Source organism: Cervus canadensis, chromosome 24, assembly GCF_019320065.1.
Source record: "Cervus canadensis isolate Bull #8, Minnesota chromosome 24, ASM1932006v1, whole genome shotgun sequence".
Taxonomy (NCBI): domain Eukaryota; kingdom Metazoa; phylum Chordata; class Mammalia; order Artiodactyla; family Cervidae; genus Cervus; species Cervus canadensis.
In genome coordinates, this window is record NC_057409.1 from 9,916,632 (window position 1) to 10,036,205 (window position 119,574).

Consider the following 119,574-nt stretch of genomic DNA (forward strand, 5'->3'; position numbering starts at 1 on the left):
CTGTGCGGCTGGCGGGATCTTAGTTCCCCGACCTGGGATTGAACCCAGGCCCCTTCAGTGAAAGCACCAAGTCTTAACCACGGGACTGCCAGGGAATTCCTGCAAATAAAAATACTTAAAAGGTGACAGTGTCAATTTAAGGCTGAATTTCCATGAAGGAGAGGGCAGTGGGCCATACCCCCCACCCCATCCAATCCACACACAGCCCAAGACATGAGACATAAAGCACAGTGCTGGAAAGAGCTCCTTTATTGGGGGGCAGTGTCCAAGCCGGGTGGATGGGAAGAGGCAGGCCCAGACCGAATACCAGGCGGGGGCCTGTAGGGATGACGGATGAGACAGAAGGTGGTTGAAGGATGCTCTCATCTGCATGAACCAGGCCCAGGACAGGAAGGGATGTCAGCTATGGGGCCCTGAGCCAGCTCAGTGTCCAGAGGGGCCACAATTTGGTGACCAAAGTTTTTCCCACCCCAAGTGCCCTCAAGGGGGCCAAGAGGGGGCTGCCTCTTCATCCTCTTTCCCCTGAGCGTGGAATCCAGGCCTGAAGGGGGTCAGATTCTGCAGAGGCCAGACAGACAAGGCACTCAGGGTGGTGGCCCCACCTCAGCCGGGCTGAGGACCCCCCCGCACCCCGCAGAGAGCAGGCAGTGGGCAGAAGAGCAAACACTTTAATTGAGGTTGCAGCGATCCACCCCACAGCACACATGGGGGCCAGAGCAGCTCCCCCTTCTCAGAGGAAAACCAAACCGCACACGTGGCCCGGGCTCCCGCCCCCGGCCACAGAGCTGCAGGCGGGAGGCGGCCCGGGCAGTCACCTACTGGTTCTCCTCCCTGCTGGCAGCATGAGGGGACAGAGACAGGGGGCCTCAGCTGGGCTCTCAGACGCCGGGCCCAGGCCGAGTCCCACGCGGGCCAACACCCAGCCAAGAGAACCCCACAACTGGAGGTGGGGAGACGAGGTGCGGCCTACATGGAGGAGGCTGGGAGGGCCTCAGGGCCCCTGAGGCTGCCCCATGGAGGAGCGGGCAAACGGCAGCGAGGGCCACCTGGGGGGCCGTGGGGAAGCGGGTGCAGGGGCTCAGCGGGCCAGGTACTCACAGAGTCTGGTAGGTGCTCTCCTTGGCCTTGAGGAAGCGCAAGACGAAGAAGGCCACCGCCTGCAGACTCAGCACCATCACCACGCCACCGATGAAGCTGGCCCCGTCAAAGCCGGGGCTGTGGGCCTCAGGGACTGAGGGGCTCTCTGCAGGGTGGAGGCCACAGCAGGCCACTGTAGGCCAGGGGCCCGGCCCCACCCCAAAACCCGGCACAGGTCATCTGGAGGCCCCCGGTCCTCACTAGGGGAGCCTTGGGCAGCGGGCTCAGACATTCCACCCAGATTTTACGGGTGGCTGGAAAGTGCCTGGAAGCACCTGGCCCTGGCTCCGCTCCTGAGTTGCTCTGTGGCTTGATGCCTCTCACACCCTCTCTGAGCTTCCTGACTGCAGGCCCCAGATGGTAAGTGAGCTCCCTGCCTGCCTCCCTCTTCCACCAGGGCCCCACAGGGTGACAATGGATCCAGAAATTGAGCGTCCACACCCCTTTCAGCTCAGAGTCCCTCTGCACCTTGGGTCTTGAGGTTTGAAACCCAGGTGCAGATGCTGTGGTCTCCTTTCAGGACTCCCAAGTCCCAAGTCCTGGCGTCACCCAGGGTCCAGAGAGAGGTAAGGAGGAGAGCAAGACGTGGCGGCCCACACCCGACCAAGGGGATAAATGAAGACTCGATGACATGTGTCAGGGGGACTAACCAGGCTCTGAGTGCCAGGCCTGACAGTCACCTCTCCGTTAGGGCAGAGCCAGACTTACACGGCATCCCCTGACCCTTTCCCCCACCCCCGCCTCAGGGCCCACGGTTGCCAGGACGTCTAGGTGGCTCCCAGCTGTGCCGCGTTAGCCATCCACTCCCACCAGGGATTTGATTTCAGGCCCTGGGCCAGGTGCCCAGAGCAGGGCAGGGCTGGTGGTAGAAGAGCATTCTAGGGCAGTGAGAGGGGCCCAGGTGGGTGCTGGATCCATCTCCCAGAGGGTGTAGCTTGCAGAAGGGGAATCTGAGAATGTGAAGGGTGGTCCCAGCAACAGCTCATGGAGCCCCAGAGAAGGGGACTGGGGAAAGAGGAGCAGAAGGAGGAAGAAATGAGCTGCACAAGACCCAGCTGGGCTCAAGCTGGAGGAGGAGCCATCAATAATTCAGCCCCTGAGATCATGTTTCTGGCTTTAATTAACCAAGAGCCTCTTCAGCCATCCTTGCCAAGCCTGCTGACCTCCAGACCCTGAGGGGCAGTGGGAACCAAAGTGTGGGGTTCTTGCCTCTTTTCGGCTGGGACCCTGCTTTGTGACCCTCTCTGGGCCTGGAGGTTGCAGTAGGCAGTCACTGAGGACATCTCCTTGGCAACCTGACACACACCCTCAGCACCAAGCAGGTCCTGAGGGGGCCATCCTGAGTTCTCAGAACCGGGGTCAGGGAGAAGGGATGGGAACCATCATTTCTTGATCACCTTCTATACATTGGAAACTGAACGAGGTGCTATACACCCTCTCATAAAATCCTCACTTTGTGAGGTATTCTTCAACCCATTTTACAGATGTTGGAAACAGGCTCAGAGGGAGAAGTCACAGGATTGAGGTCACAGAGCATGTCAGTGCCTGAGCCCAGCTGTTTTCCCCTGCATCTCTTGTCCTTCCATTGCCCGAGATAGGACCTACCTGTTGTGACTATCTTCGGTTCATGAGTTGGGTGGTGGTGCACAGCTGAAGAGACAGGGAATCCATGATTAAACCAGACCCCTGCCACTTCCCATCAAGACCCCATCTCGGGCCCACCTGGCACACTCCGAAGCCTTAGTTCATATAGTTCCTTCCACCAGCAGAGCCCTCTCTCTCCATCTCTACCTTTAATCATCATCTGTGATGCTGCCTCCTCCAGGAAGCCCTCCCCCCTATTCCCTTCTGAACTTCCAAAGTCCTCACTATGGTTTAAAATAGAAGAGCTAGTTTCTCCATTCCCTCTACACGCTTGTCCTAGATCCTCTAGCTGCACCAATTTTCAGAGGAGGAAACGGGCCAGAGAGGGGAAGAGACTTCTCAGTGAGCTAAAGGCAGAACTGACACTGGACCCAGGTGCTCGTGGGCACAGTCTTCTCTCTGGGAGAGGCTGATTCCCTACTGGAGGCAGGCTCTGGCTGAGGACACCTCGGCCCCCTCCCCCCAACTTGACTTAGGCCAGTGGGAGCCCCCTTACCTGGACATGACTCTGAGTGGTTGTAGATGGAGCAACCTTCCTTGACCACCTCCCCTTGGGCCACGCAGTGTCCTGGTGGGAGAAGGAGCAGGGAAGCAGTTTAGGGAGCGGGGCCAAGGCTCTGGTGTTCAGAACTGGGGGCACTACCCTTGGGGAGGGCCTAACTCCATACCTGGCTCCTCCGGCCGACACTGCTCCCACACACAGCCGGAGAGGTTGTGCGCTCGGTTCCCCTCCACACAATGCTCGCAGGGCTTCAGCTGTTTGCAGGCCCCTCGGACAGCTGGCCAGATGTTCACGCGGAGCAGGGCTCCCCGCCCAAAGCCTCGAGCACCTTTACCTGGGCGTGAGGTGGATGCAACACTTGGAACCCAAGCTACCGTTTTCCTTCCCCACTACCACGGATCTCACCCCCCTGCACACATACACTCACCTGGATCCCCTAAGCCCCACCGCACGCCTGGAGTTTCCACAAACACATGGGCACACACACCTAGAAGCTCCCTGACATTCACCAGAACACCCTCCCTTTGCGTATATCAGGAGCCACCCCCATCCCATTCACCTGGGGCCGCTTCACTTCCCTACACCTGAAGTTGCCTCACACCAGGAGCCTATATAAACGGCTCCACAGACAGTCGGAGCCCCCGTCTGCCCAGCCCAGGAGCCCCGCACACAAATGAAAAGTCCCCTCCCGCTCCCCCTAAGCCCAGACTGCTCCTGGCAAGCAGCTGGGTGAAGGAAATGCGTTACCAGCCACAGCAAGCTGGGCACACAGGAGGAGGCAGCAGCAGCTGCCACACAGCGCAGCCCGTAAGGCGCGGGGTCCCGGCGCGGCCATGGGCTCGGAGGCGGAGCCTGGGGGGGTCGGGTCGGCGGAGAGCGGGTGTGGCGTGGCCCCTCTGGACAGCTCCGCCCGGGTGTGGGGAGCGAGACCAGGGCAACCTGGGCGAGGCCAGGTGGGCGTGGCCCAAACAGGGCGGGGCTAGTGACGTGACCGGGAGGGCGGGGCTTTGTTGTCTGGGGCGGTGTCCGATGGGGCGTGGTTTGTGGGCGCGGTCTGGTGGGGCGGGATTTGGGGGTCTGGGGTGGGGCTCTGGCAAAAAGGGCGGAGTCCAGAACTGTTCACAGTAGCAGGCCAGGTCCCTGGATGTCCCCTTCCCTCGTAGGATCATGAACACTGTTGCGTTATTATCCCTACTTCACAGGTGAGGAAACTGAGGCTCAGAAAAGGTGTGTGATTAGTCAGAGGTCAAAATTCTCCAAGCCAGCCTTCAGCAGTACGTGAACTGTGAACTTCCAGGTGTTCAAGCTGGATTTAGAAAAGGCAGAGGAACCAGAGATCAAATTGCCAACATCCATTGGATCATCGAAAAAGCAAGAGAGTTCCAGAAAAGCATCTACTTCTGCTTTATTGACTACGCCAAAGTCTTTGTGTGGATCACAACAAACTGTGGAAAGTTTTTCAAGAGATGGGGATACCAGACCACCTGACCTGCCTCTTGAGAAATCTGTATGCAGGTCAAGAAGCAACAGTTAGAACCGGACATGGAACAACAGACTGGTTCCAAATCGGGAAAGGAGTATGTCAACGCTGTATATTGTCACCCTGCTTATTTAACTTATATGCAGAGCACATCATGAGAAATGCTGGGCTGGATGAAGCACAGCTGGAATCCAAACTGACAGGAGAAATATCAGTAACCTCAGATACGCAGATGACACCACCCTTATGGCAGAAAGTGAAGAACTAAACAGCCTCTTGATGAAAGTGAAAGAGAAGAGTGAAAAAGTTGGCTTAAAGCTCAACATTCAGAAAACTAAAATCATGGCATCTGGTCCCATCACCTCATGGGAAATAAATGGGGAGACAGTGGAAACAGTGGCAGACTATTTTTTGGGGCTCCAAAATCACTGCAGATGGTGACTGCAACCATGAAATTAAGACGCTTGATCCTTGGAAGAAAAGTTATGACCAACCTGGACAGCATATTAAAAAGCAGAGACATTACTTTGCCAACAAAGGTCCGTCTAATCAAAGCTATGGTTTTTCCAGTAGTCATGAGAGTTGGACCATAAAGAAAGCTGAGCACCGAAGAATTGATGCTTTTGAACTGTGGTGTTGGAGAAGACTCTTGAGAGTCCCTTGGACTGCAAGGAGATCCAACCAGTCCATCCTAAAGGAAATCAATCCTGAATAGTCATTGGGAGGACTGTTGCTGAAGCTGAAACTCCAACACGTTGGCCACCTGATGGGAAGAACTGACTCATTGGAAAAGACCCTGATGCTGGGAAAGACTGAATGTGGGAGGAGAAGGGGCTGACAGAGGATTAGATGGCTGGATGGCATCACCGACTCGATGGACATGCATTTGAGTAAGCTCCGGGGGTTGGTGACGGACAGGGAGCACGGTGTGCTGCGGTCCATGGGGTCACAAAGAGCCAGACACAACTGAGTGACTGAACTGAACTGAGTCAGAGGTCTCAGAGTTAGTGGCAAAATCTAGATTTGAAGGGAGGTCACTTTCCTGATTTCTGAGCTTCTGTAGAGTTCATCCTCCAACCAGGAGGCAAGAATAGGCCCCCAGACTCTGGCAGCCTGTATCGCTTCACCTGTTGCACCCTCTTCTCTTCTGCCCCTCAGTACACTGCGTCTATCTCTGACCCACCACACACTTTGGCCAAACCAGCCATCTCATTGGTACTGGGATCGGTGGTCTTTCCGCAACCTTCCTCTCTGCCTCTTTGGGCTTTTCTCCCTCCGCAACCACTTCTCAGGTCCCTTAGAAGACAGCTCCTCTTCCACTCCGCCCCATCCTCCACTCTCCCTTTCCCCTCCCCGTCTCTCCCCTCCCCTCCCCTCCCGCTTCTCTACTTCTCCTTTTCCTCTTTCTCCCTCTTCATCGCTGGTGGCCCAGTTCAGTCCTGAGCCCTATTCCTCTCCTCTCCTGGGTCATCTCAGTCAACAAGTACCATATCTCTATCTCCAACCCAATGCTCACTCCCCAGCTGCCACACCTGTAATAATATATCTTTAGGTGGTTCAGTGGTAAAGAATCTGCCTGCAACGCAGAAGATGCGGGTTCGATCCCTGGGTCAGGAAGATCCCCTGGAGAGGGAAATGGCAACCCACTCCAGTATTCCTGCCAGGATAAATCCCATGGACAGAGGAGCCTGGCAGGCTACAGTCTGTGGGGTCGCAAAGAGTCGGACATGACTTAGGGACTGAACAGCAACAAAGCAACTATTAACGACTTACTACTAGCAGAATGTACATTCTACTAAGCGGCTTAACTTATCAGGCCTTTTCTGATGTCCACAACTACTCTCTAAACATGGGTTTTGTTATCTCCGATTTGCAGGCCTCTGGTAAAATCATTTTCCCAGGGGCACACAGTTACAATGAAGGGGGTCAGGATGTGGACTGGGATCTAGTGAGGCCAGAGGCTACTCTGCCGTCCACTGCTCCTCCTGAGGGTTCATCTGCTTCCAGGGTACCTCCACTGAGTTTGTGCCTCAGGCCCTGGAAACTGCCCAGTCCCTCTTTTCCCCTAAGGGAGGCTCCTTCCATCCCACCAGGCACCTGATTGGAAACCCTGGTCTCATCCTCACCCCCTCCCTCTGTCTTGCCCCCAGACTAAAGTCCTGCAGATCCTGCTCCTGGGTCCTGTTCCCTCAGCTTTCTTTTGCTGATCTCATACCTTCTCTCAGTCTCCAGACCTCTCCCAAGCTCACCTCTCACAGTGCAGAGCTGTCCTGAAAACGTGGATTTGACCATGAAACAAATTTCAACTCAACTTGGCTTTCATAGCCCTTTGATTCCTGTCTCTAGAAGCCTCAGAAGTCTTGTGCTCACCCCAACATCTTACCCTCTGAGAAAATAGAATAGCCTTCCTCCCAGTATGCATCTTCTTTTGTACCTCCTTGCCTTCATCTAGTAGTGGTTCTCTCTCTTGGAGGGTCCTCCTCCTCTCCTGACTACATGTGTCTGGCAAACTAATCCTTCATGACAACACTAAATGGCTACCACCTGCAGGAAGCCCTCGGTGACTGTCACGGAGCAAGGTTGAACTGCTGTGGCACTTGTCCCAGCTGGTAGATCCAAACCCATCTGCCCTCCTGCACCTAGAGCCTCACCATCTCTTGCTTTGGTGACTGCAGTGGCCTCCTGGTAGGGCTTCTGCCATAGTCTGTTCTCCACTCGGCAGCCAGAGCAATCCTTTGAAAATGTAAATCAAATCATATTTCATGTTTAAGCTCGCCGATGGCTTCCATCTCACTGCTTTCCAAGACTTACATGATCTTCCCCCTGCCCACCTCTCTGAGCTCAACTCCTACCTCTCCCCTTGGCTCCTTTGGTCCAGATACACTAGCTTCCTCTCCGTCCCTTAAACAATCAACTCTTTCCTCCTAAGACTTTCAGTTCAGTTCAGTTCATTCACTCAGTCATGTCCAACTCTTGGCGACCCCATGAACTGCAGCATGCCAGGCTTCCCTGTCCATCACCAACTCCCAGAGCTTGCTCAAACTCATGTCCATCAAGTCAGTGATGCCATCCAACCATCTCATCCTCTGTCGTCCCCTTCTCCTCCCACCTTCAATCTTTCCCAGCATCAGGGTCTTTTCCAATGAGTCAGTTCTTCGCATAAGGTGGCCAAAGTATTGGAGTTTCAGCTTCAGCATCAGTCCTTCCAATGAATATTCAGGACTGATTTCCTTTAGGATTGACTGGCTGGATCTTCTTGCAGTCCAAAGGACTCTCAAGAGTCTTCGCCAACACCACAGTTCAAAAGTATCAATTCTTCAGCGCTCAGCTTTTTTTATAGTCCAACTCTCACATCCATACATGACTACTGGAAAAAGCCATAGCTTTGACTAGATGCACCTTTGTTGGCAAAGTAATGTCTCTGCTTTTTAATATGCTGTCCAGGTTGGTCATAACTTTTCTTCCAAGGAGCAAGTGTCTTTTAATTTCATGGCTGCAGTCACCATCTGCAGTGATTTTTGAGTCCAAGAAAATAAAGTCTATCACTATTTCCATTGTTTCCCCACCTATTTGCCATGAGTGATGGGACTGGATGCCATGATCTTAGTTTTTTTAATGTTGAGTTTTAAGCCAACTTTTTCACCCTTTCAGTTTCATCAAGAGGCTGTTTAGTTCTTCTTCACTTTCTGCCATAAGGGTGGTGTCATCTGCGTATCTGAGGTTATTGATATTTCTCCCGCCAGTGTTGATTCCAGCTTGTGCTTCATCCAACCTGGTATTTCGCATGATGTGCTCTGCAGATAAGTTAAATAAGCAGGGTGATAATATACAGCCTTGACATACTCCTTTCCCGATTTGGAACCAGTCTGTTGTTCCATGTCCGGTTCTAAGTATTGCTTCTTGATCTGCATATAGATTTCTCAGGAGGCAGGTCAGGTGGTCTGGTATCCTCATCTCTCGAAGAATTTTCCACAGTTTGTTGGAAGGGCATGGTTCATGTATTGCTGAAGCCTGGCTTGGAGAATTTTGAGCATTACTTTGTTAGCGTGTGAGATGAGTGCAATTGTCCAGTAGTTTGAACATTCTTTGGCATTGCTCTTCTTTAGGATCGGAATGAAAACGGACCTTTTCCAGTCCTGTCACCACTGCTCAGTTTTCCAAATTTGCTGGCATATTGAGTGCAGCACTTTCACAGCATCATCTTTTAGGATTTGCACCTGCTGTACTCTCTCTTTGGAACTCTTCTATTCTCTTTTCCACTGACTTGCCCCTGACCTCCCTACTAAAAACAGATCTCCTGGTTATTCTACATCACAATGTCTCCTTTTCCCTTTGGAACATGTATCAGCTATGTACTTAATTACTCAGTTGTTTCCTAGTCTATAAGTAAGCTCCAGGAAGGCAGAAACCTTGTTTATCTTCATCTCCAGTTGACTCCCTGCACCCATAAAAGCTAAGCAGGTGCTTATTAAATAACCATGTTGCACCATGTTGTGACTGTGTACATGTTTGCCTATCTCACTGGTCTGTGAGACCCTCAAGGGTTTCCTACTTAATATCATATTAAGTGTTTATTGTAGATTGTCCATTTCCCCATCAGAATGGAAACACCATGAAGACGGAGATATCTGTTCATTGCTATATTCTCCATGCCCAGAACTGTGCCTGGCAAATAGTAAATACCCAATAAATAGTAACTGAATGTTGAAAATGCAGGGATATGGCCACATCATCTCTGTCTGTAGTACCTTCTCAAACCCAAGCCCAGGGGAACTGTCAGTGAATATTGGCTGAATGAATGGGTCTGTGCTAAGAATGTGTGCACTGATGATGGCCAGGTTCTTGGAGCTTGGACAGGGGTCTTGTCTGTGTGTCTCTCACACACTTCCCTCCAGAGTCTAGGCCCACAGGATTGGTGGAGGGAAAGAAAGAAGTCTTACCTGGAGGTGAGTGCTCACAGCCATCTGGTGGTCATCTGGGGAACTACAAGTATTGTCCACCTGAGTCAAACTTCACTCCAAGCCCCTTCTGGGGAGATGGTGACATCTAGGCTAGAACGAAGGCACACTGGATTTGATTCCAAGTAGAACGGCTTCAGATCCCAGCTCTGCCATTGACAATGTGATTTGGGCAAGTCGTCTGGCTTCTCTGGGCTTCACCTATGAAATGGGGGGTGTAGGATTGTTGTACGCATTGGGCTCTGGTCTGGCACCTGGCAAGTGAGAGGGGCTGGAGGGGGAAGACAGGGAAGCCGGCCTGAGGATGAGAGAAGAGGAAGGGTTGCCTTTTCCTCTAGATAGCAGATCTTTGGGGAACAGACCTGGTTGGCAGTGATGGCCTAAATTGTCCTGTTGACATGGGGCCGTTTTGGAGCATGAGAGAGTGTGCTCACATGAAAATCCATAGCCTCAGACTTTCCTGGCAGTCCAGTGGTTAAGACTCTGTGTTTCCACTACAGGGGGCGCAGGTTCAGTCCCTGGTTGAGGAAGTGAGATCCTACACGCTGCATGGCACAGCCAAAGAAACCTAAAACAAGCAAAAAAGAAACTCCACAGTCTCACTTGAGTTTCTTAGGTCTCCAGGGTTTCTCATTGTTAGAAATATCACTCCACTCCTTTCCTCTTTGGCTGGCTGAGGATCACCTCCATCATGAACCGACACCATAACTATCTGGATCAGGAAATTCTGACCAATCAACTACTTCAAGGGAAAGGTGATCATTGACATTCTTCACCCTGGAAGGGCAACTGTATCCAAGACAGAAATTTGGGGAAAACTAGCCAAAGTATACAAGACCACACCAGATGTCATCTTTATATTTGGAGTCAGAATCCATTTTGGTGGTGACAACTGGCTTGGACGTGATTTATGATTCCTTGGGTTATGCAAAGAAAAATAAACCAACACCACCCTGCAAGACATGGGCTGCCTGAGAAGAAAAAGAACTCAAGGACAGAATGAAGGAGCTCGGGGAGTCACAAAGACCAATGTTGGTGCTGGCAGAAGGAAGGATTAAAGATCCTGCGGTGACTTTATCTGTGGTGATTGTGCAGATTTTTCATGAGAGGATTAATAAACTATGGAAAATAGAAAAAGATCACTGCCACTCAGAAGAGAAAATGGTCTCTCATACATCTCCCCTCTGTATGTGTGTGTGTGTGTGTGTGTGTGTGCCACATGACTTGCAGGATCTTAGTTCCCTGACTAGGAATCGAACTTATGCCCCCTGCAGTGGAAGTGTGGAGTCCTAACCACTGGACCTCAAAGGGATTCCCTCTCATACACCCTCTCATGCCAACCTCCAGCAGCCTTCATTCCTCTCTGAGACCAACTGGACAGTTGTTGGGACTTGGCTCTGACAGGGGAGAAAGTGAACACCTGGGTTCCTGGGGGCAGTGATGTCCTTGTATTCTCTTTGATGCCCCGCTTTCCTTGACACTGTGCATGTTACTACTCCCTCTGTGTTTTCCTTCTCTTTCTCGGATGTTGCTTTTTGTCCAGTCATCCAGTCAGCAAGTATTTATTGAACACCTCCTCCATGTCAGGCTTTGTTCCCCAGCACAGACCAGAACAAAGTCTGTATCCTCGTGGAGCATATATCCTGGTGGGGCTGACATGTATTTTCTCTTAAAACAATAAATTTATAACTTCAGGAGTGCTAAGTGCTCTAAAAAATGATAAATCAAGGAAAGCAGGGAATGATGGGGTGGGAGTGGTCGTCTAGGGTAGAGGTTGGGAAAGCCTGCTCCGGAAGAAATTGACTTGGCCGCAGAGACTCTTGAATGGAGTGAAGGGGTTCTGGGCAGAGGGAACAGCCAGGCAAAGCCCAGGAGCAGGAACCTTCTCACCCACAGTCTGTATTCTCACTGGTGGGTTGCCCTGAAGCTCCTCCTCTCTGCTCCCTCCCAGCACACCCAAGCCTCCCAGGTGTCCTCCTCTTGCCAGACAGATGGGCAACCAGCACAGCCAGTGCTGACAATGTACTAGGCCCCTCCCAACAGTCCCATGCAGAAGATACTAACAAGGTCTCTATCTTTTTTCTTAACTTTATTTATTTGGCTGTACTGGGTCTTAGTTGCATCACATGGGATCTTTTTAGTTGCGGCATGCAAACTCTTTAGTTGCAGCATGTGGGATCTAGTTCCTCTGACCAGGGATCAAGCCCCAGCCCTCTGCATTGGGTGTGCGGCATCATAGCCACTGGGCCAAGTGGGAAGTCCCTGTCTCTAGAGGAAACAGGCCCAAAGAGCCAAAGGTATTCACCCAAACTAACTGCTGACCACACCACCTGCTAACCACCCCAAACTCACCATGCCCAACCTGAAGTACAGTATCTTCCCCAGCCCTGACCTCCCCATGTACCCTGCCACTGGCCCACCCCCTCCTTCTCCCTGCCCCACACTGCAGTGGTTCTGTGCTGGGAGGATAAGTGGTGGGGCCTGGGATCTGGGCCCTCACCTGGTCCCTGCCCCCCAGCTCCATCCCACAGGCCTGGTTGATTCCAATGAGGATCAGAGCTCGAGTTGGAGGGAGGAGGAGGCAGCTATTTCCCCTTGCCCAGAACTGGCCATATCTGTCATATCTGGAGAAGTCAGCTGGGAGACGTTCCCTGGGACCAGGAAGAGGTGGGGAAGGGGGAGTTCCTTCCCTGTGCCCTGCCCTGCCAGGGTGCCTGAGATGCCAGGCCCGCCCTGGGGACTGAGCTGATGGTTTTCTGCTTCCAAGTTCTTCCCGGCTCCCCGACTCCTGCTGCTTCGGGGAAGTGCACCCCCCACCCCGCTGACTTTCCAGATCCTTGAATAAATAATTCAAGTTTTGAAATCTTGCCAGGCCCACCCCTCCCTGTGCCATGAGGGCGCTATTGGGCTGACATGACTGACGTCGCCCAGCTCCTTCTGCCAGTCCGGGCATCACGAGGGCAGGACCGGTCACTGTCAGTCCAGACCCTCCACCTTGTCCGGCTCACCTGGGGGCCTGCAGTAACCAGGTATCTTCATTCCAGGACCCTATGACCCTCATCACAGCCTGGTCACTTCAGCACTTGTGACCGGGTCACGGTGACCTGAAGAACTATCCCCCAGCCCCTCCACCTTCCCTTTCCTTCACCACCACCTCATCCCTGAACCCCATCATGGCCCAGAGTCACCCTGACACTGCTATGGTTGCCCTGGGGGCTTCCTTCTCTACCTCAGCGTCTCGCTGCCACCATCCCCCCAAGATCCTGTCACCACGTTCATACCGTCACTTCCACCCACCTCCCTGAGACTTCAAGGGCTCTCGCACCAGCGACCCCGAAACCCCCGGCCCGTAGAGGGCGCAGCGTCAAGGACAGCGCGGGCCGACTCAGAAGGGGGCGGAGCCGCAGCCACGGTCGCTTTTTATGAATGGGGGAGCGGGCGGCACGAGGCCTCATTACTATGCCGAGCGGCGCGCGCTGCGCCCCAGCGCGACGCACCCATTGGCCAGCCGGGCCACTGACGTCACCAAAGCGGTGGTCGGGGGCGGGGCGGGGCGGGGTGACTCACGCCGCTTCTCCCGCGGCCGCGGGGGCTTCTCGGGGTCCTCACACACCCTGCGCAGCCCGGACCCGAGTGCAGCCTCCCCGCGGCCCGGCCGCGCGCCCGTCCCGAGAGGTGAGTAGCGGGCCCCTCCTTGGGTACCAGGCATCCGAGAGGGCACGCAGGATACTGGGGCGCTGGGCAAGCGGTCAGGCTCCCAGCGGTTGCTTGGGGTCGGAGGTTGAGACCAGGAACCCTGAGTCTGGGCCAACAGGAGGGGACCCAGGTTCTGGGTGATAAGAGCTGTCAGCTGGGTAGCCCGGCGTGGGGTGAGCACTCCTGCAAGGACCCGAGGCCCTGAAGGGACTGATGGTCATCTGAGTTTGGACCGGCAGGAGGCGTCTGGGCCAGGACCCAGGCGTCCGAGCAGGAGGAGGTGTCAGACTCAGAAATCCAGACGTCCGGACAGGAGGCGGAGTCAGGCCCAAGATCCAGGTGTCCAGGCAGAGGGAGGGATCTGACTCCGGGATCCTGGCTTCCAGCAGTGGGTGTCTGTCCCAAAGACCCAGAGGTTCAGGCAGAAAGAGGGGTCCAGCTGGGGGCAGAAGTCTGGGCGAGTGTGTGTTGGGGGCTGAGTTCCCAGATGTTGTTACCCGAGGAGTGCAGGGTGGGGGCTGGCGGGAGCTTCACGAGCATTCTCTGGGGGCGGAGCCTGGGGCTGGCCATACTGAGAATCGTGAGGGGTCTGGTGAGCCTCAGAAACTGAGCGTCATCCTCCTTGGTGAGGAGGGAGCAGAGCTGCTGTCAGTCTTGAGATGTCCCCTCCCCCGGTCTGGGCCTTTCCCGGCTTCTCCGGGATCCTATGGGCCTCCATCCACTTATGGTAGTCCTTCATCTTGTCCTCCTCGGTCACACACATGGGAGAAAGAGACCTGCAGGACTCAGTGAGTTAGAAGGGAGAGTGGAGCAACCCACCATAGGGATCCGAAGACCCCTGCTGGCCTAGGGGCATAGTTGAAGACAAGGGTATCCTGGAAGGAGCTTCAGGGCATAGGAGGGGGTGAGCAACTTGGGACCCAGCCAGGTATCCTGAGGAGAGACCCCCACTGCTTCCAGACCCCTCCACCTAGCACCTAGCACCCAGCCCTGCCAGCTTCTCACAGGGCCTTTCTCCTACAGGTACCATGATGTGGGGTGCAGGCAGCCCCCTGGCCTGGCTCTCTGCTGGCCCCGGAAACGTGAACATGAGCAGCATGGGGTCCACAGAGGGGCCCACAGGCCCTGCTGCACTGCTGCCCTCCCCCACGGCCTGGGACGTAGTACTGTGCATCTCGGGCACACTGGTATCCTGTGAGAACGCGCTGGTGGTGGCCATCATCGTGGGCACTCCCGCCTTCCGTGCCCCCATGTTCCTGCTAGTGGGCAGCCTGGCTGTGGCAGACCTGCTGGCGGGCCTGGGCCTGGTCATGCACTTTGCTGCTGTCTTCTGCATTGGCTCAGCAGTGATGAGCCTGGTGCTGGTTGGCGTGCTGGCCATGGCCTTTACTGCCAGCATCGGCAGCCTGCTGGCCATCACCGTTGATCGCTACCTTTCTCTGTACAATGCGCTCACCTACTACTCAGAGACAACAGTGACGCGGACCTATGTGATGCTGGCCCTAGTGTGGGGGGGCGCGCTGGGCCTGGGGCTGCTGCCTGTGCTGGCCTGGAACTGCCTGGATGCCCGGGCCACATGCGGCGTGGTCTATCCGCTCTCCAAGAACCATCTGGTGGTCCTGGCCGTTGCCTTCTTCATGGTGTTTGGCATCATGCTGCAGCTGTATGCCCAGATCTGTCGCATCGTCTGCCGCCATGCCCAGCAGATTGCCCTCCAGCGGCACCTGCTGCCTGCCTCCCACTACGTGGCCACCCGAAAGGGCATCGCCACCCTGGCTGTGGTGCTTGGCGCCTTTGCCGCCTGCTGGCTGCCATTCACCGTCTACTGCCTATTGGGCGATGCCCACTCCCCAACCCTCTACACCTATCTCACCCTGCTCCCTGCCACCTACAACTCCATGATCAACCCCATCATCTATGCCTTCCGCAACCAAGACGTGCAGAAGGTGCTGTGGGCTGTCTGCTGCTGCTGTTCTTCTTCCAAGACGCTCTTCCGATCCCGCTCCCCCAGTGATGTCTAGTCTCATCCTGGTGACCCTCCAGCCCTGATCACTACAGAATTCCAGAATGTTAGGTCCTCCAGGGCTTTGTTCCAACCCCCAGCTCCACACCCCAAGACCCAGCTGGTTCTGGAGTTCTAGGACTTTGGGTGTTTCACAGGATTCTGTTCAGATCCCTGCAGGGCCCAGCTGGCTCCATGATTCTAGAATGTTCCGGTGGTCAGGGTTCCAACTCAGAAATGTCCCACAGCCCAGATGGGCTTGGAGCTCCAGTAGGCTGCTGGGTGTTTCACAGTGCCATTCCAAGTCCCTGACCTTCCCCCTCTCTTGACCTTGACCATGTCACTTTACTTTTGCGTTTCTAAGCTAAAGAGTCAGAGAGGTTAGTTACTCTGTTGCCTAGATAAGAGAAAGATTTATCTGTATATATGTGCACATACAAAGAGAATATCTATTTATTATTTATTTATGAATTTATTTATGGGTGTTAAGGGGTAAAAAAGAGACCCACACCTTGAAATCCAGGCCATACCAGGGTACTCCCAGTCCCCAGCACCCTCATTTCTGACCTCAGTTCCTAGAGGGGGAAAAGGGAGAGAGAGAAACCACGTATTTTGTTATTATTTTTGCTTACTTTTTATCGAAGAGATCATAGAAACCAGAGCCTTCTCCCCAGGCCCGCCCCCCTCGGGTTTGCAGGGGGAACACACCAGCCTCTGGTTTTTTATTTTTTTAAGAAGCCATCACCTGAGAAACCGAGAATTCCTTTGCTCTGGGGGCCGGCTGCCCTCTGGTGGCCGTTTTTGGGGAACTGCAGCCGGGTCGGCGGTCGGAACCAGGCCAAGCAACCCCAGCTCCACTCCAGCCTGGTGTCCAGCACCATAGCCAGAGCCTGGGGCCAGGTCTCACCCTGCGGTGCCCTACAGGAGGCAGGGTGCGAGCCAACACCTGAGCCCTCTGCCATCTGGAGTAGGGTCCCCAATGCAATCCCTATTCCTGTCCCTGACCCAACCCTCAATAAAAAAATGATTTTGTGATAAATAAGATTTGTCTGTGCATGGAAGGGATGGTGTGGGGTGTGATGGGTGACAGCCCGGAATGGGAGGATTAGGCCAGTCCTGGGGGCCTATGGGGGGATCCAAGAAACTGGAGACTCAGGTGGAGTATGGCTGGCAGGTGACACCTCCCACCCCAGGATGCCAATCTGATGGGTTCCTCTGTTCAGACCCAGGCATCCCCAGACAAGAACCCCACCTCCACTGGGACTAGAACTCCTGGTGCTAGACCCCCTTGGGTTTAGGTTGCTCACATCCTGCCTACATGAGCTTTAGTTTGGGGTTTTGGCATGAAGAATATGCTCAAGGCATGTAGATGTTCTTAACAGCAGCAGCCGCTTCCACTCACAGGTGTTTTCTGTGTGCTGGGCACTGCCCTAAGTGTTCTGCATCCATTACCTCACTTATGCCTAACAAGCATCCCCTGGCACGGGTAATAACTTCTCCATGTTACAGACCAGGAAACAGGCCAAGGGAGATTCAGTGGTCAGCTCAAGGTCATATAGCTAGGAAATGGCAGAGCCAGGATTCAAAAGAGGCACATTTGTTTCCAGACCCAGTGCACTGTCTCCTGGCCGATGCCCCCTCCTCTCCTTCCTTCCCAAGCCAAGGGCTTAGGACATTCTGGACCCTGCTTTGTGTCGGGGTTAATTTTCAGAGCCAGTGGCCCCATTTTGGGAGGTGGTTGGATGGGGTCTGTTCACTCAGGAGCTGTAAGGACTTTTTTTTCTATGCAAAGGTGAGTGAGGGTAGTGTGTGTGTGTACCCATGTGTGCATTTAGGACATAATTGTATAGGACTCTGAATTTCAGTGTTTCAGAACCAAAAAGAACTTGTTCACCAGGTATAGGCAGGAGTAGGTTTGGGGTGTGGCTGAAGAGGAAGCTCTGACTACCCCAAACCCACATCTATGCAGATGGGCAAAGCCTGGAGGTGGGGCCCTCAGAGCACCCCTATTGCACAGATGGGGAAACTGTTTCCCTGGCCAGGAAGCTTTTGCCTGGTGTTCAAGACTCCTCCCCAATAGTAGCCACAGGAATCCAAGGGGAGTGGGCGTACCGACAGGGCTGGGCCACAGCTGGCGGAGGGCGGGCCTGGGCTGAGCTACACACAGTGCCAATCCAGGCCCAATGTAGGGAGGCTCCACCAGGTCAGGTTGAGGCTTACCTCCTCTCCCCACCTTCCTAGAAGGTCCCTGGGAAAAAGGTCCCCAGTCAGGAAGCACCTGTCCCATGCCAAACATCTCACACAACATCACCATGGCCCCTTTGGGAGGGGGAGTACTATTGCTTTCCCCATTTTACAGAAGAGAAAGTTGAGGCTCTGAGAGTAATGAATTTTTGTTTATTCATTGCTGTCCTTGTGGGCAGCGTACATTCTAGCTGGAGGACACAGTAATAAAGAGAGGAACTAAAATACGGTAATGTCAGAGTGATAAGTCCTCAGAGATGGGGCACAGGGAGCGCATGTACTCTTTAAACGAGGGTGCCCCTTGGGACTTCCCTGGCAATCCAGTGGTTAGGGTTCAGCTTATCCACCGCTACTGGGGACCCATGTTGGATCCCTGGTCAGGGAACTAACATCCTGCAAGCGATATGGAGTGGCCTAAAAGTGAAAAAAAGATACGGATGCCCTCAAAATCCTCACTGAAGGTGACATTTGATTTGCCTAAAGTCACACAGCTAAGAGCTGAGCTGACCTGAGGGTTGAACCAGGTCCTTGTGACTCCCAATCTGTTTCTTTTCTGGGTGAGGGAATTGATTTCAGGAGCAGCTCAGAAATAGCAAGCAAGGAAACCAGGGCAGGGAGCCCTGTCCTGGGCTAGGGAAAGTTTTAGGGGTCTCCAGGGCACCCTAGACCTTTGGGAGGGGCAGTGGAGGAATGGGCCTCCTGGCCGCCTCCACCACACTCCCAAGGAGCACCCACCAAGGTCTTGAAGGAGCAGGGCCAGGGGCCCATCCGGTCCTCGGTGGGCTTGGCCCTTGGCCCCCTCCTCACTTCTGGCTCCAGGGCCCAGCAGGGCCAGCCTCATTTGTGGTGGACCCTCACGCTGAGAGTCCTCTTGTGTCTCTGTGTGGTTGTGTGGTGGCGCTCAGGCACTTCTGGAAGCCTGCATCTTCAGTCTCGGCCTTGAGTCCTGGGCCCACACGAGGGTGTCTGAGCCCATCCCTGGGTTGGGGTCTGTGTGCGAGGTGGGGCCCGCTGGCTTCTCCTTCCTCCTGGGATTCTGCAGCTACATCTCAGGTCCTTCTGGTACCCTAGGTCTGTCTGTCCCCCAGGAAGCCTCCCTGGCTCAGCCCTGCTGTGGCTGTGAAGATGCAGTTTATACACCTTGCTTCACTTCCCCTCAGTAAACATTTACAGAGAAGTTTTACCGTCCTCATCAGAATGGGGGCCTCTGAAGGCTGTGTCCCAGCTCCAACCGAGGACCCCTGAAAGAAGGGACATGTGTGCCCCTCAAACTGAAGCTGTCTAGTCTCTTTCAGCCTGACTTCTCAGCCTGGGGCTGCTCATCACGTGTGCGTGCATGTGTGCGTGTATGCCTGTGTGTCTGTGTTTTTCGGGGTGGGGAGTAGCCAAGCCTTCCAGCCTCTCTGCCTTAGCCAGTTGTCCAACCCCATGCCTGATCCCACCCAGTAACTGAGGCCCAGGAGGATGAGCTGGGCAGTGGGGGCGCCCTGGCTTGGAGGAGGCAAAGGCTGGGGCCCAGAACCCTGCCTTCCTGCGGGGGTAGGCCTTAGGGTGGGGCTGGGGCCCTTCTCTCCTCCCCTTCTTCCCAGGCCCTGTGGAGGGGACAGCCCCCACCAGGGCCATGACCGCTTCTCCCTGCAATAAGTAAGGAGACAGCAGCTATTAATATAAGATGAGTTCACGGGCTCACAGCTTCTGCAGGCTGGAAAACAGGCTCCTGGGGCCGGGGGCTGCGGCAAGTCTCGTCTGTCAGATTTTCTCCTGGAGCCTGAAACCTGCCAACCCTGCACCTCCCAACTCCCTACATGCAGAGACATGTGTGCACACAGGCATGTGCACACAGCCACACATGTGGGGGTCCAAGTTCCTGGCTGTTTAGAGAAGACCCACACATGCACACACACCCAGACACGCACATATGCCCAGTGTATCTGCACACCGGTGTGCACACCTGTGCACACAGATACATCACATGTACACAGACCATGTCAACTTCAGGTGCACATGTTCTCATGCAGAAGCACATACCTAAATGTATGCACATGCCCCTGCACAAATATGTATGCACACACACACACAGCCTTGTATATACATGTGTGCACACAGGTCCAGGCATGCTTGCATACCCAGACCCATCTGCATACCATGGCACACCCACATATACACAGACACAAAACTGCCCGTGTGCATACAGATGGCATCAGTCATGTACACACATGTGCATACAGGACTACATTCAAGGACATGTACATGTACATATATATATATACATGCATGTCTTTTGCGCACAGTTCCTCACTGTCAGTGTTCAGCAATCATGAATTCACAGGCAGACCCTTGGTTTCCAGCACCATCCGGCTGGCTCAGCCTCCCCTCCCCCCAGCCTCATGACAGGCAGCTCGGCTCCTGCCAACCCCAATGTCTGCCCTTGGCTTCCCACCCCCCGGGGGTCCCCAGATCCCTGATTAACCCCCTCACTAATTGGCCACCAGCCCCTTGACTTTGCTGCAGGCCTTCTCGGGAGCTGGGAGCGAGAGGCTGCAAATTGGCCAAGCAGGTTGGGTCTGGGGAATAGAATGCGAGGCAGGGCGGGGGTGCTATGAGCTCAGTGCTGAGCTGGAGCCAGGCAGGGTGCCCCTATACCAGGACTGGGGGGGGCACTGGCATCGTACCCTCATGGGAGGGCACTCTCTAGAATTCACATGCACCCAGTCACCTGAGCCTTCGCTGCACGCACTTTTACACACACTAGTCATGTGGGTGGACATGCTCCAGCACACTTCACACAAATGCATGTGAACATTTGCACACACCCACATACACTCAGGAAAAACCCCATTAATCAAAATCTTACATGTTCATAAATTCATCTTGTGAATTCTGACACAAATTCTGACACAAATTCTCTTGTGTCAGACACACACGAGACCACTGATATATGTACATCCAAACACACTTCACCTAAATGCCCAATTGTGTCACATGTATACATGCTTGCAAACACAAATTTACATGCTGTACATGCCTATGAATGTACACCTAGGTATACCTGTAGGCATGTAAGTACATCCACACCGGTACATGCACACCATTCATGTGTGTGCCTACCATGATGGACTCCCAAATAGCCAAAGAATAAGAACTCCCACAGCCAGCCACCGGCTTTGTGGAGGAAAAGGGAGTCTGGAGTTCCTGCAGTCTATAAGGAGAGGGGTGTGTGTTGGGGGTGGGGAGTGGTGGAACTTGCCTAATACTTAAGCCCAGTACTCCCTCTGGGTTCTCCTCAGCCTCAGGGCTCTCAGACAGGACGCAGGTTCTGGCTTTGGCTTCTCTAGTTCCTGTCTCCTTGGCTCTGGGCCTGAGCCCACAGCGAGCTCTGCTTTCCTGTCGACAGCCAGGGGCATTGGAAAGCAGAGGGTTTCTACGCTCATGCCTGCTGCCAACGTGCTGTGTGACTTTGGGCAAGTTGCTGCACCTCTCTGCATGTCTGCCTTTTCACCTGTAAACTAGGAATAAAAAGCTTGGTATTGGCCATCCTTCCAGGTTTGCCTGAGGAGTCCATGGGTTCATCTTTATGGATGTGCTTTACTCAGGCACACGTCTGGGAGAGGTTAGTTCCCAAGACAGTGAGACACTGGAGTTGTGGTGGGGGGTCAGTGTTGGGTGGAATACATAATCCCGTTCAACTCCTCATTGAACAGGGGAGGGAGCTGAGGCCCAGAGGGAGCCGCAAGGTGGGAGCTAGAAAACCTGGCCTCTGACTTCTCAGCCAGTCAATCTGCTCCTCTTTAAATAGGTATGCAGGGCATGAGCATGTGCACACGCACAATCCCCAGGTAAGGGCGGGGATGCCTGCTGCTGCAGTGGGAGGGTGTCTCTGCAGAATGCCTGCCACCATGGTGCTGAGCATTCTACCAGGGAGATCCTTTTCGGTGTGAAAGGCTTATTTTTTTGTCCTCTAGCTTCAGACCCCTCACAAGACACTTCTCCCGGGGCTAAGGCTGGCTTTGGGGAGCACCTGAGACAGCTCCTGGCTTCCTGATCTAGAAGGGAACTCGCTGACCACCGCCCCGGAGCAGCACTTTCAGGAAGTGGTGCCAGGATGCCCTGGCCACCAGGCGGCCAGGAGGGGGCAGTGAGGAGCCGGCCGAGGCGGCACAGGAGGGGTGGCTCCTGAGGACTTGGAGCGGTTTGCTTGCGCTTGTGACCCTGTAACTGTACTGCTCTGTGCCCTTGTTTGCACAGACAGGATTCTGTGTGCATGTGTCCCCAGGTCTGTGTGCACAAACGCCCGCATCTGAGCAGGTGTGCGCATACACTGCAGTTGTGTCTGCTGGAAGCCCCAGCCCATACCCAGGGAGACCACTTTGTTCCAGGCAGTTGAGGGCACAGGGTACTTCTAACTCTAAAGGTCTAAGACAGCAGGGCCCCCAGTCCAGCTCACTTATTTCAAAGCAAGAGCAAAATTAAACATCACTTATAAAACAAGGCACCAGCGGGTAGGTAGGGCAGTCTCTAACAGAAAACCTTTAACACGCCCCCTCTGACACCAAAGACCATGATCCTCGATGAAGAAATTCTGAAAATGGTTTACGTCGCGTGGTGGGCAGAACACGAGAGACCCACAAGCGAACTGTGGCTCCGCTCTTGGTCAGCTCTGCGATCTTAGGCAGCCCAACCTCTCTGAATCTTTTTCTCAAGTGTCAAGTGGGAGACCCTTGGTTGGTGAAATAAAGTGTAGGCAGTCTCGGGCAGGTAGTAGTTGAATGCTCATTCTTCTCACGACTAGCCCAAAGAGCTGAAGCTCCCAAGTGGAGGAGCCGGAATTTAAGTCAGACTTCCAGCTGCCCAGAACCACATTCCTTCCCTCCAATTCTCCAGCAAGGGCGGCTCCCGACACCACCATTTTGTCTTCTCCCAGGGCGGGCGTCTGGCTGCCTGTCAGTCACCGGCTTCGGGAAGCCAAGTGCTGACTAAACACAGGCCTGAGCAGGAGGGTGGGGCGAGGGGCTCCGCTGGGGCCAGCCGGCTCCCGCGCCCCCTCCCCTGCACCCCCACCCTCAGCGATGAGCTCAGAGTGGCTGGCGCAGCACTTGCTGACGATTCAAAACTTCTGCCCCCTCTCCTGGGATGCCAGTGGGTGACTCTCTCGCAACAGCAGGCGTGACCAGCCGAGTCACCAACCCAGCTCCCACCCCTCTCCCGGGGCCGCCCCACACCGTCTGCTGGGCTGGAACAGGGAGTCCGCTCATCAATTACCCCCAGGGACAGCTACCCGCAGCAGCTGTGCTCGGAACAACCGTTGCTTCCTGGGTAGGTCATTTTTTTAGGGTCAGAAGAGAAAGCCAGACCTGTCGCCTTCCCAGGCAGGAGAGAGAGGGGGCGTGCAGCAGCCTAACCCTTTTATCGGATTCCATTGTAAGTCGTTCTATTTAAGGTAAGTTGCTTGGGTCTGAGAGGCAGACAAGATGCCGGCCAGATGCTGGCAGGCAGCATCAGCATTCTCCTGCCTGATGTGAGGCACCCCCCCGCCCTCCCCGGCCCCAGCACACCCCTCTCAGCCAGCTGAGGAGGCCTCCACATCCCCCGACGGGTCTCCTCCTAAATCAACACCCCCACCTCCCACAGAGGGCGCACCAGTCAGAGGCAGAGGCCCCCGCCCTCCGAGCCCACCCACACCGACCTCCCTCTGGAGCTCTGGCCACCACCTGTGGCTATCAACGTCACCCCTTGGACCTGCTTCTCCCATTACATATATACAAGTGCACGCGCGTGCACGCACACACACACGCACACACACAAACCCCAGAGGTGGCTGCGTGGTTACAAAGACTTTCATCAAATTATTTAAAATGTTGACATTTATGTATTCGCAAGTATACGTATAACATTTACATAGAATCTTCAGGTCACTTGGGATGCTAACGTGCTACACACATGAACCTGGCAGGGACTCAAGTGAGACCAGGCTTGGAGGCACAGGACTTTGAAAAACTGGATGTCCCTCTCTTCTAAGGACCTGAGAGGAGCAGGGTGAAGAGGACAGGGTCACTTTAGGGGTTTGGCTCAGCCCCACTGCTCAGATCTCAGTTGCAGCTCCTGTCCCATCTTCAGGGGAAGGGGCCCCATCTTCAGACTGTACCCCACGACATACAAGCCCAGTCCCTAATATCTTCATGTGGCAAACACACCCAAGAATAATCCACCGGACCAGGTCCTTATAAATATATTTATATCAGAGAAAACAAGGCACTTTGGGAGCATTACAGCTCACTCTCCTACACATACATCATTCTAGACAGAAAGTAAAAATTGGTTAGTTTCTCAAGTGAGTTAACTGAGTAAAGTTAATACAATAACAAAATTGCTCCCTAGCCCTTCCTGAGGCACGGGATGAGGTGCATCTCTGGGCAACACCTGGTATCCCAGGTCAGCTGGACCCCGGTAGAGCTCAAAGCCTGATGACCCCAGGAAGCCTGACATCTCTCCTGAGCAAAAGCCCCTAGCCTTGGGGCACTGCCCCCCTCCCCAAGACAGGTGAGGAGGGGTTGCAGTGGGAAGCAGGCAGAGAGCAGAGCTGGGACACGGAGGGAATGCTTAAGCAGGGTCACCAAAGCCACAGAGACCTCAATCTGTCCGAGCTGGCGCTGCAGAGCCGGAGGATCGGCGCCACGGGAAGAGATTTCACATTAGCCCTGACAACACCGCCTCGGCTCTGCGGTGACATTGGCCAGGGTCATTTCTGAGGGGCGCGCGAGCTTCCGTTGGAGGCGAGCTGGAGCTCGGGCCAGCTGCTCTGAGCCTCCAAGGGATCGTTGAGCCTGCCCCCTCCTCTTGGCTGCTCCTTTGGAATGTACTCAACTCACAACCAAGGCAGAGCCACAAGTCACTTCTGACACTGCCGACTGGAAGCTGGGCCCCTGGGCCACAGAAACGGGGGCAGGTCCCCTGGGCTGGGCAGAACAGGGAAGGGAGGCGGCTCCTTGCCTTCAGCCCTCAGAGTCCTTAGGGGCCACTGCTCCACACCCTCACCAGCCTCAGTCCAGTTTAAATAATCACTAAACTTGGGTTTCTACAATTACAGGATTCCAAAGACACACAATTACCTGCACAGAGTCCTTTATCATCTTAAAGGGCTCTGGGTTTAAAGAAGCTTCTTTTTGTGTGTGCACATATGCATAAGGTAGAGCCCAGAGGGCCTCTCGGGCTGACTGGGTCCCCAGCCCCCCGAGCTGAGGAGGCTTCGCAAGGCCGGCTGCTACAAAGCGCCGAGCTTGGCTGCATAGATTTTAATGAGAGCGTCAGGCAGAGCTGTGCTGTTGCTCTCCGGGACTTGCAGATCATTACCAAACCAGCTGTAGGATGAGAACACAGCACATCGAAACCCTAGGAGGTCACTGAGCTAATGATCTAATCCTACCTTCCGCAGGCAGTGCCCCTCCCCACCTCCTCCTGCCCCCAGCCCTCTTCCACGGCAGGCTCTGTCCATTCCAGAAGCCAGGCCAACACCGGCCCCTTCAAGGTCAGAGCAGGATGATACGGGCAGTGCTGGCTCCCCCTTTTCCGGAAAGGACGGGGACGGGGGTAATTCAGTCAAAGCCATTAGGCCCAAACCCTGGCCTGGCCTGGCCAGGCCCCAGGACTCCTATTTGGGAGAACCGCTGCCCTCTGCCTGCTGCTCTGGTCACTGCTGGGTGACAGCTGGGGGGCACCTTCAACAGCCATTTTAGAGTTCTGAAGAAAGCACCTTCAGCTTCCGGAGCGCACGGTGGGAGGCACAGCAGGGGTGCACACTGTCTGGCTCTCTCAGCACCGGAGCCTGGTGCCCGCCCGGCGCCCGAGACGCCCTGTCTAGGGAGACAGGCGGGCACGCTGGCCTCTTAATGGCTCCGTCCCCATGACTGCACTCTCCTCAAGCTGGAGGGGCTGACGAGGGCTTTGGCAATTACTAGAACCATGTGCTGTGCTGGGGTGGGAGACAGATCCTGTTTGTCTTTGTTTCAGGGCTCAGAGAGCTGGGGAGCCAGGAAAAGCCGGTTTCAGCCTAAGAGGCTACACAACAGAAGAGAAGAAACCTCACTGCTGGCCAAAGCTGACCAGTTTTTTTCTCAAGAATAGCACCTGTGTATTAGCTTGGGGAAAAAGGGAGGAGGGAGGGAGGAACATCACAGTGCAGTGAGGAGGGGAGCTGGAAACAGGACCCAGAGTCGTCCTGCCTCTCGGCCCTCCTCACAGCTGCCAGGCCTCCCCACGCCACCTCCCCAGGCAGCTACCTGCAGCAGCTGCCAGCCTGAGGGACTGAAGTTTCTACAGTTGGCAGGACCTATGCTTAAACTGGGGAAACAAATGGCAGGGGGGGTGGGGGGGGTGGATGCAGAGGAACTGAAAGTAGCGCCTGTCACACTGCCTACCCTCTCCCTCCTCACTACCTCTGGTCCCCCGAAAGGGCAGGTCTCAAGGCCAGGTGCCGGGCTGGTGACAGCAAAGGGGGAGCAAACAACGACAAGAGCGGCCACGAGGGTCTGAGCAGCACTGACAGGCCTGGTGCAGGCCCTGCGCCCTTCTCCTGGGACTCTCCTCTATGGGGAGGTCTGGAGCAGCACAGAGCCCGGAATCTAGCAAGTGCCCACGATTTGGTCCCATAAAGCACAGGGAATCAGAATCAGGAACTCTGGGCTTGAGCTCTGTCCCCATCCAACGGTGTGACTGTGAGCAAGGCACTTCCCACCTCCAGGCTCCAGTGTCATTCAACCCAAAGACTGCCACCTTCTTCCAGTCCTGCAGCTTCGAGTCTGCTCAGCTCCTGACCGTGGCAGAGGCTCAGATCCCCAGGTGTCAGGGCTAGTTTGGTCATGAGTTCTAGAAGTTAGAACCGGGCTGCGGTGCTTGGAGGCACCTGGTGGCGAGGGAGGGGTATTTAAGGGACACAGGAACAACACATTCAGGGAAGGGAGCCTGGGAGGGAGGCAACCACCCCTGCCTTCAAAAAGGCACTGTTTCTGAGCAGAGAGGGGCGCGACATTTCTTTAGGGGCTTGATGGCTCCTGGAATAAAGGGCATCTAAACGCAGAGACGGCTTAGAAAAAGGCAGCCTCACCCTGCGTATGAGGACAGAGGGGTGAGGCACTGGGCCTGAGGCTGCTCCGCCCTCTCAGTGCATGGGAAAGGGGCCAGCAGGCTTCAGGACCAGAAGATGGCTGGCACTATTCAAAGCAGCTGAGGGCAAGGATTCTGGAAGACTACAGAAAATGGCTCCTGGGGGAAGGCACCAACTCCAATTTAAATCCAATCAAAGGGATGTGCTTTGGGGTCTTCCCTTCTTTCAGTGAGCAACTGTCACTTGAAGGGAACAAGGAACATCCCAGCTACTGAACCTCAGCAGCCCCATGGGGCCTGACCTCGGGGAGACGGGAAATACATGGTGATTTGGAGGAAGCACTTGGGATATATCTTTGGTTGCTTCAGGGAAGGCTCTGGCCCCTTGAAATTCTTTTTTTCCTCCCTTTTCTTCCCCTTGGGACTGTTGGGGTAGGCATCAAAAAAGGCAGGTAGGAAAGAAAGAAAAAGGAAGTAGACTGCAGGCAGAAGAGTTAATCCGACCATTCATCTTCATCAAACTCAGAGGAGTCATCTTCCGAGTCGCTGTACTCCACAGCAATGCGACGCGACAGGATGGTGGCCACGTCGTTGCCCACAACATCCCGCTTCTCTTGTTCCCGCTGCTCCTCAACCCTGCGCAGCTGAAAGCCTGGTGGGGGAGAGAGAGAAGGGTTAAGAAGGTGAGTCAGTCTATGAATCCATGCAGGACTGAGGAAGAGGGAGTGGCCCCCGGTGGTGGTGGGTACTGGAAAGGACAGCTAAAAAGAAGGATGTGGAGGAGAGCAAAGAGGAAAGGGGGAAGCCGATGAGAAGTCAGACAGGCATTATGACACCGTGGCCCCAGTGCGCAAGTGTGTCTGAAGGGAACCTGCCACTCTTCCAGGCTCCCACGCTCTCTGGCTGGTGAGGGTGGTACTTCCACAAGGCTCTGAGTGAGGACGGCCGCCATGCCCCACCCAGCAGGCACTCAGTTTGCCAAAGTCGGCGATTTTCGTGGAGTTGAGCTGCCTGAGGTTGTCTCCTCTAGACAACCCTTCAGTTCACAGAGGATCAAATAGAAGAAACCACTCTAGCCTCCTGGGACCAGAACCAGCCTCTGACAGAGAATAAATGCTCCACGATGGGAAGGTGATGATGAGGGAGGGGAGGAAGGCAGGGTGAAAGAAAGGAGACATGGAGACAGGAGAAAAAGGGAGGAAGGAAGGAGGTGGGAAGGTGGGGGAGAGGAGCAGAAAAGGATAGGAAAGGCAAAAAAGTGAAGGACAGGGAGTGCCTGAGTCCAGATGAGGAAGGACCTTCCAAGACAGTGATTCTTGGTTTTCTCTGGGGCACAGAATGAATGCAAGAACACACAAAGCATAAATTCCCAAGGAGTTCAAAGATCCTAGGTTAAGAAGCCTTTACTTTAAACCAAGGTGGAAAGAAATACAGACCTCTGCATTTTTGGAGTGAAGCCTTTCTTCAGACTGATCTGAGGTCTGAAGTCCTGATCTCTCTCCACCCAACAAAAGTCATTCCCCTGGAAGGGCACAGAACCCCCCATCCACCCTCCAGTCATTCATCCCAGCTGCCCAGACAAGGCGTCATGATCCTGGACCCACCACTGGGGGTTTACCTTGACGGATGGCTGAAAGCAAGTCACTGCGGGCATCACTCACAGGAGGCAAGGAGGACTTGGGCTTGGTGGTGTCAGAAAGTGGCGGAGGAGGTGCAGCCAGCTGGCCATCTGCACCACTGAAAGGGGGCGGAGGGGGCCCTGGAGGAGGGGGCGGGGGCGGAGGCGGAGGCGCGCCTCCTGCTGGCTGGGACAAGGGAGGTGGTGGCAGAGCCGAGTAGTCAACTGCCGGCGGTGGGGGAGGAGGTGGAGGTGCAGCAAAATCGGGGTGAGGCGGGAAGGACGGGGGTGAAGGTGGTGGCGGGGTCGCTGGAGACCCAAATCCTCCAGGCGGTGGTGGGGGTGGAGTGTTTATCATCGGAGGTGGAGGCGGAGGGGCAGGTGGTGGAGCAAAGCCGGGTTTGGGGCCTGGAGGAGAGCCCAGAGGAGGAGCTGGTGGTGGGTGGCTTGGGCTGACCACACTGGACCTTTTGAGTCCAGCTACGCCAGACCCTCTTTGGTTATTGTCTGCTGGGTAGCTAAAAGGACAAAGAAAAAAGACCCATGATCACTCTCAGGATGCAAACACCCACCTTTATGTTAAGCTTATCTAATTATCCTAGGTTCATTCTGGTTGACACTATCATTTCATTTTGGCTCAAACAGAAAGAACAACCTGGGGATGGTTAGAAATCCCCAGCCTTGCAATGGGCAGTTTTGTAAGATAATGAGCTTCCCATCAGCAGAGGAGTAGAAGCAGAAATTGAGAAATACCGCCTGAAAAAAGTGGACTTAGGAGTTCTCTAACAGGTAAGGCTGGCCAAGACCATCTCTTCGGTCCCCCTCAAACCTTTCAGCTCTGCAAGGGAAGGCGCCCTCCTGAGTCCTCCTCTAAGACGAAGGGTCAGCTCAATCCTACAGCCAGGACTAATAAGCCAGGTAAGAACGAACCGAAATAAAAATTCAAACACTACCACCCACCAGGCTCCATTCCATAGGCTATTAACATTCACCAGATCTTGTGAGGGCAGGAAACCCAAGCCAAGCTAGGCAAACCTGAGCAGGGTACAGATTGAGGTGAATGCACCTTCAGTGCTCCTGTGGAGAAACTTGAGAGAGAACGGGGGCCTGAGGGTCAGGAGAGACGGGAAATGAATGTGCCGCCAGACTTGACCCAAGTTGAGGGAGCATTAAGGCTCACCTCTCCTGGGTCAGGCCTGCTCGCCTGCGGCAGCGAGGTCTCAGGCCACGTATGAGACTGAAGGGCCCCCTTTTCCACCTTTGTGTCTGTCCTACACTAATAGCTACTCCTTAGGAAAGCATCCATCTTGGAATTTTCCACAGATCTTGGAGCCTTACTGCATCAGACACGGCAACAAGCAGGAAGTGATTTGGGAGGCAGAAGGAGATTTGGGATTAATGGTTTCGGACGCCAGGAATGGGGCGGGGGGGTGGGGGTGACAGCACAGCTATAGGTCTCCATCAGAAGGGTCCTCAACATCCAGTCTCCGATAAACAGTGTCCAAGGAGACAAATGTACCTTTCAAAGCTCTCACTTGTTAGGCATCAGAAAGAAAAGCAACTATTTTTCCTCAGGAAACACTGAAATCTAACACTCCTCAGATCCCTCCCCTTTCCAGCCATCACACACTAACTCTTCCTGTATACACCTCTGCCAGGGACACTGGCAAATATCAAAATGGTCAGATCCTAAGTCTCATCCCTTTCTCCTTTGTTTTATTCTTTCTGGAGATTCTATCCACAGTGAAATGGAGCAGAGGCAACAGGAGAAAAAGGTGACTACTTGCTAGGTTCTTTGACAACTGGGGAGAAAGGCTATTCACTATTTTATGGACAGCAGCAGATTATACCACTTTATTTCATGCTGAGTCAGAGCTAAGCAAAAAAACAAGAAAGAAGCTAGTGACCTCTCTCTGCTCAGGTGTAGCCAGTAGTTAAGAACACAGGCTCCGGAGTCAAACTGGCCTGCTTTCCAATCATGAATCTGCTTCTTACTGGCAGTGTGATCTTAGGTAAGTTCACTGACCTCTGTGCTTCACTGTTTACTCATCTGTAAAATGGGCACCTATCTCAAGAGGACTCTTGTGGAGGTTAAGTAACATATATAGTGTTTGGCATAATGCCTGGTACCTTACAGACAATAAATATCAATTATTTCTATTATCCTGACTCACTTGTCTGGAGTTACTTTAGTGGTCTTGGCCTCGATTTGGAACTTTTACTTTGTTCTTGAGTGTTTAACCACCCAGAGTAAATACAAGAGATACCACTGTTTACCTGAATTCTGCTGGTGGGGGAGGCAAGCTGTCCTCTGCGAAAGAAGGAGAAGGTGGAGAAATGGAGTCTGACTGTGGAGGTGGTGGGTAGCTGCCTGCATCCACGTTCTCAACAGAGCCAATGCTGCCATTCTGGTACACCAAAGTGGGTGGATACCTGATAATGAACCCAATGCCAAAATTGTTATTTAAAGTCTGAGTGATACTCTCTCGCTTTCTTAAAAGAGCCCACAAAAATGCATTTGATACAAAAGCTATTAAGGAGAAATAAAATTAGTATATTTCCCATATAGTTTTTGTTGTACTGAAATTTTATTTGGGGACTAAATATTCTATTGCTAAGTATCTCCCAGATATTTCTACCCCCCCCCAAGTTGCTGTAGTTGTAATTATTTTATTATTTTTTACATTTAACGGAGTATAGATTTACAACGCTGTGTTAGTTTCAGGCGCACAGCAAAGTGAATCGGTCACACACCCCCCACTCATCACAGAGTGCCGAGCAGAACTCCCCATGTTACACAGCAGGCCCCTGCTGGTTATCTGTTTCATACATACTAGTGCCTACATGTCAATCTCAATCTCCCAATCCACCCCTCCCCTCTCCCAGATATTTCTGTTGTATTGTCTGCAAAAATGGGACTCAACCTAGCTTATCAAAATCATGCTGTTCCTTTCCTAGTGCTGGCCTTGTCACATCCAGCAGTTCTTTGAAATTCTCTCCCAAATGTTAGGAGCAGCCCAGACCCAAATCCCAAAGTCTGTCTTGCGGCAAAGGGCAAAGCCAGGCCCCAAGGCTAGTGAGCTGCAAACACGTGACTGGCACACAGCCTGGTTTTGAGGTCGGCAAGCCTCTGGAGTGCTCAGAGGCCAAGGAGGCATCTGACTGCAAAACCAAGCTGAGGATAAGTGCAAGTCGCTATGTGGTAGTTGGAAGTGGTCTCTTATCTCACAAACCAAGCTGCTGATTCAAGTGGGGTGCAAGGGCTGGCCTCATGCACCCCTGTCCCTCACAGCGCTGGGCTGGGGGAATTCGCTCTGGGTGAACAGCAACAAGCTTCCAGGCAAGCAGGAATACACCAGGCAGCAGCTAACCAAGTGTGGCCGCTTCCCTCCAGCTGCCCTCCTTCCCACCACTGCTGGGTGGTGAGGAACTCACACCACTGCTGGGTGGTAAGGAGCTCACCTAAAGCAGACCCCAGGGAGAACAGAGCTGGAGGAAACTAACTAAATCAAACGATGCTCTGACGTAGAAGATCCCCAAGGCCTGCAGCCCTGTAGACCTGGCACATCTCTTCACAGGTTCACCAACAAGCACGTCCAGGTAGAACACCTGATCCCAAACCTCTCGGACAACAGAATCACCACACACACACAGACACACACACACCAGTAATAGCTGGTTGGCATTCTGAACACACAAGCTGCTGGTCTTAAGAGTCACTGAGCCTTCCTACGACAAGGGCCTGTCTGAACAGGATGAGATCATGGAACAAAATGGCCCCTTTTTATTGGGAGGTGAAGGTAATGGAGGTACCCTCAGGGCTGATTTCCCTGTAGAAAGGTTCATTTTTTTCCTCTCACCATCTTCATCACTCTTTAAAACAAATCTCTTAATCTAGGAAGAACAAGTGTCAGAAGTGTCAAGATTTCTAAAAGTCAAGAATTTCATGGTAGAATTATTCCTAAAAGCAAGAACAACTCAACTCTTTCCTTTTATCATTCCGAGACACCCGGCATGGCTGGCATGGTTCTCCAACAGCCAGGGTGCAAGGTACTTAGGGGAAAAACCAGGGCGACATTTACGCCAAGCAATCTCGGTGACTTGGCTTTGAATGTCACACAGGTCGGACACCAGGATAAGCATCAAACCAAGCTTTAAAACCATTTCCCCCCTTTTTAAACCTCTAGTGTGATTTGGTATTGGGAAATGGGGTCAGACTGACATCTACTATTTCTCCACAGAGAAATATAGCGTCAGTACTGGCCACACGACCTTTCCCACACTGTCTCTGAGGTCTGCTTTCAGTCCCTTGGCCAGCCTCTCTCCCAAGACTGACAAAGGCTGACTGAAAAGTTGCTTTGGTAATGTGCACAAATTCTCTGCCTGGCCTTCCCCACTCCCATGAAATGTCCAGTTCTTAGTCATGACCTTCGAATCAATGCTCTAAAGGCAAAGGACTCCTAAGACGACTTTTCTTCCCTTTCTAGTCTTTCCTTTGAGGCCCTCAGACATCGTAAGGGCACTAGAAGCCACGGGCTTTATTTTCCAGACCACTCTGGTCACCTTATTTAAACTGCTGAGCCTCTAAATTTTTTTTTTTTAGCAAATTTTAATCACCAGATGGTGGTACTTTAAAGTAGCTGATTAGCAGTGGTATTGATTTAAGCCACACAGCCAGACTTCGGGGGTACGAAAGGTGTCACACCAGAGCTGTCAGAATGCTGCCCCCAGTTGCCCAGACCCTTCAAAGAATGCTACCAAGAGGACAAAAGCAGCACCTACCGAGAAGGCTTTTCTTTGGATTCCACAAATTCTTGACCCATCTTCATTTTCTCCCACTCTTCCTTACGTGTCTTGATTTTACGTGGGTTTACATTTCCTCGATTTGGATTATCTTTCTTTTCTTTCTATAATGAAAAGAAACAGAAAAGCTTAATAAACATTTCCCAAAGTTCTTCATTAAAATTCCACCCACCTTCATGGATATACACCCTAGAGATAATCTGCCTAGACAACACACAGTAACCACAGAATTTACAAAATTGCTGGGTTTAGAGTGACCTAGAGGTCATCTAATCCAAACCACCTCCTGGGCTCAAACACATTTCTTCAATCCCATACTCAAATACCTGTAGCAATGGAAATCCACCACCTTTTTGGGTAATTCATTCATGTTTTTGAGCAACTCTGTTAGGAAGTTAATAAATAGCTATTTATTATTCATTATGCCACAAAGGTCAGTCAAGAGAGAAGAGAAATAATGACAGCCAAAGATATCTGGGACAGGTATAAGGAAATAGTTAAAAAACAAACCCAAACAACTGACGGATTCTTCAGCTTGTGCAGTTGCACTAGCCCCTGGTGCTCTCTGAGGCCTCCCAGCAGCCATGCCAATGGGATTGTGAGGTTGCAGCTGCTAGGTCATATGCTTACACACATCACTGGGAGTCTAAGGGGAGGGGAGCATCTGTACCAAAACTAGGCCTATGCCCCCACCCCTGCCCCGCCCAACCAGGAGTCAAGGTGTTAAACCGCTCCTGTTGCAAATCAAACACTGTAGAGCCTTATGCTGATCTCTGAGAAATGAGCTGCAGAGCTGGCGCAGAAGGGACTAGCCTAGCTCGAGTGTCCAGCAGAGTCAGGTGCAAATTGCAAGAGAAATAAATGGTGAATAGAAAAGTCAATTTCTAAAACTCAGCCTGAATATACTCAATTGTTAATAGCACTGGGGGGAACAAACACATTTTTGGTGTGATTTATACTTTCATCTTGGTTGTGCTCAGAGTGGACACATTTTTTTAAGAGTCTCACCTGGCATCCAAGCAAGCAGCCACTCAGAATGATTACTTCACATAAGACTGGCTTCCTTTTTATCCCCCCTCCACAATCGTGCCTACTGATGTGTAGAACAGAAGCCCCTTTCCCCTCACCCTATGCTTTCTCTTCTCTTTCATGATATCCTTGGTGTCCTGCAGCATCTTCTCCTTCCAAAGATCAAAGAAGTACGAAGGGTCTGTGTAGAATTTGAGTGCCTCTTTCCCATCGTCCCTGGGATAGAAATGAAGACAAGTAGCTGTCAGTAGACAGATGAGCTCCCAACCAAATCCAATATTCCAAACACCTACCAGTTAGCAGTTTTTACACTGAGGAATCAAGAAGTCATTCAAATCGACTGCATATTTCCTCCTCTATACCAGCGTTCCAAAGCCCCTGAATGGCATGGCACCTCTTCATTATCTAGCTTTTTAAGAACCGTAGCCTTACTTTCAATTCCTGGTGGAGGAATCTGCATGGTGAGGGCAAGAACGGGTTACAGCAGCAGGGATCCTGATTATGTCTAATGATCTCCAGGGCCGCAGACATCTCCCTGAGGACATTCTGATATCTTGGGACATCAGATGGGATTTCTGCCACTGGCTCCCCTATCACCATCAATTGCCCAGGACTGTCCAGCAAGCATTAATGGCCTTCCACCCACCCAAAACCTGTGTACATATGCACAGCTTCACTTGTGTACAGATGTATGTATGTACACACATGAATGTGTATTATGTGTGTAGCTGTCATTCCTCTGTAAATACAAGCAACCACAGCACCTCACCTACTAGAGGAGCTCAGCATCCACCCCCCATCCCCCAACCACAAGGGGGCCCCAGTGAGAAAAGACGGCCAGCTGGTCTATGACCACAAGATTTAATTACCATCTCTCAGTGGCTGTGACAGAACAGGGTGAGCTGATGAGTGTCAGTGTAAGGGTCATCCGCCAGATTCAACGACCCTGGCTGGAACCCTGCACTTTTGCACGGCTAAGACTCTCCCACTTTTCAGAAAGCATGCATTTAGGGATGGATAGTTATTTTAACACTATTCTGAACTAAAACAAATTGGAAAGGTAATTCTTTTCTGACCTCCAATCCTATCACAATACACAGAAACCAGTTCCAATCAAGCACTAATGATTTTTATATTAAATCTTGTTCTGAGTTAGCCACATCACTCGTTTCTGTTAGGCTAAATCCAGAATACTGAGAAGAGAATGTTAAAAAGGAACATACCCTACATTAACTGAAAAATATACTCGTCTTACCATACTCTGTTAGATATTATCAAGTGTGTAATCCTTTCCTCTCTTACAAACCCTCTGCCCAGACCCAACCAGACTCAATGATGGAGGCTGCAGAGTCAGATCTCTGCCCTGCTATGTTAGCTGGCCCCTTTGAGAGACAAGGGGCAGACATAATTTCACACGGTAATAACAAAGGAGAGGTACCATGCACTTTCTCTGCATCTGTGTGAGAAGTGGCCATGTTCCTATTCTGGCTCTCTGGATCAGGTGGGTGTCCTTGAATTTCACACACACACACATTCTACTTTGCAGTACACCCATGTCTCACAGAAGACATCTGCCTCCAGCTATCTGTAATTACTTTTACCTGTTCCAAAGATATTTATGGATGCGTGCAAGATAAATATTCGCTTTCTATCCCTGCTTGGAAGTTTTTTGCAGGATAACACTACCAGACCAGACCACTAGAGGGGAGGGGCTTTAAGCTGTCTATAAGGCTACCTTTTTCAAGTCTAGCCATAGCACCGTAGGTCCTTTTACAGGGGAATGTTGAAAGGATGTTCAAAACAAAGTGAACGACACTCATTTGGAAGAATGCCAATTACTCCTTAGGCTCTGGAAAGACCCTCAGGGCCCAGAGAAGCCAGTCCACAAGGCTGGCCCCACTAACACGCCCAAACATCTGGTAATCTAGCGGTTTCAGAGTAAGTGGGAGCCTTGCTAAAATGTTGCCCCTGGGATGCAAGCTATAGGACTGCCTTGCAACAAAGTCCTTTTGGTTCTATAATAACTAAATTCCTTGGATGGAGTCCAAGATGGACCTGGCTTATACCAAATTAAACTCTGCAGCATAAATGCTATAGCAAACTTTCAATATTATACATTATATTCACTCATATTATATATGAGTTTCAGAAACCAAACAGCAATAAGTGACACCTATTTATATGTGTAAATGTTAGCTTCTTTCACCACAAGCAACTCTGGGGTAGGTAGTACATTTTTTGATACAATCCTCTGATGTACACATCTTTAAAAAGACAATCTAGTGTTGTTAGCCACAGGCTGAAGAGGGGAGAAGCTAGCCAGGTTACCTGTAAGGGGTAAGATTGTTGAGAGGTGGAGGAGTATCACAGGTGTTGTATGTTTCCAAAACGGGTATGGGGAGAGAGTTTCTGTCAAAGAGCTTCTGGTCTTGAACAGTAGAGCTTCTGAAGGCCTTTCGGGTGTTGATTCCTTGTAGTGATACTGAAAGAAGATGGAAGGCATTAGAAAATGGACGACAGGCTATCTGAGCAAACACTGAGTCACACCAGCCGGAGAGGCCTCAGCTGCTGCATTTCTTGGCTGCGGCTGTCTGCAGCCAGGTTTTTTTTTCCTTCTCCCCCTCTGGGGAAGCCCCACAAGGCTGTCAGCAGCCCAGCCATTTCATGACTGAACAAAATGAGGCAACACAAAGGTTTACTATGTGGCCAGATCTAGCAGGCCCCTCCTTAGGAGGACTGAATCTTCCAAGTACTTTTATGGTAGCAAAACACTACTGGGGGGGGGAGAGGAATTTGAGAAAAAGAGAATTGGGGAAATGGGAGAAAGGGAGTGTGTGGAGGTGTGGTAGAGATGAAAAGGTTTCTTCACATCACCCAGGTTTGTATCATTTCAAAGAAGAACTCCATAGGTCTCTGTGATTTCCCCCCTCACTTTTTTTATAAATCAGGGGAAAAAATTCTAAGCAACTGCTCAGCAGAGCCTGCAAATGCTGAGCTCAGCTTCCTTACCTTCTTCTTCCTTGGGATCCAGCTGAGTGACTTTAACTTGTAGGCGGTCGACCCTCTCAGCAAGGGAGCTTACCCGAGAGGCAAAAGTATTTGCCTGAGTAAAGAGCTCTCCAAAAATGTCCTCGGCATATTTACCTGAGAGAGCAAAGAACCAAGTCACTAGTGCATAAAAGTGACAAAAATGGTCAGAAAAACTGGCTACTAAAGACTGTACTCCCCACCTCCCAAATACACACGGACCCTGCCTCTCTAAGATGGTTCAGGCTACAGGAAGAGCTTGTTCTTGGAGACAGAGACATACCCTCCAGAGCCTGGGCAGCCTTCAACGTGCTCTGTAACTAAGAGTCTTCTTGGCAAACTGAGCTGCCATGAAACTCAAAGCAAGCTGAATAAAATCAAAAGGTGTAATACAGAGAAACATCCTAGAAGAGTGGATAGTATGTCTACACATTTGCCTATAGCCCTTAGCTGTTTGCTGTTCTGTAAAAGTACCCTATGAAAGTGGTTCTGGAAAACAAATTGTGAGCTAGTTAGTTAGTTAGTGTTTACAATTAACATAAAAAATAAGAAGTCACATCCTCAATGGAGCCCCAAAAAAGTACACTTAACAACCATGATGAGGTGTGGTATCTGTGAGAGGCCTTGAACGGTCACTAACAACTCCTAGTAGAGACTAACAACTTCTAAGGGGTGAAAAGGTGATTTTACGATTTATAAGCTAGAATTTTGAAAGTCTTTGCTTTAGGTTATAATTCTTCAAATCTACATCTCAGGGAACAAGTGGAAAGCTGAAACATTCAAGCTCTCCCTGAAAAACAACATACCAGTGGTCTCATTCCACAATGTCTTGTTTTTCAGAAAAAGAAAAGAGCTCCGTACTTTCAACCCTGGAATGCAAGGAGAATCTGCAGCCAAAGAAACATAACAGCAATCTGACACTACCTCCATACTGTCATTCCAAGCCACAAAGCACATTCTTGCTAGGAATGAAAAGTGGTGCATACGAATAAATATACCATCTGAATGTGTTACTTGCAAGGTGAAGGCAGGCGTAAGTGACTGCGCCCAACCAACAGATCATTTCTTTGAGAATTATTTAAAGTAGATCTGATTTTTAGCTTTTAAACTACATTTACGCTTAGTCCACACCTGAGGGGAAAAAAATTAGTTCAAAGGCCAAACTTCACCTTCAGGGTGAACTACAGCTCACTCACCTGCCCGGTGTAACCTGAAGAGTAAGCATAAGACCAATCAACAGCATATTCTGGATTGCTAGTAAATTTAGTCAATAAGAAGTTTCTAATCAAGGAAGAAGCAAGTCTTTGCATACTGAATGGTTCTGTGATCTAAACAACCATGGGAAGCCCTGAGCTCAAAGGACTTAAACTGGCTTAACAAATTGCATTTCCACTGTGCAGGTTGAAGACTCCCATCTGATCCCCGTCCATAAAACGGCTAAGTTCCTGTAAGAACCACACTGTACTGACTCACAGATACAGAGAGCAAACTAGGGGAGAGAGGGAAGAGGAAAGGGGCAGGACGGGCTACTGGACTGAGAGGTACAAACTACTAGGTATAAAATAAATTTTAAAAGCTATCAGGATACATTGTAGAGCACAGGGAATATAGCCAACATTTTATAATAACTATAAATGGAATATGACCTTTGACAATTGTGAACTACTATGTTGCACACCTGACACATATAATATTGTAAATCAACTATATTCAAAAAAAAAACAAAAAACAAAAACCATACTGTATCATGCCTGCCTAAGTAATGAAAAACTGACTGAGAAACACACAACATCAGTATGGAAAATAAACTGGGCTCAAAAGTATCTGTTAACCAACCAACTGTTCTGGAGGAAAAGAAAACCCCAAGTCAACTCCCCCTTAGATCACGGAAAGGGAGTGCCCGGGACCTGCCATGCTCCTCAGGACAGGCGCGGTGACAGCGGGAGCAGAGCTCAGCGAGTTAAGATAAAAATCACAGAGAGAACTCCACCACACAAAAATGGTGACACTGAGAAGGCTACTTGAAGGGGCAGTGAGGGGCGTAAAGGCTTCCCCATTGTCAAGTTAGGTCAGGACTTAAGCATACTTAGAACTCAAGATAATACATGGAAGAAGCAGTAGTCGTCAAACCAGGAAGTCTGAATTTAAGTCTCAGTTCTTTCTCTTTATACTTGTCTTACTGACTCTTCACCAAGTTAAACTCTCAGCCTCAGTTTCATCATCTGTGAAGTGGGGACAACTGTATCTATCGCACCAAGTTGTCATAGGACTAAATGAGCCCAAAATGTAAACAGTTATATAATGAGATTCTTCCTTATACTGATGACTTTTAAGAGTCTCAATATCTCAGTATCTTAAGACTTATGCTTGAAAATGAAAGTGAAATTCGCTCAAGTTGTGTCCGACTCTTTGCAACCCCATAAACTACACAGTCCCTGGAATTCTCCAGTCCAGAATACTGGAGCGTGTAGCCATTCCCTTCTCCAGGGGATCTTCCAATTTAAAATATAATTCCAGTTGGTAATGTGATAGCCCTGCTCTATAAGTACTACAAAGTACTCCAACCTCTGAAAACAGGAGTGTGATGCTTAAATATCTTGTTCAGAGTTAAATTTCACTCATTCAGATTACCAAGACAGATCCACTATCAAATCAGGACATTTGTAATAGACATCTATCTCATTCTGCAAAAGATACCTTAGCAGTAGAATTTTTCAAACGAAAAACAAATCTTTGTAATGACCCAAGAGGAGGTTCCATTCTCCTAGGTGGTCAGAATACCGATTCAGAAGCACTGGTTGGCTGGCTGGGCCCACATTTTCTAAGACATGGCAACCTAATATGTGAAACGCCAATCTCACTGCCCTGAGGGAAAATAAGAATTCTGGATATGCTATCAGGGAGCAATCCATGGCTGTGAAATTTTTAGTTTTGTGCTTCATGCATTCCATAATCAGACTTTCCCTACTAGACCAAGCACTTCCAGCTAGAGTATATAATACACGAGGTCAAGGTCATGAGCCTGAAGTACACAGGAGCCCATTCCTGCACCCCTCTCTGCTGGATGTAATCCTAGTCATCTTTCAAGGTTCGGTTCATATGTAACCTCTTCTATGAAGCTTTTCTTGACTCTCCCTATTCCTGCTATGTTCCCACTCCCCATAGGAAATATTCCTTCTTTCCCTGTATTCTCTGTGCACCAACAGCATGGAAGGGTAGAAAGAATAGAAGCACGAATCATTTAACAAATATTTACTGAGCTCCTACTGGGTGCCGGGTACTATACAAGATAGACACTGGGGTTCAAGAAAACAACACATGATTCCTGCCTTCAAAAAACTTTTAGTTTAGTATAGTAGATACAGATAATTTTCAATATAATGTGGCAGGTAATAATACAAGCAAGTAATAGGATCTCAAAAATCTGCTACAAAGATGGCAAGGGCTCTCTAGCAGTGGGAACAACAAAGGCACCGTGCGAAAGTATGAAGAGTATATGGTCTGTCTCAGAAGCTATGAGTAGTTGGCAATTCATCTATTCTTCCTTCTTCCTCTCCCCCCTTCTTTTTTCCTTTTTTTTTAATTTCAAAAGAATCTCTTAAAAAGATTGTAAAATGGGAGAAGATGGATTGCAGAAAATGAGGCTGAAAAGAAAGGTAGGTCTTAAAGTCTTGAATGACAAGCGAAGGAATTTAAAATTAAATAATTCCATAGTGAGGAAGACGGGACATAAAAGACATAGCTAACATTTATGCTCTTATTTTAAAAACATTTTTTAAATTGCAAAAGTTAACACAGAGTTAACTTTTAAAAATTCAAACAATTCAGAATCATGAAGTAAGAAGTCAGATTTTAGTTTTGGGCAGACCACTCTGGCGAGAGTATGTAAGTTTAAGATTTTTAAAAGATTTTACACAACTTTTAGGTTTACGGATTTAAAGGGATTGATCAGAGAAAGGGAGGCCAGAGGTGGGCTAAGAATCGTCTAGCGAGTGTTCAATTGGGCTGCCCTGGTGGCTCAGCGGTAAAGAATCTGCCTACAATGCAGGAGCTGCAGGAGATGTGGTTTAGATCCCTGTGTCGGGCAGATCCCTTGGAGAAGGGCACAGCAACCCACTCCAGTTCCTGCCTGGAGAATCCCTGGGACAGAGGAGCCTGGCAGGCTACAGTGCACAGGGTCGCAGAGTCAGACATGACTGAATAGACTTAGCACGGCACAGCAAAGCTCCAACACGGGGCAGTCGTGGGGGAGACAGGGAGCCGGGGACAAGCTTAGAGATTCTTAGGAAGTCCAACTTTGCCTCTCACTGGCTACTGAGTCTGCAGGCAAGTTACCTTACTTTTTTGAGCCTTCGTTTCTTCACCTGAAAAACAGGAATGCCAGCATCTAAACTCAAAGGATTATTAAAAAGATTAAATTAGATAGTCTATATGTCAAGATCCTATTAAAACCTGGCATAAAGTAGACAATCAACAAATATGAGATCTCTTCTCACCCTCTCTCATTCTCCCCTTATTTCTTTCTTTCTCCTCTGGTAGATTATGAGCTCCTAGAAGGCAGAGACTACTTCTTATTATTGCTGTATCCTCTCAGCATCTGGCACATAAAATATGTTCAATACATGTTTACTGGATGAATAAATGGTCAGCTAGTTCTACAATGTGAGAAAATCTTGTTTCCATAAGCACAGGCCAACCCTGGCCCTCAGATGAGCTTCCTCAAGATAGGAGTGACCTGATCACAAGTGGGAGATCACAAGCAATGGCATCCAGCAACACTACCCTGGAAAAACACCTGAGAGAGACCACAACTCCTGCTGAGAGAGAAGAAGACGCATCATTAGCTAGACGTCCTTTGTCCTACAGAGAAGGAACCCGCGTGTGACTGACTCCCACCCATTTGGCCTTCTCAGGGTGACAGAAGCAGAACGACGCTTCTGAGAAGCAGTGCGGCTCTCTGCAGTCTTCACGTGCTCCCCCGTCAGTCGTGCCGCTGACTGCTGTCAACGTGCCTCTGTGTGAGACAGACACCGGCAGGGCTTCATTTCTTTCCTGACGCCCCATCCAGGTTTCCCTAAGCCCTGGATCAACTGAGTCGGCCTCTGAGCTGGGTGACAGCTTAGGAATCTCAGACTCCATACATCATCTGGTCACAGGCCTCTATCTCCTCAGGCCCCTAATTCCAAGGCAGGGGCTATTACTATCGGGGGGTGGGATGCACGCTTTCTTGATATTACACTGCTTTCATGAAAGGCAGTGATGCGACAGGAGGGTTAAATGTCTGAAATAATTCACACTAAGATTCTTTTGCTAAGGAAGATAACTAAAATGGCATTTTGACAGAGGTTCTTATGAGAGCTAGAATGGCACTAGACAAATGCAGGGCCTATCCAAGCATCTGCCTTTCCCATATCTCGGCTCCAAGTAAACAAAATCCACTCAATTCAGAATGAAATCCAAACCCAAGCATGTACCCCACTCAAGGCAGTCTCATTCATTCTTATCAATTAAAAAAAGAAGAAATTACAGTTGAGCTGGCTTTCCCTCAGCTTCAAAATAGACTAGGTTAACCCCCATCTTCCTCCTAGAGAAGAATGGCTCCAGCTATAATCTGTGTCACTGTGTTCACACAGCTTGCAAAACTCCCAATACCCCAGAGACTACAGAAGTAATTTGTACCCTGAACTTGGACCTGGGGGCTTGCAGCACAATTAAATGTGTACCAGGGTAGACAAGTCAGCCAGAATCTCTCTGAATGCGTGTTTGCTTTACTCCTCTTTGTGAAGAAAGGTGGGGGGGGGTGGGGGTGGATAAAGACTATTGGTACATTTGAGGCGTCAACAAAGTCAGGCTACACCGAATAGCTTGTGCAATTACAGGCACATTCCCCAACCCAAGATACTGCTCTGTGAACCTCCCACTTTACACAGAGAATTCTGCTCTGTCATTCCATCTGCAGTTTCTGCTGCAGCCCTTCCTGCCACCCTTCCCACAGATTTCTTTTGAAGCAGGTGGAGGGGGAGGTGGAGGGAACCTAGAGGGTGGTGGTAGATGAAGAAAGGGTTGAGGGGAAGAATCTGTATAAAAAGCAGCCTCTCTTTGGGGAGGGGTGAGGGTGGGATAAATTTTCGCACTACCTAGGGAAGGCAGATGGGGGAGAAATAGGAACACGGAGGAGAAGGGGAGGAAATAAAGAGCACCAACGACCCCTGAGGGCAAAGCACAGGCTCTCTGCGGCACTCACTCAGGCTGCCCAGCTGTCGGATGACATTTGCCAGGGTGATGTTGGTCATGCATTCCAGCTCGCTTCTAACGCTAGGCAGCGTCTGACGGCACAGGTGCCTTGGCTCGATGTTCCTCGTCACTAACGGCATGGTGGACCTGCTTCAGGCAATGTTCTGAATGATGAAAAACAACCTAAAAAAGAAATAACAGGAAAGTATTACTCAACCACAAATTCCAGGCACACCAAGGCTGTGTGTGAGTCGTTTTTCCTTTTGTCTTGCTCTGATCTAAACAGCTTCTAAAAATCTCTCCCTCTATCTCTCTCTTTTTTTTCCCCCTGTTTTAAGCATCCCCCCCCCATCACACCCCCCTTTTACAGGTTTGCTATTAGAGCCTTACTGGATAAGTTTAGAAATTCTGAACTGGTGACTGCTGGCTGAGGGTACACAGGCAGCATAAAAACCTAAAAACCCTAAAATAACAAGTATGCTCCAGCTAACAAAAGTCTCTAGAGGCAGGGACGCACGGTCAGAAAACAGCCCATTCAGCAGGTCCTGGAAGGTATAGATCCTAACCTGGGGGTGTCCACAATTAGAACAGATCAGACTTTAGATGATCAATTATAAGAATCAAAAATGAGCTTCTGTCATCTGATAGTCTCCACAATGAAATTGCGTTGCCAAGTGATCCCACGGATCTACATCAGGACGTAACCTCTCCAGTTCTTCCCTGACGGAGGACTCTTATGTGCAACTAAGTACTGTCAGCATCTATTAGGACTACTAAAGTTCCGTCTGTAAAACTGACAGAATGAAAGAATACCAAGGAAAATTTTACATGTTCAATACATCAAACATGACGCCAAGCACACTGTGCTATAAGACTCCCTAGCCTTCCTCTTCTCACAGCTCCCTTTCTCTCTCCCATCCGGTTCAGCACACCTGGCCCAAAAGGCTCTTCAGACATCAGGAAGTGTCTGGAGCAGATCCGGAAACCCTCCAGTTACGGTTTCTTATCCTGTCAGCTAAGCCCCTTTCCCTAGGAAATCCCCCAGCACTTTAGGTTCACGCTGAGCTATTGTTTCAGAGTTAGATTACCAAATTCCTAACTTTACAAGGACAGGAGAAGGTTTTTTTATCCAACAAAATGGATATGAATATAGCCAAGGCACACCGGACTGGAACTGTTCACCTATCTTGTGAAACTAAAGAAATCTAAAGCAGCCTAAAGGTTTTTGTGCTAAGGAAAATGGCAAATTAAATGGTAAAGCATAAAGGTAATATACTCAAGTCCCCAAGATTGCAAACACCTCTTAAAAAAATACAAACACACACAAAAAAACAAATCCACAGAGGTTTACTTACATTGAATCTTAAAACACCAGTTCATCACCAAAAAAGTTGATTGTGAACACAAAATGCTTAAAGCAAGCTATACATTATAGAACTTAAAAGTGAACCAACATATTGTCTGACCAAAAGAAAAAAAAGCCCTTCAGCTCAAAGAGGGAGTAGAACCCTTTGGAACAGACTGCTCCTTGTTATGGACATTCTGATCTGCTAAGAGTAAAAATAAAACAGGAAGCCAGCAGCTTGGGGAACAAGATTTCCTGTCACCAACAGCAACAGCCCAAGAACCAAGAGAATCAGCTGTTTGCTCATAACTTTGAACCTCCCTTTAATAGTCACTGTGTGGCAGCTGTGCCTATCTTTGGGGTGCAGAGGTGTTTCCTGAATATTTGTCTACTGTCTAAGGAAATAATTTTCATTCTGTTCCTCAGCTAACTTCCCCTTTGATTCAACATATTTTCTAATCCAAACTCTGGACTTTCCCTTCCAGTCTAGCGATTCTCCTCTTTTACATAATGTAAAGGGTATTGGGTACTAACATGCAAGCTTCAGTAACTAACTCAAACTGAAAAAGAGTTTAGAACAGAAAAGGAGACAAGGGGTTACAAATAAAAGAAGCTCACAGGGCTCTGCATCCTCTGGATGCCCTCAGATTCCCAAAATTTCAAGCTTGCCAGAAGAACCAGAAATTCAGGGTACAGCCAAAGATGACTGAAAATAGCCCCTATGGCTCCCACCCTTAGCAATCATTTCAGAACTTGTTTCAGTGTCTTAGAGGAGCTACAGGAGCCAGATGCCCTTGAAATTCTGTGTCGAATGGCTACTGACAGGGCATTCCAGACATTTTCTCTGGACACCTAATGGAGACTGGATTCCAAATAGCTAGGTAAATGTCAGATGGGGGTGAAGCTGGGGAAGCCACTCTTAACACCTTGGTACTTTAGCATTTATGTTTTCCCAAGTTCCCTGGGTAAGAAGACACAAATGGAGTCAACCCTGTGTCATCCGGAGGTGGGGGGGTGGGGGGAGCACGTTTTCAATACCAAGATAGCTAACTACGTCTTGCCAAAAAAAACCAGCTCCCACATCGAGCTAGAGTAATCAAAAAATTTCAGTATTCAATATCCATCAAGAAAAAAGAAATAGAAAAGTGAATCTCCTACTAAAAAAAAAGTCGTTTTACATGTTTCAGAGTCACCAAAGAAAGATAAGATTCCCTATTAAATGGAATTACCCACATCACTGCTCATTTTTCTGCAAAAGTATGGAATTATGCACAATCTGAACCAAAATACTAACTTTACCAAGAAAGAAATCCTACATTCCAGTGAACATAAACTTGGAAATGAGGCAAAGACTTCCAAGGCTCTTGACTCAACTCAGCTTTAAGTTGTGGAGTTGAGACATACTTGGGTTAGTGCCCTGAGTCTTGACACCTTACTAGCTGTGTGATCTTGGGCAATTTTCCTAGAGACATTAAATAATGTAACATATATAAAATGTCCACTACAGGGCTAAGAAAAAAAGGTAGTTATTTTTAGTTCAACAGACCTGAGGCAAATCCTCCTGTAAAGTCAATTTTATTCACTGACAAATATTTTGAAACACTTTTAACAATGGACATATTACGTAGTAGAACGCAGTATTCACATAAATTTAAAGATGAAACCCTAGACGTCAATGAAATTTGTGAGTTCTTTTTCTGGAGACTGCTCCCAGCCATGCTGCTGGATCTCTTGAAGAACATACATTCTCTCTCCTCTACTCTTTTACAATGGGTTCCTCATCTGAACCACAGAACAGAGAAAAGGATTAGAGTGACTGTTTTCTCCATTCTCATCAAGAGTGTAAAACAACTAGCACCACTCCAGATGCACTGGAGAGAAGCTAATGCATTATAGACAATGGATGCCTAATGGCATTAGGGCTTAATGTTCTCATGGGAATTCAGTTGAGAAAAGCTCCTCGATCATGAGTAGTCATTTAGTGGAAAATTGGAGCACTGGGTGTTGAGGAACCACTAAATTAAGGAAGTGACATGGTCAAATCTGCATTTTTAGACAAATCATTCTAACAGAAGTAGGAAGCTCTATTTGGGCAGAAGACTGGAGGTAAGAAGACCGGTTGGGAAACTCTTCCCAGGATGAGAAGGAAACAATAGAATGGAGAGGCCCACCACAGCTAGCAAATAAGAACTGAGAAACCACAGACAGTTTGCGAGGGTGAGTCCAATCCTTCAGCCCTATCTGTAGCTCTCCCGATTGTTTTGTACAAAGTGATAAATGTATGTTTCTTTATTAAACATATTATGAGGGAGTTCCCTGGTTGCCTAGTGGTTAGGATTTGGTGCTGTCACTGCTGTGGCCTGGTTGCAATCCCTGATCAGGAAACTGAGATCTTGCCATTTATAAAAAAAATTTTTTAATAAAATAACTAAGAAAAGAACTAAATGCTAGTGCCAGTAATGAAGGGACAGTTGAAGAAAACCAAGAAAGTAGTCATTCTTAGCTAGAAAAAGTAGTTTTGGACACATGAAAAGTGGAATGTCCTGTCTTTATAGAATCAGTACAAGTTCTCTTTCAGTTATATTTTACTTTGATTAGAAAAATTATATGCTATAGTGATATTTGCTAATTTGGGGGTTTGAGAAGGTCTTACCTTCAGGGATGTTACATAGGAGAGGAATTAAATTAGAACCACTGGGAAGATAAAAGTTATAGGGATGTAGATTTCAATTAAGTTAGTTCCTTTTAATTAGAGCTGTCCTATATTAGAATGGGTTCTCTTCAGAGGTGATAAGTTCCCTAGTATCATCCCCTGGATACCAGGTATTAGACATGTTGGGGGAGAGATTCCTAGACTGTAAGAAGATATGGAGAGGTCAGATTGGATGACTTATACAATGCCCTCTAAATCAAAGATGATATAATTCTCACTCTGGGCTTCAGTTTCCTCATTTGCAAAATAAAAGGACTAAGTCAAATGATCTTTAAGAATTTCTAATATTCTTGGATTTGCTGGACTTTGGCCACCTGATGCGAAGAACTGACTCAATCGAAAAGACCCTGATGCTGGAAAAGATTGAGGGCTGGAGGAGAAGGGGGCGACAGAGGACGAGATGGTTGGATGGCATCACCGACTCAATGGACATGAGTTTGAGTAAACTCTGGGAGTCGGTGATGGACAGGGAGGCCTGGCGTCCTGCAGTCCATGGGGTCGCAGAGTTGGACACGACTGAGCAACTAAACTGAACTGAAAGCTGCCATAACCTCCAATTGGCCAACAGTCACTTGCATTTTGAACATAAGGCCAGGGGAGGTCTAGGGACTATAGAGATGAGTGGATCACGTCCACAAATCAAACTCTTCTATAGATCTAGAATGGTAAAAAGGACATTCCAGACAGTGCCCTGGGGTTAAGTTAATTACACTCTGGGAGCCTCCCAAGCCAATCTGGGGGTGGCTACCCAAAGATGTTAAAAAAGAAAAGGACTTTTGTTTGGGGCGGGGGGGACAGTTAAAGACATCCAGTCAGACTCAGCAGCAACCCCCATCTTCACCCCTAGCTATTTTCAGATTAAGGAACTTGAGAATGAGTCAGAATAAATCAAAGACTTCAACCATCCCTCCGAGCCATGGCTTGGAGTAGTACACTGACCAGTCTGGACTGCCAGTACCATGATGGGATTCATGCTTTGAACTGGAAACTGGATGAGGTGTTCTTTGAGGTCCCTTCACAAGAGTAAGAGTCTATAAGTCTATGTATTTGAAGTTATCATGGGATATTTATATATCACATTTGGTCAATCTTAAGGCAAAAGGAGACTCTGACATGTACCCTACACTCTGAACTCTCAACTCTGCTCCCGACAGACTGCAGAAGGAGTGGAGTGAAGCAGGTTGAGAGGGACAGATTTGGAAGCTGGAAGAAGGTAATAAAGGAAGACTGCATGTGAGGGGGAAGATGCACTCATCTGTACCCTACATTCTGAATTCCTATTAACAGCAGGACAAAAAACAGATGACTGCTCATTCTGGCAATGACATGTATTACTAGCTGTTTATTATAAATAAATAAACAATGCTTCATTTAGAGCCATGGTCACTGATAACACCTGCAGATTTCTATGGTCACATCCCAAAGCAAGTGTATCTGAGCTACAGCAATAATTATAACAACAGAAATGCTTCTCAAGGCAGTTCCTCTTTGAAACATACCCTCAAAATGCTGATCAGCAGTAGCATGGGATGAGAACATGTGGGGATATTGTATGTGTGGCAATTAGGACTTCTGCTTTTCACTTCAGCATTTCCCACTGTTCTATAGTTAACAGCACTTTGGATAGGGGCATATGAGAAGTGCCTTGCTTTGTAGACTAGTTTCCTCTTTCAGGAGATAAATTTCCTTTTTTTTTTTTTTTTATAAATTTCTTTATGATAAAGAATATGCATTCCACAGTGGTTCAAGAATCTCAATTGAAAAGTCAAACAATCACTTGATTTCACAATAAAACACAACACTCAGGTTTACTGTAATCTAAGTTGGTCCATCAAAATATTTAAAGTATAAATTTACTGTTGCATATAGCAGTTCCTCACTATCATGCAACAATCACAAGGAGAAATGTCTCTTTATAGACTTAGGCACCTACCCACTTCCTGTTGAAATACAGGGTGGGGCTGAAGCTACAAATATAACCAGACTCTCTCCAAACACAAGAAATTACTGACAAATCAGTTTAGGTCACCAGAGCAATGTTCAAAAAAGCTAGCAAGATAAATGGAACTCCAAGAGTGGACAAAGAAAGTATCTGACTGGGAGAACCAAGAAAAAAAGCTTACTTGTGATCTAAAACCAGGAGAAATTACCAATTTCATAAATGAATGACATCAGCTATGGACTTACCTTTAATAAATGTAAAGTACCTTCTTGTCCTAATTTGGTTTTGGGAAAGTAGTCCAGGGGAACAGGACTTCTAAACTTCAGTATCTTACTCTTTGAACATACTGCACATCTATCAGGGACCACTCACATCTGGCAATTTCATAACTTTCTATTATCTTTTAGGGGCAATACCACCTTTTTTCTTCTACTACTCTTCAGGCTCTAATCACAGCTTTATTCTTAAAGCTAAAATTGGGGGCTAACTTTGACCTGCAAAACTGGTTTCTTCTAGTATCAACTATTCCATAGAAAACTGCCTTTTTTGGTTGGTTTTTGTTTTGGGGTTTGTTTTGTTTTGATTACTACTGTATAGCTGCTTTACAATGTTGTGTTAGCTTCTGCTGGACCGCAAAGTAAATCAGTTACACGTATACATATACCCCCCTCTTCCCTGGATTTCCTTAGAAATTCACCACAGAGTATTGAGTAGAATTCCCTGTGCTAATAGTTGGTTCTCATTAGTTTATCTATTTTATACATAGTAGCGTATATATGCCTATCCCAATCCATCCCCAACCCCACCCTTCCCCCTTGGTAGCCATATGTATGTTCTCCACATCTGTGCAATACCTGGAGAAAACCATAATTCAAAAAGATACATGCACCCCCCAATGTCCACTGCAGCACTATTTACAACAGCTAGGACATGGAAGCCACCTAAATGTCCATCAACAGAGGAATGGGGAAAGAAGATGTTGTAAATATATACAGTGGACTATTATTACTCAGCCATAAAAAGGAATGAAATTGTGCCATTTGCAGAGATGTGGATGGACCTAGAGACTGACATACAGAGGGAAGTAACTCAGAAAGAGAAAATCAAATATCATATATTAACACATATATGTAGAATCTAGAAAAATGGTAAAGATGAATTTATTTGCAAAGGAGAAATAAAAAACTGCTTTTTAAATGGCCAAAATTAAGCTCTCTTTCTAAGTAAGATCCATCTGGTTGTCCAAAAGAAAATACACTTAAAATTGTGCATTGGAAACCACTTAAAACTGTGAGTTGGGTTCTAGTTCTTAGCCTAACGATGACTAGCAATTGGGGAAAAATTTTCAATTCATCTTTCCAGTTCAGCTGTGAGCTGCACTAAAAAAATGCTTGAGAGGTGCTATATGAAACTGAGATTTTGTTTACAAAATATTCCTAGCTCCAAAGAGAAGATTTATTCACATAAAATATTTCCTGTATCTGCATCTTAGCCTAAGTTCCCAGTTATGAATCCACTTAAATTACACAGGGTCTGCATAGCTATCACTGATAACTTTAATAACAGACACAAAGTTCATTTTACTCTCCCAGTCTTAATTCCAATTTCTAGCAAAACTTAATTCATCAAAATGGAATGGTCTGAAATATGCCAAACTATCCATCTAAAAGGTCTTACTTTTGATCCAGCAATTACACTCCTGGATATTTATTCAAAGAAAACAAAAACACTAACTTGAAAAGATACCTGCACCTCTATGTTCACTGCAGCATTATTTACAATAGCCAAGACATGGAAGCAACCCAAGTGCCAATCAACAGATGACTAGATAAAGAAGGCATGGTATATATACATACGCATATACATACTGGAATATTACTCATCCATAAAAAAGGAATGAAAACCTTTGGGACTGATATATACACACTACTATATATCATACAGGAAACTAATAAGAATCTACTGTATAGCACAGGGAACTCTACTCAATACTTTGTAATAATCTATAGGGAACAGAATCTAAAAAAAGAGTGGACAGGGACTCCCCTGGTAGTCCAATGGCTAAGACTCAGGCTCCCAATGCAGGAGGCCCCCGATCAATCCCTGGTCAGGGAACTACATCCCACATGGTGCAACTAAGAGTTTGCATGTCACAACCACAAATCTCACACGTCGCAACTACAGATCAAACACACCACATACCTCAGCTAAGACCCAAAGCAGCCAAGTAAATAAACATTTTAGAAAATTTAAAAAATAGAGTGGATATGTGTGTATGTGTAAATGATTCACTGTCCAGTACAGCAGAAACTAATACAACACTGTAAACCCACGACAGTGAAATTACCCCCCCACAAAAGAATGAAACCTTGCCATTTCCAACAACATGGATGGACCTAGAGGGTACTATGCTAAGTGCATAAGTCAGACAGAGAAAGACAAATGCTGTATGATTTCATTATATATGGAATCTAAAAAAGAAACGAACAAATATAACAGAAATGGGCTCCCTGGTGGCCTAGGGGTTAGGACTCGGTGCTTTCAGAACTGCCGTGTGTGTGCGCGCGTGTGCTCAGTCACGTCTGTTTGCAATCCCATCGACTGCAGCCTGCCAGACTCCTCTGTCCATGGAATTTTCCAGGCAAGAACACTGGAGGGGGTTGCCATTTCCTACTCCAGGGGATCTTCCCAACCCAGCAATCGAACTCGAGTCTTTAGCGTCTCCTGCACTGGCAGGCGGATTCTTCACCACTGGGCCACCTGGGAAGACTGGGATTCAACGGCTGGTTGGGGAACTGAGATGCCTTAAGCAGCAAACTGTATGGCAGGGCCATTTAAAAAAAAAGTAACAGAAACAGAATTACAGATACAGAGAACAAACAGGTGGTTGCCAGAGGACACGGGGAAAGAAAGAAATAGGTGAAGGAGATTAAGAGGTATAAACTTCCAGTTGCAAAATAAACAAGTCAGGGGTATGAAATGTACAGTATGGGAAATACAGTCAGTAACTATGTTATATATTTGTAGTGTAACATATCTTAACTAGACTTATCCTGGTGATCATTTTGAAATGTTTCAAAACACCAAATCATATACTGTATAATAGGAACTAACACAGAGTTGCAGGTCAATTATACTTCAAAAATAAACTCATTGAAAAAGAGATCAATTTTATAGCTACCAGACACAGGGGGAGGGGAATTGGATGAAGGCAGTCAAAAGGTATAAACTTCCAGTTATAATATAAATAAGTACCAGGGATATAATGCACAACATGATAAATATAATTAACACTGATGTATGTTATATACAAAAATTGTTAAGAGTGTAAATCCTAAGAGTTTTCAACAAACACACAAACTTTTTTTCTATTTCTTTAGTTTTGTTATCTATATGAAATGATGGATGTTAAGTAAAATCATTACGCTGCATACCTTAAACATATACAGTGCTGCATGACAATTATATCTCAATAAAACTGGAAAAAAGAAATGGGCGCTTACTTTTACTCTGATTGCATGCATGCTAAGTTGCTTCAGTCATGTTTGACTCTGTGACCCTATGGACTGTAGCCCATCACGCTCCTCTGTCCATGGAATTCTCCAAGCAAGAATACTGCAGTGGGTTGCCATGCCCTTCTCCAGGGGATCTTTCCGACCCAGGGATTGAACCCACATCTCTTCTGTATCCTGCATTGGCAGACGGGTTCTTTACCACTGGCACCATTATGAATAAGTGAGGAAACCTTATTCCTACCATTCGTGGGTACTCAAGTACCAGATTTCTTTCAGCTATAGTCATCAACTGAGCATTAAATTCACACAGGAGTTTAACATGAAAAACAACTCAACTGCTCTGGGACAAAAAAACCTCACACAACAAAACCTTGTGCTCATTTCAGCAGCACATATACTAAAATTGGAACGATACAGAGAAGATTAGCATGGACCCTGTGCAAAGATGACATGCAAATTCATGAAGTGCTCCATATTTTTTTTAGGAATAAAACTACCATATGACCCAGCCATCCCACTCCTAGGCATATACCCTGAGGAAACCAAAAATGAAAGAGACACATGCATCCCATTGTTCATTGCAGCACTATTTACAATAGTTAGAACATGGAAGCAACCTAGATGTCCATCAACAGATGAATGGATAAAGAAGTTGTGGTACACATACACAAAGGAATGTTCCTCAGCCATAAAAAGGAATGCATTTGAGTTAGTTCTGATGAGGTGGATGAACCTAGAACCTATTATACAGAGTGAAGTCAGTCAGAAAGAGAGAAAGTCAGAAAGAGTCAGAAAGAGAAAGATAAATATCATATTCTAAAACATATATACGGAATCTAGAAGAATGGTACTGAAGAACTTATTTATAGGGCAGCAATGAAGAAACAGAGAACAGACTTATGGACACGGGGAGAGGGGAGGAAAGGGTGAGATGTATGGAAAGAGTAACACGGAAACTTACATTACCACATGTGAAACAGACAGCCAATGGGGATTTGCTGTATGGCCCAGGGATCTCAAACAGGGACTCTGTATCAACCTAGAGGGGTGGAATGGGGAGGGAGATGGGAGGCAGGTTCAACAGGGACGGGATATACGTATACCTATGGCTGATATGGACTTCCTTGATGGCTCAGATGGTAAAGCATCTGCCTACAATGCAGGAGATCCGGGTTCGATCCCTGGGTCGGGAAGATCCCCTGGAGAAGGAACCCACTCCAGTATTCTTGCCTGGAAAATCCCACGGACAGAGGAGCCTGGTAGGCTACAGTCCATGGGGTCACAAAGAGTTGGACACGACTGGGCGAGTTCACTTTCACTTTCTTTCATGGCTGACTCATGTTGAGGTTTGACAGAAAACAACAAAATTCTGTAAAGCAATTATCCTTCAACAACAAAAAAAAATTTAAAAAAAAGGCAAAACCTCAAAAAAAAAGCCAAAACCTCAACAAATGACTGCACAAGATTATTAGAAATGTGTCAATAACTCACACAAGCCCTAATAAAGTATTATCTTTTTTAAAAAGTTTTCTTTATTTACAGGCAACGACAGAAATGAGTGATCTCCAGTTGGTGGTGGCCAAAAAACTGAGATGAGGATAGATACAAAAGGCATTCCTCTCCAAGTACCTGGGCTTGAATACCTAGGAGGAAGCCTAACCTGGACATGTGCTACCATATAGGAACACAAAGTTGTTTTTTATGGGAGAATGTCTAATTCCCAGTTTACTATATTACCCAGGGATAGAGAAAATGGAGCTAGGCTGTAACCTTTCTTTCCTGGTTCCTGCAAACAGTAGTCTACTGCACTTGGTTAATCTCCCTGCAGACGAGACATTGGAGCACCTACTGGTGGATGAGACAACGAAGCAAGTTTGAAAATGAGGAAGAAGATAATCAGGAGGAATCGTACATTAGGCACTGAGTTAAGTCTCATCATCCTGCTAGCTCTCTAGCCATGCATTTTTTTTCTTTTTTTTTTTTCTTTTTATATGCTGTCTAGGTTGGTCATAACTTTCCTTCCAAGGAGTAAGCATCTTTTAATTTCATGGCTGCAATCACCATCTGCAGTTATTTTGGAGCCCATAAAAATAAAGTCAGCCACTTTTCCCACTGTTTCCCCATCTATCTGCCATGAAGTGATGGGACCTTCATGCTTTGCTGGAGCAGCCGTGAAGAGATACCCCACGTCTAAGTAAGAGAAACCCAAGTAAGACGGTAGGCACTGAGAAAGGGCATCAGAGGGCAGACAGACTGAAACCATAATCACAGACAACTAGCCAGTCTGATCACAGGACCACAGCCTTGTCTAACTCAATGAAACTAAGCCATGCCGTGTGGGGCCACCCAAGACGGTCGGGTCATGGTGGAGAGGTCTGACAAAACGTGGTCCACTGGAGAAGGGAATGGCAAACCACTTCAGTATTCTTGCCTTGAGAACCCCATGAACATTAAGAAAAGGCAAAAAGATAGGACACTGAAAGATGAACTCTCCAGGTCAGTAGGTGCCCAATATGCTACTGGAGATCAGTGGAGAAATAACTCCAGACAGAATGAAGGGATAGAGCCAAAGCAAAAACACCACCCAGTTGAGGATGGGACTGGTGATAGAAGCAAGGTTCAATGCTGTAAAGAGGAACATTGCACAGGAACCTGGAATGTTAGCTCCATGAATGAAGGCAAATTGGAAGTGGTCAAACAGGAGAAGACAAGAGTGAAGATCAACATTCTAGGAATCAGCAAACTAAGATGGACTGGAATGGGTGAATTTAACTCAGATGACCATTATATCTACTACTGTGGGCAGGAATCCCTTAGAAGAAATGGAGTAGCCATCATAGTCAACAAAAGAGTCCAAAATGCAGTACTTGGATGCAATCTCAAAACTGACAGAATGATCTCTGTTCATTTCCAAGGCAAACCATTCAATATCACGGTAATCCAAGTCTATGCCCTGACCAGTAACGCTGAAGCAGCTGAAGTTGAACAGTTCTATGAAGATCTACAAGGCCTTCTAGAACTAATGAAAGGTTGTTGCTGAACCTCGAAAAGACGCCGGGATTCTTGGCCTCCGGAGAAGAATTCAATCTGGGGCCAGAGATGAGGCTTGATCGCTCAGAGCTTTTGTGTAATAAAGTTTTATTAAAGTATAAAGGAGAGAGAGAAGCTTCTGACATAGACATCAGAAGGGGGTAGAAAGAGTACCCCCCTCTAGCCATGCATTTTAATCTCTATGATGCTTCTCTTCATATTTCAAGCATCCCTCTGTAGTAACTACTCCCTCTCTGGGATGAAAAGGCCAAAAAAGAAGCCAGTTCTACACAAATGAGAAAGGCCAGGGTTTAAAAGGTTACAAAGTAACAACAAAAAAGGAAATTCAGCAAAATGTTTTGCTGCCAGCTCAAGGCAATACACAAACACACCATGGAGCAGACAGAGCAGTCGTCCTGGATGTGACTGCTAATACACCAACTTAAGTGAGGACAGAGACCTAGCAATCACAACTACATCTATACACCAGGGAGTGGAATTATGAAGCAAACTGCCATGAAATTTCATATCAACTATTCTATTCTGCCAGCTGTAACAAGAATTCATTGCTGAAAAAGTGTCACACACTCATCTGTCACTAACGGCCAAGCTGCCAGCAACTAAGAGCAGCAAAGGGCAGCCGTACATCTTCCTCTCACAAGGCCTATCCACCACTCAAAACATGGGCTTTATAAGGAAAAGCCCCTGAACAGAGGGAAAAGGAAGTGTCCATTTCTTTTCTTTCTATCCTCAGTTTACTAGGTCACCAAAGCCCTCAGAAGACCTAATAAGCAGTGGTGTAGAGCAGCAAGAGCATGGACATTAGAGAAAGAGGTGTGGATTTCAACCCACTACTGCCAAACCAGTTCTGGGACCTTGGCAAGCAGTACTCTCCCCATCTGTTTCCTAACCTGTGAAAATCAGTAAAATGATCCTTAGTTTTTAGGCTTGTTGTGCATAAAAGTGAAATAATGCATGTACAAAATACTTCACATAGTACCTGGCACAGAGTAATTACAGTAATAGTAGGAATGACTGCAGCAGCAGCAACGACAGAAGTACTCATTCTGCATCCATCTAGCGCTTAGTTCTGGCATACAGTTAAATATGTGGTTCTCTTAACCGGTAAACAACTCTTTTAATAAGTTTTGGGTTGCATTAGTGGTTAACTACTAATTATAGCACCCATATCAATCAATGAATATTTATCAAGTAGCCACTAGATGATACAAATAGAAAATTCTTCCCATGACTCCAAGCGCTTATAATCTGAGGAGACAGATAAAACACAGGTAAGTAACATAATAAACAGAAGTTATCAAACAAATAATGTAGTCAATTATGACAAAAGAAAGGATGAAAAGATCACTTTCAACTGAACAGAATTCCTGGAATAAAGACCGGAACTGGGCAGGATTTGGATTTAAAGAATAAAGAAGGGAAGTTTTCTAGGTGGGGGTAATATAAGTAGAAAGCTTGAATTCTACCATAAATATTTACGGAAAAGTCACAACTCTAATGGGTTTTTACGGTATTTCATGAAATCTAAGATGCATGATTATTCCAGAGATGTTAAAATATGGGGAAAATGTACACCTCAGAATTAATGAAACATAATATTTCTTTTTCTATAATATGAGAGAGTGAATAAGATGATCTTTAAAAGTTCTTTCCAATTCTAAAATGATATGAAAAAAAAAAGAAAAAAGAAAATGATATGATTTGGTAACTTACACTTACGAGATAATATTCAAATTTTACCAAATCATCAACAGCATGAGAAGAAAGAGGATAAAAAATAAGAGAGACTGAAACCAAATTCCACTATTTAATTGCAAGGCTAAAATGTTTACCTGCTAATTAACATGTTCATATTTTCTTTTATATGTGCTAAGTCGCTTCAGTCGTGTCCAACTCTTTGCAACCCTATGGACTATAGCCTGCCAGGCTCCTCTGTCCACAGAATTCTCCAGGCAAGAATAATAGAGTGGGGTGCCACTTCCTTCTCCAGGGGATCTTCCCCACCTATGGATCAAACCGGTGTCTCTTAAGTCTCCTGCACTGGCAGGGCGGGTTTACCACAAGTGCTACCTGGGAAACCCTTTCCTCTATATATTTGAACATAATTGTAACAGCTGTTTTAATATCTTTGTCTGGTAATTCTATCACCTCTGTCATTTTTGAGTGTTTCTACAAACTGATTTTTCCCCTAATTATGGGCCACATTTTCCTGGTAACTTTTGACTGGACATTGGACATTGTGATTTTATGATGCTGAGTTCCTAACGTTGTTGTCTTGGTTTCAAGAGTGTGAGGCTTTGTTTTGGTTGGCAGTTAAGTGACTTCTGGTTCAATTTGGTACACCTGAGGTTTCTTTTTAAGCTTTGTTAAAGTGGATCTTGCGGAGAAGGCAGTGGCAACCCACTCCAGTACTCTTGCCTGGAAAATCCCATGGACGGAGGAGCCTGGTGGGCTGCAGTCCATGGGGTCGCTAAGAGTCGGACACGACTGAACGACTTCACTTTCACTTTTCACTTTCATGCACTGGAGAAGGAAATGGCAACCCACTCCAGTGTTCTTGCCTGGAGAATCCCAGGGATGGAGGAGCCTGGTGGGCTGCCGTCTATGGGGTTGTACAGAGTCGGACACGACTGAAGCGCCTTAGCAGCAGCAGCAGGGTGGATCTTGAGCAGCTTTTACTCTCTTGGCTCTTTAGCCCCGATACAGATGTGGCCCTTCAGTGATCTATACTGGATGTCCTCTACTGGATCTCTGCTGCAGAGTGAGCAACACGGGCTCTCTACTCTGGCTGATAGGAATTAGAACACCTCCCTGCATTGGGAATCAGTTAGCTCATAAACTCCTGGTCACTCTTTTCCAACCTCCTGTAATCTGACCCCAGGCATATGGGTGATCAGTCAAGCCTCAAGGAGACCCTAAGAAGATTTCTAGAACAGTATTCTTCCTCTTTTCCAGAACTGCACCCCACAGCTTCCAGTTGCCTCAGCCTCCCTTGAACTATTAACGCAATTTGTCTCTTCAGTTCAGTAAGACAAATCTGTTCTGCTTGGGATTTCCCCTGCCCCGGCCTTGCTCCATGGTTAGAACACACATCTAGACAAAAAATCAGGGTAATCACGGGGCTCACCTCCTTATTTCCCTTCTCCCAGCGATCAAAGCCACACGCTTCCTATGTAAGTCAGGATTGATTTCCACTCTGGTTTGGCAAGGTCCCCAATCATAAAGAGGTATTAATTTCAATTTATCTTCAATAAGTATATGCCATGGAAAACTTAAAAGGAAGAACCAGTATCCCAAAATCAAATAAGAAAACACTGCAAAAAGGTAGGATATCACCACTATATACCTATAACATATTTGAATAACATTTAATTTTCTGAATAATAATAATTAATAATGGCAGGAAATTTCCCTTTTTCTTTTTTTAAAGTTGGTACTCATTTGGTATTTATCACATTTTAAAAAAATCAATACAGCTTGATGAATCCAGAGGCAAGTTCAGTCAAAAGACAAGGATTCCCTGAGCCACTAGTTATATATGACTTTGGGCTGGTTAATCTCTCCAAACCTCATCTGTAAAATAGGGAAAATAAAACCTATCTCATAGGATGGTTTTCAGGATAAAATGAGGTAACATACACAAGCCTTCTAGAGGGGTATCTAGCATCTAGTAGGTACTCAACAACTGATAGCTCTCATTATTGCTAATTCAAAGGAGCACTGAGTTTGTTGGACTTACCTCCTAGTGGTAATACAATAATTTAAAGAGAGCAGGTCAAATTAAACAGCACTGAGCATTACACAGAATTCTCCTAATTGGTTCTCTTTTCTTTGGTCGCAGTGAAACCAAGCAGTAGGTAGGCCTCTTACCTTCTGAAACAGGTTCTCTGGGAGTATGAAGACAAGAGCTGAGAAAGAAATGGATGGCCTTAAAATTCCACCAAATGTAAAACTTATTTTTGAAGTGGAATTAGTGGATATTGACTAAAATAGTAAAGACATCATCAACAATAAAATATGGCCCTGAAGAAACTTATGTATCTAATTAGAGCTGGTTACTATTGTTAAGCGAAGAGTCAACTGGAAAATTCAAGTTAGAACTTGTTTACTTGATCCCTCAACTTTTAAGAAATGCAATTCATTATAAACCCTTGAAATTTAAAATATTTTACTACAGCTGTGCAAAATATCACTTGAAGAGAACTGATTTGCTTTTTACCTCATGTTGTAAACTAAAAGGTTCAATAAAAATGTATCCAATGTCAAAAAAGAGAAAGAAAGAAATGGATGGCCTCTGCCTACATTATACCAATTTTAAGGATTAAGACAAGGGTATCAGTCTATCAGTCTTCCAAATCATAGTCGAGTCAATTCAATATTTTCACTTTATGTATTTTGAAGGCAGTCTCAAAGGTACTATTATCTGGATTGTGGCATTTCTTTAAAAAAAAAAAAAAAATTCTTTCATCTTAAAGGCCCAAGGCAAATGTCACCATTTCTAAGAAGCCTTCCTCAACTCTTCTAGTCTGAAGTAATTTCTCCCTCTCCAAAGGTGCCAAAAAGTATGCTGAACGTTTTACGGCAGTCACTACATTTTATATTGTAGCACAGCTTTTTGGACTGTACAATTCTTTGAATACAGGAACTGAAAAACAAAATATCTTTAAACTTAACAGAAACAGTAGTCACAGCAGCAGCTATTGGAATCTGCTGTTATAAGAGTGGGATTTTTAAAAACTTCTTTGCATCCTATAGTGTTCTGCCCAAAATGTGTCACGTATTTATTCACATTTTCTTTAACAAATCTAATCTTCAAAACACTACTGAAAGGTAACTGGTAGCATTCTGATTTTACAGCTAAGAGAACTAAAACACTAAGAGCAGTTCTGTAACTTTATCACAGTCACACAGCTTTTAAACCCAGGTCCATCTACAGCCATGACACTGTGCTGACTTCACAAAACACCCTAGCCAAGACTGTGCCCATGTTTCTCATTTTCATACACAAGTGCCACCAAACCCCAGACTAGTTTCTTCCCCTAAAAAAAAAAGATAATATGCTAACATAAGAAAGCCTTCCTGACATATTTACCCTGGAACTGCAATGGTGTTAATGAGAATAACACACTGCTTTCTCCCTCTCTACACCCAGTTTTAGCCAGCTGCTCAGGGGCTTCACATCTTTCACTGTAAATAACAGAAACACTGCCTCATTTAAAGTGCCAGCCTCAGATAACATGTTCAGATGTTACTGCTTTCCAAACAAATGCCTGTTTTCAAACAGCTAGGCATTTGGGGTTCCATCACTTATGATGGGTTACTTTTATTTACAGGGTCCCTGAAAATCACTTTAAGTTTCATTCTCTGGGCACTGTTGAACTCATCAAATCTTGTCATTAAGGACTTTTTTTTAAGTGCCTAATCTGTCATCTTCTTTTACAATGAACCAAAACACAGTCCCATGGGTAATTCCTAAACTGTATACAGTAGTCCCCTTTCTCCAAGGGTCAGACATTCCAAGCCCCGCAAGGATGCCTGAAAGTACCAAACCCTATATATGAACAAAATACTTTTTTCTTTCCTTGTTAAGTTGAGAACTTTCACCTTTTCACTTAAAGGAAGCACTTTTCAGCCTTTCTTTGGCTACTCTTGCATTTGAGGATCACTAACAGGTAAAATAAGGATTATGTGAACACAAACCCTGCCACACCTGACAACTGATCTGATAACCGAGATGGTGGCTAAGTGACTAACAGGCAGGTAACACAAACAGTGTGGACATGCTGGACAGAGATGATTCACGTCCAGGGCAAGAGAGAGTAGGACGGCTGAGATCTCGTTATGCTACTCAGAAAGGTGACCAATTTAAAATCTATGAATTGCTTACTTCTGGAATTTTTCACTTAATAATTTTGGACTACTGAAATTAGTTATTATTTAATAATTTTGGTAACTGAAACCGAGGAAACTGAAACTTCAGATAATGGATCATGACTGTATGTATGTTTTAAAATAATATTCTTCTGAGCCTTTTTCTAAAAAGCACAATTGTTTTTCCTTTTTAGCCCAAGTAAAGATAATTATATATCAGAAGTGAGTCCCACCCCCCCCATCTCTTTCTGCATATGGGGAATGCTGAAAAGATAAGTCTTTTTTAATTATTAAATGTAAATAGCTCATTAAATATAATCCAATTACTTTAATTGTAAAAAGGAAGTAATTACAATATGTACATGTATTCTTGCCTAGTAGATTCACTATCTTAAATTAATCTTTTCAGCAGTAATATTTTAAATTAACCTTTGATATCAGAAAAACTCAACAGATTGATGTCTATTTTAAATATATACATATAAAGCTGTACCTTATGGATCTTTGTTGTGATTTCACCCACAGTTTTTGTGGGAACAGACCCATCCCCATAGAGAAGGGTAATTAAATAACACCTGCCCTAACTGAACTGGTATTTCTTGTCTGCTGTAACTCATGTTAAAGGGTCTGTTTTAAATTCTAATGCTTTTGTGGGACAAAAAGCCAAGAGATGAATTCTGTGGCATTCCAATAATCACGACAGCTTTACTCAGCAAGACAATTTCAAGCCAAAATTAGGAGCATGTCTCTGGTATAGTAGCCTAAATTTTCCACTACCTCATTTCTATTCTGTTACTGTCAATTACAGTTCCCTGAGACTACCCTCAAGCATTCTTCTCTTGCTAGCCCCTTCTGGTCTAGCCCCTCAAGTTTGCTGTTACAACATTTTCCCTCAGCAGTCATTTGGCTCTTTGACTTTTACTCTTTCTTCATGACCGAGAGTAAGTAAATTGCATAGCTAAATCTATGAACTGCTTTGAAAATGGGCTCTGCCACGGTCTGTGCACAGAAGAACTTCTATTAAAACAGAGAGTAAAGGCCTATATAGACGAGAAATTAGGAAGACTGAGCTTTGTTTTTCTACCTCCCACCAAAATCTATCAATGAGTGTTGTTTAAGATATGAGTATGTGTTTAAAAAAATTAAAATTGTGCTTACATTAACATGGAACTTTTCCAAACTTTAGAAATATCAAGAACTGAATGAATATATATGTTGTAGCAGTAATGACTGCGGCCATGTTTCTACAGCACTTCCCCTCCAAAGTAGAAAAGTTCTATTTAAAGTACAAAGAGGAACTTCTCTGGCTGTCCACTGGTTAAGAATTCCCGCTTGCACTGCAGGGGGCACAGGTTCAATCCCCGGCCAGGGAACTAAGATCCCACAAGCCACTCAGTGCGGTCACACACACAAAAGAAACTACAAAGAAGCATCATGAGTTTTCAGCAACTCTCCAGGATTTCACTGAAATAAATTTCACTGTTCAGACTCTAGTATTAATGAGCCAAAGGTGCATCTGTGTCTCACTGATATGACTTCTCAAAACAAATAATGAAATGGATAAGCCTAACTATGACTAACTCCTTTCGCCATTCAGATTGTAGCCACACTGGAGCAGTTCCTGACCACATAATACATAAGGCTGTCATCCTGGCTAACTTGGAAGGCTATTTTATGGTCCAAAAGGATAGTAACAAGGGGTCACTGTGAGTGCCTCATTTCAAACACTGTAATGAATTCTGAACAGTTACCAAAGGTTAGCAGAAGGAATAGAGTCTGATACCTGATGATGACCACAGGACTCCAGAAGGACAGTGCCATCAAAAGACAACAAGAAGTAATTTCACAAGTAAAAGGTGTACTGGCAGCTAAAACTGAGCTCCTTTCAGGATTTAAATGATTCAAGTCTCATCTTAGTAACACTGGTATTTTTGTACAAAATATATCTTATTAGGCCAGCCCTTGAAAGTTAAAAGGTGTCTTTAAATGCATGCTGACCTAAAATTGCCATGTTCCATGCTTTAAAGGGATTGATTTTCTGGAAAAGGACAATAAGATGCCAAATTCTGTTCAATGGAGATCAGAATACTCTTTGGTGAACCTATTCTGCACCTGTGAAAGCAAAAGAATAAGACTGGCTCACACACCCCAGAGGGAGGGTGGTATTTATGTGGGCTCTCCCTATGACCTCTTTGGCAGCAAATGTAAGAAAGCCCTTTTTTGAGGCTAAGGGGCGGGTCCAGGACTTTCAACTACCCATTCAAGCAGGGTTACGATTCCCCTCCTCCGTAATTAAGTTCCCTTTCCCACTCTCCATGCATGCATGAATTGTAGTGACATTGACATGGGGGTCTGACATTAGTCTTTGAAGGTCATTTAAATCCTCCCCCTTCCAAGCTGCCTTAAAAGCAATGCATCATGCTCTCCACAATGCCTGAGTATGGGTTTGACTAGATGGTACTCAATGTGGAGTGAACCTAAAGCATAAACGGAAAGGGGGCTCCAAATTGATATGATACCTCCAAGGGGTATCATAAAAAGAACCAACCAAAGAAATAAAACATTAGGTAAAACTCAGCTGCTCAAGAGACAACACCAAGAGAAACACTAAACATCTAACATTACCTGAATGAAAACACGTCTACTGATTAATTTAGGAAGGTAGAAAAGACCATTCACAATACGGCCCCTTTCTTTGGCTCCAGTCTCATCTTCTGTCATATCTTCATATTTACATACCCTTCCCTGAAGTCCCCCACAGATCTTCTCATGGCTTCCCATCTCATCACGTTCTCTCTTGCCTCCATACTTTTGTTCAAGTCTAACCACCTACCACTGGAGAGGGCAATGGCACCCCACTCCAGTACTCTTGCCTGGAAAATCCCATGGACGGAGGAGCCTGGTAGGCTGCAGTCCATCGGGTTGCTACCAGTCGGACACAACTGAGAGATTTCACTTTCACTTTTCACTTTCACACATTGGAGAAGGAAATGGCAACCCACTCAGCTGTTCTTGCCTTGAGAATCCCAGGGAAGAGGGAGCCTGGTGGGCTGCCGTCTATGGGGTCGCACAGGGTCAGACACGACTGAAGCGACTTAGCAGCAACCACCTACCACAACCTCCAACTTCTCAGTTCAGTTCAGTTGCTCAGTCGTATCCGACTCTGCAACCCAATGGACGGCAGCACACCAGGCCTCCCTCTCCATCACCAACTCCTGGAGCTTGCTCAAACTCAGGTCCCTTGAGTCGGTGATGCCATCCAACCATCTCAGCCTCTGTCGTCCCCTTTTCCTTCTGCTTCTAGGGTCTTCTCCCCAACTTCTAGAGTCTCCCAAAACTGAGCTCAGGGATCACTGGTGGTCCAGTGGCTGAGACCCTGCAATCTCTGCAGGGGGCCAGGGTTCAATCCCTCATCAGGGAACTAGATCCTGCATGTCACAACTAAGACCTGGGGTAGCCAAATAAATAAATTAAATATTAAAAAAAAAAAAAAAAAAAAACCACTCACTAAGCTAAAGTGAAACATCTTCTGACGTGCCTTGACCCCAAAGGAGCTTGATGCCCCTCTCTCACACCCTCTTTAAAATTCCATAATACTCTGTGCATGCCCATCCTATCCCGCTGCTTAAAAATGACTGATTTTCTTACCTGCTCTTCCACTAGACTAAATTGAGGCTAGTGATCAATCATCTCTAATTCTAATGCCTACTGCCATGCAAGACATAGAGAGAATGCTCAATAAAAATTTATCAAATGAATAAAGCTACATAAGTGGCTACTACGCTTTAGTCCTCACAAAGGTGAGGTGGGGAGAGTGTCTCTGGACCTCCAGTCTTACAGCACCGCTTCCTGAGGGAAGAGAACCCAATCTGAACGGTCCAAGTTTAACCTCTATTTTATTTATTTATTTATTTTTAACCTCTATTTTAGATTAAGAGTCCTGGTAGCACACCAGATCACAAGACAGAATCTACATACACTTTCCAAGTCCTAGAAAATATCAAGGGTCTAATCTGGTACAGAGTGAGACATTAAAAATTAAAAACCAAGGCAAAAATTAACTAAAAAACAAAAGGTTACCCTGACCAATATGATCAATCTGCCACCTCCTTTTTATTCACTCACTTACTTCCTAAAGTAAAGAGAGATGAATGGTAAGAGTCATCAGCCAAAGAAGATAAATTTCCAAAAAGGCTAGGGAAGGTCAAAATAGGGTAAGTCATGAAAATCAGCACATGTCCACAGCTTGAAAGAAATCCAGGCTGTTATTAAAATCCCTGGGCACTTAGCCTAAAACGTTAATAAGCCTCTGAATCTTTCCTTTCCCTCCCAAATCAGCTTCTGGCTTCCCTTCCCTCGATACTTCTTCCCCATCATCTACTCACCCACCAGCCTGCCCACCTTTCTTTCTTTACCTTCCTACCTTTACAAATACTGAGAGAGATGATCAGAATTTGGCCAGCAAATGACAACTTCAAACTACATGTGGGGCATCAGTATAAAGGATATCCAATTAATCATTTGTTTGTTCCTTCCTTCCTTCCTTCATTCAACAAACCTTACATACCAGACACTGTGCACACAGTGGGGATATAATTCAACATTGCCCCTGTCCTCATGAAGCTTGATAGCTACTCAAGGAGACAAATTAAAAAGGGGCACAATAATATAAAGTGATAAACGTGACCACAAATGTTAAAATTCAAGGGTTATGGAGGCATCCAGCTCACACTGGGGGTGAAGGGGTCATAAGAAAGAGTGTCTTAAAAGATGAAAAGGGTTAGTTAAGAGAAGTTTCAGGGGAAGGAAGCAATGTGTGCTGAGGCAAACAGTGTTCCAGGAACAGCAAACAGCTTGGTGTGGCTGAAGTGCAGGAGGTCATGAGTGATGAGGCTAATAAGAGAGACAGAGGCCCAGGTACAGAGAGCCTTGTGTGCCTTACTATAGCACTTGGGAGTGTGTTGATGGCTACTGCGAACTATTTAAGATTAAGGCCAGGGAGTGACATGATCGGATTTGCATTTAGAAAGCTATCTCTGGCAGCAGAGAGAATGTATTACATGAAGGGGAGAAAGACTGAGGCAGTAATCCAAGTGGAAGCACTTCTAATTGATCGATAGAATCTACATAATGGGAAAGTTGCAACGTAAGATGACAGAAATTGCTCTATATTGAGTTTGAGACCAAGTTGTCACTGATAAGCTTTCTCTTTTGAACAATTAAATTACCTAATCTCTCTCAGTTTTTACATTCTGAAAAATGCATTTGTGTGTTCTGGGGGGAACACTAGACTATCACGTATCATCAACCTTTTCTTAATGCTTTAAAATTTATAGTATAAATTTTTTAATATATGTATGGTGAGATAGCAAGTATCAGTGTACCTACCACCTAGTTTAAGAAGAATATTACCATTAGTTTTAAAGTCCCCTGCATGTCTCTCCCCAAACCCACCTTCTTCTCTTTTCACCATGAGGTAACACTATCCCAAATAGTGATAACTTTACCACATCTGTATCTCTAAACATTTTTAGTTTCACATGTTTCTTCACATGAGTCTTATCATAATGTATATTCTTCTACAACTTTTCACTCTACAATTTGTTGAGATTCATTCATGTTGCTACAGTTGCAGTTTAATCATTTCCATGGTTACACGGTGCTCTACTGTATGGCCACACTGAGATTTATTTATACAATCTGGAATTGATGGATATTGGGATTTTTTCCCGGTTTGGATTTTTTGTTTATTTTGCTAATGCCAACAGTGTTGCTACGGACATTTTGTACACATCTCCCACTGCACATGCGCAAGAGTTCTTTAGGGTAGACATCCAGGATAGAAACTGCTGGGTACAGGTATGCACATCTTCAATCATGAGATAATGCCAAATTGTTTGGCAAAATAGTTGTACCCATTTACACTACCATTTGCTGGGTTCTGGTTGCTTCATATCCTTGCTGACATTTTTTGCCAGACTTTAATTTTTGCCAATCTGACAGACACAAAACAGTACATCACTGTAGTTCTAACATGCATTTTCCTGATTGCTCATAAGGCTGAGCATCCCCAATGCTTTTTGTAGAAAGGAGCTACTTTTTATTTTCAGAAACCTTCTCTGAAAGCCTAGAATGGCTGGAAGTCTTTCAGAATGCTGCCTCCCAATAACTAACAAGACGAAAATTGGTCTTTCTTAGCACAAAGCTAAAACTGGATGACCAAATCTCAGCCGTACTGACATCTGACACACAGGCAAACCTAGGATTTTTCCTCTGAGAACTGAAGGTGAGTTGAAGAATTTAGAAGGACTAGACTGAGACATAAAAAATCAGAGGGGCAACATTGCATTATTTAAGGCCTCTGACTATCTGACATCAACATACTTCTTCAGCTTCCTTTCTGGTCACACCTTTACAATGCTCTACACTTCTCCTGCCCGTGATTTCATATGAGACATTTCCTGCTTCCTGGAATACCTACCTACCTTTTTAAGGTTTTTTTTCCCTCCCCCTACTTCTTGAAATTTTATTAATCCTTCCTTGCCTAGTTCAAATGTAATTGCTTCCGTGAAGCTATCCTCGCCCTATTCCCCAGAAATAATTAATCAAGCTCTCCACTGCTTCAACAGCACTCTATAATTCTGTTAGAGCACCCATCCCATATTACAGTTGTAACAGGGATCGACTATGAGCTTTCTGAGGGAAAGCACTATCTCTTAAATCCTCAGGGGCTGAGTAGCACTCTGTCAACCATCAATTCTTCATAAAACACTGGATAAGTGGACAGAAAGATAAACAGAATCTGCTAAGAAAAAAACTCTAAGGAATTTCCTGGTGGTCCAGCAGTTAGGACTGTGTGCTCTCACTGTCTAGAGCCCAGATTCAATCCCTCATCAGGGAACTAAGATCCCGAAAGTTGCACAGTGCGGCCAAAAAGAATATAGTTCTTAAAAAGAAGAAAAGAAAAAAATCTCTAAACAATGAAAAGATTCTTTCTTATTACTGCTGATTATGAAGAAAAAAAAAATCACAGAAAAGGCAAGGTAGGACAAAAGCACTGGGAACTAGTAAGAACTAACTGTGACAATTCAGTCTCCTTGATGGAGCCCTGTGTCAGGCAGGCCAGGAAGTGAACATGTAAACTGTACAGTCACCTTTTTAGTGGGGGACGACAGCATCAAAAAGTGAGATTTATAACGGAATCTAAAACCTCAGGCTGTATCTTTAAATTCCTCTGGAAATTATTTGGGCCTGGTATTTTCTGCAGGAGAAGCTGTTTTCACTATAAATTCAATTCATTTAATAGTTAAAGGTTTTCAATTTTTTCTTAAGTCATCTTGATAAGCTTTCTTTTGAAGTTTGTCCATTTTATCTAAATTTTAAAATAAAATGACATAGTATTATTTAATTAGATTAGCAAAAATGATTACTATAAGGAAAAAATATCTAGAAGACTAGACAAAATTAGGGCAGAGATAAGGATCCAAAACAAAGATTTGAGATTTCACAATACTGCAACGTATTCATGTGTCTCTGCATTCCTAGAATATAGACTTCTTTTGGACAGGGATCATGTCTACCAGTCTTTTGTACATAATGTGTACATAATATTTCCTGATCTCCTGCATCAAATAAAAAATACAAAATTGATAGTTCAAGTCAACAAGTATTTTCTTAAGAGTTGATTTTGATTAATATATGGTTGACCTGAGTAATATCTGTAGTTGTCTTTAAAATAAAAACCTTTTTTTCAATCAAGTAAAAACTGGTTTCAAAGGTTACTTTCACTCATTAAATTAGTTAAGAAAAAATCCATTTAAATACAGGAATTCATTGGATTTAAAGGAAAAAAAAAAACCCAGCAGGAACTTATTTGAGCTATAAAATACAGCTTTGAATGAAAAAACACACATTACTTTAAAAAATAAAAATGCAGTTATTATTAAGACTATTGTTACTATAAAAATCACACTTCATGACTGAAGAAAAAAGTCAGTTTAGTGGTTTAAAAAAAAGTATGTTAGTCATTTGTTTTATTCACTTCTTCATCAAACCTTAGAACATAGTAACTAACTGGAAGGAAAACTATCTAATTTTTTTTTTTTTTTTTGAAAACTATCTAATTTAAATTTCAGAGTCCCTATCCTGTCCCACCCTCTCCTGCCCCAGTGGATGTGCATTTGGTTAAATACAGTTTGTATGAAAAAGGAGAAGCAAAGAGATGGTTTGAGCTTTAAAAATCTGGAGCAGATTATATCAGAATAATTTTGAAAGCTTGTTTAGAGACTCACGGAAAAATACTAGTCTTCTATTAGTGAAGATCAACCTTTTTAATTGGACCTAGTCCAGGACACTACCTGGGCAACAAGTCAGTGAGACAGTACAGACACCTCTGATTCTAAACTGATATAATCCTTTTTTAACAAGCATTATCACAGCCTCCAGTATTATACAATAAGATTTCCCAAATATCTATGAGAAGTTGACAGTGGTAATACTTCTCTACCTATCTCATAATACCAATGTATTTCACCAGCTCTTCTCCTTACAGAAATCACATTAACAGAGATGTTTAGAGAAATTCCCTGGCTGTCCAGTGGTTAGGACCCCACGCTCTCTCTGCCCAAGGCCCAGGTTCCAATCAAGGTTGGGGAACAGAGATCTCACAAGCTGCTCAGCAAGAGGCCAAAAAAACAAAAAGATGTTTGAGGATTTATGGTTTTAAATGTCAGTAGTTTTAAAAACTGGACAAGTGTTACAGAAATTTTTGTTGGTATTTTTCAGGTTTAGTGAAAATGGAATTTGACAAAGCTTATTTTCCAAGTGGTGTGGAAGGAAGCAAAGTATTAGCAAAATCGAGAAGAGAAAAAATGAAAACGCATCAGGTGAAGGCCTGAGGTTTGTTGGCAGGAGAAAAAAGTATGGTACTGTGTAAACAAGAATCCATGGTAAACAAAATTTAATTAAAGTGAAGCAATTATCATGTCTTGTCACATTTGTTAAAACTAAACTCTGCCAACAGGTATCCTGTTTTAGGGTGTCCATCAACTTGATTTCCATCAATTGTCCCAGAGAAATTATTAATAATGTTCCCTCTTACTCTTAAAAGCGAAGTGGTTTAAAAAACAGAAAATCACCATGTTGTACACCTGAAACTAACATAATTGTAAATCAACTACACTTCACATAAAAAAGTTTTAAGCGAATCGGTTTACACAATCAATTATATGATCACCCTATCCTTCAAGAACCAGGAGGTGAAAAAAAAAAAGAAAAGAACCAGGAGGTAGAGCTGCCTCCATGTTCAGGACCCAATCATAGTCCCAACTATTTAAAATTCAGTACATACGTCCCTCCTTTATCTAGCACCATGACCACAACAGCAACAGCAGACTGACTAAGGACAGGGACTCTGGAAGCAAACGGCCGGAGTTCAGATCTTACCCCTGCTACATAAACTCTAGCTATGTGACCTCAAGAAATTTTGCTGAAATAATTTCAAACTTGAAGAAAAACTGCAAGACTAGTACAAAGGACTCCTTTATGCCCATCACCGAGGTTCAGCAATTATGAACATTTTGCCATATTTACTTTTATCCTCCCCACACACAATTTCATTACTAATTTTTCAACTATTTTGGTAACAGGTTGTAGACATGGTGCCTCTATGTCTAAATACTTCAGAAAGTCAACTCCTAAGAACATACTACAGTCCAATTATCACATTAGAAAATTTAACAATACAGTATTATTATGCAACATAAAGTCCATATCTAAATTTTACCAATTGTCCCAATAATGCTCTTTATGGGAATTTTTTTCCTCAATCCAGGATTCTAATCCAGAATTGTGGGCAGGTTTCTTAATCCTTCCCTCATGGGATTACTGGGATAAATAAAGGAGTAAACATACAGAATTGAGAGCAGTTTTTGGCATTGAATGCAGGTGTTAGCTGCTTTTAGGGAGAGACAGACTCCGTACAGGGCTTCCATGGTGGCTCAGCTGGTAAAGAATCTGCCTGCAGTGCAGTGCAGGAGACCGGGGTTCGATCCCTGGGTTGGGGAGATCCGCTGGAAAAAGGCATGGCAACCCACTCCAGTATTCTTGCCTGGAGAATCCCATGGACAGAGGAGCCTGGCAGTGGGCCACCGTCCATGAGGTAACACACAGACTCCATACAAAGTACAATTGTCGGATGATGAAAATAACTCTTTAGACATCATAGTTTTTTTTTTTTTTTTTTTTGGGGGGGGGGGGGAACGCATGCTGTTCAGCATGTGTGATCTTAGTTCCCCAACCAGGGAACGAACTCCTACCCTCTTCACTGGGAGCACGGAGTCTTAACCACTGGACCGCCAAGGAGTCCCTAGACACCCTACTCCTTAAAGTCATTTTAATGAAAACTCTCTGTTAAATATGTTGTGCATATCCATTATTTCTTAAACAGAATACACAAAATATAATTCAGCCTTTTCCTTAGTAACTCAGGGTCTTCACATCAGCAGGAGTATTGTGCTATAAAACCGTGATGCTGTCAAAGGTTCTTGAGGTGTGAAGTGCTATATGCCTCTGTAGTGAAATGGCTGTAAAGTTCTGGACAGACATCTTGAATCTCCTCCTTCTGCTGTCATGCTTTTGATCATTTGTATGTATTAGTGCACCCACTCTATATTATTCTAATAATGCTTATGGTCAAACAAGGCTTTTAGTTTAAAAGGCACTTTCATGTCATCTCTCATTAATTCAATAAATATCTACTATGTCATTTGATTAATTAGCTGATTTGAATTTCACAAGAAGTCTGTGAGGTAAAAAGAAGATGTATTACTACTTCCAATTTTAATTACCTCATTATAGATGAATAAATTAAGGCTCAGAGAGGTCAACTGACTTACTCTGGGCCACAGAGCCAACAGGCGACACTGACAGCCTTAGCACACCTAGATCCCCTGCCCCTCAATACAAACACAGTTAACTCAGAGTGAGGCCCTAGGATGATAGACTTTTTAGGTAGGTGAACAAGCTTTTGGAAAGCTCTTTGACTTTCAAAAGTACTTTCAGCTTCCTTTCAAATGCAAGGAGTTGCATTCTGCTCGGCTGAAAATGCCAGATGTCTGACTTTCAGATGCTCTTCCTCTGTATTTTCTCAAATATTTTTTCTAAAATTCTCTGAACTTGATGGCAACACTTTATTAACATAGACTCCACACCCATTTGAAACTTGAGATAAACTCAGACCTGAGCTAAAGTTAACCTCTGCACTCTAATAAAGAAAAGCCTGGCTAAGAAAATGGTGTAAATAAGATTGCAGGGAGAAATGTTTAATGAGCTGTTTTTAAGCATTTCAGGAGTCTAATTTACATACAATTAAAGTTAAATTGCACATCATTCTCAGCTATTCATTACACCAGGAACAGGGACCTCTACCTAACAAAATAACCTGGTAACACTATTAGCCTAGTTTCAGTGATGACTCAAAGTAACAGCTGCACCTAAAGAAAAACACAACACAGCCCTCTCCCTAGGATTCACCCCGATTAGCCCAATTAATGAGGTTTGACTGTACCTCCAACGATGACCCACAAAACCTATCTTCCCCTGATGGCCTAGAGTAGAAGCTCAAACACAGCTAAAACACCTGCCACAGAAGCTAGGTAGAGGAAGCAAGACAAAATGGCAAGGGCACAGAGTTAAGAGCCAGAAGCCTCGGGTTCTAGGTCAGCTTATGCTGCTATACCTGTGTGACCTTGGTTAAATCACACTACTCCTAGAGCCTTCAGTCCTAAGCAATAAATGTGGTCTTTAAAATACCAAATCTCACTAAAAGCATCCAGAGCTCTTTGGCTAAAGGGCAGGAATTGTTCAAGACGAGTCTGGAACATCTTATAACTAGAAAGCAAGGAACAGTATCAAAGACTACTTCAGTTATGTCAAAAGAAATCCGGAACCAACCTGAAGAGGTTCCCACTAGCTCAAGATGAACAAACTTAACATCAATAAAAATAACTACAATAGACTAAAACATATCAAGTATGTTAAAACTCATAAATTCATGATGATACATTTTTTAAAAACCTAAACAACTCATTCATTCCCTTTGGAGTGTATCAGGGAACCAACTTATTTTGAAACTTGCAAATAAAGGAATAAAGGTAAAGAATCAAGTATTTATCCTGCCTTTCCTGTACAAATCAAAAACTTCAGAGAAACCGAAGAGTTGATTAGGGAAGTTTTTCTTTTTTGAAGTATTCCCGCTCATAAATGAAGAAAGAATAATAGGGAAAAAAAAAAAAAGAATGACAGAACCGGAATGAATATCACCATTTTGCAAACATCTAGGTAATCATCATCCATGACTACTTACAAACACAAAAAGAGACACCTGGCCAGTACAGGCCTTCTGATAGAAGACGACAACCACACTTACGAAGCACGAGGTTGTCAAAGCAGGGAGCTGACTCAGCTCAAGCCTGCAGAGAGGTGCCGACCAGTAAACAGCCACTGCGCACGTGCAACGCGGCGGCGCAGTGAACTGCCATGTGCTCCAGTGTAAGATACACTCCAAACCACAAAGGTTTAGTACGTGAACATCTCAACAATTTTATATTCATTACATGGTGAAACGATAGTAACTTACAACTAAATAAAACAAATTTCACCTGTTTCTTCTTACCTCTTAAATGCACCTACTAGAAAACTTAAATTTCACTTCAGACTTGAATATTCCTATTAGATAATGCTGCTCCAGATCTAACAACCAGTTTACAAGGAATACAAGCAGCAGAGAAACAAATAAATAAATCACAGAAATTCAATTAGCAAAATCTAGAATGAGAAAACTTGGTTTCATCAACAACAACAAAAATATAAGGGAAAAAAGAGGCAAGAGAACCTAAAGATTAAAAGAGACTTCAGAGCCATATAAACCAAATCAATGTATGGATATTTTTTGGGAACCTGACTTGAATAAACCAAATGTTTAGAGAAAAGGGGGGAACACTGATGAAGGAAGAGAGGGAAAAGAGAAAGCAACTGTGGAAATATTAACATTAACTGGATATCCAATGACGTTACTGTGTACTGTGATTATTTTTTTTCCAAGAGTAATTACCTTTTAAAGCCACATAATGAAATTATTTACAATTTAAATGATATGGTGCCTGGAATTTCTTTCAAAAGAATCTTGTGAGGATGAGACAGTAGTAGTACAGATGAAACAAGACTGACCATGAGACTGATAATTGTTGAAGTCCAGTAATGGACATATAGAGGTTCCTTATATCCTCTTCTCTACATTTATAATGTTTGAAATTTTCTAAGCATACTATTTTTATGGGAGAAAATTTTACTGTAAGGACATTTCCAGCTCTTGAATCTACAAATATCTATGAAAATAAATGATGGGGTTGGCAAGCACCTCAAGAAGTCAGTCAATCTAGTTTTTTGCTTCTAGGAATGTTACTTGCAATATTACTTTACTCAATAAATATTTATTAAGTTAAGTAATTACTAAATGCAAAGGCCAAAGCATTGTAGAAGATGTATGCAGATATAAGAAAGAGTTTCTGTTTAAAGAGTTTCATAATACAGGAGATACAAGAAAAGAACATAAATATAAAATAAAGTAAAAGTGATGAAGTTATGGTTTATCTGGTTATGTAAATCACAAAAAGGCATGATAGAAGAGTGTCATATAACTGGGTGTTAAAATAGACAGGATTTGGACATGTAAAGACAAGGAGTATTATGTCTAAGGTGGACAGTGTGAGCAGAGGTACATAAGCAGAAAATAATGAGACATTTCTGAGGAATGAAGATGAGTACATTATTGCAAAAGCAGCAGGGAACTCAGCTGGAAAGACAAGTATGGCCAGATGATAGAATCTTAAATATCAGGTTGAGTTTGTACTTTAGTCGCTAAGAGATAGGAGTTACACAAGACGAGTTATAGGTTAAAGAATATTTAGGAAGATGCTATGCATCTCACTTGGTATTATTGCCTGGAAAATTCCACGGACAGAGAAGTCTGGCAGGCTACAGTCCATGGGGTCACAAAGAGTGGGACAAGCCTGAGTGACTGAGCACACACATACATCTCACTTGAGCCTTGAAGAACAGAATGGACCTGGGGGTCAGTGGCAGTGGGGACAGGAGCGATAGAGAAAGTAGAAGCAACAGTCAAGGCAAAGGTAACATGGAACCTGAACTGGAATAGCAGGAAAAAGAGACAGGGAGGGACCTGAGAGTGTCCTGGCATGAAAAGAGGGAGGTCAGAAAAAAAAAGAAAAGAGGGAGGTCAGGAAAGTCAACCAGCAACTAAGGCCTTACATCTCAATGAACTGGGAAAACAGTGGAGCCAACGTTTGATATGTTGGCAGACCTATACTAGCTCTGAAATGTACTGAATAAACGACTGAGTGAATAAGTAAATAAGGGGTTTTGGAGGGCGGGATGGGCAGAAGAACAGCTCAGCCTTACTGTTTTAACTTATGACGAAGTCAAGGTGCTGAAGGAAAATGCTGTCCAGGTGTGCTAAGCATCATTGTCAGAAAAGCAAAGGTTCCATCGTTAAAACCTGTATAAAAAGTATAAAATCTATCCTTAAAAACTCTAACAGTGGAAAAAAAAAACCAAAAACCTCTAACAATGTCTCCCTAGCAAGAGGGAAACAAGTTGTACCAATATGACCACTGGTTCCCAAAAGCAAACAATCCATGAAAAGCTGAAGGTGCAGAAGAGATGACCAAGTGGAAGGATTCAATAGGAATTCTGGGACTGGGGTTCAAAGGTGGAAATACAGATTTGGAAGTTACCAAACAGAGGAGGTGATAGGCAAAGACATGAGAGAAGAGATGACCTCCTAACACAAGAGCATAAAGAGAAAGGTAAGGACACAGGACAACCTGGAGACAGACAAAGAAGAAAGATCAAGGTAAGCGGGAGAATCAGAACAATGCCCTGTTAAAAAGTTGAGAGAAGAGTTTCTAGAAGGAAGGCATGCTCAATCCTTGTTTTCTTCCTTGACCCACATATCTAATTCATCATCAAGCCTATCAGCTCTACCTCCAAAATACTTACTAAATACATCTACTTCTCTCATTTCTTCTTCCACTAACCTAGCTGATGTCTCTACCACACCTGGACTTCTGCTCAGTTCAGTTCAGTCGCTCAGTTGTGTCCGACTCTTTGCGACTCCATGAATCGCAGCACGGTAGGCCTCCCTGTCCATCACCAACTCCCGGAGTCTACCCAAACCCATGTCCATCGAGTCGGTGATGCCATCCAGCCATCTCATCCTCTGTCGTCCCCTTCTTCTCCTGCCCCCAGTCCTTCCCAGCATTAGGGTCTTTTCCAATGAGTCAATTCTTCGCATGAGGTGGCCAAAGTATTGGAGTTTCAGTTTCAACATCAGTCCTTCCAATGAACACCCAGGACTGATCTCCTTTAGGATGGACTGGTTGGATCTTCTTGCAGTCCAAGAGACTTTGAAGAGTCTTCTCCAACACTACAGTTCAAAGCATCAGTTCTTCAGTGCTCAGCTTTCTTTACCGTCCAACTCTCACATCCATACATGACTACTGGAAAAACCATAGCCTTGACTAGACAGACCTTTGTTGGCAAAGTAAGTAAGGACTTCTGCTATTTACCTTAAATCAATTCTTGCCCCCCCCCCAAATAATTCATTTTTTTTCAGTGATTGGATTAATCTTTTCTTTAAAAAAAAAAAATTATTTATTTAGTTGGCTGCATTGGGTCTTCGTTGTGGCAAATTTATATGGAAGTGCAAGGGACTCAGACAGTCAAAACAATATTGAAAAACAAACAAAGCTGAAGGACTCATACTTTTTTATTTCAAAATTTATAATAAAAGAGCTTCAGTAATCAAGACTGTGACACTGGCGTAAGAACAGACATTCAGGTCAGTGGATCAGAACTGAGAACTCCCAAAAACCTCTATGGTCAATTTATTTTTAGCAAGAATGCAAAAAAATTCAATGGGGAACAAATTATCTTTTCAATAAAAGTGCTGGGACAATTGGATACTCATCTGAAAAGAATAAAGTTGAACCTCTACCTAACACCATAATAAAAATTAACTCAAAATGGATCAAAGGCTTAACTATAAGATCTAAAAGTATAAAACTCTAAGGAGAAAATATAGGTGTAAATCTTCATAATCCTGAACTAGGCAATGGTTTCTCAGACAGGACACCCAGAAAAACCAATCAAAGGAAAAGTATTCAAAATTAGAAACTTTTGTGCTTCAAAGGTCATGGCAAGAAAGTGAAAAGATAACACACAGAAATGAAAAGAAAATATTTACATATCATATCTGGTAAGGGGATTGTATCCAGAATACATGAAAAACTATTCAATTAAATAATAAAAAGGATGAATGACCCAACTTAAGAATGGGTAAAACATTTAAAAAGACATTCTCCAAAGAAGATTCAGAAACAGCCAACAAATATATGAAGGGTGCTCAACATCACACTAGTTATTAGGGAAATGAAAATCAAAACATTAGCTATGTGGGAGGTGGGTAAACTAGGCATTTGGGATTAGCTGATACAAACTACTACATAAAAAGCAGATAAACAAGAGGTCCTACTGTATATCACAGGGAACTATACTCAGTATCTTGTAACAAACTATAGTGGAAAAGAATTAGAAAAAGAACATATATATGTATAACTGAATCACAATGCTGTACCCCAAACACGGACACAACACTGTAAATCAACTATACTTCAAAAACAAAACAAAAGGCATGAGGTAGCATTTCACACTCACCAGGATGGCGATAAAAAAAAAAAAGATGAGACATATTGGTGAGGGTGTGGAAAAACTGGAATCATATAGTGCTGGTGGAAATGTAAAATAGTGCTGCCACTTTGGAAAACAGACGGGCAGTGTCTCAGTTATCATATGACCCGGCAAATCCATTCATAGGTATGTACTCAAGAGAAATGAAAACATACACCCACCCCAAAAGACCTCTATATAAATGTTATAGCACTGTTACTCATGATAGCAAAAAAGTGGTAACAAACCAAATGTCCACCAACTGACAAATAAATAAAAGTGTTACATCCATACAATGGAGTACTAATACAAGCCTACCACATGATGGACACTTGAAAGCATTATGCTGGGTGAGAGAAGTCAACCACAAAACACCATGTATTGTATGACTGAATTTACATGAAATGTCCAGAAAGGGCAAATCCACAGACACAAGAAGTAGATTAATGGTTGTCTAGGGCAGTGGGGAGGGGAAAATGGGGAGTGACTTCTAATAGGTATGGGGTTTCTTTCTGGTGTGATAAAAACATTCTGCATTTTGGAATTAAACAGTGGTGATGACTGTATAACCCTGTGAAAATACTGAAAAACACTGAATTGCATATTTTATTTTTGTTTTTAATATTTATTTATTTTTGGCTGGGTCGGGGTCTTAGTTGCAGCACACGGGATTTTCCTTGCAGCATGCAGACATCTCTCTAGTTGAGTCACCGGCTACAGGGAGCATGGGCTTAGCTGTCCAGCAGCACGTGGGATCTTAGTTCCCCGACCAGGGATTGAACCTTGGTCCCCTGAATCACAAGGCGGATTCTCAACCACAGGCCACTGGGGGTCCCTGAATTGCATATTTAAAATGGGTAAATTGTTTGGTATGTGAATTGTATCTCACTTTATATATATATTTATTTATGGCTGTGCTGGGTCTTCATTACTGCTCGGGCTTTTCTCTGATTGTGGCGAGTGGGGACTACTCTATACTGGCGGTGCATGGGCTTCACATTGAGGTGGCCTCTCTTGTTGCAGACCATGGGCTCTAGAGCACAGGTTCAACACTTGTGGTGCACAGGCTTAGCTGCTCCAAGGCATGTGGAATCTTCCCGGATCAGGGATTGAACCCGTGTCTCCTGTATTCACAGGTTATTCCTTATCACTTAGCCACCAGGGTAGCCCTGCATCTCACTTTTAAAAATCAAAAAGAAATGTCCACAAAAAGACTTGCACACAAATGTTCATAGCAGCTTAATCTGTAATAGCCCCGAACTAGAAACATCCAAATATTCATCAATAGGTGAATGGATAAGCAAATTACAATATTCATGTAATGGATTATTACTTGGCAACCAGTGAAACTTGTACAACATGGATGAATCTCAAAATAATCATCCCAAATGAAAGACACCAGATCTCTGTCAATGAGCATGTACTGTATGATTCCATTTATATAAAATTCTAGATTTCCTGATGGCTCAGCAGGTAAAGAATCTGCCTGCAACTCAGGAGACAAGGAGACGTGAGTTCGATCCCTGGGTTGGGAAAATCCCCTGGAGGATTTGGCAAACCTCTCCAGTTATTCTTGCCTGAAAAATCCCAAGGACAGAGGAGCCTGGCAGACTATAGTCCAAAGGGATACAAAGACCTGGACATAACTGAGCATGCACGCTGGCTAGAAGATTCAAAATAATTTATAGTGATAGTGTATCAGTTGTTGCCTGTGGCTGGGAATGTGAGGGTGAGCATCAGAGCAGAAGGGAGTGATTACAAAGGGGCAGGAGGAAAGACTTACGGGTGATGAATATGTTCATTATCTTGATTATGGTAGTGTCTTTAATGGTACATACAGATGTCAAAAATTACCAAATTTTACATTTCAATATGTGGTTTATGCCAATAACATCTCAAAAAAGCTGTTGTAAAAATGAAAGAACAAAAAAAAGGCTGTTAATTCAAGTATTTAAACTGCTGCTGTCTATAGACTAGATAATAATTTTAAACAAAAGTTACATGATTAATAGTTACTATGTGAGGTGATGTGTTAATTGGCTTGATTGTGGTTAATCCCTTCACAATGTATACATATACCAAATTATCATGTTGTATACCTTAATATAAGATTTTTGTTTGTCAATTATATCTTGATAAAGCTTAAAAAATAAAAATAAATAAAAGTTACATTAACTGTTAAAAAAATAACATTAGGGGAGGAGATAGAGTATTAGAAGAAAAAAATTAGCCATGAATTAGTAACTTTAGCTAGGAAATAGATACACAGGGGTTCATTATACCATTTTTTACTTTTATATATGCTTGAAATTTTGCATTAACAACTTTCTAAAGGGAATACCCTGTGGATCCAGTGGTTAGCACTCCACACACTTTCACTGCCAAGGACACAGGTTCAATCCCTGGCTGGGGAGCTAAGATCTCGCAAGCCACACAGTGGGGCCAAAAAGAAAAAAGGAAAAGAAAAAAGTTTTTTAAAAAACTGTTTAAGCATCTGAATTAAAAAAAAAAAAAATCTCATCAAGACTTCCCATTTTACTTAAAAATAAAACTCCTTATCAAGCCTACAAAGCTTTGAAATGTCTTTGCCGTTAGTTCCTTTCCTTCTACTTTGGAACTGTCTTTTCCTCACCTCTTCATTTGGTTCATTCGTTTTCATTCTTCAGTTTTGGTTTGTCACCGTCTCAGAGGAGCCTTTTCTGACCATCTCTGTGCTGTGCTTAGTCACTCAGTCGTGTCTGACTCTTTGTGACCCCATGGACCATAGATTACCAGGCTCCTCTGTCCATGGGGATTCTCTATGCAAGAATACTGGAGTGGGTTGCCATGCTTTCCTCCAGGGATTCTTCCCAACCCAGGGATAGAACCCAGGTCTCCCACATTGCAGGCAGATTCTTTACCAACTGAGCTACCAAGGAAGCCCAACCATCTCTAAGTTCCTCCATTATCTCTGTTACAACACCTTATTCTCTTACTAACATATCACAATCTTTCAATATTTTATGAGTCTGTTTATGTTGTTCAGTCTCTAAGTTGTGTCCAATTCTTTGCGACCCCAAGGACTGTAGCACACCAGGCTTCCCTGTCCTTCACTATCTCCCAGAGTTTGCTTAAACTCCTGTCCTTTGAGTCCATGATATCATCCAACCATCTCATCCTCTGTCACCCCCTTCTCCTGCCTTCAATCTTTCCCAGCATCAGGGTCTTTTCCAATAAGTCAGTTCTTCGCATCAGGTAGCCAAAGTACTGGAGTTTCAGCTTCAGCATCAGTCCTTCCAATGAATGTTCAGGGTTGATCTCCTTTAGGATGGACTGGTTTGATCTCCCTGCAGTCTAAGGGACTCTCAAGAGTCTTCTCCAGCACCACAGTTCGAAAGCATCAATTCTTCCTCACTCAGTCTCCTTTATGGTCCAACTCTGACATCTGTACATGACTACTGGAAAAACCATAGCTTTGACTATACAATCTTTGTTGGCAAAGTGGTGTCTCTGCTTTTTAATATGCTGTCAAGGTTTGTCATAACTTTTCTTCTAAGGAGTAAGCGTCTTTTAATTTCATGGCTGCAGTCACTGTCCTCAGTGATTTTGGAGCCCAAGAAAATAAAATCTGTCACTATTTCTACTTTTTCCCCATCTACTTGTACTCTCCTCTTTCACTTTCATCAAGAGGCTCTTTAGCTCCTCTTCACTCTCTGCCATTAGAGTGATATCATCTGCATATCTGAGGTTGCTGATATTTCTCCAGACTATCTTGATTTATTTGTCTATGTGATTAATTTAATCTTGATTTATGTGTTTACTTATTGCCTACCCAAGCCTCCTTAAACTGCATGAGAGCAGCGACCCTGCCTCTTATAATCACTGAGCTGTGTTCTTCATGCCTGGGACATAACAGATATTCAATAATTATTTGCTGAATGTTAAACTAGTAACCCAATACTGGGTATTACTGTTAAACATTTAATACATTAAAGTCCTACAGAGAACCTACTGCTTGCAAAGCTTCAGGTAACATATGAATATCTGAAGTGAGAGGATACATGATACAACGTAAATAGAATGAAAAATTTTTTTTAATTCCTCCAAAGGCTAGTGAAAACAGTAAATAAATACTATATAAGAAGACTTATTTTTTCCTCCGGAGAATTCATTTAGAAACAGAAATAAAGAGTGCTCTGAGATAGTATTTACCGTCTCAAGACAGACCTATAAACAAGGGGATCCCCCAGTGATTAATGCTGAAACCTATTAGAAATAACATCTTTAGAAATTATCTAGAAAAAAACTGTCTAGTGACTCTTCTTAGCTTGCATATGACTCTAAAGCAGTAGCTAGAAGTATGATGATACAAAGTTGTGTGTTAAGAAAGGTGAAAAATAGCATCCATGTAGACAAAAATAAGGTAATGCAGTAATGGAAAAGTAGTCCAAACTATAATTATCAAATGATGAGCTCTAGAGCTACCTGTTTCAATATAGGAAAAGGATTTCAGAGTCCCTGGATTTATGCTGAATACAACTACAAAAAGGCAACAAAATGCTGGTCGTTATTATTATGAAAGCTTTGGAAATAAGGAACACATCATCTTGCCCTTGTACCAAGCAAAGTGTATCTGTATTAGAAAGAATGTGCAGTTGTGGTCACCATAACACAAAAAGGTAAAATAGAGAAGGCCTAAAAAGGTATCCAAAAAAGCCAAAGGACAGAGGAGCTTATGTAGGTATATACATATTTTTTAATATAGATATATAAAGGACACATTAGTATGAAACAAAGAGGGTATGAAATGGTAGACTACATCAAATCTTAAAAGTTACAATCCAGTTAGAAGTGTAAACAAACAGTAAAGTATATTTTTTTAAAAAATTTAAGCCCAGGTTTTAGAATAAGACAGAGAGAAGTTTTATGCCAAAAAAGGGAAGGGAAGGGGGAAAGGGAAGAAGGGAAAAAATACGAAGGCAGGAAGGAATTGAGTTTTAATCCCAGTAGGCTTAGCTGTGTGACAGTGGGCATGATACTTAACTTTGAGCCTCGCTTTTCTCATCTCTAAATATCTAATTTGAAGGGCTGCCATGAGGATGGAGATATGCACACTGCCTGGTATATAGGCTACATTTACTACTTTTATTAGGACTAATAAAAAGTAGTAGTTTACTACCCAATCCAGTATATAAAGTAATAAAACTCATTACTCAGATGACAAGAACAGAATGTAAGAAAAAAAAAAATCATTCAAAGATAGTCTAGAAAAATTCATAGGCAGCTTTTCCATAAGAACCTTCTTCCTAAGAAAAATTACAAATTTTAGGCAATGGAGCCCTAAACTTTGAAGCTGACACTTTCACCCCTTTCCCATTAGCAGGAGAATTCTGGACTAGATAATATGTCCAACCAAACATGCCACTCACTGTCTTAATTTAATTAGACAGGTCCCTCTATTACAGATGAGAAAACTGAACCTAAGAGAGTCAATGCCCAAGGCTACACACAAAGCTAATACATGGAGGAGACTACATTTGAAACCAGACGGGCTGACTCCAGAATCTATACTCATAACCACAACTAACTGCCTCCTACTCTGCAAGAAATGTTAGATGCTGGATATGCAAGAATGAGATGAGTGATTAAGGAGTATACAATAAGTATTCAAAAAGGCTGCTTGATGAGTCCAGCCCAGCCAAGGTCACCACCAGTTAGATACTCAGATTTAGGGTGACCACAAGCACAAACACTGAAAAAAATAACTGATTAATGAAGATGTAACAAACCTAATATAAGAAGGGACGCCTAAAAATCCCTAAACTGTGGTCTCAGATATGTTAAACAAACTGCAGAAAAAGAGGAAAATATATCAAAATGCTAACTAGTGGGATTATGTGAAAGTGAAAATCGCTCAGTCATGTCCAACTTCTGGTGACCCCATGGACTATACAGTCCATGGAATTCTCTAGGTCAGAATACTGGAGTGGGTAGCCATTCTCTTCTCCATGGGATCTTCCCAACCCAGGGATCAAACCCAGGTCTCCCACATTGTAGGCAGATTCTTTACCAGATGAGCCACAGGGAAGCCCAAGAATACTGGAGTGAGTAGCCTAACCCTTCTCTAGCGGGTCTTCCCAACCCAGGAACCAAACTGGGGTCTCCTGCATTGCAGGCGGATTCTTTACCAACTGAGTTATCAGGGAAGCCCAATGGGATTACGGGTGACTTTCTCTGCTTCATATTTTTTTAATTTGGCTTTTTTTTTAAAAAAAAGAGCTCATATTATTTTCATAATTGGAAAAATGAAGAAATAAAAATAAATCTGAGGAAACTTTCACTCTTTAGTCACTTCTAATTCTGTAATTTGTTGCAATGAGCATGTATTACTTTTGTAATTTCAAAGAGATTTTAAAAACAAATAAATCTAATATATTAGAAAAATGAAGTAAATTACATGCAAATACCAAAGCCCAAAAAATGGATATGATATAAGAATTAGCAAATAAGGAGTTACAGTTTGTTGGAAAGAACTCTATACATACACCAAAGGACTCGGATTCACACTGATATACACACCAACATGGATGTCAAAAACTATGTTGAACAGTAGAATTCAGACACAAGAGTACATATTGCATGAGCCAAGAACAGGAAAAATTAATATGTAAGGAGAGAAATCACAATAGCGGTTGCCTATAAGACAGTAGGGAACTGTAGAGGGTTATGGAAACATTCTCTCTCTCGACTGGGTGTTGGCCATACACATACTTAACATTTGTCGAAACTCATCTATCAATAATTACATACTTGTATTTGTATGTATTCCACTATATGTAAATTTTACCTTTAAAGAAATCTCATTTTTTAAAAAAAGACAGGGTTCAATCTCAAATCTGTTATTTATTAGTTGAATGACTTTAAGGAAGTTACTTAACCTCTCTGAGGCTGCTTATCTGTATGTAAGCTCAGTCACGTCTGACTCTCTGCTACCCCAGGGGCTGTGGTCCACCAGGCTCGTTTGTCCATGGGATTTTCCTGTCAAGAATACTGGAACGGGTTGCCATTTCCTCCTCCAGGAGATCTTTCTGACCCAGGGATCGAACCCATGTCTCCTGTGTCTCCTGAATTGGCAGGCAGATTCTTTACCACGGGGAAGCCCATTTATGGGTACAAAATGTAGCTAACATAATTTATCTCAACGCTGGGAACTGACTGTAACATGTATCAAAGCCAGAGACTGTGCTTTGCAAACTATCACCCAATGAATGTTCAAAGAACTTTAAAGGTAAAATGGGGGCAAAGTGGATCTTATATTTCTCATAATACCACAAATGGCTTTGTTATCAGGAATACTATTCTTTAAAGACTATCGGTATTCTACAAAGGGAAATTTACTTATAGTTCTCAATTATGACGGGAAAGGAACATCATGGACATGATCTAAGACCTCCCTCTACACAGTTAAAAAAATTACTCAAGATATGACTTGAGAGAAAGCTTGCTAGACTGAGTACTTGCCAGAACAATGGCATAATCACAGGAGGAAAAGGTCTCAATTCTAAATACGTGAGATTAAAAGAGTTGCTCACTACTTTACTATGTCAATTACAAAGTTTAAATGTTCCCGTAAGTCATATCACAAATGTGTGTAAATATGTATCTGTGCACATACATACACATATTTACTCAAACTGGAACAGAGTTAAACCACTGCTTCTTCCCAAAAGGGCTTCTACATTCTAAAAATAAGAAACTTAATTCTGTTCAACTAGAATTCATCTTATAACTCAGAGTATGTCTCAGGCTTTCCCATATTTACCCAAAAAGAAAAGCAGCTTGAAAAATATTATCATAGGCAAAGTCTAATAGCCTCTCCCATCAATCTCAAACTGTTTGTCTTTATTAGTGTATAGAAATCATGAAGACGACCAAATTTTTCTGCAGTACTTCTATATCTGAACGTTATTTCTTCTGTAAGCATTCAACAATTCTTGTTTCTATTCTTCTCTTTTCTAATTCAATTCTGTTTGGTTTCTAAGTTAAGACGTGTGCTTCATTTGCATAAATGGTAACTATTCTGAGATACCATTCATAACTATACATTTGAATTCTCTAGAGTACTATTCATAACTTTAAATGGAACAGGGGAAAAAACACACTCATTCAACTTCACTTTAATGGTGACTAAGACATGAATGATTATGTTATCTTGTAGAGGGTTGGCCAAAGGAGTGAAGTTCCCCAGTGTTACTACTAACTTGTCATCCTTTTATGAATGTCCAAAGGAACCAAGAGGATCCCTGCCTTGACCAATCTACCTATCACACACACAAAAAATACTGAGCTTAGAAAAACATGCTCATTAGCTAAACATGTTTTTTAGAGTTATGAAGTATCTATATAGAAACATTAAAAGATGTATCTTAGCCAAGAAGCTCAAAAATTAGCTGAGAAGAATCCTGACAAGTCCTGGCAAGTTCTCTATAAAACTAATGCTGATTATTCTCTAAATGTTAAAACAGCTTTTCTGAGAAAAGCTGAGTCTTTTATTCAAGGTAGTAATATTCTAGTACTTCTTTACTCCACCTAATCAGTGGCAGAACTGAATTCACAAAATCTGCATAAATAATTCAACTGTCTGTACTGCTCTAATATATTTAAACCAAATAAAATAAAATTTGAGCAGAATAAAAATGATGGTGCTATTTTAAATGTCACCTCCTGATTTCCCTCATTTTTCTTTCTTATCCAAAAGTCAGAGACAAGAGACTGTATAACCAGAGAAGGAATGGAAGGACAGTGCATATGTGAGGACACCTACATTCATTTCTGCTCCATGACCCTACTACCCTACCCTTAACATAGTTTTCAACAGAGGGCAATTTTCTCCCCAAAGGACATTTGACAATATCTGGAGACATTTCTGGTTGTCACAGCTGAGAAGGGGGAGGGGTGCAGTTACCATCAATAGGTAGTGGGTAAAGACCAGGGATACTACTAAAGATACTTCAATGCACATGACAGTCTACCACTATACAGCATATTATTCAACCTAAAATGTCAACAGCACTAAGGATGAGAAACCTGACCCCAAGGCTCAACAAAGACCTGCTGCTGCTGCTAAGTCACTTCAGTCGTGTCTGACTCTGTGCGACCCCAGAGATGGCAACCCACCAGGCTCCCCCATCCCTGGGATTCTCCAGGCAAGAATACTGGAGTGGGTTGCTATTTCCTTCTCCACAATAAAGACCTACCTCTCAATAATGTTTGTTGGAATGAACTGAAAAGGAAAGATCATAAATTGGAAAAAAGAGAAGACTACAAGAATGAAACAGAAGACAGAAGCCTAAATTAAACATTACTAGCATCTATCAAGCCTTTATTGAGACTTCCTGGAGGTCCAGTGGTTAAGACTCTGCACTTCCAACACAGGCGACATGGATTCGATCCCTGGTGGGTAACCAAGATCCGACATTACACATGGCAAAAAAAAAAAAAAAAAGTTTTTATTGTGTGTTTCACAATCGGTCATACAGAAATGAACAATAGAGCCCAGCCCATAAGAAGCTCATCGCCAGGTAAAGGAAAGAGTTTTATAATTTGTCTGCTATCTGATTCGACAATATCTGATAAATGCTTTAATGAAGAAGACATACAAAGGAATCACTCAACTTTTCCTAGGAATGATTCACATCTTAGAAGACATCTTAGCTCAGTTCTGAAGGATGAGTAGGAAGCATCTTACTTCACAGCTTACAATGCCTCTTTCCAGACAAAAAGCCATTCAACAAAAACTATGGAATACCAATAATGTTCCACACATTGTTATGTTTTGGAGGAACAAATTACAACTTTCCACTTTTTCCCTTGGCATTGCCGGTGCCCAGCAGCCCACCTCCCCAACTCAAATCCCAATAATTCTTTCATTTAGCAATTGTCACCAACCTATCACAGTAGTCAGTAAGGCCACTATCCACGGATTCAGGAGAACTTCCAGTTGCCTGTCGACAAGACTATCTAATCTTGCCTAGATCACAATCTGGATGGCAATGCTGGCGGAGTAACTACCAATGAACTGACTATGCATCCAGATGTGCCAACTGTTGGATGTCTGTTGGTATCTTGGAAAGCTATTTTACTTTTTGAAAAAATCCTCTTCCACCCTACCCAATTCATGACAGAACCAGTAGCAAATTAATCGGCATATATTTACTGAACGCCTTCCATGTGCTTACCTCAATGGTTCTCAACCCTGGTTGTTTACTGACATCAGAATTCTCAGATATAATTTACTTTTTGATGGTAAATTCTGATGCAACAAAAGTGCGATGTCTTGGCCTTTAGGCTTTACAGAATATACAAGAAGTGTAATACACAGTGCTTGTTTTGAAGAGCTTACCCACAGTCACAACAGAGTAACTTGTAATAGTATGTTTGTTCACTAATTTGTAACCCTTCTGCAATATTATCAATCCTTAGCAAACAGAAGAAACTGAGGTAGTCTGGATAAGAACTGTTCTTATTCCCTAGTTCAATCAAACACCAACTACACCTAATACACTGTTACACTTATACACCGTTCCACACCCTTTCAATCTCCCAGACAGTGGAAGTGCCACTCTCAGGAACTATGGAGACACTCCAATTAGGAGAATGAATCGAGGCCCTCAAATCAGGTGGCAATTTGTCCTGAAGCCCAGAATCTCTCAAATTCATGCTGTCGAAGGCCTTCTTTTAAATAGGAGAAATAATTCTTTAACCTCTAACAGTATCAGTCCACCTCACTCCTAGTTGAAGTGTTCAAGAATAGTAAAGAGCAGACTGAATTTTTGTAAATGTGCTCCTAGAGGTCCTTGGCCATTTAAAGAAATCACCCAAATTCATAAGGCCGGTAAACTCCAGTTTTTCACATGGTAAATAATTGAAATTTTTAAAAAAGTAAAAATATATATCAAAACTATCTATATCCAATATATTTTAGTAAACTCCTTGATGTACAAATTTAAGAAGCTTGAAAAGTTAAAAACATAAAAATTTTGATCTAAATCTCATCCAGCAGCAATGACCTCATAGTAAAGACCACCTTGAAACTTTAAATTCTGCAAACATGATTCTACAGATCCTCACCTGATTAGTCTTTCTCTGAATTATATGGGAAAAGGTACAATTCTCTTAATTGCTATATAAAAATTGACGAGCACAAGACCTATAAATTACTTTTTAAAAAAAGAGGGCAGGGATGTCATTCAAACATCTAAGATAGGGACCAATAACTGTATTAAAAGGCAAAGTTTTGTACTTGAGGAAAAATGCATATTGATGTATATTAAAATAAGAATATCATATGAGGGAATTCCCTGGTGGTCCAGTGGCTAAGACTCTGGCTCCTGATACAGGGGGGCTGGGTTCGATCCCTGGTTAGGGAACTAGATCCCACATGCCACAACTAAGACTCTATGTAGCCAAATTAAAAAAAATAAATGTTTAAAAAAAAAAAAAAGAATATCATATGAAAGAAAAAAGTGTCCTGTATGTAATACTGTCTTAAGGACCTATGACTTTAAAATTTGCTTGGTTGACAATATTTGTCCTTGTAATTGTTCATCATATAAACTATATCCATTAAATTCCACAATTCCTTATTTCCAAAATCCAAAAGGCTATAAAAAACAAGTTTTCATTATTCATTTGGTGGCAAATCCTGACATGAAATGACTATAAATGAAATGACATGAGGCTATTTATAACATTTATTTATCTCAGTTGGTATGAACATTCTGACATTTTACTGCAGAAATAGAATTGTGTTTGATTACAAGGTGCTGCCCCACACCTTTCAGGGATGTTACATAACTTACAATATATGTACCATATTTCTTTTTCAAAATTCAAAATTTTAAATTCAGAAGCACAGCTAGCCCCAAGAACCTCTCCCCCGCCCCCACAGACTGATAAACTATATATAATTAAGACTAAATCTTTTACAGAAAATATAACTGATATGAAGAGTAAATGTAAATCTTTACATGCAATAGATAATAAATTTAATGTTTTAACTATTCATACCTATACAATCCTGTAAAATAAAGCATTATAGAGACTTAACAAATGTCAAGGAAAAAAAAAAGACTTAACAAATGTCAAAAAACACACCGTTTTGTGTTTTTCAATTGATGGGGACATTTGCATCATCTAATATCTAGATCAAGTCCTATCAGGCTGAAATCCACTGATTTAAATCAGAGTTTAAAAAAAAAATCCCACCCCCTCGAAAAAATAAATAAATAAAAATCCCAAAGACTACAATTGGTAATTATGTTGAGAAAAACAATCATTCACTGATAAACAACATATTCAGTTCTGAGTTTTTAAAAATTATCTCAGAAGGTTTAAGATTTAAAATTCTTTCATTCTCAAATGTAATTTCTGAACGTTGAAAATATTACAAGTGACTTTTTCTGTGAAAGCAGAGCCTTGGACAGGGGACAGCAACAGGAACAGTCCTTAAAAACATTTCAACGGGAAGAAGAGTTTCACAGTTCTTTCCTTGCTTCCTCCTTCAGTTGCTGCTTTTCTGGTTTTAGAAATTCAAACAAAGAAATACATATTGGCTCCAATGCTAAGAAACGCCCTCTTTCTCAGCAACTTCCTCTTCCAAATTTCTTCCCTACTGTTGACATATGAGAACAATACACGCTGCCTGCGTCCTACCATTTTGATTAACCAAAAGCTCTGAGACTTGGAAAAATTAACGGCTGCAATTTATTTATAGTACCCATTCTAGGGCCACAATCTTCACTCATCTAGAAGTCAAACAACAGGAAGCAAAAAGAAAGAAAGGAGTATTCCGCTTAATCAAAAGGCGGGCTATTGAAACTTTCACCCCAAGAATCCAAAGAAATTTGCACTAACAAATGGGAAATTTCTTCCATCCCAAGAAAGTTTGGCCTTCTTAGGGAAGAGAAAAAGTTACTAGGCTGGCACCATTCCAAACCAAGAGTCAAGTCTATGCACCAATAGTTAGTGAACTTCTACGGGCCATGCAATCAGGATTCAAACTGAGTTCTCAGATTCTGACACACTTCCGAGTGACTTTTACAATTCGGTAACGGTTCTTTCCAACTCAAAGGCTGAACAAAGGGGATGCACTTATGATTAACCATCCAGAGACTAAGACCCAGCCTGTCTCCTTGTCAGAAGTCAAATCAAGTGTCTGGAACCCAACCCCTCCCCCATCTGTGACAAAGCAAACTTCCTTTAAGTAGACAGCCAATTCCCCCTTGACCAGTGATTCTCAAAGGAAACACCCTAATGTTGGTACGCTCTGAACCTTACTGTGTGACCTTGGGCAAGTTACTCAAGCCCTCTGAAACTTAGTTTACGTGTAAATTCTCAAGTGTGGCTGTAAAAATTAAACAAGAACCTGTTTGACACACAGTAGGAGCACCATAAATATTCCGACTAACCCACCCAAAAGAAAACCGAGTTCTTTGGGGCCTAAATTTCAATCACAGCCCCAAGAGGCTCCAAGGATCCCTTCCTCTTCTCCGATTCTATGAAGAACTGTACAAAACTTCCCCATCTCAAAGATTCTAGGGTCCTGGAAGACCAAGACAACCAGACCCCACCCCATTATAATCTGGGGTCCATCCAGAGTCTTCCTCGATGGGCCCGTTTAGCCAACTTTCCTCATTACTCTGCAGACCATCCTGGACACACACCTACACTCACGTACACACACATTCTTCTCCGCCACTGTGCAACTTAGGCCAGAAGTCTCAAAAAGCGCTTCAATGCCTTCATGGCCCAGAGATGGAAACTGAGGCTCCACCGAGAGAAGAACTTGCCCAAGATCTCTGACACCGTCTGCCCGCAAAGGCTTCGTTTTACAAATGGGTAAAACGAGGCCCAGAAAGGGAAATGACTTGCCCAAGGTCACACAGCGAGTTGGAAGCACAGATAAATCAGATTGGGGTACTTTCGCAGTCTCGCGGGCCCTTCCAAGCCTCCGAAGGGGTCTCCAGGACACTTCCTCCCTGGGGAGGGGAGGGTACTGTAAGACATCACCCCGCGCTGACAGCTCACCGGGTTTCGGTCGGTCTGCGGCCGGAGGCGCGGCACCCACTCCTCCGTAACCCTGAGAGGCTCGGGAGGGGCGGCCCGACCGGGACCGGCGCCTCACGGCTGGGCCCGCCCGCGGGGACTTGTTGCTCACCTGGTCTCGCGTGGTCGCCCTTAGCGTCAGAAGGGCTGGCCGGCCGCCCTTCTCCGCACAGGGTCTGTTCTCTCCGGCCGCCTCTCGGGCTGCCACACAGCCGGACCCCCCCCCAACTCAGCGCGATACGCCCCCAGCCGCGCTCGCCCGGCCCGCGTCCGCCATTACGCGATTCCCCGCCCTGGGTCGCAGCCACACCCCGCCAACCGCCCTGATTGGCTCTCTGCCCCACCCGCCTGGGACTTCCGGGCTTTCCATTGGGCTGAGTGGAACGTCAGTTAAAAGCTACGCAAACGACGTACTCAAGGGTACTGTCCCGGGAGCTCCACCCGAGCTACTTCCGCAATCGGAGTAAACAGCAAGGGGCAAACCAAGTGAAGTGGGGGTGGCTTTGAAACTAAACCAACGCCTATATTCAAAGTAGGAAAATCCCACCTAAAAACTCGTACAAAGTGTATTGAGAGGCAAATTCTTCTTGTTAGAGTTCAAATAACCAGGATCTTTGGTAGGATGTAGGGGCCAACCCTATAAAGTTTCTGTGGACACCCCTAAAGTTACTGATAGCTTTGTTCCTTCCCGGCCGGTCTCGGGCCGGCCGAAAGTAGGGAGTGGAGAGTGAGTCACAGGCCCCAGCCTGCTGCTAAGGGTCCCTCCGGGGTGAGGCCCGGGGTCCTGGGATTGGGTGCTGGGTGTGAAACGCCAGGGTCAGGTGAGTTGGACCCTGGTTCAGCCGCCACCGCACTCTGCGACCTCAGGCAGCTCTCTCAACTTATCTGGATCTCAGTCTGTCCTGCAAAGTAGGAGCAGTCATGTCTGCATCTTGTCCTGTAGTGTTTGCTAAGGATTCATGCTTGAGTGGGTATATGCGCGTCTTGCCGATCATAAAAGGTTACAGACTGGGTTCACATTGTACCTCAGTTCTCTAGAGCAATTCTTAAAGGCAGATACTGTACTTATTTTGCAAAAGAGAAAACTAAAAACTCCATGACTTAACCCTGAGTCGCCCAGGGAATTAGAAATGACGCTGGAACTCAAACCTGTTATCTTTCGGCTTCCATTTCCGTATTTCTCCCTTCCAGGTCAAGTGTCCCCTGAGAAAGACTTTTCTCCCCCAACTTGTTAGCATTCCAGGGAAATTCTTGAGGGTGCCCTGAGGCCAATCCCCCTTCTCTCTGGTCACCATAGACTTAGGTACAGGCCACTCCCCAGCACCGAGGTTCCTAGGAAAAGTAATGCAAGGGATGTACTGGAACTGTTTCTGGGGGCCTAGGAATCAGGAAGTAGGTAAGGGATGACAGGTGGGTCAAAAACCCAGGTAGAATCCTGAGCAAGGACACAGAAGCTCCAAGAGGGGCAGTCTCCATTCCAGGACTTATGTTCTGGTCTCTCTGCTCTCAGAACAGGACTCTTTTCACCGCGGGATTGTTTTTCTCGGAAGGACTGCCTTGGCTATAATTCCTAGTCCTTTTCCCTCTCTGGAAAGGAAGGAAGCCAAAAAGGGAGTGCGAGGGGGGAGCAGCCTAAGACACTAGAAGGACAGAAACCACCAAGTGGGTGGTGCCCATAAGGCCCCAGTGCTGGCTGAGTCAGTGACCTCCAGGCTCAAATTGGGCCATGTGGTCTGCCGACCGATGACTATTAAAATCCTGACTGTAGCCACCGGGTGCTGGGAGGCAGCAGGTGCTATGCAGAGGTCAATGACTTTAGGGCAGACTAACCTAAGACTGAATCCAAGCTCCACTACTTTGTAACTCTCAGCCTCACCCAGGTCTTCTCTAAAATGGGGACAACATAGCAGTTGTGAGGATTCAATAAGTTAATTGTGGAATTAATGAGTCATGTGTGTAAAGTGCCTGATAGCTATTTATTCATTCGTGGATTCATCCATTCAGTAAAAAAAATTATTACACACCAACCATGTGTAGGGCAGCTTGCCAGCAGTGTAGCTACAGTGGTAAGCAAAACAGACTCATACCTTCATGGGGCTTACAGTTTGATAAGGAAGCAAGTTGTTAAACAAATGATCAGACAAATCAAAAGCTATGATAAGGAATAAGGAGGCAAAGTACAATGTGTTTATGAGAGTGAATGTCAGGAATTGAGATGAGGTCTCAGGAAGCTTCCTGAAGAGGTGAGTTGCTGAATTGGGATTAACTAAACTGCAGGTGGTTGGGAGAAGTATTGGAGGCCAAGAGAAAGGGTGCTGAAAGCATCTAGGCCCAGGCCCATGCAGGTGAATTGCAGCATTGGGGAGAGAACTCTTGCTGTGGGTCTAAACAAATAAGGTGTTACAGGGTAAGGCGCCTGGCTTTGGAAAGTGAGGCCATTCTCCAAGGGCCTCTGTTCTTTTCTGTTAGTGCCTGAGTGTTGACATCAACCTCCCTGGGCTTGAATCTTGGCTCTGCCATCTCACCTTGAACCATGTGACCTTAAGCAGTCACCACACGTCTCTGTACCTCAGCTCCTATTCCAGTCAGTGGGGATAGTGGTAGAAGGGCTTAAGGTGAGGGAGTGAGGATTCAATGTGGAAATGTGTATAAGACACTCTGGCACATAAAAAAAAAAAAAAAAAATCTGTCAAAAAAAAGACACTCTGGCACATAGAAGGCACTTCATAAATGATGTTTGGCCTTCACAGCGTGGAGGGAGGTGAGCCTAAGGTAGCAATCCAGTAGATAAATAATGCTAATACTAATTAGCAATTAGTATTAACTGATTAATACTGATATTGGGAGAGAGCTGATGCAAGCACCTGGGCACTGGGCAAGTTGTCATCTGACCTTGATTATCATAAAAGACTTTGGAGCCAGGCAAGCCTGGGTTCAAATCACATCTGTACCATTTCCTGGCAGTGTGACCTTAGGCAGGTGACTTCACCTCTCTGAACCTCAGTTTCCTTATCTGTAAAATGGGGATGACGGTTGCTCCTGATTCTCAGAGATGTGAAGATTATCACAGCTTTATTTATCTTAAATGTGGGGACTTCCCTGGTGGTCCAGTGGTTAAGAATCCACCTGCCATTTCAGGGAACATGGGTTCAATCCCTGGTCAGGGAACTAAGATGCCACATGCTGCAGGGCAACTGGGGCACAACTACAGAGCCCTCATGCTCTGGCACCTGCACATTTCAACGATAGATCCTGCATGCTGCAACTAAGACCTGATGCAGCCGTAAATAAATAAGTATTTAAAATGTGAAGTAGTTAGCACAGTGATTGGCACATAGCTGCAGTTGTTGAATGTTCGCCTTAATACGAATTATTATTGATGTCAGCAGTTACTGTCTGTACTAGGTAAGATTCTGGGGCTTTGCTTGAAGGTTGTCTGGCAACAGGAGACTTCGTTTCTCCTTTAAGGCAATGGAGATAGGTTACTTTCAGAAGGGGAGGTACTGTGCATCTTAATACTAATACTGATCTTGGGACTTACCTGACAGTCAAGGTTAGGACTCCACGCTGTCACTGCCAAGGGCATGGGTTCGATCCCTGGTTGGGGACCTAAGATCCACAAGCCACGTGGTGCTGCCAAAAAAAAAAAAAAATTACTGTTACTAATAAAAAGCACTAACATTGAGCATTTGCTATGTGCCAGCCATGTGGTTTACTCTTACATTCTTACAGCAGGCCTATAATTTAGGTCCTGTTGTTATCATTTTCCAAATGAGATAAAGGAAGCACAGAGAGCTTAACTGACTTACCCAGGGCCAAACAGTCAAGAAACAATATGACTGTATTGGTGTTTGAGGGGAAGGGAGGTGGGAGGGGGTTCAGGATGGGGGACACAGGTACACCCATGGCTGATTCATGTCAATGTATGGCAAAAACCACTACAATATTGTAAAGTAATTAGCCTCCAATTAAATAAATTAATTTTAAAAAAGAAACAATATGACTGCAATTTCTTGAGAGGGCATGGTGCTTTTGAGAGCAAGCCGTCTCTCTGGTACCCAAGGAGTTCTCACCTGGAACAATGAAATAATCATTGCCCGTAAGTCCCAGGTTCTGAAGACCAAACCCTGTTCCTTTCCCACCAGCTCTAAAAAATAACCCCTGCCTGTTCCCTGTCCTCTGAGGCTGATAAGATCGGGGAATATCACTTCTCCCTCTGCAAGGGGAAGCAGGAAGACGTCTAGTCGCCGGAACTGGGTTTGCCTCCCAACTGTGCCAGTTAATGGTTCTGTCCTAGCCAAGTCACACCCCGTCTTTGAGCCTCAGTTTCCTTGTCTATAAAATAGGGATGATAATAGCTCTGCCTCCGGGGCTGTCGTGAGGAGCAAAAAAACAAGTCCTGCATGAACTATAAAGTACTCTTCAGCTCAAGGCTTCCTCTCCTTGTTGCTATGGGGATGGCGAGCACTCCGGGAAAGCAGTCACAGCCCGTATAGCGCATAGCAGGCAGATTGCCATCTCTGGAAACAGTCCTGGATTCGAGTCCCAGATCTGCCTCTGACGCCTGTGTGACCTTGGGGCAGCCTTAGCCTCAGTTTTCTCATCTATAAAATGGAGGGAATTGTACTGATCTTGTAGGGCTAGAGGGAATGCACAGTGAAAGAAGGCACAAATGCCATGAACCAGTGCCTGGTACAGAACTGCCGGAGCACAGGGATTCAGGGGCAGAGGGACCAGGGAGAATCACCCTGACCCCTCCACGCAACCCCTGCCTGAGGGCGAGAGGGTAGAGAGGACTGCACTCAGAGGTAGAATGGTCTCCAAGCCACTGCCCTGCCTCTGGCATCCTCAGCGCAGGCTGGGTCCACTGCATCTCTCTCTCTCCCTCCCTCCCTCTCGTCAAACAAGTTCTTCTCCACTGAGCAATCCCAGGGGGCCCCCGAACCTCGGTTCCAGCCAAGCTTGCAGGCTTTCCCCGCCTCCACATCCTGAATCCACAGCCTTTGCATTTGCCATTCCCTCCACCTGGAATGCTCTCTCCTTCCCAGAGCGACTTTGATGGGGGAAGGGGCCGGGGGGCGGCGCTGGAGGGGAAGGATCTGGAATGATGCTTCCCCACCACCTCACTCCCCTTGTCTGCAACCCCCACACTGCAAGCCTGACCTCCCCCCCTCCCAGCATGGGGGATGAGACAGCGCTGGGAGGGGGAGAAGGAGGGGGAGGACTCCAGTGAAGGGCCCTCTGTGGGGTTTTTCACCTGCTCAGAAGAGGCAGACGGAAATGAAAGCTCTAGAAAAACGCCTGCCGCTCTGCTCCCGAGGCCCCAGCTCGGCGAAGCCTCCCTGCTTTCCCACCATGCCATCTTCTCTCCCTCCCCCCTCCTCCTGCAGGCAGGTGCCACACAGTCAAGGAACACGGGTGGGCGGGCAGGCCGGAAAGCCTTGAGTTCAAATCCCATTCCTGCCGCTTACCCAGGGAGTGCCCTCTGCAAGCTGTTTGGCCTGCTTACACCTCATTTCTTGGTAAAAGGTTACAACAATCCCTTCTTCTCAGGCCGCTGTGAGGACTAAATAGGGAAGCCAGATGAAAGTGCCCAGCACAACCAAAGCGCTCAGCAGTGGAGTTGGTAACAGTCATGGCAACACACCCAGTGCCCACGTGTGCCTGGCACAGCTCTCAGCACCTGGCAAATATTAGTCTATTTGATTCCTGGTGAGGTGGATCCCATTGCTGTTAGGGGAAGCACACTGACTAAAACATCCACCCTGGCCAGGCACCATAGTAACCATTTGCATGAGTTGTTTTATGACAGGAGGTCCTGGTAAGGAACACGGACCTAATAAGCCACCACCAACCAGAAGAGTTCGGGAAAGGTCAAAAGGAGACACCACATGTTCACCCACCTCCCAGAACCCTTCTCTCTGGCATTCATTTGGCTGAACAAGGCGTGCACCACCAGGAAGGACTCTGAGTCAGAATGATTGGCTAAAGACAACTCGGAGACTAATCCCATCACCATAAAACCCAAGAGCCACGTGGCAGAGCAGTTGTCCTGGGTTCCCTCACCCTCCTGCTCTCCGCGCAGGCGCCCTTTCCCAATAAAACTCTTGCTTTGTCAGCATATGTGTCTCCTTGGACAAGTCATTTCTGAGTGTTAGACAAGAGTCCCGTTTGGGGCCCTGGAAGGGGTCCCTCTTCCTGCAACATTACTATCCCTCGTTTTACAGATGAGGACACTGAGGCACAGAGAGGTTCTGTAATCTGCGCCAGGCCACAGAGCCCATCAGAGGCAGAGCTTAGTTCTGTTCTTTTCTTGCCTTTGCACTCTGGTGCTCTCAGTGGTCGTTTTATTTGCTGTTATCTGTACTGACTCTATGCCCTCAGTAAGTACATGTTATTCTTTTTTTTTTCCCTCCCACCCTCAAAATCCTGCCTGAATTTTCTCTCCTTTGTAACGTCTTCTAGTCTATAATTTAATGAGCATCTACTGCTGACATGCCAGACCTGTGCAGGGCAGTGGGGATCCAGGGTCCATCCACCCAGTCTCTGCTCTCCAGTGAGGGAGAAAAACACGTACATAAAAGCCACACATACGTAGGACGTCCCTGGTGGTCTAGTGGCTAAGACTCTGAGCTCCCAACACAGGGCCTGGGTTCTATCCCTGGTCAGGGAACTGGATCCCACAGACTACAACTAAAGATCCCACGTGCTGCAATTGAAAGAGGCCAAGTGCCACAACTAAGACCTGGTAAAGCCAAATAAATATGTAAATAAATATTTTTTAAAAAATAAATAAAACTGTCTAACAGCAAAAGGAAAAGTACAAGTATTTTTTAAAAAACACACAAACATTATTTGGGAAAAAAAGAGAGGAACACCAATTGCAGCAGGAGCTGGGAGCCCACAGAAGCATATAACTTACCTGGAGAATTGGGGCAGGCTTACCAGAAGAGGGATCATTTGAATGGGGTCTTGAAGGGTGAGTAGGAGTTCCTCAAACAGAGTTATAATATAGAGACATGGCATATGATGTATAGTGCAAACCCTGCAAAGGAGACTGAATCTATAAAAGCTAGATAATAACATGCCGGGGTAAGTTCTATGCTAGGTCTTCTGGGCACTGCAGATACAGAGGTGGAAAGAAATTAACCAGGCCTCCAGGGAGTTTACAGACTTGGAATCAGGGAAAAGGAAGCAATAAGTAAAGCAAAAACAGCAGTATTAAAGAAGAATCCAGAGAGGCTTTGGGACTACCAAAAAAGAGCGTAAACCTGTCAAGGGGTCAGTGAGGGCTTCCTGGAGGAGTAGTTGATGCCTGTGCTGTCACCTCAGTGGTGTCCAACTCTTTGTGACCTTGTGGACGGTAGCCCACTGGGCTCATCTGTCCATGGGATTCTCCAAGCAGTACTGGAGTGGGTTGCCATGCCCTCCTCCAGGGGATCTTCCCAACCCAGGGATCGAACCTGTGTCTCTTATGTCTCCTGCATTGGCAGGTGGGTTTTTTTGTCACTAGCACTACCTGGGAAGCCAGTTGATATCTGGGCTGAGATTTAAAGATCAGGGCCAAGGACTTCCCTGGTGGTCCAGTGGCTGAGACTTGGCGCTCCCAATGCAGGGAGCTCGGGTTTGATCCCTGGTCAGGGAATTTAATCCCAGAAGCCACAACTAAGAATTCACATGCCACAGCTAAAAATTCCGCATGCGGCAAAGAAGATAGAAGATCCTATGTGCCACAACTGAGACCCAACACGGCCATATAAATTTTTGTAAGTTATTTTTTTATTGAAGCATAATTGCTTTACAGAATTTTGTTGTTTTCTGTCGAACCTCAACCTGAATCAGCCATAGATATGCATATATCCCCTCCCTTTTGAACCTCCCTCCCATCTCCCTCCCCATCCCACACCTCTAGGTTGCTACAGAGCCCCTGTTTGAGTTTCTTAGCCATTCAGCAAATTCCCCCGTTGGCTATCTATTTTACATACGGTAATGTAAGTTTCCAATAAATATTTTTAAAAAGAAAAAAAGGAAAAATCAGAGCCAGATTATGTCAACCCACCAACACCCAGCCCATATGTAAATTCAACATAAAAACGAAACTAACTATAAGAGTAAGGAACTCCAATAAACTTCAGATGTTTGCCATGAATACTATTTAAATGTTTTTTTAAATTATCTAACATCAAATCATTTTTTAAAAATGTTTTTAGTGCCACTGCTTTGCTGGTGTCCTGAATACACGTTTCTCTGCTTCTTGGGTAATCTGACACGATAACTGGCCAGAGGGAGTCAGCCAGGTGAGAGCTGGGGAAGGGTGTGGCAGGCAGGGGGGGATTTCTTGTAAGTACAATGGCCCAGAGGCGAGAGAAAAGATGGCGTGTTGGGGGAAGAAGGAAATCCTTTGATGCGATCCGGCAAATGGAAAGTGGTGGGGGATGGAGAATTGGACTGGATTCTAAGGGTGCTGGGGAGGCACGGAAGGGTTTTAACTGGGATGTGACGTGATCAAATGTTCCTTTTGCAGGATCACCCTGAATATTGCTAGAGACCTTTTGATGGTTTGAAATCACTCATGCAAGAGACACCAAGTACCCAGGATGTTTCAAGCACTGACCCAGGTCCTGAGGCTGCAACAGACAATTAATTAAGGGTTCGGCAGACAGAGCAAGACCTGGCGGGGACATTGAGTGCCCCGCTCCGGAGGAGTCTGAGTGGATGGAGGCTTGGAGTGTGGAAGTGTATGGCTTTCACGGAAAGAGAGCCAAGCCCTGGTGCTGGATGACGAAGCAGTGAGATGGGAGATGGCGCTCAGGGAACTTGCAGGGGACTTATCGTGGAGAGACTACAATGTCTAGGAGAGGAGAATAAAGGAACGAAAGCGGGAGGAGAGGCAGTGGGTTAGGGGTGAAAACTCCTGCTCCGCCTAACCTCCCTAGAAAGTGGCCAAGTGGGCAGAGGGCAGAGGCCCTGGCCAACCCCGCCAGCCCCCCATGCCTCCCGAGCTCTGCTGAGCCCTGCAGCTCGTCTCCTCCTGGCTCCAGAAGTCAGACGAAACCCTGAAGGAGAGCCGAGGCGGGTGAGGAGGGGGTGGGCGGGAAACAAGCCCAGGCCTCTCACCCCAGCAGGGCCTTCCTTCCCAGCGGCTGGAGCCAACCCTGCTGAGGAGCCAGAGGTTACAGGGAAGGATTAAGGAGTTGGTTGCTTTTTTACCCAAATTGTGGCTGCATTTCTCTCTCGCTCTCTTTTTTTTTTTTTTAAAGAAAAATGTTCCCGTACACGCACCCGGAGGCTTTTGCAGGAGGCGGCTGTTGGAGAACCAGGAAAACAAGCCAAGAAACAAGAGAGAGGAAAAAGACCACGCCTCGCTTGGCAGATTCCTAATGGCCCAGGAGACCTGAGGCTTTACAGTGGGAGGCCGGTGGGGGCTGGCTCGGGTGGGAGGGAAGGGCAGGCCGAAGGACAGCCACTTGCTGGCCAGTGACCTTGGGCGGGATGCTGCCTGCTTCCCTCTGGTGAGAATGGGGAGGAGAGGGCAGGGGCCAGGCTGGCCGGCTGAGGTCACAGGAAGGCCCCTTCCAGCCTGAAACGCGATCTCGGGATGTGGGGCCTGCCAACCTGCAGCGACCCTGGGCCAGCAGAGATGAAAGGCTGCCTGTCCCCAGCTTCCGGACCCCCGAGGCCCCAGTGCCTCCAACTTGAAGGGCAGCAAAGCGGCTGCAGCTGGCTGAACCTGGTTACTGGGCTCCCCCCACCACCACCACCACCCTCCCCTGCCACCTGATGTCCTTCAACCCTCCTTTCCCTGTTTTGCAGAGGACACTCGGGGCCCAGAGAGGCCTGGTGACCTGCCCGAGGTCACGCAGCAAGCTGGAGGCTGAGCCAGGACTCACCACAAAGTCTTTGGATTCCAAGGCCAGGCCTCATTCCCTTTCCTGGAAACTTGGCTGCCTGGGGGGCTTACCCTGGGGAGTTGGAGAGACCCAGGGTTAGGGAGGACAGTTGGGAGCTGTGTCTGTTTGAAGTCACAGCTTAATGTTGATTAAAGTGCCTTTAAAAAAAAAAAAAAGACGAAAGGAACGTTCCCAGCCCCTGCCATGAGCCTGGACTTGCTCTGCTGGCAGGGGAAGGAACGGTGGCCAGCTGCAGCCTCAGTTCCTGCTGCTCCCGCCCCAGCAGACAGAGGGACAAAGGCCTCTTCTCAGCCTGTCCCCTCCAGCCCCCTGGATCAGAGCAACAACCAGGAGGCCCTGTCACTGACCAGCTAAGTCCCTGTTTCTCTCTAGGTCTTAGTGCCCTTTCTGGAAAATGGGGGCAGAGTATCTGCCTGACCTACTTCTCAGCACCATTTTGAGGTTTCAAAGAGGGAGAGTTAACAGAAATACAAACCTCTCAGCACCTCCTTCTGCCTGAGGGCTGGCCGCCTCTGAGACCCCTCTCCCTCAGGCTTAAACTGGCCAGCCCCAGCCGCTCATTGGGGACCATCCCTCACTTTGGGGAGCCCTCCCTCACCTCCAGACTGTGCTGTTCCTTCAAGGTATTTATCCCCGTTGTAATTAAATAATTAATTGTGTAATTGAATCTGTCTCCCCATTAAAAGGTGAACTCTGTGATAATAACAGCTGACACAAAATGCTTACCCAGTGCCAGCGACTTTCCATGTATTAACCCATTTAATCTCTGTGCCAGGTACAGTTAGTTTCCCATTTTACAGATGAGGAAACTGAGAAAAGAAGAGATAGAGTAATGTACCTGAAGTCACAGCAAGCTGGAAGCAGAGCCAGAACTCTGTGCAAGAAGTAGCAGAACGAGGATTCAGATGCAGATCCCAGGCTGGAATCATTAAGCCACTAATAAGGCCAGTTCAATTTGTTCCTTGTCCATCCTAGCTCCAGAATACCTGGCATACAGTAAGTGCTCCATATGTGTCGGGTGAACAAGGACAAAAGCAAGTGATAAATGCATTCAGGTATTTGGAGAAGACTAAGTGGTGTTGGAGAAGACTCTTGAGAGTCCCTTGGACTGCAAGAAGATCAAACCAGTCAATCCTAAAGGAAAATCAGTCCTGAATATTCACTGAAAGGACTAATGCTGAAGCTGAAGCTCCAATACTTTGACTACCTGACATGAAGAGCTGACTCAGAAAAGACCCTGAAGCTGGGAAAGATTGAAGGCAGGAGGAGAAGGGGACGACAGAGAACAAGATGGTTGGATGGCATCACTGACTCAATGGATGAGTTTTTGCAAGCTCCGGGAGATGGTTAAGGATAGGGAAGCCTGACGTGCTGCAGTCCGTGGGGTCTCAAAGAGTCAGACAAGACTCAGCGACAGAACAACAGAGCACCATCCAGGGGTGAGTTTTGCAGGTGCCATGTGTGGAGCGAAGCCCTGATGAAGGGAGGCGGTACCCAATGTATTGTTAAAGACCTGTTATTGAGCTTCTTTCTGGAACATAACAGGCCCCAAACCTGGGACATCATCTGTGATGCCTCCTTCCACTTCATCTGCCAGAGCCATTCAGCCCCCAGGGTCTGCTTGCCATCTCCCAGGGCACCCCATCTTCTCCATCCTTCAACCCCCATCTTTTCCTTGAATTTTTGTAGCAACTCTTACACAGGGTTCTCTGTCTCTAATTTCTCCTCCTTCGAAGTGGGCCTCTAAAAACATAAAGCTGGGGACTTCCCTGGTGGTCCAGTGGTTAGGGATCTACCTGCCAATACAGGGGACACAGATTCCATCCTTGGTCCAGGAAGATCTCGCACACCATGCAGTAACCAAGCCCATGCGCCACAGCTACTGAAGCGCTCACACCCTGGAGCCTGTGCTCTGCGACAAGAGATGGCACCTCAGTGAGAAGCCCATGAACCGCAATGAAGACCCAGTGCAGCCAGAAATAAATAAATAAAGTTTAAAAGTGGTAATAAATAAAAACAGAAAGCTAATTGTGCGTCCCATCCCTGTTTACTCCCTCTCTCACTAATGAACCTTGCATGGCTCCCCACTGCTCTCTGGATAAAGCCTGCACTCCTCACCAAGACTTCTACCACCCAAACCTCTGCCTCCACCCATCAGTCTCCCCCAACCCCAGTCTTACCTCCTACCCTTCTCCACATGTCCTTTGCCCAAACCACTCTACATAGAAGTTAAGAGCGTGTAAGACCTAGGTTCAAGTCTAAATTTTGCCATTTACCAGATGTGGAAGTTTGTAAACAAATCAGTTTCCTTCTCTGAGCCTCAGTTACCACATCTGGGAAAATGGGCATAATTATAATACTTCTTCATAGATTCATCGTAAGGATTAAATGAATACATATGGTGCTGAGCACAGCACCCAACACCCAGTAGTTCCCATAATTCTTACCCTTTCCTCTGCTACAAAGAGCATTTCCTACTGTCAGTCTTACTATTCTTTATGACCCAGCTCAAATGTCACCTCCTGGAGGAGATCTTGCTTGATATTCACACTCTGTTCCCCAAGTGAAATCAGCTTGACTTTCCAGGCTCACTTGCACTTTGCACCTCTGTAAAGCACTTGTAATCTTGTTGCACCCTTTCTCCCATTACCCCGAGAGTTCCGGGAGAGCAGGAACAACATCTTAACTCTAGCCCATGCCTGGAGCGCAGCAGGTGCTCAGAAGGTGTAGGTAATATTGAATGGAGGCACCACTTTCAGTGCTTCTCTCTCTCTCTCTCATTTTTTTTTTTTTTGTTTTTTTTTTGGTTGCACTGGGTCTTCGTTGCTTTTTTGTGGGCTTTCTCTATTTGCAGAGAGCGGGTGCTATTCTTCTTTAGGGTACACAGGCTTCTCATTGCACCCATTACTCTCTGGTTGCAGAGCACAGGTTCTAGGCACGCGAGGGTTTCAAAAGTTCCGCCTCTAGGACCATAGAGCTTACTTGCTCTGCAGCGTGTGGAATCTCCCCAGACCAGGAATCGAACCTGTGTCCCCTGCACTGGCAGGCGGGTTCTTACACACTGCGCCACCAGGGAAGTCCCTCAGTGCCTTTCTTGAGTGCCTTGCAGGCAGGAGGCCTGAGTGATGCTAGGACCTGGTTGCCTGAGTCCCACTCCAGCTCTGGCACAGGTATGTTGGTATGTGAGTGGGAGTGGAAGTGGGTAGAAGAAACCCCTGACCTCTGCGCTCTTGCCTCCGGCTGGGCCTCTGCAGTCCTCTGAGGGAGGAGATGGGAGAAGGTGGGGAGCAGGGACAGGTGCTGAGCAGGGGTGAGGTGGGGCTATAGCCAGAGCTGGGGCGTGAGTGGGAGCTGGCAGGCTCCAGCTGCTCCAAGACCAGGGCTGGGCCCTGCAGGACAGAGCCTCACAGCCCGAGTCCCCGCCTGCCATGCCCCGCCTCATCCTGGCACCTGCCTGAAGTGACTTTTCAGGTTGTAAAACTACATCTTGATCTGCAAGGAAGCAGAATCCAAGCCTGGCCTTGTCTGGTTGCTGAGCAGGGAAGAAGGGGAGTGTTCCCTTTTATTCTCTTTTTGTGTAGGCAATCCCTTGCAATCCCAGACACATCAAAGGAGGTAGCACTCTTCGGAAACCCAGGTTAAGGTCAGGTTATCCCCCAACTGTTGCTTCAGTTGCCACTCCTGCCACTCCCCCTATTCAGAACCCTCCTCTCAGGGGCCTAGCACCCTCAGGATAAAGTCCCAACTCCAAACCCAACCCATAAAGTCCTGGGTAGTCTGGCTTCTGCCTCCTTGTGCACTTTTTCTCACTGCCTCCATGTCTTCTGCCTTTTCTCAGTTCATTCCAGCACACCTTGCCTCTTCCTTCCTCTGGGCCTTCACACATACTGTTTTCTCTGTCTTGAATGCTATTCCCCATCTGCTCTTGATGCCTAAGAAATCTTGGCCTATCCCAAGATCCTGAAGGTACGTCCATTTGTTTTCTTCTAGGAGTTTATAGTGTTAGCTTTCACATTTAGGTCCCTGATTGATCATGGTGTGTTGTCAGGTAGGGGCTGAGACTCATTCCTGCTCTAATTCCTACTCATTTTTTCTTTTTTTTTTTTTTTAATTTTTTGGCTGCACTGGATCTTTATTGTGGTACGCGGGGTCTTTCGTTGTGGCATGGGGGCTTTCTCTAGTTGGGCTACAAGGGCTTCTCACTGCAGTGCCTGAGCTTTTCTTGTTGTGGGGTATGGGCTTAATTACCCCATGGCATGTGGGATCTTAGTTCTCTGACCAGAGATTGAACCCATGTGCCCTGCATTGGAAGGCAAATTCTAAACTGCTGAAACACCAGGGAAGTTCTTGACAGTTCAGTTTATCCCTCACCTCCTCTGAGAAGACTTCCTTGACTCCTCCAAGACTAGATCAGTTCCTCCCACTCCATAGCCCAGAGCACCCTCTATTTTATTGTAGCACTTGTCACAATTGTAATTAAACAATTATTTGTGTAATTAGTTGTTTAACATCTCATCTCCTCTTGCACACTGTAGCTCTCTGAACTCAGTGCCTATGAAGGTCTTCTCTAAAAACTTTGTATTGAAATAGACATTCTGAAAACCACGCATAGGGAAATATACAGCTTGATAAATTTTCACAAATGGAACACACCATGTGACCGGTACCCAGACCATCATGACATGACGCTAAACATTTTCTGTACCCAGGAGTCCCCACATGTCTCATCCAGCTATGGCTGTCTTTTTTCACCCTTGTATTCTTAGTACTCAGCACAGAGTTTGGCATTATTAAGCTCTCAAAATTTTTGAATGAATGAATTAGTTGGTGATGCTTAATTCTCCTGCGAAGAATTAGACATGGAACCTGATCTCAGCTCTAGCTCCAGCTCACTGTGACCTTGAGGAGGTCCTTCTGCTTTCTGGGTCTCAGTTTGCTTGTTTATAAAATGGGTGGGTTGGGGGGATGGAAGGAGGTTGGATAATAACCCCTTTGGGATTTTTCCAGATACGGCATTTGAGGCAGAATTAACCCCTCAGGTTCTGACAATGCATTGTCAGGGACGATTTTGGTTTCATGCCTGAAAATGAGGACCTGGAAGGATTAGAAACTTAATCCATATGGAGCATCAGGAGCCTGGGCCTAAGAGTCAGAAGAACTAGGTCTGAGTCCCAGCCTGGCCTCTGGGTGACCCTGGGCAATCCCTTCCTGTCCCTGGGTCTGCTTAGTTTCTTCACTTAAAATGAAGAGTAGGTTGGCCTCCAAAGCTTGACAAATGGTGATGCTGGCTCCAGGCCTCTGAGCACTAAGTTTCAGTTCCTGGAGCACAGGAAACTGGCTCCGGGCTCCTCCCTTGCCAGGCACCATGGGGGGAGAGAAAAGCACACAATGTGATAACCACCCTAGCGCAGGGAACGCACAATCTGGCCAGGGGGACCCAGTGTTCAGCCAGGAACCAAATGGAAAATGGGCTGATGGTCGAAGTGATTCTCTCTACGTGTGGGGCTGGAGGGGAGGAGCTGGAGTGTTCCCAGGAAGGGTAGGAGACCTGGGAGTGGCGGTAAGGGAAGACAGAGATGGCTTCTTGGGGGAGAAGCCTTTGGAAATTGGCAGGGCAGCCCAGGGTGCTTCCCAGAGATGGGAGGAGGCAGGAAGGAGGAAATTGGGTCCAGGTGACCACAGAGCAGCAACTTGGCCAGGGAGTGGGAGAGGCGGGAACTTGGGCAGCCACCCCACAGCTGAGTCTTGAAGGGGAAGGCGGGGGCGGGGGCGGGGGGCTGCTGCCTCTGCCTCGGCCCTGGGAAAGCGCCATCTTCTCAGGGCGCAGGCTGCAAAGGAGGGCATGGCTGTGAGCTCAGGCTAGAGGGGTGTCTCTTGGAGCCGTCCCCAGGGCCCTGCCCAGCTATCCTGGAGCTGCATGAGAAGCAGAGTCCATCTCCTTCCACAGGGCCCTCCCTTCAGCTTGGATCTCATTTCTGCCTCTTCCTGGCTTTACAACCAGGGGGCACTCAGAGCATCTTCAATGAAGCCCATTCCTCAGACAGATGGCTGAGGCAGAGCGATCGGGAGCCATGTTAAGGCACTGAATTCTACCTCTGCAAATGGTAGTAGGCAGCAGAGCCTAGAGTTAAGAGCTTGACTGCCAGGGTTCAGCTCCCAGCTCTGCCGCTTGTGGGCTGTGTGACTTGAGGCAAATCCCTTAACCTTTCTGTGCCTCGGCTTCCTCATCTGTAAGGTGGAATGATTATATTACTTAAAGCATAGGGTTGTTGTGAGGATTAAGTGAGGCAGTGGGTATAAAGCATTTAGATATAAATCACTGCCACCTCTGAGGCAGCAAAACGAACAGACTTTGCAGTCGCTCCTCTAGTCCAAGCCTCAGTTTCTTTATCTCTAAAATGGTGCTGATAATGCCTGCCTTTCAGGTCATATGTGAATATTAGTCAGGACGAGCTGACCCCTAAGACGAGTGCACTGGACGCCTCTCTCTCACATCCCCTCCCTGCCTCCACATCAGCCTGTTCAAGCTCTGGTCATCAGTCCCCAGCAATCAGCTGCTCCGTGGCCAGCTCAAAGGCCTAGGAATCTACCCTGGCAGTGGGGTTGGGTCTAGGCTAGGGCCATTCAGGTTCTGGGACCTAGTTCAAGGGCTTCTAGGATCTGGGTATCCAGAGGTGGTCTAGAGGGGGTGGAGGTGGGCTTCAGGTAGGCATGGCCTCTTGACCTCTCTCTGACTCTTCATTCGGTGAGGGAAGGAGCCAGTAGAGGAGGCTGAAAGTAGACCCTCTGAAATGTGGGGGTTCCTACCTCCCTGGTTGCCTGGGCCTAAAGATCAAACTAATTAAGAAGAAATGGCAAAGCCTGTAGTAGTCCCTTGGGAAATAGTAAGAATCGCTGCTATCCATTTTCTTCGCAACAGCCCTGAAAAGCAGGCACTATTGAGCCCATTTTGAAGATGAAGAAACTGAGGCTCAGAGAGGTAAGACCCCTCTTACCTGGGGGTCACAGAGCTATATCTAGGGGCACAGCTGAGATTCAAAGCTGGATCTGTCAGATCCCAAAGGGGCTGCCAGCCAAAGGATAGGAATCCCAAGGTCACCAGCAGACTCTTGTTGGGGCTGGACCAGGGGCCAGATTTAGACTGGGCATGGTGTGGTCCCAGGATGATGACCAGATCCACTCAGGATAGAACAGTTTGATTTACCCTCAGAAACCCGCCTTGTGAGCCCGCTCACCGCCCTCTAGTAGCATTCTTTTTTTTTTTTGGCCGTGTTGGGTCTTAGTTGCAGCACCTGGGATCTTTCATTGCCACACAGGGGACTCTTTAGTAGTGGCCAATCTCTAGATGTGGCACATCCCACAGCACGTGGTATCTAAGTTCCCCCACTAGGGATCAAACCCAGGTCCACTGCATTGCAAGGTAGTTCTTAACCACTGGACCACCAGGGAAGACCCAGTAGTAGCTTTCTGACTGAAGTCATTTATTCTGTCTACAGACATTTGCACACCCCTTCAATACGTAGAGCCATATGCTTGGCCCTGGGGACCCTGGATGAATCAGACTTGGACATTGCTCTCTGAGTGCTGCTAGTCTCCAAGGGAAGACAGAGACATGGCTAGAAACCTTACTAGGGCAAGGTGGACTAAGGAGTAAGCACTGAACTGTGGCCCCCAGCTTCCTGGGTTTGAGCCTCAGCTCTCTCTCTCTCTTATTACCTTTAGAAAGGGGGCCAGTCACCTAACTTTTCCAAACCTCAGTTTCATGTGTGTAAGATGGAGATGATGATAAGATATTTTCTTTTAAGGTATCCATGAGGATGAAATAATATCATGAACATGAAATGCTTGCATATAGAGGGACTTCCCTGGTGGCTCATCTGGTAAAGAGTCCTCCTGCAGTTCGGGAGACCTGGGTTCAATCCCTAGGTTGGGAAGATCCCCTGGAGAAGGGAATGGCTCCCCACTCCAGTATTCTGACCTGGAGAATTTCATGGACTGTATACTTCCTGGGGTCACAAAGAGTCAGAATCGGACACCACTGAGTGACTTTCACTTTAGCATAGAGAAAGAAGCATCCGATGACTATTAGCCGTCTGTAATTAAGTGGAACGGGGGGCGGAGAGGAGAAATCTATTTTTGTTGGGCAACAGGAATCAGGAGAGGCTTCTTGGAGGTGGGGACATCCGAGTTGGGCTCTGAAGGATGACTTCACCTGGAGAAGTGGGGGAAGGCACTCCAGGGACAAGTCCCCAGAGACCAGGAGGATATGACCTGTTTGGGTGTGGCTGGGCAGAGTCAGCTGGGAGGAGTGATTGGAAATGAAGCTGGAAAGGCGGTTTCAAGGGCCTCCAGTGCCTTGCTGCCCGAGTTTGGACTTTAAAAGGCCGGGGACAGAGCAGGCCTTTAAGAGCTGGGAAGGGACATGATTGTGCCTATTTTAGGAAGATGATTCTAACTGTAGTGTAGATGGAGCATGAACCGGAAGGGGAGAGACTAGATGTTGGGGAGCGGATCTGAGCTTATGCCCTGGGGGTTAAAGTCTCCCAGGGGCTCCCCCAGCAGCCTGCAGATCAGGCCCTGACCTCTTCCTTCCCACTTGCCCCCAGGGGCACCCTCTCCTCTGCATGGAATGTCTTCCCCTCTCCCTTCGCCAGCTAATCCTTGTCCTCCCTCTGGTCTCTGTCTAGCCACGCTTCCTCCTGGAAGCCCTCCTGGGCACCCCCCGGCCAGGCCTAGATTAGGTCTTCCTCCTCCTCTTGGGGACTTGTGACTGAACTCTGGTGGAGCGATCACCTGCTCAGGGACCACCAGGCCCAGCACATAGAGGGCGCTCAACCCTGAGCAGAGGAAAGACGGAACCCGTGAGTGAAGGGACAAGCCCGTTAGGGGGCAGGTGTGAGAGTCAAGTGAAAATGATGGGGCCTGCAGTGCAGAGAGGAGCGAGAGGCATTGACAAGACGCACGATTGATGAGAAGTGAGCACAGGGTGAAAAAGAAAGAGTTGGCGATAACTCAGAGGTTTCTCCCTCTGATAGCCTGCTGCCTTTCACCAAGAGAGGAAACATGGGTGGGATCAGAAGTAGGTAGGGGAAGAGGGGGGCCAGGATAGGAGATGGGGCCCTGGGGGCTGGCTGCACCCTGGAATGCCCTCCCCCCGCTGTCTCCCCACTGCTGGGTCCCCATCAATGTCTGTGACTTGGTCAAAATGGTGCCTCCTCAGAGAGGCCACTGTGAGCCCGCCTAGGCAGGCTGGCCTCCCTATAGATTACTCTACCCGCATACCCGCTCCATGCCCTTCTTGCCCTCTGCAGAGTGGTCATCAGGTATCTATTGATTTGGATTTTGTTTGTAGTACGTCTTTCTCAATAGATGGGAAGTTCCTCTGTCACCTTGTTGCATGGACCACGTGTGTACCTGGCAGGCTTCCTGAAACACAGTAGGTGCTCAAAACAAGCTTTTTTTTTTTTGGTAGGAATAAGTGAAGGAAAGAAGGAAGGCAGGCCTTGAATGCCATGATAAGGAATTTGACTCTTGGCCTCCAAGGAATGGAGAGCCATGGAAAGTTCTTAAGGGAGGCAGTGTCAGGATTCAGCTTGTGTTTTAGGAGACTCACCCTGGGGGCTGTGTGGAAGATGGATTGGGGAGGGAGGGAGGAGGATTTGAGACAAAGACAGTACCTAGGGCCAGGCTTGGAAGCCCCCATGCCTGTGGGGGCCCCAGAGCCCCCTCCCCATCCTTCCCGGCCAGGCCTGTTGTCTCTGAGCCCAGCGGCAGGCGGGTGGTGGGAAGAGCAGGGCTGGCAAAGCTGACACTCACTAATCACGGCCCTCACCCCAGAGCCGCACTGACTGTCTGGTCTCCATGGAGACAAGGCAACCTCCGGCCACTTGTTAATGGCAGCTCAACAAGGCTGCAGCAACGGGGACGGGCCTGACCAGCGTGCCCCAGCCCGGCACCACCTGTCCCAGCCTGGTCTGCCGTAGCACACCCCAGGGGCGCCTGAGTTGGGGGACAGGACTGGAGGTCTGGTGGCTGGGAGGCAATCCCCCCACCGCCCTCCACGGCCCCACCTCTCTTGGCACTGCCAAGTAGGGAGGGCAGAGGCAGCCTCTGCCCTGGCTGACTCCTCCGCTGAGCTGCTGGGAAGCTGAGCTCATGGAGGTCACCCAGGCAGGGCCAAAGGGCTGCAGGGGGATGGTGGGGAGAGTGTGTGGGGGGGACCGGCCTGCATCCCACACAGGAGAGGAACGGACGGGGCGCTTCGCCTGCCCTGACAAGCCTCTGCTCTGCTAGCCCGAGGCAGGGACCCGATTGGGAGCCATCTGTCCAGAACCTCTTCTCTAGTTTGCTGTCACTACATCTGAAATCTGAAATGCCACCATTAGCAATTCACTCCTTCGGGAGGCTGCGTGGCACAGCGCGCGCATACACACACACAAACACACACACACACGCAAAACAACTCTGGCTTTGCAGTCAGGCAGGCCAGGATGTAAGGCCTGGCTCCGTCTTGCCACCTCTGAGCATTGACCTCCCCATCTGTAAAATGGGATACCAATTGCACCCCACACAGACTCACATTGAAAGGCACACACGTTGGAGAAGGAAATGGCAACCCACTGCAGTATTCTTGCCTGGAAATGTCCATGGACAGAGGAGCCTGGCGGGCTGCAGTCCATGGGGTTATATGACTGAGCATGTGTGCACGAGGGTGGAGGGAAGTGGGTTGGTAGCAATAAAGTGGTAGAATTAAAAAAAAGAAAAAGAAAGGCACACACGTCTCCAGGCTTACTCTGATGTATCCTGGGAGGCTGAGCGCAATACCTGTGAATCCTCCAACTCCTAGAGGCCTTTCTTCACTCCCACAGCTGACCTGGGTGTCTCCTCCACGGCCCCCAGGACTGATTCCACAGCATTCACCCCACTCAGGTAATCTTGTGTCCCACCTTTGTCCTCCCCACAGATTGCCCTGTTGGGCAGAGTGAGCAGCAGGAGTTTGTCCAGTAAACAAAGGAGGCCAGGAGGGTTGGGGGGGTGCTCCCTCTGCCTTTTGTCCTCCTCCCTCCATGGGGGTGCTCAGCCCCTGGAGCACTGCTTGAGGGTCTCCTTCCCCCTTCCTCCCCTGCTGCTCTCTTTCATACCTTTGTTTGTCCATCTGTCTGTCCACCCAGCCATCCTGCAAAGATGTGGGAGGGCCCAGCTGTGACCCCAGCAAGCAGGTGAGGCAGAGGCCAGATTCCTCGGGTCAGATACCTGAGGCCCACCCACAGCTGCCTGGACCTTGCCACAGCTGCCGCCCCCAGCCACTCTTCTCCTCCATCACTCCCCAGGCAACATTCCAAGCTGAGAGGGCCCTTGGAAATCATCTAGTCCAATGCACTGCAGCCAGATGAAGAAACCAAGGCCCAGAGAGGACCGGGGCTTGCCCAAGAGCCCAGAGCAGCTCTGTCTCTGAGCTGACAATGTACCAATTATGTGGGCCTGTTTGGGAGGTGACTTTTGGCTCTCTTGGCCCTGCTGACAGCTGTGTTCCCACTGGCAGCTGGAATGCTGGTGGGAGGCCTGTCTGGCCTTTGCACCCTGACTCCCCAGGGCAGAACCAGGTGCTCAGGGCCCTGTTGGGAGGGTAAGACCATGGGTGGGAGGGCCTCAGAGGGGCAGCTGGGGTGGGGGGTGTGGGATGTCTGGAAGATAAAGGAGGCAACATCGATTTTAGAGACTAAATCAGAAGCCTTGAGCTGCTGTCCCAGCCCTGCCATACTCAGGGTGCATCATTTGACCTCCCTGAACCGTAGTTTTCTTATCTGGAAAATGCTGCTACCTTTGTAGAATGAAAACGTACTGTCAATGGTGACAGCAATACAGAGGGGAGGGATTTTTAACTGCTGGACTGAAAAGCTAAGTGTCTGAAAGGGGAAGGGACTAGCCCGAGGCCACTGAGTGAAGCCACCTCTCCCTCCCCTGAGTTCTCTGCCCTGCATTGGATACAAGGTTTGGGAGCTGGAAGAAGCATCCAGAGCAGACTATTCACTCACTGAAGGAGGAGGAAACAGGATCAGAGAGGGGGAGCAAGTTCTCCAAGGTCACCCAGTGAGTCTGGGGCCAATGTGGGCCCAGAGCCCGGGCTGGGCATGAAGTCCCCCTGCCCAGCTGCCTTGCCTACTCATCCAGCCCCCTTGGCTTTTGTCTCCCCCAGTGAGTGGGCGCAGAACGGGCCCAGCTTCCTTCCTGCCGCCCTGCCCGCCGTCTGCCACGTTGGCAGCCGCCCGCAGCCTTCTCGCCCCTGCTGCTGCTGCTGCTACGGCATCAGCCGAGACCAGCCCGCTGAGAGAGTTTGCCCAGAACAGCCAGGGCTGCCGGAGCTCGGCTGGGCTGGCTGACTCTGCCAGACAGGAAGGAGCGAGCCAGCCGGCGGAGGGAGGGAACAAGGGCTGAGCCAGCCCCCAACCTTCCCAGTCCTTCCCCACCCTCACCAGCCAAGAAAGGGAGGCCAGGAGACTGGGGCTGCGGGCCTGGGGCTGGTGTGTTCTGTGTGTGAGCTTCAGACAGCTGGGTCTCTCCGTGGGTGTGTGCATGCTTGTGTGTGCAAGCGGCGGGGGGGGCATGTTGGGAGTGATTGGTATGAGTCTGTGTTTGCCTCAGTGTGCACAGGCGATGCTGTGTGTGTTGAGTTTTGCTGGTTTGTGAGACCCGGGGTTGGGGGGGGGAACCACTGCATTGTTTGTGTAAGCACGAGGGAAAACAACAAGACAACAACTGTTAGTGACAAGGAATTGGTGTGTGCATAAAAGGCTCAGCATGCGTGTCTGAGTCTGTGTATTCACCTCGTGTCTGGGTGTGTTGGCCCCCTGTGAATTTGTCATCGTGTCCAAGAGGATAACGATGATACTGTGAGTCTGAGCTCCTCTGTGTGTGCCCAGGGGACGGTGACTGTGTGTGCACACTGGAGGGATGCTTGCAGCTGGGATTTGAGGCAGGTCCCGGGACGACACAGTGAAACAGAGAAGTCTGGCCCAAATGTCCAGGGCATGGGCACGGAGTGTCTCTCTGTGCCCAGCAGGCTTTGTAAGCGTGGTTATCTCTGGTCACGCAGAGGATGACCGTGTGTGACTGTCGATTGCTGGGCTGTGTGTGCAGAGAACAGGCAACCCGGGTATTGTGTTCCTGGGGTTGCCTCCGCTGGGGCTGCAGCAGCCGTGGTGGTAGCAGCGGCTGTGCCGTGCAGGGAGACAATACGCTATGGGTTTGCACTTGTTTCTCTGCTCGGCAAGGCCCTGTGTGTGACTGTGCTTATGCGTGTCTGTGAGCACCGCGTGCTGGAAACGGCGTGCTTCGGGGTCTGTGGTAAGCTGAGTGTAGGGGGGGAGCACATGGCTGTGTTTGTACTTGTCTGTGAGCCCGGGGTCAGATGCGCTCCATGTGCTACCTCCTGTGTGCACAGGTGGCCGCTGTGTCCAACCGTGTCTTTGTGTGTTTCGGGTCGTCTGAATGTGCACAGGAGGAGGACGTGGGGGGGGGTTGAGTGCGTGCCTGTGCAGGCCCCTTTAACGTGGCAAGTCGAAGAAATGTCGGCCTTCTTGGCAGCAGATCTGGGCTTGGTTCCACTGGGGGTGTCTGCAGAGAGGGGCTCTTAGAAGGGACGTGCTTGAGCGAGAGAGACAGGAAGGGAAGGGGGGGCCAGCCCCAGCTCGGGGTTTCCAGGAGGGAAAGCCAGACATTGGAACTTGTCAACGCTACCTCCCTCCCTGCCCCCACCTCTCCTCCTGGCGCCTGAAGGCTGCTGGCAGCTGGACAGACAGACAGACAGTGCACACATAGACCGGCTCACCGGCACAGAGCCCGAGTGTCAGCCCCTAAATACACAAGCCTGGAAAGCCGAAGGTCCAGAGAAGGCGAAACACGTGGCCCAGGCTTAGAGGAGCACATGTGTTTATAGGTACTGGGGGGCAGGGGGTGCTGTTGGCTTCAGGTGCTTCAGCCCAGGGGAGAGCCCAGGCCTAGAAGGGGGAGGAGGCTGCAGGGGTGGGGGCAGCCCCTAAGGAGGGGCCTCTTATTACTCTAATCAGACTCCCAAGGCTCCCGGGCCCCCTCCCTGTTACAGTATACAACTGCTGCAGTGTCTTTGAGAATCTTGGTTGCCTCAGAAATCACCACCTGCAGCTCTCTCTTTGTTAGAAGCAGAAAAGCGACCCAGAGAGGGGCAGCAGCTGATCCAGGGTAACACAGCAGAGTCAGACCTGGAACCCAGGGCTCCCGCTCTGCCTCGTGCGCGCTGGCCCAGGGGCCAGTCCATCCTATCCTAGCCTTCCCGTGACCCACTGAGCTGCTTCTCCCTCCTAGTTCTTCAGGATACAACAATGACCTCTGGCTTTTGCTTTTGTTTTTGTCCCAAGTGATGAGTCTGTCTGCTTGTTAGTCCGTCTGTTTATCACAAGGGCGCCAATACCCTCTGGGGCAGCAGAACCTGGAAGAGAAAAGGAGAGTTTGGTTCTGGGCCAAGGGCTACTGGTGGTGGGATGGGGAGGTGGAGAAAGAGAAGGAAAGGAACTCAAGAAGAGATAAAGGGGACTTCCCTGGTGGTCCACTGGATAAGACTCCATGCTTCTTCCAATGCAGGGGTCCTGGGTTCGATCCCTGGTCAGGGAACTAGATCCCACATGCCCTAACTAAGAGCTGGTGCAGTCAAAAAATATTAAAAAAAAAAAAGAGGAAGAGAGGGAGGCGGGGAGGAGAGCAAAGTGGGGAGGGGCCTGGTGGCAGATCTGAGAAGCTTAGATTCTCCTGGCTCCACCTCCAGCCTGGGCACCAAGGGCAGAGTCTGAGCTCTGAGGGAGTCCTGTCCCTTGCTCGGTTTCTCTATGGCCTGGACTCAACCCCCAAAACCCTGGGGTCAGTAGGGTTGGAATCTTGGGGGCAGAATTCCAGAGGCAAGTGTGATGTGCAGTGACTAGACTCACCTTAAGAGAAAACGGGGTGGGTGTGAACCTGGGTGTGTGGCCTCTTTGGAGCTTGGGAGTTAGGTGTGTATGTGACGTTGTGAGCATGATAAGACACTGTGTGTACACCTGTGAACACAGGCACACAGGCTTGGACTTCACTGGGTAGGGGGAGGATTGTGGGAATGTGTACATGTGTGTGTCTGCTCTAGGCAGGAAGAGGAATTTTACCCTGAGGTTGTATGCGTGTGTGTGTGTGTGTGTGTGTGTGTGTGCTGGGTATGTGAAGGAGGCTGTGTGGCCCTGCATTTACAAGCTGTTGTGGAGGCTGTATTCTGTGTACGCAGGTAAGTACTTGTATGGCTATGTGCAGTGTGTGGCTGGATTTGTGTGTGTGTATTGTGTTTGATTGCGTATTTATATGTGAAGTGTATAATTGCATATGAGTGCAGGTGTGTACACATATGTGATTGTTTTGAGGTACAAGGTGGAGTGGTGTGTGTGAGTCTTGACTAAGGGTGGTGTGTGCAGTTGTGTGTATTTGTGGGACAGTGAATGTGAAGGAGCTGTTCACATATGTGGTTGTACATTTTGGGGGATTGGGTTAAATGTGTGGTTCTTGAAATGGTACTTTGTCTATTTTTTATTTATGGTCAAACATTCCCCCACCAGAATGTAAACTCTATGAGGCTGGAATTTTGGTCTGTTTCCTTCATGGTACCCTTTGTGTTTAGAATAGTGTTCAACACACAGTAGGCATTGGATCCTATTTCTTGACTAAATGATGAGCAAATGTGCGCATGCTGGGCTAAGCGTGGGAAGTGTGTTGTATGTCTGAATTGTGTGTACGTGTATCTGAGTGTGTGAACAGGTATGTTTTGGTGTTGTCCAGGTGTGTGCAGTTTGAGGCTGAAGTGACTTGTGAACCAAGTGGGTGTACAGGTGTGTGTGTGTCTAGATCCACACATAACTTGTGTACCTGGAGCTGTGCCCCTTCGGTGAGCGTTGGGAGTGTTGGGGGATGTGGCTGTGTGCGTGCACAGTTGTGTGTACATGTGCACGGGGGCGGGAAGGCGCTGGCGGCTTCTCCCAGCCTTCAGCACTCACTCAGCTTCACCCCAGGTCGCCTGCTGCGAAATGTCAGTGGCAGAGAAGCTAAAAATATCCTCTCTCCTCCTCCTGCTCACTGCTTGGGCTGATGGGGCTGTGGGGCCCCAGCAGGCCCCCTGGGCCCTGGGGGGAGGAGGAACTGCTGGGCGAGGGGGCGGGTGTGGGGTAAGATAAGGAGGCCCTCCTCAGCACACCCCCTCCTCCTTTCCTCTTGGGCTCCCAAACCAGGCCCCAGGCTCACCTCTGTCAGGAAGCCCTCCAGAACCTCCCGGGAGCTGCCACATGCTGGGGTGTATGTGTGTCTCTGTGTCTGTAGGTGCCTGGGAGGGAAATACAGCCTCCATCTGACCAGGGCTCCTGTGGGCAGGACCATGTCTCCCCTGTCAGTCCAGGCGGGGACTTGGGAGGACAGAGCTTCCAACCAGGGGTTCTGGGGATGGGCTATATCTTTCCCCCTCAGCCTGGTGGGGGGGGGGGGCGCTCCCGGGGAACGAGCTGGTGCTGTTTCCTCCCTAGCGCTGAGGGTCAAGGGTACAGCCCAGGCTGTGTGGGTTCATCTGGAGCTGGTCTTGGAGCCACTAGGGCCCTCTGACCCCAGGGCACATCTGCTCCTCTCAGGGCCTGTGGGCAGGGAGGAGCCTCAGCTCGGCTCACACCCCAGGCAGGCATGTGTTTGTGCTGCGGGTGTTTGTGTGGGTGCGGGCGGGACATGTCAGGGCCCGTGGTTCTTCAGGGACCTGTGTCCCATTACATGTTACGTTCCTGGGTGTGTCTTCGCCTATGTCCATGCTGTCAGCAACGGCCTGCCTTAAACCTTGT

At 46.5% G+C, this 119,574-nt stretch overlaps 3 protein-coding genes, 1 long non-coding RNA gene and 1 other non-coding gene across 8 annotated transcripts; 3 read left to right on the top strand and 2 right to left on the bottom strand.

Annotated features, from left to right (window-relative positions):
- Positions 1-242: 242 nt before the first annotated feature.
- CD164L2 (CD164 molecule like 2) lies at positions 243-4,237 on the bottom strand. Of its 2 annotated transcripts, XM_043445560.1 has the most exons (6): positions 4,031-4,237; positions 3,450-3,617; positions 3,278-3,349; positions 2,743-2,787; positions 1,099-1,243; positions 243-558 (listed from the first exon to the last, which is right to left on the bottom strand). In XM_043445560.1, the coding sequence occupies exons 1-6, from the start codon at positions 4,116-4,118 to the stop codon at positions 552-554; spliced, it is 525 nt and encodes a 174-aa protein (XP_043301495.1). In that variant the 5' UTR covers positions 4,119-4,237; the 3' UTR covers positions 243-551. The 2 variants fall into 2 exon arrangements, with proteins under 2 accessions (XP_043301495.1, XP_043301496.1); XM_043445561.1 differs by lacking the exon at positions 243-558 and having other exon boundaries at positions 1,095-1,243.
- Positions 4,238-13,279: 9,042 nt separating this feature from the next.
- On the top strand, positions 13,280-16,458 carry GPR3 (G protein-coupled receptor 3). The gene is made up of 2 exons (XM_043444699.1): positions 13,280-13,396; positions 14,441-16,458. Exon 2 carries the CDS (start codon positions 14,446-14,448, stop codon positions 15,436-15,438), a length of 993 nt encoding a protein of 330 aa, XP_043300634.1. The 5' UTR covers positions 13,280-13,396; positions 14,441-14,445; the 3' UTR covers positions 15,439-16,458.
- Positions 16,459-23,506: 7,048 nt separating this feature from the next.
- On the bottom strand, positions 23,507-93,103 carry WASF2 (WASP family member 2). 3 transcript variants are annotated; one of them, XM_043444696.1, is made up of 9 exons: positions 92,911-93,103; positions 43,481-43,653; positions 37,219-37,353; positions 36,538-36,691; positions 34,308-34,425; positions 33,160-33,284; positions 30,655-30,810; positions 28,378-28,895; positions 23,507-27,411 (listed from the first exon to the last, which is right to left on the bottom strand). In XM_043444696.1, exons 2-9 carry the CDS (start codon positions 43,608-43,610, stop codon positions 27,254-27,256), a joined length of 1,494 nt encoding a protein of 497 aa, XP_043300631.1. In that variant the 5' UTR covers positions 43,611-43,653; positions 92,911-93,103; the 3' UTR covers positions 23,507-27,253. The 3 variants fall into 3 exon arrangements, with proteins under 3 accessions (XP_043300631.1, XP_043300633.1, XP_043300632.1); XM_043444698.1 differs by lacking the exon at positions 92,911-93,103 and adding an exon at positions 92,781-92,802; XM_043444697.1 differs by lacking the exon at positions 92,911-93,103 and adding an exon at positions 44,826-44,970.
- LOC122426980 lies at positions 53,359-53,465 on the top strand. Its single transcript, XR_006265324.1, has one exon. It is a non-coding gene; the product is annotated as a U6 spliceosomal RNA (small nuclear RNA).
- Positions 93,104-93,536: 433 nt separating the features above from the next.
- On the top strand, positions 93,537-101,454 carry LOC122426871. Its single transcript, XR_006265255.1, has 3 exons — positions 93,537-93,619; positions 101,009-101,095; positions 101,323-101,454. It is a non-coding gene; the product is annotated as an uncharacterized LOC122426871 (long non-coding RNA).
- The last annotated feature ends 18,120 nt before the right edge of the window (positions 101,455-119,574 follow it).

What these genes read in the sequence shown, in the direction of transcription:
- WASF2 (XM_043444696.1), bottom strand. Translation starts at nt 43,610, where the DNA reads ATGCCGTTAGTGACGAGGAACATCGAGCCAAGGCACCTGTGCCGTCAG. An exon ending in CCGACAGCTGGGCAGCCTGA is followed by an intron (nt 37,354 to 43,480) that starts GTGAGTGCCGCA and finishes TTGCTCTCTCAG; the next exon opens with GTAAATATGCCGAGGACATT. An exon ending in GGATCCCAAGGAAGAAGAAG is followed by an intron (nt 36,692 to 37,218) that starts GTAAGGAAGCTG and finishes ATCTTCTTTCAG; the next exon opens with TATCACTACAAGGAATCAAC.
- CD164L2 (XM_043445560.1), bottom strand. Translation starts at nt 4,118, where the DNA reads ATGGCCGCGCCGGGACCCCGCGCCTTACGGGCTGCGCTGTGTGGCAGC. An exon ending in TGCCCAGCTTGCTGTGGCTG is followed by an intron (nt 3,618 to 4,030) that starts GTAACGCATTTC and finishes CCTCACGCCCAG; the next exon opens with GTAAAGGTGCTCGAGGCTTT. An exon ending in CCACTCAGAGTCATGTCCAG is followed by an intron (nt 2,788 to 3,277) that starts GTAAGGGGGCTC and finishes CTGTCTCTTCAG; the next exon opens with CTGTGCACCACCACCCAACT.
- GPR3 (XM_043444699.1), top strand. Translation starts at nt 14,446, where the DNA reads ATGATGTGGGGTGCAGGCAGCCCCCTGGCCTGGCTCTCTGCTGGCCCC.